Source organism: Psittacula echo (assembly GCF_963264785.1).
Source record: "Psittacula echo genome assembly, chromosome: 5".
NCBI classification, from domain to species: Eukaryota; Metazoa; Chordata; class Aves; order Psittaciformes; family Psittacidae; genus Psittacula; species Psittacula echo.
Window position 1 is genome coordinate 77,762,950 of NC_137739.1, and position 142,254 is coordinate 77,905,203.

Genomic DNA, 142,254 nt, shown 5'->3' on the forward strand with positions numbered 1-142,254 from the left:
TTGTTACAGAGACTTCCTGAACATTAAAAGATGCCAGCTGCTGCATGCAGCAACCACAAGCACTTACTCAAATCCACACCGGGAACTTGCTGTTGTAAGTAATAAAATTTACTGAAAAATGTTCTAATTCTCCTACTGCCTCAAGGATGCTTCAGGTTTCTTGGGGGATGGGGATACTGTTGTGATCTGGGTGCTGCTCCTGGGACAGGACCACACAAACCGTGTCCAGGAGCATCATATGGGGCAGTGTTGGGGGTACACAGCCCTACTGCAACTACCCCTTAAACTGCCCAGCACTGATGCCTCAGGACTGGCAAGAGCTGCACCCCAAGTCCTGCTTCAGCATCACCTGCAAGGGCTTAGACAGCTGTGTCCAGCTGCGCTGCCCACGCTATCTCTGTCTGGGCCGCAGCACCTCACCCCTGACACCCAGTTTTTGCATTAGTGCAAGCAAGCCCAGTCCGTAATTCAGGCTTCAGCAAAGAGCCCCTTGGACTCCAATGACACAACAGGGCAACAGTTCTCGCATTCTGCACGACACTCGAGTTACAAAAATTACCCCTTCCCCACTGGTAGGAAAGCCAGCAGCAGCACAGACACCACACAGCGGAGACAGAGACCATTGTACAGCGTCTGTGCTCACATCCCTCAGCTCCAGCTGCCAGCAGCTCCGTGCCCCTACGCTGCTGTGCCGTTGGGTGTATTCTGCTCAGCCGCGTCCCGCGGCTCATTGGGCGGTGGGATCTTCAGGTTGGAGGGCTCCACGTGCCAGATGTCCTGGGCGTATTCCTTGATGGTGCGGTCGCTGGAGAACTTGCCGGCTGCTGCGATGTTCCTGATGACCATCTTGGTCCATGCCTTGGAGTTCTGCAAGGAGAGAGGTGGGACTGTGGCTGGAGGCTTGCACCCATGGGTGCTACACTGGCCTTAAGAGGGAGGACTCCCTGCAGCAGCACATCCAGGAGCCTCCTCACCAGGAACCCATGTACATGCACAGACCCATCCCCGGGGAGGGAATGTGGTGCCCCCATCAGAGCTCCCCTGCCTCGTCCCCAGGCCGGCACTCACCAGGTACAGCTCGCTGACCTTCTCCTGGCACCTGACGTAAGCCTCGTAGTCTGCAAAAACTTTAAACCTGTAGCAGCAAAGAAAGGAGTCGTCGGCAACAGGAACGCAGAGGTGGGAGCTCAGCGCGGACGGTGGCTGCAGCACACGGGGCTTGGGCTGCTACATGTTGGGCTGCCTCCAACACAAGCACTTCAGACGAGTTCACCCTCCCCAAGCCCTGTTTGCGCAGAGAGCCCTGCAAGCCCGTGAGTGGTGCGGCACGTGTGCTCTAGGAGGGCACACTGGGAGACACTGCTCCAGTGCAAATGCTCGTGGCCCTTGGCTGCTTAATGCTCTAGCCAGGAAGGCCCTTGAGACACTTAAAAGCATCTATCATCTGATGAGGGCTGTGCACCCAAATGCATCTCGGCCTTAATGTACCCCAGTCTTTAATGGGCCAAGCATAAGGTGCTGGACACAGACCCGTCTCTTGTACCAGTGAAGCATCGATTGCTCGACCACATGCACGTCATCAGAGCTGGAAGACTGGACATTATCAGCCAGAGGGTGGATGGTCGCTGCAGGGGGCTGCTCCACACGGGCACCAGGAGTTTGGCGGGGGAACCCAACCCAGGGGATGGATGGCATCCCAGGGCTCACCTGTCATGGTGGAAGAGCATGTTGACCACGTCGCTGAAGAGGTCAGGCTCCTCTGGGGAGAAGAAGCCACTCTTGATCTGGTCAATGGCTTCCTTCAACTCGGGGAGCTGGTTGTAGTACTTCTGGGCATTGTACCTGGCAGGGAAAGGCTGATATGAGATGCTGCTGCTTGAGCTGCCTGTGGTGGAACCCCCCCCAGCGTCCCCAGCCCTCACCCTTCCCTGTCCAGCTCTGTGACATCCTCCACCCTCATGCCGAAGATGAACAGGTTTTCCTCTCCAGCCTCCTCAGCCATTTCCACATTGGCTCCATCCATGGTGCCGATGGTCAGCGCCCCATTCAGCATGAACTTCATGTTCCCTGTGCCCGACGCCTCAGTGCCTGCTGTGGAGATCTGCTCCGACAGGTCAGTAGCAGGGATCACTGCCAACAGAACACGTGGACACAAGAGGCTCACAGTGACCAGCATTGTGTCTGTAGCATGTCAAAGAACGTTAGACCTCCTGCCTAGCAGTGAGGGAGCCGTGGGCTGGCGGACAGCCACGGGGCCGATGTACCCTCCCCACAGTGTGCTCCCGGTGGGCTACCTTTCTCTGCCAGCGAGACCCTGTAGTTCTCCAGGAAGATGACCTTCAGCTTACTCCCCACAATGGGGTCGTTGTTCACCACCTGAGCCACAGCATTAATGAGCTTGATGATCATTTTAGCCATGTGATATCCTGGGGCAGCCTAAGAGAAAAGCCACAGGTGAGCCCAGAGGGCTGGCCAGGGGCAGGGGAGGTCCATCCAGTGCCCATATGCCCGGGGAAGGACCCGCTCAAGATTTCTTCCATCACCTCATCCAACCCGTGTGATGCACCACCAAGCTTTCAGGGGCTTCCCTGACCAAAAGCAGCACATGGTTGTGCAAGCCCCAAAACTCAGTGCCTTGCTTGGACTGAAGCCAACAAGTGCTGCCCCAGCACTTCCTGGAGAGCTTCATGGACCTGGCCACATGAGACATCTGCAACCAATTTCCCCAGGGCATTGTCAAGGACTTCCTCCAAAATGCCTAAAACTCCTGACCCAACTCACCTTGCCCCCAATGATCACTGTCCTCGGCACAAAGAGCTTTGCAGGATCCTTCCTGATGCCTGGAGAAGACAGCAGCAAGGTGTCACCCTCTGTTTGAGCTGCATCCCAGGGGCAGGGAATGCTCATGCACCCGCAGGGGAGCCTGTCCTCTTGGGGTGCACGGTGACTTACGGTTGTACATAGTGATGACGTGCAGGCAGTTCATCAGCTGCCGCTTGTACTCGTGGATCCTCTTCACATGCACATCAAACATGGAGGAAGGGTTGATCTTCACTTTGTACTCCTTCTCCAGGTACAGCGCGAACTTCACCTTGTTCTCCTGGGTGAGGGCAGGGAGCACGCCAGTGCCCAGCCTGTGCTCTCCCTGCCTCCAGCCCCTGGCCACCCCCTCACCTGCTTCACTTTGGCAACCTCCCGGACGAAGAGGTCGTCGTCCACGCACTCGTGCAGCTTTGTCAGCTGGCTCAGGTCCCGCACATAGTCCTCCCCTATTTTCTGCAACAGGAGCACAGGCACGCGCTGACCACACGATGCTCGCAGGCGCCTTCACGGGCGTGCTGCTCCCGGCTGGCAGAGCCAGCAGCGCTTGGGAAGCAGGAGCAGAGCACTCGGGCGAGATGCAAACACATCTCCACCATTTAGAAGATGTAAAAGGCTGAGATTGGAGCAGTGTTCCCAGGGTCAGGAAGGGCTGGGGGCCAGCACGCTTCCCGCACAGCATTACCTCTGCGATGAGCTCCGCCAGCCCCGGGTTGCAGAGCAGGAGCCAGCGCCGCGGGGTGATGCCGTTGGTCTTGTTCTGAAACTTCTCCGGCTCCAGCGCTGCAAAGTCCTCAAAGCTGTGAGGACGAGGAGGGGACAACTTCAGGTTTGCCTCCTGGCACCACCATTACCAAGCCAAGGGTGATCCCGCCACCACGCCTACACTTGAGTCTTGACTATTTCCGAGTGGATCTTTGCCACGCCATTGACAGCGTGGGAGCCGACGATGCAGAGATGGGCCATGTTGATCCGCTTGGTACCTCCCTCCTCAATCAGGGACATCCTCTGAAGTCGGTCCACGTCGTTAGGGAAGAGAAATGCAATGTGCTGCAGAGAAGACCAGAGAGATGGTGAGGGGTGCTGGCATTTAGGGATTTCCCACCTGACTGCTCCCGAGGAGAGGGCCACAGCAATGTCTCCAAAGCGCTTGACATGCTGAGCCGCAGAGCGATGGCTTTTACTTCAAAGTGACAGTGCAAACCCCCTCCAAAGGGTGCCCTTCCCCAGCATGGATGTCTCCAGACATAAGGACGTCCCAAGCCCCCCCAGTCTTGGAGATGGGTTTTTGGGCACGTGTGGCCAGCAGGGCTGTTTCAGCAAAAGCCTTGTGCTGCCAGCCCAGGAGGCCAAACCTCCACCTCTTTTATACCCTCCACCTCATCCTTTCCCAGGATAAACTGTGTATTTAGGGAGCAAAGAAAGGCCAACAGGTAAGGCCCTGGAGCAAAGTGCAAAGTCTTTAAAACAGGCAGTAACTGCAGGATGGCAACTGCACACCAACTTCCCAAAATAGCAGACAGAACCACCTGGCCACACACCCAACCTCACCCCTCTGTGCACCCCTTAGTCCTGACAGCACAACACACGCCATCCCTGGGCCCCTCTCTAGAGAGAGTTCCTCTGCTGCCCAAGGGACTTACATCCAGGTGTCTCTGGTTGATCTCATAGATGATCTGCAGGTGTCTGGGGAGCAGTTTCTCCACCAGGTCCACTGGCCAGCGCTCCAGGGCTTCGGGAAGCACTGTGTGGTTGGTGTAGGCGAAGGTCCGCTTGGTGATGTCCCAGGCCTGCCAGGGGAGAGCTGGTGCTCAGCAGCGAGGCTGGGTGCCAGCACCCATGCACAGTCCTCCCACCACGGTCAGCAGCACGGCCAAGCCGACGCCTCCAAGTCCATACCCATTAAACCCATCCTGACTGCTCCACATCACTCCCCAGGCCACCAGCAGCTACAGAACTGGTTGCCCAGCTCCTCCACCATGGGCTGGCAGGAAGGTGAGTGCAAGCGGAGGGGATCAGTGGCCAAGTCAGGTCTCTCTACCTTGTTCCATGGCAGCTTCTCGATGTCCACGAAAATCCGCATCAGCTCAGGGATGGCCATGGCAGGGTGCGTGTCGTTCAGCTGGATGGCAACCTGTGCGGAGAGCAGTGGTGGCATGTGGGGATGTGTGTGGGACGTGGGCATCCCACTGCCCATCAGCTGGGCACAGGTACCCAGGGAGGGTCCACAAAACATCTCAAGGCCTGGGGGGCACCTGAGAGGTGTCAAATTGAGCTCCAAGGTACATGTCAGAGCAACGTGGGTTTGTACCTGGTCAGGAAAGGAATCAAACACGATTTGGACACTGTCTGTGCTCCCAAATTTGGACGCTTTGAAGCGGCGTATGATGTCCTGGAGGGTGGCAGCCACGACGAAGTACTCCTGCTTCAGCCGCAGCTCCTTCCCTTCGAAGAACTGCGAGCAGAGGAGCGGGGGCTGCAGCACTGCAGCGTGCTGCCCAGGCAGTGCCTGTGCTGTGGCAGCTGTGCCACCCTAGGCACACCTCCCTGCACGAGGGACCCGCACCGGCACACGTGCACCACACAGCATGGTGTGAGGCCCCACTGCTTCTCCTGCACTGGTTCTGGCAGCAGCTCTAACCCCAGAGTCTCTCCATGCTTTCCAGATTGCAGCACAGGTGTGTGAGATGTGCCTGCCACTGCAAACAGGTTGAGTCCCTCCCGAGCATCGTCAAAACCTGTTCTCCCTGGTGTGAAAATTCTGGCCACAAGGAAAGGTACTGGGGAGATGGAAGGGAAGCTGCAGGGGCTGTAACACCGAGGAGCTAATTCTGAGACAAGAATTAAAGCCACTGTTCGCATAGCACAAAACACCAGCCCGCTGGTCTGCAAAATAGGATCTGTAAGAGGCAAGCTCACCACTGGAGCTGTGGTCCCCCCAGCTCTCCGTGACAGCTGGGAAGGCTGGGGTAGGGTTAAATGGGAAAAACTCCATCAAGGCTCGTCCAAAACAGACTGCAGAGTGTGGAGAGCTGCCCTTCAGCTTCTTCCCCTATGCCTGCAAGCAGGACATTCTCATCCCCACTCCCTTTTACCACACTGAGCACAGATTTGCCCAGCAACAGTCATCTCTACTGCAGCCCTGGTGAGAGGCAGCAATCCCCACCCAAGCACTACAGGCAGCTTGAAACACAATGATAAGCATCTCTGCAATGTCCCGGGGTTACTCCACTTCACACTCTCTCTGGGTGCTCTTTATCCGTCCCTAAACCAGGGACACTCTTGCCCCGCATCGTGACTTACGTTGTCATTGGGGTAGAGGACGCGGGATATGTTCTCTGCCAGATTTCTGTCCAGCACAGCCTGGATGTAGTCTCCGACATTGACTGCGGAGGAGCAGAGGGATAAGGTGGGCACGGGACCCCCCTCCACCCCATCCCGCTGGCACCCCACCAGCAGCCACTTACAGTCCCGCAGGTTGAAGTCGTTGGGTGCTCGAGCCGACCACAGGCGCATGGTGTTGACGGTGTTGTTCAAGTACCCGGGCACAGGGGTATCGTAGGGCAGCGCCAGCACCACCTACAACATCAGCAGGGGAGCTGAGGCTGGGCTGTGCCCCTGGCTGGTGTCCCTCCAGGTCTCCCCTGCCCCACCTGAGCCTTCCCATCCCACAGACGCTCCTCCAGGACTGAGCTCAGGGCTGCACCCATCTTTATGGTGGGGACATGCTTTGTACCCACAGCCCCTGCCATGGGGACATCCCGGCTCCCTCAGGTCTGCCCAGTGACTTCTGGTGTTTGCCAGAAGCACTCAGGGGATGGAGAAAGGCTTGCGAGCTTCAGAAGCAGCTTAATTTAAGCCATCGTACCGTGCTGTGCATTGCACACAGACCTGCTGGAGGTGTTTTTGGGTATTTCAGAGGTTGGCTGCAGATGTGGAGCACCAAAACCTGTCCCCATCCCTAATGTCCATCCCCTCCCCACTTTGCTTCACCACCGCCTTTTCCACCCCAGCGAAGCACCCTCGCCAGTGCAACCCTCCCCAGCAGGGATGCTGCGGGACCCACGCCAGGGGTGCAGCCCCCCAGGTGACGGGACAAGCCATGCAAGGGGTCCCCACATGCTGGCCCCACGAGGCTGTGCCCCAGCCCGTACCTGGGTGTCGACCCACTTGGTGCCAGTGGCAGTGTGCTCCACGCGGCCGTAGAAGTGCACGGGCAGCATGTACTCGGGACGGGCTTTCTCCCAGGGGTTGCCGTGCCGGAGCCAGTCATCGGCTTCTTCCACCTGCCGGAGGGAGCGGCAGCTGTGGTGGGGCCACCCAGCCCCAGGGACCTCCCCAGGCTGTGCCACGTGCGGGGCTGGGACAGGCTCTGGCTGCATCAAGGGGCTGATGCTTTGGAGATCGTCTGCCCTAAACCTGAATTCTGGTGCCACAGGGTGAGCCTGGAGACTCTGCCCCAACCACCCTGAACCCCAGGGTCTCCCTGCCAGAGGGGTGAAGGATGGGGATGAGGAGGTGGGGACGAAATGAATGTTCCTCAGTGCACCGCTAACACTGCCGTGCTGTGACCAAGATGCCACCAGCCTCTTACCCAGTGTCAGCCTGCAGGCCAGCTAATGAAGTGGAGTTGATCCCTGCCCCGGCAGTGCTGGGGAGAGCCCAGGGTAGAGATCACCTTTGGCACGGCCAGGTCAGAGCTCCGGGCAGCAGGGACATTGTGTGAGGGCCAGGGGAGATAAGCCACATCAGGACGTAGCAGCCAGGGAATGCTGTGCCAAGGAGGAAAGGTCTCCACTTGCTGGCGGTAGGGACAGCTTTTGGGAGTGCTCACAGGGTCCTCTGGGCACTCGGGGCTGCCTCCCACCAGGGGTGTTGCAGATGCACACCACATTTTCCACTGCATTTCCTAAACAGCCTCTTCCACCCTCTGATGCTTTAACCCAGATGTCAGGCTGCACAGCAGGGCTTGGGGGCTGCATCTGGCCTCCACCAGACCTTCCTACACTATCCCTGTACAGCCGCAGTGAAACCATCCTCACCCCATGAGCAGCATGGACACGACCTCTCCCTCCCTGTTAGCACCAGTTTAAGAAGTTAAACTTGCTCGAGAAAACACCTGACAAGTTATAAACACCAAAGCACCAACAGCTCCTGCAGTCTCCAAGCTGAGAGAGTGTCTGTGCACTCTGATCTCAACTTGATCTAAGGGGGAGGCCGGATTCAGGGCTTTGGCTGTGCGGGGGAAGGTGAGGGCCACGCGCCTCCATCCGTACCTGCCACCCGTCCCGGATCTTCTGGTTGAAGATGCCATACTCGTAGCGGATGCCGTAGCCGTAGGCTGCCAGCCCCAGCGTTGCCATTGAGTCGAGGAAGCAGGCTGCCAGGGGGACAGGGGAGCACTGACGGGCACTTCCCTGGGGAGCCCTGGGAGACAGTGGGTCCTTCTCCCATGGAGAGCAATAGCCAGAAGCAGGAGCCCCGCAGGGATACGAGGCAGGGCCAGCAGCAGCTGCTCGCTGCCCGGCCACCCAACACCTCTCACCCTGTGCTGGACAGGCTGGAGCAGTAAACCCCTATCCCCTGGTTTAGGTACCCCCTGCAGAGGATGCAAAGGCCCTGGGGCTGTGCCCCATCTCCCCAGCAATGAGACCGCTTGGGGGCTCACTCACCAGCAAGCCTGCCCAGACCACCATTGCCGAGACCAGCATCCTCCTCGATTTCCTCCAGCTCTTCCATGTCCAGCCCAAGCTACAGAGGAGGAGGAGAAGGCGATGGGCCAGACACGCTCGGTGCCCAGCCCCGAGGAGCGGATGCACTGCTGGCACGCACCCCTGGGTGCTATGCTGCACCCACTGCTGCCATCCCTCTTAGGGTGGCCTCCAGGAGGGGTGGAAAGACACCGAACCCTGCAAGACCTATCCCTGCAGGTGGGACACTGTGATTTGCATCCAGAGCAGCCTCCCTCCCCCTCCAGGGATGCTCAGGCTGTAGCAGGGACCAGCTCTGGTGTTTGAAGTCCCTCCACCAGCCTTTACAAGGGATGCACGCACCGGTGACGTTGCCGTGGACAAGCTCCTTGGGCCTGGGGGCACCCAGCCATAACCAGGGCAGAGCCATAACCAGGGTGCTGGTCCCAGGTCTTTCAGGCAGGTCTCCCAGGGCTCAGTCCCAGCCCTCTTCCCTCTCCCTATGCCCCAGCACCACGGCTGCAGCCCCACACGGGCAGTGCTGCGTTCCTGCTCCCCCAGCACCCCCATCCCCCTGGGCAGTCACCCATGTGCATCACTGCCCTCTGGCACAGTAGCCCAGGTGCCCATCCCCATGGCCCCAGGCATCACCCTTTAACAGAGGTACCCAGAGAAGCAACCGCACCACTTTCACAAGGAACTCTCAAGGTTCCAGCCTGGGATGCTGTGGGAGGAAGGGGTTTTGCCTATGCAAAGCACCTTGGGCAGCTCAGCAGGAACTAAGACGGTGCCTTGTCAGCGCTGAGCCACCTTTTCCCATGGAAACCCCTTGGTCTGCATCTCCCCTGATGTCCCACGGTCACAGCAGGTAGGCACAGCCCCAGTGCCACAGCCACCCATGCAGGAGAGCCAGACCCTGCACTGCTCACAGGTAAGAGACAGCACCTTCTCCCAGCCCTGCATTGCACTGGCAGCCCTCAGTGCCCACACAAATATTTCAAGTGACTTCTATTCTACCATTTCATTTTAGAGAAGTTTGGCATTTGTGCCCGGGGAGCTCAGCACATGCACTAAGGAAGGTTCTGCCCATAGCTTCACCTGCCATCGACTGCAAAGAAGGTGATTTCCAAACAATCTCACACCTTCTGCTTCCCCCTGCAGCATCCCAGGCAGCATCCCAGGCTCTTCACCTCAACCCGCATCCCCAGCTCAGCTGCCAAGGTCAACAGATAAGAGATAAAAAAGCCTAAAAATAAGTTACTGTCCCTTGATCATGTTTGCACAAAAGCTGCTCCTGCTGCTGTGCAGACGCCCCAGTTGCACATGACACGCATTGGACACGCTGGTCCAAGTGGTGAAAGGTAGAGGGAAAAGGAGCCACCCAAAAACCTTTGACAACCCAAGTGCCACAGGGTGCCAGCCCCAGCCTGGGGCTGAATTAGGCTCCTCTGCCATTGATTATGGCTGTTAACGGCCTCATGCATAGAACCATGCATTTCCTGGCAGTTTATGGGCTCAGCAGCGCTGTACTGCATCCCTCAGCACACAGCAGTGGGACTGGGCAGCCCTGCTCAGGCTGCAAGTGCTGGCTGCAGCCGCGGGCCTTGTGAAAGCAGGTCCTGCAGCAGCATTCATGCACTACGGCATCACCTGCTGCTCAGGGAGCAGTTTGCAGACAGCGTGGTAAAAGACGGACGGACATCTCCAGGATCCAGAGAGCATGGAGCCCTCCTGCCCCGGGGCCTCACTGCCTGGGATGCTCACCTGGTAGATGGCTTCGTCGCAGGCGTTCTGCAGCCCCAGGTTGATCATGGTGTTCTGCAGCGTCCGCCCCATGTAAAACTCCAGGGAGAGGTAGTAAATCCTCTGAAAGAGAAAACCAACCCAGGTCACCTTCCCCAGGCCTGGAGGAGGCTCCCCTGCACCGCAGGAGCTGCTATTGGGAGTTACCTCAAAGCAGGAGGAGAACCCTGGCTGTCAACAGGGCAGGGGGGTTTGCACCAGGAACTTGAGGGCTGGGGCTCCTTGGAGGCCCCGAGGCGGCTGCGCCTGCAGCCCCTGCCCTGCTCTCCTGCCCCTGCTATTTCCCAAGCCAGGAAGATGGCAGTGCCGAGGTGGTTTGTCGGGACAAGCTGCGGTGCCCGGTCCAAGAGCAGGGACAGCTCCATGATGGTTGGCCTGAGCACGCCGGGGGCTGCAGTGGTACAAAGGTAACCTTTAAAGAGGAGACATTACCCAACGTCCCCATGAGCTACAAAGCAACCAGAAAAACAAGGGAGCCACTGGGAACAGAGGTGTGTGGCAGCCACAGGGCCACCGGCTTCCCCTGCAGCCCTCTTGGGTTTGCTCTCGTCTCCCCTCTTGCTGACACAACGGGGGCAGGATGTGGCCAGGAAGGTGGAGGCTTGCGTAAGCTGTCGCCTGTGTCAGCACCAGCAGGTTTTAAGGAAGGATTTAGTCTGGAGGGAGCCACTGACTTGACAGCTTTCCCCAGGACCTGCACAGGGGCGGGCTGGGGATGGCGACGGGAGAAGAGAAGGCTCAGGAGAGACCTTAGAGCAGCCTTTCAGTACCTACAGGGGGCTGAACAAGAAAGCTGAAGCAAGGGCATGTAGGGACAGGACAAGAGGCAATGGCTTTAAACTGACAGAGGGGAGATTTAGACCAGGTTTTAGGCAGAAGTTCTTGTGAACTGCTGGAGTTTGGAAGACTACCATTATACAGAAGGTGCTGCACTGGGGTTGAAAAGAAATGTCCTTTCTTGATCTCATTTGAATTTGTGACCTTTCCCTATCACACATAAACTTGCCCTCCAGTGCCTTAAGGGTCCTCCAAGAGAGCTGGAGAGGGACTTTTTACAAGGGCATATAAGAACAGGACAAGGGGGAATGGCTTTAACTTGACAGAGGGCAGATTTAGATTAGATATTAGGATGAAGTCCTTCCCTGTGAGGGTGCTGAAGCACTGGCACAGGGTGCTCAGAGAAGCTGTGGCTGCCCCATCCCTGGCAGTGTTCAAGGCCAGGTTGGATGGGGCTTGGAGCAACCTGGTCAAGTGGAAGGTGTCCCTGCCCGTGGCCGGAGGTTGGAACTGGATGAGCTTTGAGGTCCCTTCCAACCCAAACCATTCGGTGACTCTGCGTTCTGGGCAGCATGGGTTGGGTTTACTGGCTTGGTCCCAGCAGAGCTGGAGGCCATGATGTAGGGTGAACGGCACTCAGCACGGCTGAGCTGTACGGCAGAGTCCCCACTCTGAAGCCCTGGAAGTGGTTTATCTTTCTCTCCCCTACAGGACATGGCAGGGATTTGAGCTATCAGGGGCTGGCACCAGCCCAGCGAGGTGTTGGCCGCACCACCCTCCCAGGAAGCAAATTGAAGGCGACAGAGCCATCCAGGTTGCAGGAGGGGATTACTGCTTAATCCCCAAGCAGCCAGAGCCCTGTGCTCGGTGGGTGCAAGCCAGCTCACACGGAATTCCTGCACAAAACCAGATCTGTCTCGCTTGGGACCCCTGCAGCACAGATCAGGCTTGCACCTCTTTCAGACAAGAGCTGCTTGCAGCTGCCTCCGCTTAAGCCCTTCAAGTAATTCACCCTAGAAGGCTTTGCAGCTGCTTTTGGTAGAGCTCACCCACGCCAGCACTGTGGGGCAACAAACGCTGTTCCCATGCCCTGCACCCAGCTCCCAGCCAAGCTGCGCTCTGTTTGTTTTGCAAAGCAAAGGACAGCGGCCTCCTCCTTGTTAAAGTCCAGTCCCTCTGCTCAGCAGCGCTAAAGGGAACATCCTCAGACCAAAGGAAAACCGAGCCCCCCATTCCTGTATTTTTTCTGGCAAGTTCACAGAGGGGCGGTTTGTGCCCAAGGGGTTACAACGGCTGTAGGAATTCCCCCACTCCCACCCTGCAGGACCCCCCTTGGGAAAACCGGGGGGGCCTCCCTCGCACTCCCGCCCTGCAAAGAGGGGTCCCGCCCAGCATCCCCTCGCTCCCACCTTGGGGTCCTTCTCGTAGTAGTACTGCTGCGTGCGGATCCAGCGCCCCACCAGGTGGTCCCGCACGGTGTGGGCCAGGGCGAAGTAGTAGTCGCGGGGGGTGGCCACGTTGCGGTCCTTGACCAGGGTGAAGTGGAGGTGCCGGTTGAAGCCCCGCTTCAGCTCGGCCACGCTCTCGGCTCCCACGATCCCGCGGATGCTGATCTGCTTCCGCCGCTCCTGGTCCGACAGCGGCCGCGACATCCCGGCGGGGCTGCGGGGCACGCACACCGCGGACACTGCCGCGGCGGGGCTGGGCACGGGCGGCAGGTTTGGGTTCCGCCTCCGCCCCGGGCCGGCACCGCCACCGCCAGCGGCACAGGGACGGGGAGGGGCCGCCGCCACGGGCCGCCCCTGGTGGGGCGGGAGCAGCGCAAAGCGAGGGGGTCTCGGGGACCACCACCCCTGGGCGGGGGCACAGAGGGGAGTGCAAAGGGAAGGGGCGGAGCCCGCACCAGCTCCGGGCGGCGCGGTCCGGTCCTGCCTCGCACCGGGGCGGTGGCGGGGACTCCACCCGTCCCACTCAGGGCTCCGCCCCGTGCTCTGGAGGTCGTCCAAGGCCCCTCCCGCCGGGGTCGGGGGTAAACCCGCTCTGAGGGCGCAGAGGGACGGTTCCGCGGTCCCACCCGTGCCCAGCAGCCTCCCCCGCCGTCCCCTCGCCTCCTCACTGGTCTCTGCCCGCTCGGGAATCCCTGTGGGAATGGCGCGGGATCTCCTCCGGTCGGCTGCGGGCCCTTTCCAGCCGTCTCCCCGGGCGGGCTCCGTGGCTGCCTGCCCTGCTCTGCCTTCGGAGCCCGGCCCTGCCTCCTGGTTCCTCCCGAGGGCAAGAATAGCTGACCTGAGCATGCAGCACAACCCCTCTTCCTCTTCCTCCGGCCGTGCCTGCGCAGGCCTTCCAGCGCTGGGTGTTTTCCCTGCCCAGTTCTGCACAGCTGAACCCACACGCAGCCAAAGAGCATCACAACCCAACCGCTGCCCTGGGCCACCCCTGCTCCTGGGCCTACCCAACCACCCGACCGATACGCTGGCCAGGTCCAGGCAGGATGAGGCTCCACACTGAGCTGGGCCCTGGCAAAGGGCTGCAGCAGCTCACCCAAACTTCAGGAACCAGCCCAAACCGCACACGTGCGACATGGGAAAAAGGGAATGTGCCCCGCGTTCCTGATTCTTCACAGGGCAGATTGAAGGACTGTTGTCCAGGTGGACGCCTGGGCACGGTTTCCTCGCCAGTTGGCAGCAGACAGGGGCTGGGTGCCTGCAGCAGGTATTTCCTGGCCAGGACCTGCCCTCCAGTGCAGGTGGGAATTGCAGCCATGCGAGTGGTGCCTGCAGAGTGCTCCAAGAGCTGCCAGGGGCGGGGCAGAACCCTGGGTGGGTTTGGGCAGCTTGGGACATCCAGCGCTGCTCTCCTGGATAGCGGGAGCTGGGCTGCACCCGCCGTGGGGTGGTGTCCCCTGGCCCTGGGTTGTGCCTGGAGTTCCAGGCTGGGTTTTACAGGCCGCAGGGTGGATGCAGTTTACCGTATCTCCGGTGTGCTGGGTATGGCCCCTCTTGGGAAGGACAAGCGTTGTTCTGAGACATAAATGCACTTAATGCAATGATTAGCATGTTCTTCTTCAGCCCTGGACCCGAGCCCATGATGAGCTCAGAGGCCTCACATTGAAAACCTCTCCTTAGGCATGGTGAGAAAACGTGGAGCAGGCACCAATGTCCCAGCAGCGAGTCCTAAGAGAACTGTCCAGGACTTTCCCTCGGACATGGCCCCAACAGCACTCATACCTCAGCATTTCCCCTATTTACGGAAGAACGACCCTCCCAAGGGATTCCATGTGCTGGTGCTGCATCACAGCAGTGGGTCTGGGGCAGGGGCTGGTGCTGGGATGGTTGCACTGGGTTGGATGCTGCAGCTTGCCCCCTGGGGAGGTGCTGCTCTGGACTCAGCCCAGGTAATTTCCCCCTCCTGCCACATGCCATCCCTCATCCCTCCTTCTTACATTCTGGCTCCTTGGCACCCAGGACCATTCATTGGCACCCCAAATTCCCTTGGTGATGGGCTACAGGTGGAGTGGGAAGCCCCGTGTTTCTGCTCCCTCCCCTCTTCTGCTGTCTGAGCTCAGCACTCATGTAGGGAGTGGGGAATTGTCACTGCTCATCATACACACAAAGAAGGGAGGCAGGAGTTTGCTCAGGAAGGGAAAGGATCAGGAAAAGACTGGGTGGGATGTGGGACTGCTGGATTTGGTGTTCATGGCTATGCTTGGGTTGGCTCCCCTAGAGCCCTGCAGGCATAACAGGATTTGCAGTGACTCATCTCCCTCCTTGGGGCATCTCCTGCTCATGGGATGGGAAAGTTCCTATCCTCTCTGCTCCGCAGGTGCTGGTGCCTTGCCAGCTGTGTCACCCCTGTAGGGAGAGGGTGCTGGGGTGCTGCCTGTGCCAGCGGCATAAGCTCCCTGCACCCCTTGGTCATCTTGTGCTGCTGTTGCTGCAGCGCTGGGTTTCAGCTGGCTTCTGTACCCCCCTCACTCCCATGAACCAAGTTCTGTCCATTCTCTGCCGCTGTCTCCCTGCAGGGACAGGGAGGGATGTGCAGTGTGTTGCACTGACCTGCACTGGGGTGGGAGGAGATGGGAACCAAAGGCAGGGGCTGTGGTGGTGCAGTTATGCTCTGGAAAGCTGTGCCCTTCTCTCATAAAAGTCCTTTATTAGAACAGCAAACATGACACTTCTCTTCAGTACAGCGGCTGTATGCAGCTATAATCGCGGTACAGGGGGACGATGTCTTACAATCACTGGGAGTCTAATAAGCACCATGAACATCCTAAAGGACAGGGGATAACGGCTGAGAGAGGAGCCCCGGGTGAGCCGGCCACGGGGGCTCATCAGGAATTCACCAAAGAGCTGCTCGGCATTGTCCCGCAACACGGCTCTCCTGCAGCTGAGAGAAGCTCCTCGGTGTAAGTCAACAAGATAGCACCCATCCAATAAATTAGGTAAACTTAATACTAGAGCAACAAAGGAATGAATGGGACCATCCTAGAGGAGGGCATGCTGGAAGGGAATGGTCTATTTACACTTGTCTTCCTGCTGGACCAGCACTCCTGAAGCATCCCACCTGATCCCGAATCTGGAGCTGCAGCTCTCTGGCCAGGCTGGGTAGGCTGGTACCTGCCTGGCAGCGGCACTGCTGCCTCCCCAGCTCTGCACCACACCAGGACACGGCGAGTGATCGAACAGTGCACCGTGGGGACATGCGTATGCAGGCGCCCTCGGCACGGGGACGCAGCTGGCACCGGGCATGGCACCCGCAGCTCTGACTCCTTTCCTGCCTCTGAATCACCAGAAAGTCCCTACTAGGGTAGGCCGATGGGAGCTGCTGCCAGCAACAGGCGCAGGCAGGGCAGCGGGTGCGTATTCCTGAGTGCATGGCAAGGCTGTGGCCAGCTCTCCTTCCTCCCCATCCTCATCCCCAGGCTCCCTGTCAGACCCTCCCTGCAGAATGTATTCTCTGGTGAACAGAAGGACACTGTCAGGATTTTAAGGCTAGGCTTTATATGGCAACTATAAAAAAATAAACACTAATCTCCAAAGAGCCGGGCAGGGGCTCTCTGGTCTATGGCTGTGGCGTGCGTGCTGACGCCGGGCTGCGGAGAGCTGGGGGAGACCCTGCCAGCACCCAGAGCACCCAGGGACAGGGCAGCCACTCCCTGCCCCACTGCTGTGCCCCATGGAAATGCCTCGGGGGGACAAGGGACAGGGCCGGGTGTTTTGGTAAGGACACAGAGACTGACTGGTAATCCAGGACCCACCTCTACACACGACTGAGGGTGCTCTGCAAGAAAGGCCACAGGGGAAAGAAATATCCTGCAAAGTAATGGGGCTGGTGTGGGCAAAAGCTTTCTCGTGGTGGGGGTCCCTCCTTGGTCCCTCCATCCAACTCCAAATTGCCAAAAGAGACGAAACTGCCCCCCTCGAAACCCCAACTCAAATCAATGAAACCAAACCTAAAAGCGGACACAGAGGAACATCTCGGGCTACTTAGGTACTTCATCAGCCAAAAGAGCTAAACAGCGAAGCGCACACACACAGGACAGCGCAGGAGGATGGAGATCAGAGGTGCCCACAAGCTGGGTTCTTCCTGCCCGCTTTGCCTCTCTGTCTCCGGCCGGCAGCTGAGCAGGGACCCGGCGGCTCGGCAGCAGCCTTGTCCCGCGGGAGGGAACGGGCTGGCTCCTCTCATCCTGAGAAGAGGCAGCCGGCTCCAGGAGCATCCTCACGGCATGGCCGAGCGCGAAGTGTAGAACTCAGGGACCGGCAGGCCGGTGTGCAGCGTCACCTGCAATGAGACACAGGGCTCAGCTGAGTCCCTCCGTGCTTGGCAGGACAGCTCAGGGCTGGCACACTGTCCCCAGGGAGGGCAGGAGCAGCACCCAGACAGAGGCAGGGTGCAGCCAGAGATGTGGGGAGCCCACTGCTCCTCCTGCCCCACTGCACATCCTCTCCACGGCAGTGGGAGCCTGGGTAGGGTAGGAGAGGCTGTTCCCAGAACTGCAGCAGTAGCTCCATCTTGCTTTTTCATGGCTTGTCACCCCTGTGAGGTGGGATGCTGGTACCAGTGGTACCAAGCCCCAGATATCCTGAGCTGGCTGCAGACAAATCTGGCAGTTGGCTGCCAGAGAGGTGGGACATGGCAGCAGTTGGATCCTTCCACAGATGGGATGGACAAAAGGGGATGGAAGGGCTTGAAGGATCCTGAGCTGCTCAGTACAGAAAGAGACCTCCAGGAAGCCCCTGAGCTGAGCGTGTGCCATACAGCAGATGGGATGTGGCCAATTCCTGGTGCGAAGAAGCTGAGCAGCAGCAGGATGCTGGGGCAGGGCCATGCTATGACATGGGGAGATGTTCAAGCACAACCTTTAACGGTCTCTTCCAACCCAAACCATTTGCTGATTGTATGAAAATGGGAGCTAGGCACTTGGCCTGGCATCATCTGGGGATGGGAAGTGACGCAGCAGAGACTGCAACACAGGGATAAAGGGAAAGGGAGAGGAATACTGGAGACCTGATGCTCAGGGTGTCTAGGAAAACCTTGGTCTGTAAGGGATATGGGCAGGCTCTGCTTGTGCAGACTGACTGGGTGAGGAGCCAGTCGTGCAAATACTCACACAGGCACCAATGAGCTGCGCATGGGTAATTCAGTTCCCTTTGCAAATGCTTTAGTTTGGGATGAAAGCACAATTCCTTCTTTTATTGGAACAGCAGCATTTTCCCCTTCAGACAGAGTTACAGGAAACTCTGTCTAAAACAATTATTTCCCTCTTAATTACAGTTAATTATTCGTAAACCTTTGAAGAAGGATAATAAATGACTTTGGTTTATTAGCAGCCTTTTATCAGTATCCCATGGGATTTCTCTGTTATCAGGGGATTTAAGCTCTGCCTTGCCCAGAGAACTGTCAGAAAGCAGAGGGGCTTCAGGAATGTCTTTGTCTGTTAGGGCTGTGTATAGGATTTTTGTAGGAATTAAACCCACAATGAAGCGGGATGTTTCTGCCACACCAAATTAATACCGTAACCTCTAAGACCAGCTCAGACAAGATGGTCTTCTTTAATGTCTCCTGATTAAACACCGGCTCAGCCCCAGTATGTTGCACATTGGCCAGCCCTTCCCCAAGCTGGCAGCCTCCCTGACTGCAAGGCCCCTAGGGTGGGAATCTCTGGCAGGGATGCTCGCAGGGTTTGGGGTGGTAGCGACCAACCTCTGCCCCAGTGCTGCTGGAAAACTGTTAGTGCCTTGGTGACAGCAATGGTACGCCTGATACCCTGAATAGAACATGCCCTGCTCCAGAATCCTAACTTAGAGAAGCTACTCGGTGCCTCTGCCCTTGTACAGAGATGGTGCCTTTGACATCCACTGCCAAACTCCTCAACACCCTGAGGTCATCTGTTATGTGCAACGTGTCCTAGGATGTGCTTGGGCACTTGTGCAGTGCTGGAGGTACAAGCAGTGGTAGAGTGGATGTGCCAAAGTCAGGCTCAGTGATTGTGGAAGACTCAGTGCGGGGGGATCATAGCAGGGATGTGATCAGTGAGAAGAAAAATGAAAGATGAAAATACCGGATAGGCCCAGGAAGCCACCACTTGGTGATGTTCAGGATAGCTGATAGCTTGGGAAAGAGGAAGAGAAGAGGGGTTTGAAACTCCCCGGAGGGCAAAAGGTTTTAAAAGGTGCCCTTCTCCCCGGTAATGCTCCTGACTGGAGAGTCCTAGGAGAGCTGCGAGAGCTGATAAGGCTCTTGTTGGGTACCATCATGAAACAGTTATAAAAGTGTTGCACAAGAGCCTTCCCCACAAAGTCCCCGTGCTGCTGAGCATCACCACGCACTGCAGTGACGGCAGCACTGAAGGGTCTGCCAGCAAGCTCACCCGCAGGGTACGCTGCTGTGGTGCTCCAGAGCATGGTCAGAGCACGTACCTGCACATTCCTGTTGAGGCTGACCGCGGGGAAAAAGAGGCCCTCCAGGTTCTCAAAGGCAACAGGCCCTTGCTGGTCCTCATTGATGGAGAACGTCAAAGTCCTCCTGGTCAAATCCAGCAGCACTCCCACCGTGGCGCCTTTCGTTATCCCACCCTCGGTTCTGTGGGGGCAAGGAGAAGATCAGAGCATCTCTGTGGCTTAATGTCCTCTGTGCTCCCAGCTCAGGGTTCAGGCCACAGTGGATCTCAAGGGATGATGATGCTGAACTTCACAGCTCATGCAGGGGTCAGGCCATGACCTGCACCCATCCCAACTGGGCACCATCCCTGGGCATCGCCTCCTCAGCCTCCTGCAAAGGTGCTCTCTGCTTGCCATGATGTCCCTCTGAGGGCAGAGCTGCCTACCAGAGCAGGCACAGCAACACAACCATGGGGGAAAGCAAATGGACCTGGGGAGCAAAGCTGCAGGGCCTCTTCAGGCCCTGCTGACCCATCAGGGAATGGCCTCTGAGGCTGCAGGAAGGTGATACCAGGCTCTCCCCAAGCTACCGCAAGCTTCAGAGCCCCCAGCCCCATTGTCCCATGGGGAAAGCGAGCAATAGCTGTGGCACCATGATAAAGGCAAACACTATTCTCTCACTGCATGAGTTGCAAGGCTTTGGTGCTAACGCGAAGAGGGTGCTATAGAGGAGTGGTGCCATGCATGCTCAGGAGAAGAGTCAGCATGGAAAGAGTTGTTGTAGGCAGGGAAGGAATATTGGAGCAAGGCAGAACCAGGGAGGCAGGGCCTGTCCTTTGCTTGGGGCGAGGGCACATCCTCTAACAGAGGCAATGAGGAGTGATGCCACCCTTCCCATGGGCACCTGTAGGTGCCACTGGAAAAGCTACGGGGTCTTACTTGGGTTGAAGGTAGGCTGTGGTCTCTGGGAGGAAGACCCTGTTCCAGACCACGTACCTGTTGGTGTGCGAATTGTTGTGCATGAACCAGCTCCGGTTATTGTCCACGTACATGGCCCAGGCCTTGTCGTCCTTGCCCAGCATGGCATCCTTCAGGACATCAATGCGTGCCACACCAAAGGCTGGGTCAGGGTGGTTATCGTAACGATCGATTGACAGCTCCCAGTAATGGAGCCCTTTGGAAAAGCCCGTTTTCCCCAGCACAACCCTGTCATCATAGCTGTTGCAGGTGACAGTCAGGTTGTCATTAGAAAAGATGATGTCAGCATGGGCAGAGGCAGGATCGAAAGAAAACCAAGCAACTGGAATACACAAACAACATCAGGTTAGTGTGGAGGGAGCAGAGACGAAGGTGGCCGAGCCATGCGGAGCAACACGGAACAGGGCATGCTGCATGCAGGGCCGACACGGAGGGGGTGAAGGCTTGGGCTGCTGCCCGCTGACATGGCAGCAGGAAGCAGGCAGGGAGCTGCACAGCGGAGGGGTGCTGGCTCAGGGAGGGCACCTTCCATCATGGAAGGATGCTTTGAGCTTGTGCGGCTGCAGCCTGCCAGCGTGGCTAAGGTCTTATGGCCAGGACTTGGTGGGTTTTGTTCTTGCTGGTTCCCAGTGCCTGTCTGTCTCCATGCCCTCCCACTGTCTGTGAGCCACAGGATCCTCACCATCTCCTAAAACTTGGCCCTAGCGGAAGGAGACATGATCCCAGCCAGGTCTCCAGGCTCTATCTAACATAAACTGACTCTTATGACTAAGGATTAGTCATGCAAGCAACAGTTTGAGGGGTCAGGCCCACTGTGGGGTGGAGGCTGAGGGACTTTTGACAAGGGCGTGTAGGGATAGGACAAGGGGAATGGCTTTAAACTGAAAGAGGGCAGATTTAGATTAGCTATTAGGCAGAAGTTCTTCCCTGTGAGGGTGGTGAGGCCCTGGCACAGGATGCCCAGAGAAGCTGTGGCTGCCCCATCCCTGGCAGTGTTCAAGGCCAGGTTGGACAGGGCTTGGAGCAACCTGGTCTGGTGGAAGGTGTCCCTGCCTGTGGCAGGGGGTTGGAACTGGGTGAGCTTTAACAGGCCTTCCAGGCCAAACCATTCTGTGATTCTACGATTTTACAATTAGCACATAAACTGCGTGTGTATTTGAGGGCTGGCAGTCCTGGGAACCAAAAGCACGTACAAAGGTCTACATTGACAGAGGTGCTACATCACACCAAGAATCATCCCTGAGGAGCAACTGGCCACACATAAGACAAGAGCTAGCTCATGGGAAAGCTGGAAAATGTGCGAAAGCCTCCATGACTTGGTACAGCTGCTGGTTTAAATGCACAGGACTTGGTTACTGCAAATCTGACAGATATAGTGTCACGTCCTGGACAAGACAGAGGCACAGGGTTTCACAAGTCACCAGCCCGGTTCCCTAGGTGGTTTGCTCCAGCGGTCACTGAAACGTGAACTGACACATCCACAGAACACTCTTACGCCTGCAGGAGTAAATACGGCTTGAAAAATGAAACACTCTGGTGAGACTGGTTCATTGGTTTATTGGATCGTTTCACAGGACAGCTCACATGCACGCAGGTGCCCCACTTTTGCAACTCGACAGAGGTGATTCCGTACCTGCCACCATTTTTTTAATGTCAACTGTGGTCATTCCCAAGGACAGGCATGCAGGAGAGAAAACAGCACGTAAAGGTGGGTAAAGAAAGGAGCGAGAAACAATCTCTGCTTGCCTGCTTCGCACAGACCTGTCAGCGCTTTGCATGAACGGGGGCAGAGATTGAGGGAGGGTGGGCTTGGGCTGCGGTGAACTGCCCAAGGTAGGAGTCCTGCAGGGCGGGACATGGGACTGAATTCCCAGGGGAATGAACATGCAGGCAGTCTGACAGGGACAGGCAAGTGGCTACCACCAGCTTGATCCAATTAGCTGCAGACGGGCCAATCACCTCCTTGGCATTTGGCCCGTGTTCAAGCACCCTTAATGAACTGGAATACATATTGCTTTGAGCAGGACGAGCAGCTCTTAATTACAGGGCTGCATCCAGAGCACTGACTTCAGGCTTTAGTTTAAAACTGTATGGGGGAAAACTTAAAAGGCCTTTACATTGTATGGCAATCATTCCTTCTCCAAATTTGTCTACTGCCCTGACATCCAAGGGCACTGTGCAAGCAGGGTGTGCGCAAGAAATGCTGCTCAGTTACCAAAGGAAAGTTAAATATCAAACAAGAAAAAAGGACGAGCAATGTGGAGTAGGTACCAGTTAATTGTAATAAATATACTTGCCTAATTGAGAGTAAGGCGTTCCTTGAATGTCAAAATTGCATCCTATAAAGAGATACTACATTTCACACATCACAGCTAAGAAACAACAACTGTCTAACAACCACCCGTGAGCATTTAACCATTAAGTAAGCATCCAGCCAGCCACAGGAGGCCTGATTCATTAAAAGCCAGGAAGCATGGAAAGGGTCACAAATGCAACTGGTGAGTTTGAGTGTGGACTGTTGGCTGTTTTGCTGAGTCTCATCTCTGGGAAGCGTGGAGTATCTGTTTTTCCAGTGCCAGATGCCATCACAGCTATCATGAGCATCAAGTCCTGATTGCCAACTGCCCAGGATGCCAAATCATTGGACATTCCTCCAGAAAAGAGGCAGGAAATTTTAGCCTTGGTAAGTATTCTCTACATTGACTCTCAGTTGAGTCACTTAAAAACCAGTCCTTGGAGGACAGGGACTGATGAAAGAAGAGCAGCCATTGGTGTGTTCAGTGGATAGGGACCACCGAGCTCTCCCAGGCTGCCTCCTCTGCTGTGTGTGTGGCCTGGGCAGGAGTGGAGCAGGGGAGGGTGTCTCCAGGGGCAGATGCCTGGCTGCAGACCCCCATAGCACCCAGAGGGCACTGGGCTGTAGCTTTGACTGCAGCTGCGCAGGCAGGATGTGCTGGGGTGCCCTTCATCCTCCTGTAAGTGGGCTGTGCCTGACCACGGACTGCAAGCACCTCCTGGGAGCCAGAGACTGATCCAGGAGCTTGTCCTCGCAAGGAGGAGTGGCCAACATGAATCTCCACGTTGGCACTGCATGGGAGGGCATTCACGTATCTTAAGGATTCCCCTGTGGGGAAGCGTCTGGCTGCAGTTGTGTGCCCTGCCATGCTGCTGGTGAGTGCCAAGCAGCACCTTCAGAGGTTGTTTTAATGAATCGAGCCCCGTGCCCCTATTCAAAAAGTGTTTTCAAGGTCTCTGTGCATCGCTGTGATACAAGTTAACCTGAGCGCGAAACAGCACGGACACACGGGCACGTTCAGGACCCCGCCACCCCAGAGCATGGCTGCAGAGGTCCGTACTGCACATACAAGTATTGCTCATGGCCATCGCAGTGGATCTCGGTACACTGGACACAAAGTAAGAACTGTCCGTAACAAAACAGAGTTCAAGCCATTAGCGCACAGCAGTACGATGAGGAAATAAACATAAAAAGCACAAAGAAAAGAAAGTTGCAGGGTCCCAGGTTATTCTGGCAAGGGTCATGCTGCAGCATTCCTCATTCCGGGTTAAGGGATGGAAATCAATCAGGGGCCCCCATTCTTCCTGGGCTTACACCAGAGGAAGCCATGAATTAACTCCATTGGAGCCCATGGAGTGGTGTAAATCCAGACTGGTGGAAGAATCAGGGCCCAGGATCTTTAGCAACGGAAGGTGTGCGAAGACTGGTTAGAAAACAGCCCAGAGATGCTCTGTGCCTGTGGCTCCCTCACTGGCTGCCTGATACCGTCACTCATCCTGCCTGTACTACCTACATCCCACCACAGCCCTTGAGGACCGGGCGCAAGGAGGCAAGCAAAACGCTTGTCAGTGCTGCCAGACGAGCAAGGGTTCACAGGAGTGGTTTCCTCTGCTCTGCAGAAAACAGGAGCTTGATACGATCCCATCTGGTTTTGCACAAGCTGAGCCCAGTGCTCAAAGCTGAGTGGACAAGAGCCCACATCTTCAGGTTCTTAAGCAGCCAGACTGCAAGGGATCTGTGAGCCTTAGCTAGACCTTGCTTGCATCTAGACTTGATTCTTTCTTAAGAAAGGTCTAGATTTAATTGAGCAAACTGATTTCATAAAACAAATCTCACAGCAGAGGCTGCATTTCCTGGTTGTATAGGGAAAGCAAACCATCGAGATGTCCTCACAGGTTTCTCCCAGGGAGATACTGTTCTTCTGACTGTCCTTGGACAAAAGATCAACGTAAACTAGAGATGGGTGATGTGCTCTGCTGGCTGGCTATGCGAAATGGTTCAGCCAGGCTGGCCCTGCCAAGAACAGCACCCAAGTAAGGAGTTACTGTGCTGGCTCCATCACCCCACACCTACCCATGCCGGTATGTACAGATGAAAACACCATGAGAACTCCCTCTGCGGCAGGAGCAGGCCACTGACAAACAGAAGGAGCTTCCCCTGCTATCCGCATGTCATGGGAAAAACAAACACAACGGAACGAAACAAACAAATACTTTGGAGATGCCCAGAAGCACAGACCAAGAGGAAATGCCAGAGGCACTCAGCTCACCAGCTGAATTCAGGGACTGTAAAGAAGAATGCAAGCTCAGCTGGTGGGCCGAAGATCTTAGCTCAAAGTAGGATCTCCCCGGAAAGCTGGGTTGTAGATTAAGGGTGGAGGAGAAAGGACTCATTCTACGAAGCTGCGATCTTTCCAAAGGCACTGGAAAAGGGAGGGTCTGTTCTTCTGACTGCGTGTCTAAACGTAAGATCAATGCAAACTAGAGATCAGAAATGGGATCTGCTGGGTGGTGTCACTCCGTTGCCCGAGACCAGACCTCAGACCAGAGCACAGACGCTTCGGCACGCACGGACCCTGCTCTGCTGCAGCGAGCGTGCGTATGGTGTGTGGAGCAGGAATGTCTGGTGCTGTGCAACCCAGCGAGACCCTTCAGGAAAGCCTTGCCTCTGACAGTATCGGCAATAAACACACTTTCATCTTCCAAAATGTTCCCATGCCATCAAATTCAATACGCTTGTCTGTAAAAGTGAGTCCTGCACCTCTTCACAGTAATGCACCTAAAAAAATTCACAAGTTACCATGCACACTTCCCATCGTGCTTTAACACATCTCATATCTTTTTGTGCACAATTATTAGGGGCATAAAAACTAGTCACTTGGTAATGCTGAAAGGCACTTTTGCAGGGCTGTGCTAAGCTATATTACCCTAAGTACCACCAAGCACCCACCTTACTCAAAGGTTGTTCGGGATGTTGTGTTCTTGGTATCCCTTTGTACCTGTCAAAACACATCTGAGCCTTACAGTAAGAATTTAACTCATGTGGTTCACAGCACAATGTCAGAGTAGAGGCAATCTCTTGGGTCATGGGTTTCTGTTCCCTGCTACCATGAAGTTACCTCCTGCAATTTCATCTCTAGGCTTGTCAAGGGATATGTGAACATGGAAATGTAGAATCCACCATCCTCTACACATTTGAATCAGATAAACTCACGAACACTGTATCCCCAGCCTTCCTGTCTCAGCTGTGAATACGAATTGAGCTAGAAATCATGTTAAAACAAATAAAAGGAAGCATTTCTTTGCACACTGGGTTTTAACTGCTGCAACAAGCTGCTGCACGAGGCTGTGGAAGCAAAGAGTGTCAGTGGGTTCATAAAGGTTAGATAAATTATTGCACAACAGGTCAATAAACGGAGCTCAAGGTTAGGGAGGAACATATCCTCTAACTAAGAGTGAGAGAAACTACTACCAAGAGTAGCCACACTCATGACTCTCTCTAACTAGCATCTTATGTTCCTAAAGCTCCCTGCAGACTGTTTTCCCTTCTGTTGTTTACCCCTTTCCAAAAGCTGCTGGTTAAGAAGACTTGGTTGCTGTTGAGGATCGCTCCATGGCTGGTGAAGAACTTAAAGTTGGGCCCCAGATGAGGAACTAGGCTTGAAAGAAGAACAAAGTTTCTGGTGCTCAACTAGGCTGGGGAAGGGCTCTCAGGCTGGGGTACTCCAACTCCTCTAACACATCCCCACGGTGGCAGAGCTGGCTGGGAGCAGATGCTCATGGCACTGGCAGAGTTGCCCAAGTCTGGGAACCCAAGAGAGGGGATGGCAGGGCACAGGGTGTGACAAAACACATGTTCCTCCCTGACCCTCTGCTCCTGGCTTGTCTCTCACATAAGCCAAAACCAGGCTTGCCTTGAAACTCTGCAGCTATGCCTAAAGGTAGGGACTCAGCAGTTGAGAGAAGGGGAGGTAGAGCCTCAGCTCTTCCCCTGCTGCTCGGCTGCAGGCAGCACATGCCCAGGAGAGTGTGGCTGAAGGCACAAAGCAGCCAAGTGGAAGGGCCAAGGTGTGGGAAAAGGTGAGAACGGAGCAGCAGGTTTTGTAAGGAGGGAGGTCAAACCTCTGCACCAGCCAGGAAGCCAGGAGTGCAGATCTGGGCCTGGAGAGCAGGCAGGGACAGTCCCCTCCAGCACTACTGAGCTCCTCTTCTCCATCTCCACTGGGGTGACTTGGTCCTTCATCCCACCATCCAGCTTGCCAGACAGCCCATGGGAAAACACAGCACTGGAGGGATGCAGAAACCATCTCAGAAATCCTTGTAGGGAAAAGCAGCCCAGCAGCCAGCCCACCTGCAGACCCTGATCCCACTGCAACTGGGAGTCATCTCTGTTCCTTGTTACAGGCCATTAGGCACCTGTTCCTCAGGTGGCTGTTTGCAACCCACCATGACCAGGAGACCAGAGCCAGAGGCTTCTGCAAAGCCTTTCAGAGGCTGCTCTTACAGCAGCCAAAAATGCACCAAGCAACCACTGGGTAGGCTGAAAATGGGAACATGCCAGGATGAAAACAGACTGTGTCCCACAGTCAGCAGGAGACTGGGCAGAGGCTGGAACATCTGCTGGATGAGGAAAGACAAAAGAGCTGGGGCTGCTCAGGGAGGAAGAGCTGGGGGAAGACCTGGGGTCTTGGCCAAGCAGTGCTGCCTCTGGCTGAGCTTTGTGAAGTGTCTGGGCCTTGGCACAGCATCACCTTGAAAACTGTCTTCTAGACTCATTTCCAAGCCTACAGATGAACTCCATTCAGGTGCTGAAGAAACAGTGAGGTTAAGCCAGGCCTCACGTCCCAGTGCTTGCAGTGATGGTCCTGGGGGCACTGGCTAAGACATGACAGGGCAGGAGATACTGGTAAGGCTGCAGTGGAACAGCCTGACATCAGCTAGGGAGAGGACACAGTTCAAGGTAAGCCCTTGCTGCCATGTGGCTTGAAGATGATGAAGATCTTCATCCCAGAGGGCCCAGCACATGGGAAGGGCTCCAGGACACAGACCTTCTCGCTGCCAGGAGCCATCTTGCTCTACTTCTGGCACCAAGCACCATCCTTGAAGACTGAACTGCAGTTTCCTCAGCTGGAATATGTAGTTTCCTGTCAGATGAGCAGGAGAAGATGTGCTGGGAAGGTGCTCTGTGCCTTGCTGTAAGCTTGTGTGTGCGCTGGCTTCCCATGGGACATTCCTGTGGGACATTCCCATCGGTGCTGCCTGGCTCACCTTGGCTGTTTGGCTGGGCAGGATCACAGAAACATGCCTGCAGAAGCCTAGACACAATTCTACCCTCTTCTTATCCTTGTTCTCTTCAGATGCTGAGACCCTGCAGGACGTTTCACTCCCCGCTAGCCTCTACAGCCCATTTCACTGCTCACTAAAGGTAGAAGAAAGACTTCAATTAAATTCCACAGGCTGCAGATAAGGATCTTGTGCGCCAGGACTAGAAGCCAGCTTTGAAGTGACACCCTCTAAGCAGAATTTCTCATAACCACTTTGCAGCAGGACAGCCGTGTTCACAGAGATGTTCTCTTCATATCGAGACCATCTCTTCTTTTGTCCCCTCTTCCTGCATGGCTGAAGGGAAAAGCTAAGCCTGCTTCAGACAAAACAGCATTTAAAGGCCTGATGCTGCTGTGAAGGCCAGAAACAAGAGCTGTGATGCATGTGGTGGCTCTATTTAACAAGTCACTTGAATATGCGGAAGATGCACATAAATGTAATGTATTTATCTTTGAGTCCAAACAGCTCAGGTGGCCTCAAAGAGCAGAAAATGCTCCAGGCCCATTTGACTTTTTCTCCCTTTTTCTTTAGTGCTGGAATAACAAATGCAAAAGCCTATGCAGTGAAAAGGCTGAATGCAGCAAACTTTCATCTTATACTCAGAAGAGTGAAACTTTTGTTTGCTGGCACAGACCAAGGCATCAGCCCCAAGCACAGCCTGGCCTGCTGGGACCATGAACAGCTATTTTCTCCCAGGTTCTGTTGTGTTTTGGAGCTGTGTAATAGGTGAGCTTGGCCTGACAGTGAAAACCCCAGTGAAAGGAAAGCAGAGCTGGAAAGATTGGGACCCTGAAACTCATGGCTGGGACAACTTAAAGCCCAACTGGTTTTGGTTAGGAAACTGTCTCAAATGGATCTAATGAGACACAAACGTGATGAGAAGCCAAAGCTTTGCTGTCTCCTGCAAAGGCTGGTGAAGCTGGGTAGTGAGGTGAGTGAGAACTGCTGACCTCAGGCTTTGGGAGAGGTCCTGGCCACTCCAGTGTGGAGCTGGATCTGGGTTGTCCTGTCCCTGGATTCCAGAGGAACACTGCAGCTTCCTTGATGCTGGTCCTCAGCTTTGCAAACACAGAGAGCTCAGACATGCCAAGGCCTTTGTGGCCTGTGATTTTTCTGTCACTTGTATGAGAAGGTTTGTCACAGGTTTTCTATCCACCTTGCATCTGTTACAGGTGAGTCCCATTCCTCGCTGACCTGTCCTGCCCATGCATCCAAACCTGGTAAATGCCCTTTCCAAACTGGAATGGTTATCTCCTGCAGATGAGTGCAGGCAAGCGACAATGCTCTGTGTAGCCTTCCTCTGCTTTCATCTTCTATTCTTTCAGCAGAAACCTCTATTTTCTCCTTGCCCAAAGCCACCAGAGATGCTCTGTGGCAAGAAGGCTCTCACCTTCCTTCCACCCCACCAGCAGCCCCACAAGCTGAGTGTGTTCCCCCCAACCCCAGACTGCATCTGCCAACAGCTGCTGGGGCTGCAGCAACATGCTGCTGCTCTGGAGCCAGCTGCAAGCCAGGTCTGGTGATGCTGCTGTGATCCACAATCTTCACACAGCTTGAAAAGAGAGGGTTTAGCTTGGGAGTAAGGAAAAAGGATTCCATCAAGTGTGGAAAACTCCCAAGGAGAGGTTTCTTGCCTGGCAGCAAGGCCACAGGGCAGCAGACATGCTGGTGGGGGCTGAATCCTTCCTTCACAGCTGCATCTGACTCCCATCTCATCTTGGAACCAGCCTTAGGATTCTCCATCTGCGTGTCAGAAGCAAGCCAATTTTCGGAGACGGATTAAGTGCCTGGTGTGACAAATGTACTTAAAGTCAGGCTGGGAGACTCCTCTGCAACCTGCAAGGGAGTGTTTAATATTCTGAGTGCCTGCAGTGCAGGGTGGTGCAGACAATGCTGGCAGGGCTGTGCACCCCATGTCAGCAAGGACACCTGTGCGGCTCCATGGTCCCTCTGCTCTCTATTGTGCACAGCCAGGAGCTGAAGGAGACATTGTGTGGTTAAGGCACTGTGCAGCTACGCACAGCCCTTAGTGTTCCAGGAGCAACGTGACAGCGTTTTGTTTTAAATGGAATTACTGAAAACATCTCAGCTGTGTAATACAAGGCCTGCTGCACCCAGATTTTAAACAGCTCTCTTCAGGATGTCTCTCTCTGTACCTCCCCAAAGCACCTTCTGTAAAGGAAAGGGGTGAGGGCCAAGTTCTGGCGCTGTCCAAGGCTCCTGACACAACCTTTCCCCTCCCATCAGCGCTGGCTTTCCTTTCCTGCGGCAATTGCTTAGGTACTGGAGGACCAGCAGAGCAGTTCCTTTTATTGCAATGCTAAGCTTAGGTGTGCTGGATGGGCCCCATGCGTGCGTGTCAGCAGTGTTCGAGCGCGTTGGGCTGGAGCTGTTGCAATGCCTTACCCTCAGATGTCTGGAGGACCAGGGTCTTGCTGTATGGGCTGACTCCTGTTTTGTTGAAGGCTTTGACACGCGCGCTGTATGTGCTGTTGAAGTGAAGCCCATCCACCGTGCACATGGTCTCCTTGCCCACATACACCTCCTGCAAAGCAAGCACAATTAGTGCCCTGACCAGAGAGTCCCAGGAGTGGGAGAGCAGCTCCCGGCAGTTGTGATGCACAGGGTTCAACTATGCTCTGCTACCTGGGCCAGACTTACAAGTACTGTGTATGACTTACGCAGAGCAAAATAACCCTCTGATTTGTTCCTTGATAATACTTCAGGCTGCATTAAAAGAAGCGTGGCCAGCAGGTCGAGGGAGGTGATTTTCCCACTCTACTCCACTCTGGTGAGACCCCACCTGCAGTACTGTGTTCAGCTCTGGGGCTCCCAAAACAAGAAGTACATGGACCTATTTGGGCTGGTCTAGGAGGCCATGAAGACGCTCTGAGGGCTGGAGAATTGACTGGCTCTTGTCAGGAACTGCCACCTGTACAACAGTCATCGCTCCCAGCTCGCTTAGCAAATTGCTGCCTGACATGGTCAGCTCAGTTCTTTCAGGCAGGAGAATGTCTCAGTGATTTGAGAAGCCGGAGATGTTCCCCTTCCTGGCACCAGCCGTGTGGCACCATTGGCTGGAGCAGCCCTCTCTTACCCCTGCAGCAGGAACATCATGCACATTCAAGCCCCCTCCTGCTGCTGATGGGATGAGAGAAGGCTGGAGTGCTTGGGAATTGCCCTGGCCTTGCCGGGATGGCTGTGCTGAGCCTTGGCCTCCTCATGCCCATCCTCCTGCCTGCTTCTCTCTCCAGATCCCCCCTGTGTCACCTCTCTTCTGCCTCAGCTTTGCTTTGGCTCCTGCCCGATTGAATTTCTTGTGGATGAATTCAGGAAATGTAAGGGGCTGGTCCCTGCACCCGCTCTTGGTGGATGTGAACGCACCAGGATAATTATCAGCGTGTCGGATCAGAGAAAATTCCTATTTTAATTGTGTAATTACAGCAATTTACAAGCCCTCAGGCCTTAAACACCTCTGCTTGCTGGCATCTGGCAAACCAGGAGTCCTTCATGGCTATTAGCATCCTTTGCATGAAATATTTAGCACCCTGAAGAGATGGAGCTTCAAATGTGCTCTTTGCAATTGAAAGTCGTATTGGCCACTGGAAAGGTATTTCCACTCCCTCAGATAACCTCGTCCCCACCAAGAGCCTGCAGCTTGTCCACACCATTGGCTTTGGGCACCCCAGCACCGAGTCTCATGTCTCCAGGGAAAGAGGGGACTTGCAAGAAGCCTGGGAAACTCTTTGGTCACTTCATGGCAGGGAAACACAAAACCCAGGAGCAACCTCTCGCTGCTGGGACTGGTTCATGTCTGAGCACCTACCCTGAACTGGCCGCCGTTGCCATCATCGAGCTCCAGGATGTAGCCTTCCACCTGCACCGTCGACAAAGGGGGCTGCTTCCAGGACAAGGTGGCACTGTTGTTGTGGGTGCAGCACTCCTCCAGCTGCAGGATCGGGGGGGCCGGCACTGGGGAGGAAACTAAACACAAATTAGTGTAACCCTGGCTGCTGGCAGCACAGAGGAGCAGCGGGGGGACAGCTGCAGCACGCACGTCTCAGCTGGAGCATGGAGGATGCAGTTATTGCCTCGGTGCGAAGCCAGCTCAGCACAAGGGATGTAACCGTGGTCTCATGGTGTGAGGTGGGGGGGAAGCAGAAGGGGCTGTTCTCCAAACAAGCTCTACCAAGTTCCTCCACCCCGCAGATGAAGCTGAGGTTTCCCCAAGAGCTTCTCTGGTTTCTTCCTGTTTTCTGACGCATTTTGGTGAAACACAGCAGCGCAATGATGTACCTGGTATGAAACTGCCGGGCTCAAACATGGGAGATTCTCTTGCACCCTCTGCAGAGCTGGCTGCAGCCACAGGCCTTCTCTACAGCCCAGCAGCCACGATGGCTCCCAGCAGACATGCCCAATGCACCCTTCTCACTGCAGCAAATACCACTGGGGCCGTTATTTGCCGATGCTCATTATCATTACAGTGGAAGCATGTGGTCAATGCCTTCCTGCGCCTGAGCACTGAGAAATGCTGGTGTGAGCAATAGCTCCGGAGCCTGTGGTGGCAATGAAGAGCCATGCCAGACCTGCAGCGGGTGGCCTCTCCTCCAGGCAGCTCATTTGCACCAGCTGAAGGTACAGGTCCATGTTCAATGCCCCCCTGAGCTTCCCTGCGTCACAGTCCATTTGCATCTCCTGTCAGCTTCCCAGGGCTTGACAAGTTGCAAATTGCTCACAGGTTGCAGCGGCGCTCTGCTTCCTGCAAAGCGATGCAAATGCCACAGCTCCCCAGTGTGGGAGAGTGAGCACAGAGGGAATGCAGAGCGAGGAGGAAATTAAAACTGAAATGAAGGTCTAAAACAACAGCGAGAAGATGGGAGGGAAGGAAAGAGCTCAAGGTAACTGGTGTACCTCTTTGTGCCTTTGTCAGGAGGGACACCGTGGCTGCCTGCAGCAGGCAGCTTGCTCACTGGCCCACAACAGATTCTGCTCAGCACTGAGCAAGCAAACGTGTGTGAGCAGAGGTTTCAGAAGTGCCTTGTGCTGCTCCTGAGACCCTGGTCCCAGCCTGCAGAATGCTTCCTATTGCATTGCCATGCAAAATCAAGCTCCTGGCACCTTGGTCTAGCTCACAGCTGCCCAGGGATCTGAGACAGGGAGGCAGATGGCCCAGGGGTGCAGAATACACAGGAACAGGAATAACTGGGCATGGGGCTTGCTGGCAGATGAGAAACTCTCCTCTCCTGCCTGTTCTCTGTGATGAGTTGCATAGAGGCACTCAGCATGAACAGAGACAGGCTTTTGAAAGGCACTGGAAATGTTCTTACCTTTCATCTGGACAAAGTCGAGCTGATGGATGGACTGCAGCAGAGGGGCATTGTCAAGATTCAGGTCGAAGTCCGTGGTCATCCGGGGTGTGAGCGTCCCCTTTCCCCACTGGTCCTCAGTTAAGTGCACTCTCCTGATGAGAGCGTCGGAGATCTGGTGGCAAGGAGCAGCCTCAGCTACCAAGGGCTACACTGTATGCTGTGCCTTGTCCCTACCCTGCTTTCCTCCTTCCCTGTGCCTCCCAGGCTTCCATGTCTGCCCTGACTGCCAAAGGCTGGGACATCACACATGGTTTCTAGCATCGCCCTTCACCGCAGGCTCAGATTGGCTGAGGGACCCCAGGAACTCTGGGGACTACTTTAAAGCCAGGGTCTAGTACCAAAGGGACCAGCCCAGGAATGAATGGTGTGATGCACTTCTCAAGTGCTGTATGTCCTTTTTCTGCTGGAGAGCCATGAGACAACATGTTGTGATCACTGTTCCAGAGATACACCACCATCTACTGCAACCTCTCTTTCTCTGATCAGAGTAAGAATGTCTCTGGGCCTGGTCCTGCTTCTGTCCTGCTGCAAACCTGGAGGTAATGAGAGGTTGGCCCTTGATTTTACAGCTGGAAAAGCTGGGGACATCACCCTTGGTGTAAGTCCCCAGCTCTGCTGTGTTACCCCATGGCCCTGAGCTGTGCAATGCCTTTCCCGCTACCCTTGCAGCCCAGACGTGAGCAGCTGCACACCAACCTGCAGGAAGCCACTGGGGTCGTTCTCCTTGATGACCTCAAGGCAATACTCCATCAGGCCCGTGGTCTGGCGCAGCTTGACTGTGCAGTGAGAAATCTGGTCTCGCACCACCTGCAATGGCACAAGGAGAGCAGCATTTCTTGGAGCTGTGGGGTTTTGGGATATGAGGAGAAAATGGGCTTTGGTGCTCCGTGAGCAGAAGGAAAGGGTCAGGGCAATACAAAAGGAGACAGAAGACTCATGGGAATAGAAAAAGGCCAAACTGGCCAAGGCTCAGACACCAAATTCCAGATCTTTGAAAATCTGGTGAAAACCAGCAAGCCTTATTTAGCTCAAAATTATTAACTCATGTGATTATTCAAAGCAGTAGGGCAGTTCCATGCTCTGTCTTTAATTAAGACAGCTTCCAAATGGCAGCTTATGAACTCGATGCAAAGCAAATGCCTACCTCCATAGATACACAGCTGCTGTTGCAGCCTCTGTGGGCTGCCCTATCCATCCTCAGCATAGAGCCAGGCTGTGGGGTTGGCTCTGAGTATTCTGGTATTTCCAAGAGGAATGAATGCACCACCTCCCTCAGCTCTGACTAATGTGTTTGAGAGAGACAGCACTCATCTCCCATCAGCTGAGATTGAACCATGCTGCAGAATTGCCTCATTTTCTCCACTGGCTGCAGCGGGATCCTGGGGATGAGCTCAGAGAGAGAAATGTGCCAGTGAGAGGAAATAAATCCACTCACTTTGTGGCAGGGCTCCCTGCAGCATGCTGAGCTCTGCCTGGAGCTGCCTAGGCTGCATGCACATCTTCTTGTAGCCATGGATAGTTCCCCCAGGGGGATGTGTTTCAGCATCCCAACAGCAGAATCCAAGCAAGTGTGTGGTTTGGCCTGAGCCTGCAGGCTCTGCTGACCTTCCCTGAAACACAGCGGGCAGAAAGGGTTCAGGCTCCGATGCCACGAGGGTATATCTGAAGGTTGGCTTGTCCCTCACGCTGAATCCCTGCAGAAGGAGACAGTGCAGGTCTGCACTCAGTGTCAGTGAGACTTCTGTCACAGGAGATTGGCAGAGCAGCTCAGGAAGAGAGATTTTATGCTTTAGAGGAATGTGCTTATGGCAGATTATTTGTTTTTTCCTTGTAAGAGCTTTAAAGCTGGGTAAAATTCCCTGTTAGGACTAAACAAAGCTATGCAGCTCCCAAGACCACAGCTATTCAGGATGATACAGACAGTGAAGATGAGCATCTGCAGCTGCAGTGTGATGGGAAAAGCTGCAAGAAGCAGCGATTAACATTTCAGTGAACCCCAGTGCCTGTGTGCCCACCACTCCATAGGCACAGCAAAATGAATGCTCTGGGCTCTTCCTGTGAGCATCCCTACTGGTGTGAGGAATGGGGAGGTGAAACGAAGCACATGTCAGCCTCCTGTGGTGAATAAACCTGGGCTTCAGGAGGGGCAATGGCTCCTGCAGGGCAATCAATCACATCCTGTGTTGGTTAATTATAATTTAATCACCTCTACTTCATCATCTAACAGGAAGAAAACAATTACCAGTTTTGTAACTTGGGACAACACATCTTCTTCTGTGAAATGCCAGGAAGCATTCTCCTAGACGGCTCCTGGTTTTTAGGGAGCATCCACTCCCTGCTGCTTTGAACAATCCCAACCTGATGTTTCCAGCCTGGAGCACAGTGGGGCTGGAGCAAGTTCGGGTGATGGGAGCGGGCTGTGTACAAGGTGGACAAGGCAGCAGAGGGAGCTCCCATATTGCTCCTCTAGACTAAGATGTTGCAGAGATGCTGGATTGCTCTGAGACAGGCCTAGCGAGCAGCACAATGGGCATACACTGGTTTTGGGCTCAAACGCTGTCATTAGAGGGGAGAATTCATTCAATGGAAGTTTTGGACACTTGAGTGCACTGGGATGGCTCTGCTGGGATGCAGCGGAGGCAACAGCTAGTCCTGGAGATCTGGATTCCTACACTGACCTTTTCTGAAAGCATGAGCAAGCCCCATGACTTCCTTTCTCAGCAGGGATGGTCAGTCCTTCGGAATAGGATCCAGAAGGTGCAAAGCCTTGCAACAATCTGCAGCCCCTGCCATGCAATGCAAAGCAGTCCTTTGCATTAGTTTCGTCTCTTCTGCTCAAGAGAGATGATGGGCGGGTTGTTCTGCTCTTGCAAGAGTTGTGTGGATGTTGGGTCTCCCAGCTGCAGACCACGGTGTAACACGGAGTGTGAGATGAGCCCAGAGTGTGGGCTCCAGCCTTGCTCTGAGAGCATATCCTGACTGCACTGGCTGAGCCAGAGCAAGGTTTTGCATTCCCTGCCTGCTGGGCTGCAGATGGGCAAGTGGTGATCCCAACCTGAACACCCAGAAAAGCAGCCTCCTTCTTTCATGCAAGACCCCTCTCCAGGGAAATGCACATGCCACCAGGAAGAGAGCGAAGATGGGACTGGTAAACAATCTTCTTATCTGCTTTGCAGCTTAAACCTCTGGTTTGCCCAGGATAATGAATTTGTGAGCCTCCCCCTGCCTTAGTAGATGCTTTCGAAGCATTACCAGCAGAATTGCCATCTGCTCCCTCCAGCCAGATGTGAGCCTCCAAGAAACAGCATTTGCTCAGTGAAGACAAGCAGAGTGTCCCAAGACAGCTCTGGACACGTGGCTGGCTGCCTAGCACCCACTTGGCCAAGAGACGAGGTGAGAGAACCTGCCACCACTGCTCCGATGTTAGCTGAGACCTGCGGGGCTTCCTGGCACTGGCTGGGAGGATGGAGCTGGGGCACAGAGATGCCAGCCCTTGCTTTGCCCCTCTACCCTGCCCGCTCCTCAGCAGCAGGGTGAAGAGAGGCCAGCGCCAAGGAGGCTCCAAGCTCATTAATTATCAAGCTTCCTGGCAGATTATTCCTGCTAATAAAGATCTAGTCAGGAGTGGAAGCATTTGCTTCAGGCTGTCACTGAGGTTACATAAATCTTCATGCATGTGGGTGCAAACAAGAAATTCCATTTAAACATAACATTTGTAAAGGTGGTCGAAGGCCAGAACAGAAAGGCTGTGGAGTCTCCAGCCTTGAAGACATTCAAAACCCAACCAGAGGCTGCCCAGAGAAACCTGCTCTAGGTGCTCAGAAACTGCACCCAAAGCAGTGGATGCAGCTCTGCCCCTGCCTACACCTTTAGCTCCAGTAATCCTGCCGTTCTGTAACTGTGATCCCCTTTGGGGACCAAGCACCTATTCATCTGAAGAACTAGAGCATAAAAGAGCAGTTTAATTGCAGCATCTACACAGCAGGCAAGCCAGTAGGGGAAATGGTGATGTTCCCCTCATCACCAACAAACTGTTTTCAAGGCAAGAAGTGTGATCTCTGGTTGGGACCTTGTGGGGCTTCATGGCTTTACAGCTTTTGCACCCTATACAAGAGAAATGGGATGCAGACAGGAACATTGATTAGGGAAAGGAAAGGTTTTAAGCATAAGACATAGACATCTCCCACACCTTTGAAGGCATGGTCTAAACCCAGTGAGGCCAGCGAAGCCAAAAAGTTTTCCATATTGCCTTAAGTATCCTGTGGCTCTCCTCGTGCATCTGGGATTTCCACTCTTTGGGGTACCTCAGCTCTCTGTTACTCCAGTAATGAAGAGTATTTCAATGGAGGGAGCTGAAAATGAAATCTGGAAGTTCCTCAAACCCTTGACTCATGCAAACAAATAAGGTTGTGTTGGGCAGATAACCAGGAAACCACGCTGCCATGAATGCGGCATGGAGGTAGACAGTTTACAAAAATCTCCTGAAACTATGTTGGTAGCACACCACACTGAATGGTGGCATCTTCTGGGAAAGGGCTAATGGTCCAGGTGGGAAAGGGATCTGGGCAGCTCCATACATTTTGTTTGTGGTAGTTTCTATCAAAGGCCTTTTTTTTTCCCTTCAGCTGCCAAAGGAGGCAACAGCCAGAACCTGACTGCTAATTACAGCCTATAAAAAGGACTTTTGCTGTGCACTTACAGCAGTTCACTACTACCTTAAAATAGGACGTTTATTTCAAGAGCTTTTATTCCCCATAAGATGACATTAACTATAATTTACATTTTAATATAGCTCCTAGAAGGCAATAGTATCTGCACACATCCCTACTTACATGTCTTCCTCCCCTTCCTCCTCTTTTTAGTACTTGGCTGATAACAGATTTTCAAGACACTCAACCTCACTTGAACCTCAGCTCCTCAGTGCCCGGGATGAGTCCTGCTGGGAATGTCACATGGAGGACATGGAGCCTCCTTGGGCACACCATGGATGGGGTTTGGTCACCTGCATGGATGCGGGGATGGAGGGCAGTGCTACAGAGCATTGGTGCTGTGCTTTGCCGCAGCGCTGCAAACCCAGACGGAAAAATCCCTGGGACAGATCCCGACAGTTTGATTGTGCTGAATCCCACAGCCACGCATCCTCTGAGCAGAGCACTTCCAGGTGGATGTTTCCATGGTGACTTGCCTCTTGCTACTGCAAAAGGAGGCTCAGGCTGGAGCTGGGAAAAGCAGAGCTGCTGTGTTAACAGCCCTGTGCGATGCTGGCGGTGACACGTCCTGAAGGCTTGCACAGCTTGTTCTGATCAAAGGCTTCTGTAGGCACCAACAAGTACGAGAAAGTGCAATATGGAGACCTGATCTCCAGTGCAGAGCCACTGGAGAAGATGGCACATAGATGCTGTGGGGGACAGACTTGAGCCAGCTCTTCAACAGAACAAGTGGAAAGCTTGAGGGACATCAGAAAATGAAGGACATCCCTGCAACTTAATCACAGCTGTGCTGAGCTCCTCATCTTCAGTGTCCAGCTCCCAGTGCTGATGTCCTTCCCAAGGCGGTCAGACACCATGGCAGGGGGGAAATAGTGCAGACTGTGGAGGGATTTGTAAGATAAAGCAGGGATCCGGTATCTGCATCTTTGGGAAATAATGTACATTGTGATGAGTTTATCATACCTATGTGTCCTGTCTGGTGTTTCCACATAGAAATGGTGCAGTGCCTGTACTTCTGTCCTGTCTCTCATCCTTTCACACCAGTCCTGATCACCAGAGACCTAATTCAAGAGGGGCACCAAGTTCCCTTGGGCTTCCTGGAAAATCCTGACTGTAACCCCTAAAGAAAGGTCACGGACCGGCATTTCATCTCTGGAGATCCAGCACTACGGACAGGAGCCCTTGGTGAGCATTTCCTATATAATTAACTCCCCTGGGAAGTGTGACAACCACTGTTTGCCTGCAAGGGCTCTGTGGCCAAAGCACCATGGTGAAATCACAAAGCAAAGACATCTTATGACCTGAAGGCCAGAAGAAGACCAGAACAGCACACCAGCACCGCCAAGAGCTTAAAGGAGGTGCATGCAGTGCTCAGTTCATGTGTGCTGTGGAGGAGATATTTCTTCCTATGACAACACTGCAGGGAAGCCTCCGTGTCCCCTGCACAAACCAGCCTGTGCTGTAGGACATTTTCCCTTGGGGAAGACCATACCGATCCTCTGAAAACCAGGGTCAGCAATGAGGAGCAGAACAGACAAGGAGGTCTCTCCTGGAGGTGGAGCAGGCACCTGGCCCCACTGCTCCTCCAGATGCTGGAGGACATGGCAGTGTCAAGTGGACACACATGCCAGGTTTGTGGTGGCCTGGTGTGGTCGGGAGACCCTGTGCACACCCAGTGAGGACAGCAGGGATGTACCCAACAGGACTGAGGCTGTCCTGCACCCCCTGTCCCGTCTGCAGCTTGTGAAAGCAGGCAAGACCCTCTCTGTCCCTGTCCCCAAACCGGAGGGTATGGAGATGATGCTGAAGCAGCAGACACTGTTCTCAGCCTGACGATGCTGAAGCCATAGGAGGCAAATCTCAGTGTGCAAGACTCTAGCTGGCACTCGAGTGGGTCACAGCTGCAAGACTCTCCCTGTGTAAGTGTAAGAGCAAGCACTGCTGTGTTTATTACTTATCCCTCCCAACCCAGTAAGAATTAAAAGGGAAAAACAAATCATTGCAGGTTAAAAATCTGCCCAACACTCCACAGGCTGCAGAGCAGAGGGGAGCAGATTCTGGGTTTTAAACACTTCCTGCTGTGATGCTACCAATAACTGGATGCAGGCTTGTGAACCACATCTGCCGGAGCATGCAGGGCAACAGAGTCCTTCCTACCCATGCAGCTCCCTTTCCATGTCACATGGGGAGCTGCAAGGGCTTGGTCCTTCAGGGAGGGTGGCTTGGGGGCTCATTTTAAGAGTCCAGTGTGAAACCTAGGGGCTGTTTCTTCTTTTAAGGGTCAGACCTACTAATGAGAAAGGCCAGCTGATAACAACAGTGGATGGGGTTGGGATGTACATATAAATGTGATGGTAAGAGCAAGCAATGGGATGCAGATCCCTTCCTCTGGCCAAAAACTGAAAGGCCTCCATGAGTTGTGCTGAGCAGGGAAATTCATTGTGCTGCTTGGCTTTGTGAGAGTTTAATTAACTGTGCCCTGAAGGGGAAGAGGGAAAAAGAGCCCACCAGGCAGTGAGGGCCTTCTCTGCACCTAGAAGACAGGCTGGCGGCACGGCATGCCTATTTGGGGTTGTGCTTTATTGAGCATTGATGCTGAGCTTGGTCCCACAAAGCTGCTATTGTCCATCCCCTGATGGAAATGCTCACAAGCCCTTGTATTGTGGTGCCCATCATCTGCAGGCAGGCTGGAGACTTGATGACCTCCTCCCTCATTTTAGGCAGGTCCAGGAATCCCTCCGGAGGGACGGTGGCCAAAAGCAAGGCCAAGGGGATGTAAGTGGAGCCAGAGAGAAGACACAGATGTTTCTAGCCATAACAGTGAAATGTCATTGGAAATGCACATCCTAAAGCACAAAGTGATGACAGTGTGAAATGCCTCAGCTGGCCCGTATCAGTGATGGCCAGTGTGCAACTACCTTGTCCCACAGACACTGAGCACTGCTACTACACCCACTCTACCATTCCCAGGTGAGATCTGGCCCCTTGCTTCCATTCTCATCCCTAGATGATCTGAAAGGAAGCAGTGTCATGACTGCAGGAACAACACAAGTCAGGAGCCTGTTCTCACACTGAGCTGACCTCAGTGCTCATGTTGAGAGCTGCATCTCAGCTCCTCCAGGCCCAACAATTCACCTCTCAGTGCAAACATCACCCTGAGGCCAAGAGGTGCTCACTCAAACACAGAAAACAGAGCAATTCCTGCTCCTGCCTGATGATGGAAGTGCATCATGCCACCAAGTGCCACATAAATTCAGCTGAAGCCAATGGAAGTTACAGGTACTCAGCATCTTGCAGGATCATGCTAGTAGCTCAAAAGCTACATAGGACATGAACAAGGTCATTTTCCAGCCTATAGATTCTGTACACATGATTGCTGACATAAGGAGTAGTAATTCAGCGAGAACCATGACCTGGAGGAAGCCTGTCATGCTGTGAGCAGGCTGGGCATCTGCAGCAAAATGAAGTTCAGCTAATGCAGAAAGCAAGAAGAGAGGCTTTCCACAGACCTCCCCTCTCCTCCTATGGTGCTTCATGCCAACCAACAGCACCAGTCGTCATCCCCATCTGGTGCCAATCCTGCAGAAAGCACCACTCAAGGTGGTGGGTAAGGGCTCACCTTCAACTTGTGCTCGTGCTCCTTGTTGACCCGGGACAGCAACTGGGCTTTCCTTCTGTTGAGGGCATCAATGAGGGCGTCACACTGGGCCACCAGGCAGGCCTCGAACTCCACGCTGTTCTCCTGTGGGTCAGAGCAGAACATCACAACCCTGGACACATCTCCACTTTAGTTGGGAAACCTGATTTTTTACTATGGTACCACATGGGCCATTTCTACACGTGCTGCTGCACCACTGCAACTCATAAATCCATAGCATTAGCGTGTGGGATGCTTACACCCCTGGCTCACAGCAAATGTGGTGCAGCAGGTGGGGAACAGGTTTGGTCTGTCCTGCCACATCCTTGGATCTACCCATGGCAGAGACTGGGGTCTCTGCTGCTCCCTCTGTGACACAGGCAGCTTTGGGAGGAACAGTTTTTGGGAGGGTGCAGGGGAGTAATATGAAAAGTCAGGGGTGAGCCCTTTTGGGACAGCACCCACCAAACAAAGGTGGGGAGATGGGACAGGACTGCAGAGAGCAACTCATCCTGGTGGGAAAGGGCTGAAAACATCCAGCCAGGAGATGCAGTACCTGGATTTGCTGCACCATGTTGCGGAGTTGGACCAGGAACTCTTTTGCTTCCTTGGCTCTGTCTGACAACCCATTCAGGGCTTGGGAAAGCTGGCTCTGCAGAGAGAAGAAAGAGCAAGGTTATTGCCATGTCCTGGACTCATCCTCATGCTGGAGGACCTCACATGTGTGTGATTTGGGCTGGGGATAGACTAAAGCTCAGTACTGCCTTCCTGGGGTGTGCAGCCTTCAGCAACCCACCAAGGTGTTCTTCTGCCCTTGCTGCCCTGCATGTAAGGAGAGGAAAAGGAGGGTTAGCCATCATCATGGATGCCCTGGGTTTGGGAAGCAGATAATCAGTATCCACCTCCTCCACGGGCTTCCCTGAGTGATCAGGGACAAGCCACATCCATCCAGGGTCTCAAAGTGAGCCAGTCACTACCTCCGCTGGATCTGTGCTCTCCAGGGAGCCAGACACCAAAAATCCTGTAGGATCTGACCCATGTCTGCTGCAGGTGATCAGCAGAAAGGCTCAGGTCAGGCTACACGAATCAGATCGAAATCTCCCTGAAAGGTAAAGCTGGTTCCTCCATTGCCATGCAAAATACTGCTCCCTCCTCCTCCGGTGCTAGGGGTGGGAGCACACACCCACAGCCCGCTCTTGCCTGTGCTGAGCTGAGCAGGAATCTTCCTCTTTTGCTGTGATTTCAGTAACAGTTGATCACCCATGACAGTCTACCTCCTGGAGGGATTCTGCATCTTTTGTGGGCTGCAAATTGCTTGCAACCACCACACAGGTTTTGAGGTGTGATCTTTCTTTGTGGCAGACACAGAAGGGAGCCCAAATCTCCAAAAACCTAATGTGTCACCTCTCCTGTGATCAGGATGTTGGTATCAGGCTGGCACCTGCCTTGTGCCATGCTCCCCTGGATGCCAGCATGGAGAGAGCGAGAAGGTGAGACATGAGAGAGGGAAGTAAAGGGAGTGATGGTGCAGAAGGGATGCAAGGTCACCGATGTGCGGTGCCTGCTGAGATGGTGCTGGGCTGAAACTGAGAAAAAGAGACATGCTACCAGAGAGGCGAGGTAGCAAATGAATGGCAACCACTAAATGGCCCAGAAAATGACCTTACTGCTGCCTCCCCAGGAGATGTTAATATAACCCTAGTGATTTCTGAAATTCCTTTGTAATTTATTGTGCCCAAGTCATTAGGATGTGGAGCTAATCAGCAAATGCATCTCTAATAAAAACGGGATTACTAAATCAGCTCAGTAGGTCTCCCTATCTCTCCTCCTTCCTCTCCCTAAGCCAAAGCTGGAGGAGAGCTGACGCCAGAGCCCAAACTGCTCCCTCAGTGGCAGCCCCACGCACCCCAGGGACCACCCAGGCATGCCTCATCCTCTCCACTGCGCCCGTGTGAAAGCCTCCATCGCCCTGCCCATGCTTGCCCTCTGCAGCCACGCACGGCTCCAGCCCCCCCAGATTCAGAAAGATGTCTTAAACCCAGCAAGGTGGGTTTAAGTTTAAGGTGCAGGGTCCTGGCCTTTGGCAACACAGGCAATTGAGAGAAAATCAGCAGGAGTTTGTTATGTTTACAAGCTCCTCATTAAAACTGCAGCATGCTGGGGTTTTTTCCTTTAATAAAGTCTTTGGAACGCTTTTTCTTTTCCTATCAATATACATCCCAGAAAGAGGATCTTTATATCAAAATAACTCTTTGAGTCTTTCCTAATGGCAAAGCATTTAAAATGTGCTCTTAAAATTTAGTAAGAGCTCTGTGATGCCAGTGCGCACTGTTCACATGTAGCTCCTTCACCCTGAACACTCCCAACCTCCCAGCACAATGTCTTCCACGGCACAAGCAGCTTTGAGCCTGTTTACAAAATGAAACAGATGGTCCATCGCCTTCAGAGCATCTCTCCCTGTGGTCTTACAGTGCATCCCACTCCTCAGCTCAGCGCTTCCCTCTGCTCAAGATGTTCTTGATGCCACCAGTGCCTGCTGGTGGGGGGCATGAACTAGTCAGGAAACTGTATTTTCTCCATAATTGTAAAGTTGGTGAGGTGCATAGTGGACACCCTGCCCCGTGCCTTGTCCTCAGCATGGAGAATGGAATGCCCAGCTCACAGTGATATGCTAGCATCGCCTGAGCAAACCTGGTGTTCCCATACATAGGGTTCTCAACAGGACATGGGAGCTCTAAGGTTTGTTTTTTCATCAGCATGAGCTTTGTGCTGATCTCCAGGAAGGGTCCCCACTAAGACAAGACTCTCGCAGAGTTCAGACATGTTCCTGGACACATCCCCTTTGAAACAAACATCTGCCCAGCTCTCCTGCTGCATCCCTGCTGCTTACGCCAAGAGTCACCCCACTGGGGTCTCTGAGCTGCAAGCCATCACAGTCAGCCCATTAAACAAGGTTAATTAATGCTATACGACAGTGGAGCGCGCATGGGAATGTGCGCAGGGACTCACGGGCATGCCCGAACCTATTCATTAAGGGCAGCGCTGCAGGCGCAGTGACAATGTGATTCATAACCATATGCCACAGAAAAACAAAGTCCTTCTGGTTTCTGTTATTATGTTAATAAGTCAGAGGCTGCAGAGAGAAATTAAATGACTGATGGGGTTTGTAAATTCTACAGGTACCTCCAATGACCCCTGGAGCAAACCCAAGCTTTACTGCAGTCTGTCACCTCAGAGGATTTAATCACCAGACACAGAAGGCAGAATCACAGGTTCTGCGGGATCTATGTGGAAGGAATAGGAGACGGACACTCAGGAGGAGTCCTCCATCTGGGAGCAGGGGGTCAGAAGGACCTCAGACCTTGTCTTCTGCAGGTGCTCTACCAGATGTCAGGCAGCAAGATGCTGTTAATGTTTCTGACACACATTGTAGGGATTTCCCCTCCCTGTGAAAAGCTGGAACGTTGTGCTTTGCATCTCCATGTGGAAACAAAATCATTGGTGTTTCTTGGGCTGGGAATCCAGTTCTGGGGACCACTGTCCCCTCACAGTGCAGGGGACAGTGGATGGAGACTGGCTGTCCTCCAGTGTGCAGTGGGCCAGCCAGCCCGCATGTGCTGGACTGGAGCAGAATCCCACCCCAAGCTATCACAGGCATAGGAATTAATGAGTGTGAAATGAAGAAAAATCCCATTTAGTGGCTCTTAAAATCAAGTGAATTTGTTCTTTGCGGAAAGCTGGGCTCTTTTTCAATGCTCTTGTTTCAAGGCAGTATGAAGAGACCTCTGTAACTCACATTAACATTAATGGGAGCTAAGCATTTAAATCTGTCCCCAGAGCACTTAGGAGAGAATCCATCCCTTCTTTGTGCTTGCTAATAGCTCTGTAACCCTTCTTCCCAGGCAGGCTGACAAAGGGATTTCTGTCACTCTTTGATTCTCCCTTGTCCCAGAGCACAGTTGGGCAGAAGGCTGGTGGCTCAGAAGGGCTGAGCGGGCTCCAAGAAACAGAGAAAAGCACCATTTTAAACGCCGCATCTTTTCTCAGACAGAGCTGATCTGGTTCTCCTGTTGTGTAACACAGCTGCCAGCAATGGCGCTCCTCCGGGATTACCTTGAGGTGAGGAGGGAGATGGGCTTGTTATTTTAGGAGGCACTGAGTCCTGCTTGGCATCGGATGGAGTCACGAAGCCAGCTCTGTGTGACAGCTCCATCCCGCATACCGAGAAAAGCCCGAAGTTAGCTAGTGCTGGCCACCAACAAGAGCAAGGAGCAGTTGCTCTCCTTTCAAACCTCCACTTGCTTTCAGGCTCTGACACTAGACAAGATGGAGTAGTCAGGAGAGACACCCTTCTCCTGCTCTGCTCAGCAGAGAGGAGGGCTCCTCTGCAAGCCAAAACCCAATTGCTAGCCCAGGTCACTCGCCCAGCTGGAAGCCCTGCTCCAAGCTCTGTCCCCAGCCAGCAAGGGCTGCGCCTACATGGAATCCTAGAATGGTTTGGATTGGAAAGTACCTTAAAGCTCATCCAGTTCCGACCCCCTGCCACGGGCAGGGACACCTTCCACTTGATCAGATTGCTCCAAGCCCCATCCAACCTGGCCTTGAACACTGCCAGGGATGGGGCAGCCACAGCTCCTCTGAGCACCCTGTGCCAGTGCTTCAGCACCCTCACAGGGAAGGACTTCATCCTAATATCTAATCTAAATCTGCCCTCTGTCAAGTTAAAGCCATTCCCCCTTGTCCTATTCCCATATGCCCCTGTAAAAAGTCCCTCTCCAGCTCTCTTGGAGGACCCTTAAGGCACTGGAGGGCAGGTTTGTGTGTGATAGGGAAAGGTAACAAATTCAAACGAGATCAAGAAAGGACATTTCTGTTCAAGGCCAGTGCAGCACCTTCTGTATAATGGTAGTCTTCCAGCCTCCAGCAGTTCACAGGAACCTCATGAGATTGGCATGGCTTCCAGGTAGCCTGTGTAAGCCTCCTTGAATTTCTTTTCCACAGAACTGTCCTGTCTCATTATGAACTAGCATAAGCTTTTATTACAAGACCAGAGAATGGCCACGAGGATAAGGGGGCAAAAACACCTCCCGTATGAAGACAGGCTGAGAAAATTGGAGCTGTTGAGCCTGGAGAAGAAAAGGCTGCATGGAGACCTCATAGCAGCTTTCCAGTATCTGAAGGGGGACTATAGGGATGCTGGAGGGGGACTCTTCATTAGGGACAGTAGTGATAGGACAAGAGGTAACGGGGTTCAAACTTAGGCAGAGGAGAGCTAGTTAGATATAAAGAAGAAGTTCTTCCCTGTGAGGGTGCTGAAGCACTGGCACAGGGTGCCCAGAGAAGCTGTGGCTGCCCCATCCCTGATAGTGTTCAAGGCCAGGTTGGATGGGGCTTGGAGCAACCTGGTCTAGTGGAAGGTGTCTCCGTACACAGCAGGGGGGTTGGAATGGGATGGTCTTAAGCTCCCTTCCAACCCAAATCATTCTGTGATTCTATGATTCTATGATCATCCATAAATTCCTGTAACAAGGAGTTCACAGCTTAAATGTGCGCCATGTGAGAGCTACTTTCTCTGGTTGGTGCAAACTCTGCCTGCTTCAAAGGCCACTTGCCCTTAAGATTTCAGACGTCTGCAAATCCTTATCAGTCACAGATGTGCTAGGTGCTGCCTGTCACCCCAAGACAGAAAAACCAGCCCAAAAGAGCTCTTGCCATTACACTGAGAGCCCAGTACCCGTTCTGACATCCCAAATGTTGCAACCAGCCCATTTCTTCTCTCCTTCCAACCAAGTCATCTCGCAGCCAATTCCTCTGCTGGAGCATCCATAGGAGGTAAAAGAGAAGAGGAATAAGCCACAGCAAGAAAAGCTGCTGCTCCCAGCTGTTCTGCTTGTACCCTCAAAATGATGAGGAGCTGTCACAGATGCTGAAGTCCTGTGCTTCTTTCTTTTAATTAAAGCAAAAGACCTACAGCCTTTAAATCTTGAGGCAAGCTTACTGTATGTGATGCCTGACTAATTATAATGGGATGTTTAATTAAAACTTGCATTCAGTCAGGAAGTTGATGAAGCTAAACTGTTACTAATTGGCTTTTGGCTCCAGTCACGAGAGCCTGACTTTTGGATACAGTGCTTCCTAAGGAGAGGATCCAGGAGTTCTGGAGTCTGGAGCTGCAGCCTGGGCTGAACCTGGCCTTGAGACCAGAGCCTCCACCACAGAGTGAGGGGAGACCAGAGCAGACAGGGCCATGTCCCAGGGTCCTGCAGGAGCTGGTTCTCCTGGGAGATGGGTGACTGTGGAGCTGCGGAGCAGCCTAGGACCCACCACAGGGAGCCTCCTTCCTGAGCCTGCTCCCAGCCATCACCAATGCCCACATGAACTCAGGTCCTCATCCCTGTCCTCGTTCTTCTTTTGCCCACCTGACATCACCCACTGGCTCCTGCCAGGCCTGCTCTGAGGACGAGCAAAGCCAGAGCATCTTAGCTGCTAAGAACTGTGACTGAGCCAAGGCAGGCGACAGGAACAGAGAGCATGGGTCTGAATGACCCCTCCTCAAACACTGCACCACTGCTGCTGCCCATTTGACATGGGTCCAGCTCAGCTTCTTCTGGCTTCCCATGAGAAGGATGTGCTCTCAGCCTGACATAAAATAACACACATAAAATATCAGACAGAAGAGCCTATGCTTGTCAGCAGGACACACACACACGGAGGGCCAGTTTGTGAGCAAAGCTCCTGGTGTGAACTGTGAGCTAGGAATGAACCCTTAGGAATGGCTCCTGCTCCCTGCTGCAGACAATGGGGGAAGCAAGGGATGGGAAGGCAGTGATCGCTCCCACTGCGTACAGGGTCCCTGGTTCTCCTTCACTGCAGTGATGCCGGGGAAACTGGGGTCTGCAGGAGGAGAGTGAAATGAAAACTGTTAAATAGAACAGCCCCGGGGCAGGAGCTGCACGTGGGGAGCATGTGCAGGGGCTCTGCAGCAGCCCCGAGGGCAGCTGGGGTCTGCAAAGCAGATGATCTCTGCAAGAGCAAGGCAGGCTGGTCTCTGGGCTGGCATCTGCAGAGCAGATTATCTCTGGGGCAGATTTATTGACACTGGAGTTAATTCCAGGGCTTGAGGAGAAGCCCCTGCATCTTTGGAAGAGTCAGAGATCCCACTGCACCCGCTACTATTAATCATAGACCCCGGGGGATCCTGCTGGGGGAAGCACACAGCCCTTTGCCACTGCAGCACAGGGAAAATCCCAGGCAGAACCTGAGGGAGGACACCCGAGATGGGGACACTTTCGGGTGTCTCCCCTCTGCAGTGGTGACATCCATGTACAGCTCCAAAAGGATCCCCCTCCCTGGCTGGATCATGGGTGAGGTACAGGCTTCTCAATGCAAACAGAGAGATGTGGTGGGTTTGGGATGCTCAAGGGTCCAGCCCAGCAGAGCTGTATTGATCTGTGTGGAGCACAGGCTGTGCTCCTTTCTCTCATCTCCCATCCTTTCCCCCTGTCCCCGTGCAGCAGCACAGCAGGCTCACATGTGCTACCCGAAGCTGGCAGGGGGAAGCCTTGCTCCAGAAGGGGCCGTGGATCAGGCCAGCATGCAGGCAGTGGAGAATTCAGCTGGGAGAAAGCCTCATGTCCTCTGTGCCAGGCAGCCAGGCTGTCTGCAGCCTTCCAAGACCTGGAGGGGATGATGCAGTGGGTTTTGCCCCTTGCCAAGTCCCAGAGCTCGGCTGCTGCCTGGCAGTTGGTTGGATTCTGTTAAAGCCACTTATTTTTAGGTAGCATTGATAACAACAGCAAAGCTGTTCTGGGTGCTGCAGAAATCACTGCCAGTCTTGGCAGTGCCAGAGTTGAGGCCTTATCAGCTCAGCCCAGGGTGATCTTATTATTCCCATCCAGCCCAAGTCATTCGTTATCAAGGTGAAATCTCACATGTGGACTCCTGCAATAAGGAACTGCTTCAGGGGTATGGGTGTTTCGGGATTTGGGCAGGCCTGGGCATGGCAGGGTCCCCAGGAGTAGCACCAGGGATGTCCCCATGAAGGACAAGCCCTGAGGGCTCAGGTCGGATGCTGCCTGTCCCACTGAGGCACTGTGCTGGCCTAACCAACCCCTTTGGTACACAGCAAAGCCTATGTCTGCATCATTCCAGGGCCAAGCCCTGTGTCTGTGGGATTGGTCGCTTCCTTGGGATCACCATGCTACCACATCATCTCCCCTATGCTCCCTACAATGACTGCAAGAGCCAGCCAGGAGCCAAAGCCCCCAGTACCGACGTGCTGTCACTTGGATGCACAGATGGCCCTGGCTGCTGGCTTTGTTCACACAGACACAAGGGCAGTGTGTTTCCTCAGCAGGCAGAACTGATGCAAAGGCTGCAGCCTGGAAATAAAACAAGGATATATTCTTTTCAAGCATGACCTTGCTAAACCCCTTTAATTACTTTCCATGTGGCTATGGGATTCCCTGGCCCTGGGCAGGCAAACTGCTCTGCCTTTCTCCAGCCTTGCTGTGGGCAATGCTGAATTCATGCTGAGTTTCCTGTGCAGTTCATCGAGCCTGGTCTCAGTGACACTCTGCAGCAGCAGTGGCAATGTCCCTCGGTCCATCTGTACTAGCACAGCGACTTGCCCAGCCCAGCTCACGGCCTGGCTGCCCAGAGCCCCTCACCCGCACACATGGCAGAAAGGGATGGGGGTCTATGCCCTGACCAGCCCCAGCCTTCTGAGAGGGGTCCTCTCTGACAGGAGACTTGTGATGTTTTGGACATGACCTGCTGTGATTTGGCCCAAGCCCCGGGACCACACATGAGCCAGCACTGGGGACACTGCTGGAAACAAGAGATTGGACAAGGGTCAAAACATCAATTATTCTCTTTGCGTGGACTTCCCTGCATGCAAAAGAATAACTTTGGCCCCCAGGCCCCCTGCTAGCAGCAGCGTGCATGACAGCCTAGCTGGGACACCCAGCTAGTGCCTAGCTGGCGACACGGGTCACTTGCTGCTGCTTCAACTGAAACAGCAGAGCCTTTTGCTCCTGCTGTGAATCCTTGTGTTCACCTGAACCTGCTGCTCCCCATTCACAGGCCTTCTGTGGCCAGCACAGATGGTGCTTTGCAGCCTGCGGTGGTTTCTTAGCAGACTTGGGGAGAATTCTGTACAAGGAGGAGGGCCTGAACCCCAGTTTCCAGCATCCCTGCACTTTAACCCCACTTCTTCAAGGGGCAAACATTCAGGCCCACAAAACTCTCCAGCAGAAGACAGAGCTGCCAAATAGCCTGAGAGAGAAGTGGCTTGCTTCCAAAAACATGGGGACACCAGATGAAGTTATTGGATACCAAGGCAGCCGCAGTGACCTTCTGTGTCTCCAGCACTGCTGTGGGATTAGCCCTGGTTTATCTCCGCCCCCTGGAAGAGGGCAGACCTAGGATGATTCCTGGCAACGATGATGAAGGCCAGCTTTGCATGCAGGGACACTCGCTGTGGATCAGTTCATGTGTGGCAACTTGCTGGGCTGTCCCCAGTTGTTGGCCTAAGCAAATGTAAGAGGCATGCAATGTCCTGGGCTGCTCCTTGCTGGCAGTGCCTTGTCCTGGGCTGCTCCTTGCTGGCACTGCCTTGCTGTGAGGATGTGTTGAAGATGCTCTGTCCTTGATTTGATGTCGGATATAGTCCTTGCTTTGATTTTTAGGGAGAAGAAACGTAAGCATCTAGTAATAGCACTTTGATATTGTCCAATTAATTCCTGTTTTGCTTCATTAACACTCAACAACAAATCACATTAGCTTCTCATTGGGAAAACCTAACATGCACGTCCCTTTGAAATCACAAACAGAACTGCCAGCTCTATTACAGGCATGCCAAGAAAAACACAAGTCTGTTGCCTGCCCACAGGTACACAGAGGGGCAGACAAGGTAAGGGTGAGAAACTATTTGGAAAAGGCCAAATACCGAGGACTGATCTGCACAGATCTGGAGAGTGAGCTGACGCTGAGCTCCACTCTCTCCATGTTTCAGGAGAGCCACTTTGGACTCACCCTCGCCTGGTTCTCCTTCAGCTGCACTGCATTAGGCAGCGTGCTGCTGGAGTGCATCTTCCAGGCTGTGTCTCTGGGAGAAGTCCAGGTCCTGCTGCAGCTCTGCACACAGACATCCTCAGGCCAGGAGCACTGCGCATACCTGGTGTAGCTGTGCTGCAGGCTGCTGGTCTGAGCTGAGCAGTTTCCACATCCTGCTCTGGGCGGCAGTCTCCCTTGGAGTCCTGTAGCCAAGATGATACTGATGGAGTCTGGCTGCTGCTGGGATCTGAACCCTGGCAAGGAGGCCTTGAACTTTGCCGGTGCCTGGTTCATGCACATGAGGGTACAATAAATTCCTCCCCATCGTCCCTCATGGGGCAGCTCAAGTAGCAAGAAACTCAGCCCCAGCTCTAAAGCCTGTGGCTCACTGAGATTCAAATGGGATCCTCAGGACACATCTCTTCCCATCTGGAAATTTGCAGACCTAGGGGCAGAAGTTAGCACAGACTGGACCACACATTTGTACATAGCCCTCCTTTTCCTTCCCTCAGCTATACAAAAAAGATGTGGACAGGCTGGAGAGGGTCCATAGAAGGGCCATAAACGTAATCTGGGACTCAGAAACTGGGAGGAAAGGCTGAGAGCTGAGCTTGTTCAGCCTGGAGAAAAGAAGGCTCAGGGGAGACCTGATCACTACGGAATCATTGAATCAACCAGGTGGGAAATGACTTTTAAGACCATCAAGTCCAACCATTGTCCCAGCACTGCCAAGGCCACCACAAAACCATGTCACTGAGGGCCTCGTCTGCACCGTTTTTGAACACTTCCAGGGATGGTGATCCCACCACTGCCCTGTGCAGCCTGTTCCGATGCCTGAGCACCCTCTCTGTGAACAAATGTTTCCTAATATCCAATCTAAACCTCCCTGGTGCAGCTTGAGGCTGTTTCCTCTTGTCCTGTCCCTTGTTACCTGGGAGACCAACCCCCACCTCACTACAACCTCCTTTCAGGCAGCTGTAGAGAGTGATGGGGTCCACTATATTCCAGTATTTAAAGGGTGCCTACAAAGAAGACAGAGACTCCCTTTTTACAAGGAGTCCCATGGAAAAGATGAGGGGTGATGGACACAAGTTACTCCTGGGGAGATTCCGACTGGACGCAAGAGGAAGATTTTTCACAATGAGAACAACCAGCCATTGGAATAATCTCCCTGGGGAAGCGGTGGATTCCCCAACACTGGACTCTTTGATGATTCAGCAGGACAGTGTTGAAACATCTAGTCTAAGTTGTGCTTTGTCTAGAAAGGTTGGACCAGAATGACCCTTAAGGTCCCTTCCAACCTGGTATTCTATGATTCAACATCACTGATCTACCAGCCCTGTGGAGATCCTCCCATAGTCAACGTACACCTCCCAGGTACCAAGGTCACAGCACAAGGTGTAAGCTAAAGGAGTGCTCTTTAGGCTGAGGAGACATGCAGATGTGATGGATAAAACTACCAAAGTGACACGTCCCAGCAACAAAAGTACATGGGTTGTAAGGTATGGGTTGTAATGAGGCTGATGGGAGGAAGCAAAGAAATCCTTTGGCTAGAAAAGGCATAGTGAAGATCCTGGTGCAAGTCAGTCCATGCAGAGCTACAGCAGCACACAGCTCCCTTTAACGACTGTGCTGAGCCACGTCTTGAGGAGTGCAATCGTAATGATGGTCAATTACCACTTGTGACCCAGCTGGGAGCACAGTGATCTATAGTTGCTGTCATGCAGCTGGTGGCATTTCCAAACCACCCTGGAAGCACAGGGCTCATTTGCTGTGTGTCAGCGTTGTTATGATTTGAGAGATGAATGAGGCTGGTGAGAGGCAGCAGGCAGTTTGCAGTTGAGCAATGCCTCCTCCAGGCTCCCTCCTCTGCATGGCATGGTCCAGCAGCAACATGCAGTGTCCTGAGCGGGTGGAAATGCTTGTAGCTCTTCTGGACCAGCACTTACAGCCATGTCCCTGAGCAGACAGGCTGGTTTTTTGCTAGAGGTACAATTTACAGGCAGAATAAGCACACAATTCCACCTACACTCCTCTCTGGAGAAGCTGGGAACGCACCATCTTGCACACACTCTTCCTGTATTTCTAGAAAAAGGAGGTTTAAGCATTCTTTGCTGTTCCCTAGCCCTCAGAGGGCTGAGTGCTGGGGCAAACCCCTGTGTGATGGAAGGCAGACTTGTGGGGACTGTCCCTGCAAGCATGGGGGCTGTTACACTGGCTCTGACCCCATGGCAGACAGTGCCTGGGCCATGCCCTGCTCCTCCTGGGCTGTCACTGGCTGCAGACTGGAGCCCATTTCCCCTATGGCTGGAGGAGTCAGGCAGGACAGCACGCACCCCTCTGCCCTGGGTGCCTCCTCTCACCTGCAGAGGGGCATTCCCACAGGCACAGCATCCGCCAGGCTCCTCTGCTTCCGACTGCAGCTGCGGCTAGCACAGGGGCAGGGAAATGAACCGAGCAGAGCTGAATCCCATTAGAGAGATCCGGAAACAAGAAAGGAGATGGGAATGTGTCCAGGTTTCTGAGAGCTCTGTGTGCCCTTGTGCCAAGAGAGGAGAATCACAGATGAGGAGGACAGCATGTCCGGTCCTGCTTAGGGATGCTTTGGCCAAGAAATGGTGTCAGAAATCTGCAGGTGAGAGCTGAGCAGGACACGGTGCAGCATGGCTTAGCATCACACCACAGTCTCTTTAGCATGCCTGGTGCTTGGGCTAACTGGACTGGGTGCAGCTCTATGCTACATGGGCTGTGCCTGGAGAAACCTCTTGAGTGGCACCAGAGAGCTGCACTGTGGCCTCCTCCTTGAGATGAGCAGACTGGGGCTGAGCCTGGCTGGCGGAGGTCTTCCCTGACAGCATGAGTATAGCTGTCAACCTCCTAACATCACTGGGGCTGCCTGCTGAAAACAGGCACATCCTGGCCCCATTGAGAGATTCCCTTTCTGTAGGCATGACAAAGGCCAGGACACATTGCAGACAGACTACTAGGAAAAAATACCCAGAAGACAAGTATGTACTGAAGGAAAACTGCAGAAATTTGGCTTCTTGATGCACTAGGAAGTAAGATGCATGTTACCCAGAGTTGCTGCTAATACTGCTTTTCTTTGCTACCCTTAGCAGTGCAGAACCATCCTTGAATGAGCATCCAGGAGGAAAACAGAGATGTCTTACTGACACAGAGTTACCCACCGATTTGCTGCACAGCTCTTAAGGAAGTCAGTGCATGGCAAATACTGAGAGTAATAATGCTCAGCAGTGCAAGGTAGGCAAGGCAACTGATCTAGTTATAATTAGCCTCAGCAAGCACGGAGTTCAGCTTCTGGAGGAGTACTCTGCAGGTCAGAAGGAACTGGCTCATCAAGCAAGATCTTCCTCACCTCAGGCAGCCTCTGAAATAGCGTTATTATTGTTTTTAAAAAGTAACAAATTCATTGCACAGCCTTAATTAGAGAGACTGGCAGTGAACAGAACCAGGCACTGCATTTCCTGAGAAGGCGCTTAGCAGCTAATCTCTTTGACAGCTGATCCCTCCTTAAATCGCTGCTCCTTGTGGCATTTTCCCTTCAGTTTGAATACGCCTCTGAGCCCCAGCTTCCCCTTCGCATGGTGTAGAAGACAGAAGGGAACAGGTATTAAGCACTCAACTTGTATCCTGAGCTCCTGAGGCAGCTCCAAGTGTAGTCCCAAGCACTGTCGTCTGAGATGCAGTGGTCATGTCTCTAGGTCATCCCTTCAGCAGCCTCCCAGTCAGTGAAGTGGCACACACAAGAAACCCCAAGCAGACAGCTGCAGGGATCATCCCTGGGCACATTAGAGAGGGAGCTGCCTCTATAAGGGATCTGGAATTAAACAAAGGGCAGTGGAGGAGAATGAACAAGAAGGACTTGGACCTGTAGGAGCAAATCCAGAGAAGGCCATGAACATGCTCAGAGGGCTGGAGCACCTCTGCTATGGAGACGGGCTGAGAGAGCTGGGGCTGTTCAGCCTGGTGGCCCAAGGTGTAATGTGTCAAAAATCACCAGAGCTGCATCCAATACTGAGACAAACCTCTCAATTTCTGGTCCACATTTTCCTGGCAAGATCCTCTCATTATTTTTCTTGCACAATTCCTTAAATCCATCTGTGCATTGTGAAAATATCCAGCAAACAGTCCATTTCCTACAGGTCAGACTCAACTTTGCTGACAGAGTGATCAGGATAGAGGTTTGGGTTTGGTATCTCTCACAGTGAAGGAAAAGCAACCTGCTGCTGGTCTACCTAGAAACACCTCCTAGGCCAATGCTCCACTTGACCTCCCTTCTCCTTCAGGCCGTTTTTCTTCATGGTGCATGGAAAAACATGTAAGCAAAGACTCAGATTATAATCTCATGGGCCAAGATCTGTGTCCTGTATAGAATAAAGGTACTGTGGATGCACAAGCATGCAAAGAAAACCAGACCGTGAACTTGCAGGCAAAGCTGCCAGGGGATCAGCACACACTTCTGGGGTACAGTTAGCACAGGAACACACAGATGCCTGTTCACTTGTATGCAAGCACCGAGTATCTTCCTCTACACAGTCACCCAGGCAGTGCAGGTAGTCCAGGCATCACTCCATATCTAGGAAGGTGCACACTGCAGATCTTACACTTTCTTCCTTCAAATTATGCTCCATCTGCCTTCAATCCAACCTTCCCACTCAGTCTGCCTCTGTGGTTACTCACACTTTAGCTCTTCCATCCCATTATTGCATTAAGTCTTTAAATCTGATTACTTCATTTGGAGTTAAATTTAAACCTGATTAACTGCATAAACAATGATTTTTACCAGTCTGGTAAACCAGGACACAGTCCTGGCCCAAACACAGGAGAAAGAAGGTTGAAAGCCCTATGGGGCAATTCCTCTTTCTGGAGTGAGTGCATTGACCATCCTTTTGTCTTGTCCTACAGCCTTTAATAACCATCTGTGTGTTGTAGTCTGGCACAGTCATAAACAGGCTTGACAGCTAGCCAGCATCTTGACTTTGCTTCTGACATTTAACTGCCTAGAAATGTAAACTGCATTGCACCCTTCAGCTCTGGGCTATACCCACTGAGGCACTAAGGTAGAGGAATACACCCCATCACTGCAATCAGCCAGCATTCAATGCTCTCACTGGGGCTAGCATGAGAACAACAGCAACTCCTCACCATCATCACTAATGATCATGAAGTCTAACCACAGAGGGAGCTCAATGAAACTGCCTTCCTCCTGAACGTAGTCCTGATATGGCATCCAGAAGGCCTGGCGTCCAAGCCCTGCTCTACCATAGAATCATAGAATAGTTAGGGTTGGAAAGGACCTTGAGATCATTTAGTTCCACAGTAAGATCATCTAGTACCAGAGGTGAACAGTGTGATGCTGGGGAAGTCCACTTTTCCCATCTCCTGCCAGTGAGGACCAGAAAGCTCTGGGGCAGTTGGGTGGGTGGGCACTCAGTCTAAGGAAGCCTCATGTGCTTCAGACAAAGGTAAAAGCACAACTTTCAAACAACAGCAGCACGCAGGCAGACACCAAACAGGTCACACAGCCTTAGCATCCTTGTGGCTCTGCATGTTGTCAGTCCTGTGCAGTATCTCACCGGTCATCCAAACTGACCTGGCAATACACTGTGGCTTTCAGAGATGGTGCCTTATCAGCAGCTTCTCATTTCACAGCCCTTTGCTTCTTTGGCTGCTGACCAAAACTGGGATTTTACAGAACATCAGCAAGCACTCATGGACTTATCTGAGGAGAGTTTTTCAAAGGCGCAGATGGGAGATGGCATCTCATTCCCTTTGGCTATCAACACACAGGCCTCCCCTTCAAGGAGAAGAAGTATGTATATCCCCCAGGTATCTCCACAAAGCAGGGCTGCATCATGGCCTTACGAACAGCCCATCTGCTGGTATTTCCTAATGAATCCCTGATGCTGCAGCCTCTTTGGATGGGCTGGTGTACCCAAAAGCTTGCCTGCCTTTCCCAACTGAGTTAGTGTAACAAAAGGTATCTCCTCTCCCAAGGTGCCTCTTACCTTGGGCACATCCAAAGTCTTACGCAACTACAAGATCATTGCTTTTCTGTGTATGTTCCTTCTGGCTATTTGCTCTTAACCATCTGCTCCTGCAAAAAGCAGTCTGGCATGTGCTGAAGCACTGAAAGGGTTGCACCTTGAAGGTCCCTTCCAACCCAAACCATTCTATGACTGAATTACTACAGCCTGCTGTTGGTCTTTTCCATCATTGTCTCAAATCTAAATGCTCTCAGCCTGAGGACATCTTTCCCAGTCTGATACTCCCTGATGGGATACTGGCTAATACCAGCTGAAGGATATGGTATTGGGGTCACTCCTTCAAATACAAAGCCTGCAAGAGCCCACTGTTGGCTTGAAGACCATCACAATCCCTCTCTCCAATCTCCTCTTCTCCCCTCTGTGCATGCCCATGCCCTGCAGTCACTCCATCTGCTCTCCCTGCATGCTACAAACGTGGTTTGCAACTGCACCGATGCCAGAGTGCCCCATACTGTCACCATACTCCAACTGAGGCTGTACCAGCATGCATTTCCCCCACATGCAGCTCACAGCACCCTTTTGGAGTGTTTCTTGTGCTCTCCTCCGAGGTCTTTAACTGAGTGCTCTGTGTGCTGGACCTGACCAAATAAATCGCTGGGCGTTATCATCTCTTCAGGCAAATACAGCTCAGAGTACACAGAAAAGCCCTCTCTCTCTGCTTTTCTGACATATTTTCAAGAGAATGTGGGTCCTTTGTTCCTGCTCTTCTCTAAACACTGCTCTTGGTTTGTGCTTTAAAGCTTGTGTTTATTGGTGAGCGCCTGATGAGCATAACATTAAAACAGTAAATCTCCTGAGAGGTTCTGTGTAACGAGGACGCTCAGAGCCATGTGAAACACACTTCAGGGACCTGAGCCCTTCCAGCAGCTGTCCTGAGCTCTCCCTCACATCTCTAGGAAACAGCACCAAGTTCCAGCTCTACTGCAACCCCCCGTGTGATGGCTGAATCACAGGCAATACCACTTGGAACAGCCATACCCTGTCACTGAAGTATATTGAAGGGAGCTAGGGCTGACATCACTGCAACACACTCGGCTGCAAGGTGTGAATGCTGTTCTCACTGTCACACCTGAGCCCCTGTGCAGCAGGGCAGCTCTCCTGGCCACAGCCAAACAGCTCATCTGACTTACCCAGCCTGGCTGTGCCAGCCAGTCTGTTCAGCACAGTACTGATGCCGGGAGATCTCTGCTTTGTTACTGGCAGACAAGACTTCACTAGCAATAGAACATCAGCAAATTATTACTGCTTTCAGTAGTATTGCTGGTATCACACAGCAGCAGCAGGAGAAGGGGAAAAACAAAATCAAGATCCATATGAAAGGTCTTTCTGCTTCACTCCTTTCCTGTTCAACAGATGGATATCACCACTTTGGATGCTTGCTTTCAGCCATGAACCTCTTGACTCCAGACAGCCCAGGCAAGAGACAAGTAGTGTCTCTTGGAAGTACCAAAACTTTTCTCATGCCTGGGAAGTTACAAGGATTGTAGGCTTGGCATTACTTCTTCTCCTGTTTCTTAAAAGCAGCAGAGGCCAGAGAGGCTTGCCCCAGGTTGAGCTTACTAGAGAACCATCTCCTTCAGTTATTGTTGCTGCTTCTGGGCAGAAGGCTGGACGTGAGCTCTCTGAAGTCCCTTCTAACCTTAAGTTTTCTACCACCAAAGCTGTATTACTCAAAAAAGAGCTTCTGCCTGCCGTGAACATCTCTGCCTAAGCAGAGACGCTCCCAACCAGTCACCTACTGAGGTTTCAGTGTGGGGACAAAGCAGCTCTTCAGCAGGGCAAGGCCACTGCCAACCCCCTTGGCTTCATGTAGTCCTACCTCTACATATCTGATTTCTCTGACAGCAGTTCCTCTTTCTCCTTTGGGCAAAGGGGAGGCTTTTCAGGCATACACTGAGCTCCTGTTCATTTAAACCAAAGACTGTTGCCAGTACTGCGTGTACGGGAGGGCTCTTTCTGCTCTCCAAAAATAAAACCAAGGACAGGTGCAGCAGAGATCAAAGGGCAGGTCCAAGGAGCAGGATTTCATATTTCCATTGATGCATCACTTCAGAAATACTTCCCACCACCATGGATACTGGAGCACTGGGAATGCAAGTCTCACTGAAGCAACAGCAGAGATGCTCGGGTGGCTGCTGCCAGGAAAGCACTTAAAGCAGAGCAAGGAGGCTCAGATCTCACCTCAAGAGCAGGAAAAACACAGTTAATCCAGCCTTTCTCCTCTGTTAGCTCCTTCCTCCAGGCACTTGAGTCTGAGCAGCTACATCTGGATCCAAACTTCCCAAGTTAGAAAGGGTTGGATTTGGGATTACTCCCAAAATGTGATAGCAACCAGGCTGCATTTGGTGCTGCAGATACCCCAAAAGCCAGTCTGGATTACGGAGACTTCAAAACATGGAGGGAACAGGATTTCCAGGGAAGGACAGATATGGAAAAGCATCTTATTCTCAGACTAAGAGTAAGAAGTCCTACTTCAGACAGGGAGCAGACTGTGTGTATGCTAGATGCTCTGTCCCCATGCTGGGTGGGCACAAGGGGCATTTTGCAGGCCCCTCACCTTCCTCTGGCTGGGTGCTGGAGATGGTCTCAGGCAAACAAACTCAGTAGTGCTGCAAACCCCAAGCTCCCTAGCAGCTTCCAGCAGTGAGATCAGGCTGGTTGTCATGTCTCCAGTAAGCTCAGGACATGCTCCCATGGCTGCTGCACTTTGCTCCAGAGTCGGTGAAACCAATCCCTTGGGACATGCTATGCTTTTTTACCTCTGGGGACACTGAGCAGAAAGCAGCCCTGGCACATACATCACCCCGAGGTCCCCAGGCCTCCCAGGCTGCACAGAATACGCCACGATGAAACCAATGGAGAAACTCTGTGTGTCCCATTTGCTCAAGAGCATTGAAAGGATTCCAAGAGGCAAAACTCCCTGATCCCTGGTCTCCCCACTTGCCCACTTGAAGGCCTATAATCCCTTTCGGAAGCACGGAGACATGGCACAGCACAAGGCAGGAAGGAACAAGCAGTCAGTAGAAGTGGTTTAACACCAGGTCCTCCAGGAAGGAGCCTACCAAAGCCAGCAAGGTGCCTAGAGAGAAGGCGCAGGAAGGTGTGAATTTAGCAAGCGCCAAGATTTAAAACCTCTGAGGAATTCAACCTCCAGCTCTCCTAATGCAATCCAGGAACAAGCTCTTTGGAAACCCCACTCCTTCGAGCTCAGATGATGTGTTTGAAGTGCCCACACTAAGATTTTCAAGGAAAATGAACCACAGAGAGAGGCACAGAGAGAGACAAAAGTACTTGAAGGCACGATGAGAGTAGGAAGGGTGTAGGCAGAGGAGGATGGGAGTCGTTATCGGAAGGCTAACCAAATGAATTGGATGGATTATGAAAAGAATGCAGACCCATTAATAAAAAAGGAGGAAGAATAAATCAATAATTCTAGAAGAGCTGAGATACTGAGTGCCTTTAAGAAAATTATTCTTTAATAAGAAAGGACGTATGGCTAATTAGGAAGTAATGAAGAATTTATCAGTGAAAGAATGTGAGGAAGCGAGTGGGTTCCATACCCAGAACTGAAGGAGATCTGAAATGCTGGAGCTGAGCAATACATCCTAGTGTCAGGAGGAAAGCAGTTAATGGACTCACTGAATCATTCATGATTATTTATGAAGAAGAGAAGAATCCAGGAAATACCAAGGGATGGGATGGGGAATAATTCACGTTTACTTCAGTAATAGGTTGGGGTTTTTTTTCAATGGAAGAAAGCGCTCCCAAGACCTTAAAAAAACCAGCCTATGGAGAAAAGGTGCCACGAATACAGTAAATACCTCTAAAAGTCCCTAGAGAGTAATACCGTGCCTCAGCGTGGGGAGGACACACCTGGATATTGAACTCTCACATCCCCTTACAGCAAAGGCACCACCAGCAGGGCCAGGGCTCACTCGCAGTGAGCGAGGGCCTCAAGAAACTCAGCTTCTACAAAGACTTCAGATGTGTGGTTGGGATCCAAGTACTGCGATTCTCTAAGCATATAAATTAAGCATCTTTGTATCACCTCAGTCTCGCAATAAATAGCGATGCTTCATTGTAGAGCTGAGGCTACCTGCTTTTTAAAAATACTCAGTAACAAAGAGGTAGATTTATGTATTTATGCACATGCAAAATTGCAAATGCAGCAAGTCGTTACATAAGCTTATATAAATTACCTAACAATTGCATATAAATTTTCAGTGTCACATTCCACCGACCTCGTGCTGAAGGACTAAATCGTTTCACGTTACCAGTTATTCCCAATGGCAGGGACCACTCTGCACAAATGAAGGAGGAAGACTCTGGCCTTAAATTACACACTTGACACACATTTGTGATATTACTTGTATTCAGAGATCTCTTGGCTCCTTCAAACTGTAACTGCAAATCAACTTGGAGATGCCAAACCAAGTAAACTGTCTATTTAAACTAAATGACTGCAATATAATAAATATTGATTTTGTAACATTTTGCTGAGGTTAAAAGCTTTTCACAGAGACAGTCATTAGGCACATAACTCTGCTCCCAATCCCTGCTATGTGCATTTATTAATAGATCACATATTATAGCAGAGTCTCAGGCAGTCTAAATCAGCACAGCTCCCCTGAACTCACCACTACAGCACATGCTCTCGCCAGGTGATGATGTTGGTCCTGTAAGCTTCATTGTATTTAATTTAAATCAAATGTCTTTTGGGTCAAGTACAAGTGAAGTGGATGTTTTCTTAGATTCAGGAACCCTGCTACGATGTAAACTCTTTTGGAACGGCATAACACCTGGTGGCTGCATAAATACAAACTCTACTCGTATGTTTTTAAATTATACCCATTTTACTGTTTGTAACATACCTGGTGATGAAAACCACATCCACTAGAACAGAACTGTTCCATGACCTACCAGAAAACAACTCTGAATAAATCACACTGCTTGGTACCCTTCAGACAGCCTTGGTGACCTCTGCTGGAAACCACCAGTCTACACGATGGGTGAGGAAAAACTCCAGCATCCCACCCTTCCAGTCCCAGCCTCCTGATCAAATGTGAGCTCAACTTGCTTATTTTCTGGCTAGCAGCTTTCTTCCCATTTGACAATATGGAGTACTGCCTCCAACTCAATGATAAAATCCCAGGAAGCCCTTGCGGGACTGGGGGATGATGAAGCCCTCAGACTTTTGCAACTGACATACAGTCTTTATCGGGTGCTGGGAACAACCACTGCATATGGTTCATATCACATGCCGAGTGCCAGCCAGGTGCCATATCTGCAGCTGTGCGACCATAAAACCCTCTGGGTTTGCAAGAGTATTTACATTGATCATTGGGTTTCTGTCAATTCTCATCAGATAGAGAATGAAGAAGGGACAAATCACTGTGCTCAATGGCATTTGATGGCATGATTTACGTAAGGCTTTAGCTATATCTTGAGACTACCAAGTTCTGCACATTTTCATTCCAGACCCATCTGGCATCAAACTGCTCATAGAATGGTTTGAGTTGGAAGAGATCTTTAAAGACCATCTAGTAGGACCCCACTGCCATGGGCATCTTCAACTAGATCAGGTTGCTCAGAGCCCCCTTCAACCTGACCTTGAATTTTCCAGGATGGGGCATCTATCACTTTTCTGGGCAACCTATGCCAGTGCATCACCACCCTCAGTGTAAAAGATTTCTTTCCTATATCTAGCCTAAATCTCTCCTCTTTTAGTTTAGTCCTAACACTACAGGCCCTACTAACAAATCTGTTCCTCCCTCTCAGATCTCTCTGGGGCCCCAGGCTGGTTTGTAAAACCCAAGACTTTTGGACCTGACACAACTCATGACAACTGTAATAATTCACAGTTTTATTGAAGCCATTGTGGTCTATGGCAGAAAGGGCTTTTGTCCTACCTTACACAGCCTGCTGTAGTTGTGACATAAATTTTTCCCCCAACTTTCCTTTTGATGCATCACAAGATGAATTGAGATGCCAAATGCTGACTGCATGTGGTCGTGCAGAAAGATGATCTGTGCTAATTGCCACAAATGACCTTGCACAGTGTCATCCTCCTGTCATCGCCTCTGCCGAGTTGCAAATGATCCCAGGAACTGAAACAGCTCCATAAAGGTGTCCCACTTTTCCCTCTCAGCAGAAGAAACACCATGTAATTGCAGGAGGTGTTACCCCAGGTCACACAACCCATGGTTGCAGTGGGCTGCATACTCTGCTCACTTCTATGGGAGTCACAGGAAAAGGATCATGCTCAGGGAGGAAGACACGAGTTGATGAATACATGTGGATTTACTCCAGCTGAGAAACAGGGCAGGATCATGGGGAAAAGAGCACTTGTTTATAAATCCAATCTCACTACTTCATTTACAGTGCCTTCCAAGCTTCTGAACACAGCCAGACTTTGCTTCCCAAGTGTCCACTCTCAGGTGAAGACTGACCATGCAGTTACCAGCACCCAGATAGCTACAAACCCTGCAGACCAAACCTGTGAGGCATGAGTTAAGAGCCAGCTAAAGCACTACACAAACAGTTCCATGAGCTTTGGCATTTTGCCTCATACAAGTCTCAGGATACCACTGGGAAGATGTGGCTTGCTTGCTCCTCATCCTGCTTCACTGCACAGCACTCTCACTCGCTATGCACTAATAACTGTGCTATAATTGACAAAAATACCTTTTGCCCAAGCAGAAACTGGGTTGTTTCCAAATGAAATCCACCTGCATTGGTTCTCACAGTACGCCAACTTGCTTAAATCATAAAATGGCTGTAGTTCAATCACAAAAGGAGTTCAAATGAAGTTTCGGTCTCATCAGGTACAGGTTCTTACACTGCCTCCATCGCTAAGGGAAAGAGGCATATTTCTCCTGACAGCAGTTAAGAAAGGAGTCAAACTTAGCTCTACTAAATAAATGGCACTCTACTATCTCTCAATCCTCTCCAGCTGCTGAAGTGCTGCAGCTGCAAGGTAGGGAAGGACAAGGCAGCTGAGAGCACAGGGTGGGATCTTACCACCTTTTCCCTTTCTTCCTCTCACCCTTCTCCTTTGCAAGGGAAGCGTTCCTCCAGACTTCCAACAACTATGGGGCATCCCAGCAGTAGAGCAGGGTAGTGGCCTTCCTTTGGCACCTACCTACCACTCACAGCTCAGAAAGGGATGAGTCAGGCCTACCAGCCACATCTGGCACATCTGCCAAAAGCAAATAGTGGGGCTCAGCAGCACAGAAACCTGTTTTTCAGGCAGAAACCTGCTGCAAGAGGCAGCTGAGCGGCTTGCAGCTTGGCAGGGTCTGCCCACTGGAGACGTGGGCACGTCACCTTCCAGCCAGAAACAGACGAAGGATCCTTCTCAGAGCTGCTTGCAGCATGCCCTTCACCATCTGACAACCCGGCACCGCTGCAGGAAATCAATAGAGAGCTTAACCATTGCCCAAGTCACAGATGGATCGACTGATTGGTCATCTGGTTCATAGCTCCAGAAGCACAGCACGATACACACAGTCGATACAATCAAATAACCTTCTTGCCTCTCAATCTGGGCTGTCATCTGCCATTAGCAGAGCAGAGGGGATGGTACAGCTCTCAGCTCCCCTCCACCCTGCTGAGCAGCCGGAGGGCAAAAGCAAAAATTATTCAAAACCACAACTCTTTGGGCATACAGGATCGTTATTTTTCATATTATTTTTAGCCAACAACAAATTTTAACTGCTGAGCTCTGGGGGAGGTGAGGAATAATCTCATAGGTGAGAAACTGTGTCTACGCACTTGCTCTGATTCACCAAGCTGTGGGCTGCTGGCAGCACAGACCTTAGCAAATACTCTTTTGGGCCCTCATTTCCAGTGAATTCAGTATCAAGATGGAAGAAGTGTTGCTGCAGGGTAGATACAGGACAAACTCAGCCATGTCCGAGTTATGGAGCTTAGTGGGTTTTACGCAACAGTGCAACCTGAACCACTGCTGCTGCCCCTCACAAAGAGCAGGCTGTACATTAAAAATGGCACAAGAAGAGGCTGAACTACAAAGGAGCACCAATAAAATATATGTTGGGACAATCAGAGGCATTTTGAATGCTTCCTTAGACAGCAATAGTAAGACTTTACTGGCTTTGCCATGAAAGTCAAAGCTTGTTTTACACTTCTGTCTTGTACCCTGCCAAAGAAAGAGCGCTGTGTTCCCAGGAAACAGTAGCATCTGTCACAGAGCCAAGGGACAACACCAGCTCTCACCCAGGACGCAGTTAATCTGATGTTGTTTGCACATCAAGGACTCTCACCAGTTTACCATTTCAGGCGCCCTAACTCAAGAAAGCATTTAAGTCATGCCCTTAAATCTCTGTGACTTCAATTTCAGACTGCACATTTATGGAAGTGTTTTCCCAGGGAGATAGGCTGATGCTCTCATTATGTTCCTGATGGGATTTCATCCAGCCCTGACAGCTACAATGCCCTCTGCATTGTTAGAAGTTCTCAGTACATCTCCACATGTAGCAGGCGGTGCTTGGTTATGAATTTGTACTACACCACGATCAGGTTGCTGGGCTGGAGGAAGGGAGCTGTGCTAAACACACATTTCTAAGAGGCAGTTTTGAACAAGCTAGGGCAGTTTGAGGCAGCGGAAAGGACAGACAGGGAGGCTACGCAATTATTTGCCCAAGAGCACAAAGCAAATCCTCAGCAGAGAGAACCAACCTCCAGTCACAGCCACAAGCCCAGCCCTCTTCTTCCAGCATCCTCAGGGAAATACTGCCTCAGTTCCTTCCCTCGCTTCTGTAGAAGCAGCCACAGCTGCACCTGACAGCATCTTCCCATTCCTCTCCTGCTTCAGGCTGCATCACTAGGTGCTTTGGGTAACACAGCCCAGCCCTGCCAGGAAGGGGAGCAAGGGAACAGTGGGTCTGACAACAAAGCAGTATGTCTGTGTCTTGAAATCATCTAATAGAGAAATTATCTATTTCAAAGCTTGACACAAGGCCCCCTTCTTCCAGCTTTACATACTCCAATGGAAAGACCACAGCAAAAAATCAGAGAAACCTGTTTGGAAGAGGATTATGTCCTAACAACACCCTGGAGTCAAAACCAGACCTCTGAGTCTGTCCCTGCAGACAGAAAGGCCCTTCCTAAGCAGAAAGCTCATCAGTACAGTGAAGCCCCCACCTAGCAAAGGGACGGAGACCCCAGGCAATCAGTGCATTGAGTGCTAGGCCAGGAGACACAGTTCCTTTCATTGCCTACAGCTGATGCCTGCAGAGGTCAAGAGGTAAAGAGCAAGGAGGAGAAAAGTAGTGAAGTCAAAAGAATTACTGAATTAATGCCTCTTGAATCAAGGGGCATTGATCATCTGTGAAGACAGAGGGATTTCATCAGAGAAGAGCCCAAGAGCTGCAGGTGGAAAGCAGCTGCAGTTTCACAGCTCGGCCTTAAACAAGTGATGTTACAGATGCATTGTGCACCCTCAAGCTGTAAGCCATCACTAATTCACACACACTGACAACCCTGCTGCAGGGCACCATGACAAGAGAAGGGCCAGCCACAAGAAAGGGAAGAGATGGAACCTAGTGCAAGGGCCCGACACCCCAAAAAAGGAAAAAAAACCTGGGATCACTGGATAAAAGATGTGCCACAGTTCATGCAAATGATTTAGCTGGTATTTGCTGGGGTGCTTAGGCATTACACCTCTTCTCCAAGCTGGAAGAAGCACCAGCCTCATGTGGGCACCCAGGTTGGGATCTCTGTGTGAGACATCCGAAGTTATAAACCTCATCTTCCACTCCAATGGCTCGGTGCTGCCACATCTCCTCCAGTGAAGCCATGCTCATTTACACCAGCTGCGGATCTGATCTCCAGCTGCTGGGCAATGGCAATCGTGGCATCAGCATACTGCAATTCAGGCAGTTAACATGGATGTTAACATGCCTTGTTAACATGCCTTGTTAACATCCAGTGCTCACCCTTCTTTTAAATCCATCAACAAATATAAGGTTAGTAAAGGGGAAGTGGCAGCTCACACTGATGGGGAACCCCTCAACTGTTAGGTCCCTTCCAGAGAAATTTCTGTTGACTGTGTCACAGAACTGATTGTGCACCTATTACAAGCCCTATATTTCTGTTACACAGGGAATTTAATGGCTAATCAAATGCAAAAACAGAGCCCAAAACCTAGTCCATGCTGCACCTACTGTGCTTTAATCTGGTGTCATTCCGCACAGTCAAGAGCCTCTCTGCTCTTGCCTGTTGTTGGCTCAAGAAAATTTCAAAACAAACTTGGTCTTATTCTTCCAAGCCAAAAATTCAGCTCTTATCTGAAAAAGTCAATGCTCCACTGAGCTTTTCCAGCCAGCTCTGGGTCAGGCTGTCCCTCAAAGTGGCTTTCAATTCTGAAGGCAAAACGCAAGTTAGTTCACACCACCAACCAATCTTTCCGTTGAATAGAAAAGCTGAATTCTTTGACACGCTCCTTTCAGCTCTGGTCTCTTTCACATTATAAGCAGACAGGTCGTCTTTCTGCATTAATCAGTGGTGCCACATGATGACAGTTGAGCCCAGATTCTACATACATACATCTGTGTCCCTGTTAGAATGTTCGATAGCTTTCCTTTCCGTGACTACCCAGTAGGACTCTCATTCAGTAAGCCACTCCTCAACAGTGGTCCCAGAGCACTGGTTTACCAAACCAGCCTACTTGCACAGTTATAACATCCAAGTTATAACTTGGATGGCCCATGAGAATTTCAGAAGCCCATCCAGAGAGCTTTAGTACCATTGCTTTACACTTCACAGTAACTGGGCTTCTGCCACATCAGCCTCTGTTTCTCCTTCTAGGATGCTACCTGAGCTAGGGTCACCAGAGATTTACATCATGAACTCTCTTTGGCTTATGGGCTTGCTCTAAATAGGTATTTATCCAATTCATCCCAGTAGGACTATCTGAACAAACAGGGAATGAGCTGGCTTATTTATAAGCCAATTTAACAGGTAAAATGCATACCACAGCCACACAGAACACCTCATCCCCAGAACAAACAAAGCAGGGAACAAGGCTCACAAAAGAGCAGTTTTGAGAGCTGGGGAGTTGTAATGGCTTAACTGTTTTCGTTTTTTTGATTACTTTTTCACACAGCTGGGAAGAGCACATACAATTTGAAAGCACTCAGCTTTGAATAAATGTGTGTGAATGATGCAAGTTGATCAAGGGATGCAGAAAATTCCTTCAAGTTTTACGAAAAGAGAATGAAAATATCTCCAAATGGTATGAGCTGCAGCTCTAGAAGGTAAGCGGCAAGACTCCTCAACAGGATTTTGCAGTCATATGTGAACAGGCTTTGTCAAGTGACACCAAGCAAAATTTTCCCTCTGAAAACCTCAACTTTTGGGTGCTGATTTATTTAGAAGAGTGGGAATAAGCAATGCAGAGCAGCCCCACAAGCCTCTTTAGCATGTGTTCCCGACAAAGATTCACCCTGCACTGTCAGCTCTCTTAGTGCAACTTGAGAAACCTGGTAAATAAACAGCAATGCATTTTTCTCCCTCATGTCATTTACTTAACACCAGGTTCAGTGTTTGCTCTGCTTGCTAATTCTCCTGGTTTTTCAGGCTAGGGATGTGGAGACAGCAGAATCACTGGATGACACACTGATACCTGATGAAATTTCCACAAGAGAGAGAAGAATTAGTTCTGATTTTTCAGCCATCTCACTTGTGGTTCTCCTCATCTGCACAAGAGTAAATGCAGCAAGAAGTACCAAGCCACTGGGATCCTTCATTCATAAAGTGGTCAAGAGAAGAAACAAGAAATCAGATACAACAGTGTGGGGAGAATGGAAAAGGTTTGATATTTACAGAGCAGTAACCTTCTGGATGAAGAAGGTCCCACTAGACACCAGTCTGCATGTTTTGATGCTTATAAGCCTTTGAAAAAGCCTGAGCACAGGCAATGCCACACAGCATCATCCTGTGTGGTCAGTCGAGTTTTAGACTTCCCACCTGAACTGATGAAACTGCAGTGATTTACATCCGCCCTGATACAGCCCTGGGCCCATTTCCATTTGCAAATAAGTAAGAGAACATCTCCTGGCTTCAAGTGCCACGCACGCTCCAAAGGCACCTCGCAGAACTTGCTGTACAGCATTACCTTTGATTAGCACGGTATTTGTGGTTGCTCCTTACTTCATTAACTGCAGTAAGTGCAGAGGAAAGAGCCACCTGACAGAAAGCTGTTTTCTAAATAAATCCATACAAGAAGGCAGCATCACCACTGGATCTCAGGCAGATAGAAGCTGGTATAAACCCATGGACCTCAGTGACATTTCTTTGCTTTTATCTGACTTTAAAGCATCTCAGCCTGTTTGCAACTCTCAGGTTTTGGCCACAGAAAAATGGAGCCATCAGGATGCTTGGCATTGCTAGAGAAGGGCAGGAGGGACAAGTGATGGAGCAAGGACAGTGGGATTCAGGACTCCATCAAGCCAAGGCCTGGGAAAGAGCATTGCTTGCACCAGGAAAAGATTGAGGATTCTCCCTGCTTCTGTTTTAGCAGCAAATATTTTACTTTGCAAATGCAAACAGGTCTTCATCATACAGTAACTCCCTGGATACCTCCCCAAGCCCTGAAGGCTACAGGAATTCCCACGGACACAACAGCAGTACTTTCACAATGCCTCAAGAAAGCGACTTCCCACAGAAGTTTCTCTGGCAGCTAATGCAGAGGTGCAGCCAAGCTAATGAATAACGTTGTCTGCTTGTACCTATCTTGGCTCCGATGCTTGCTGTCCCCTGGGCGGAAACTAAAAGCCACTGGTAGAGTTTTCCACCCCTTAGTTCACCCCAGATGTGCAAACTGACTGGAACAAAGTCATGTCTGGTGTACACAGGATTTTTGATTCTTAAAGGAAGAGCTCCCCCAGCATCCCTCATCCTATCTGTGCTAGCAACAGTGTGGATGAGCTGAGGTCTAGATAACACCTCTGCTAATTAGCCTCTGCTAAGAATCATTACAGCTGATTTAACACAGTGCATAACCTCAGTTCACAGCGCTGGTCTCTACTACAATCTGCAGAGACGCTGCAGGAGTCTGCAATGTGAGGACACTTTGTGTCTTCAGCTGGGAAATCCCATCCTGGGCAGTTAAATCCCATGTAAAAGTATAACTGAGAGCACTATTTAACTTCCACCAAAGTCAAGACCTGTTTTGGCTTCACTACAAGAGCAACTGGACAGGTTGACTAATATCCTCCCCTTTCAGTGGCAAGGTAAAAGCAGATTAGTCCCAACTCAGGGCCTTGATTTAAGCAAAAGGAATGTGAAAGAGATGCTAGTGGAAAAAAGAGGCAAAGGCCCATAAGCTTCTGTAAACAAACCCCATGATCCCAACCCAGAGCAGAGGGAAGCTTCTTGCTCAACTGCCCAAAAAGAGAGCAGAAGCTTCCACCATCATTCACTGTGTGATCACTGAGCTCTTCAGCTTATTTCTGCACATGGTGAACCCAGGTTCATGTTTGCTGCAGTTGAGATACTGATTTCAAAGAAAAAAGCAGTCTCTGGCAGGCACGAGGCACCCCAGGGAGGGTGTCCCCATCTCAGAGAGGGTGTCCAGCCAGGAGGTGAAGAGAACCAGGGACTCTGCAGATTGTCGCAGCACTGGGCAACAACACAACACCCTTTGAGAGACAAGCAGGAATAACGACACTACATCACTGTCTCTCCATTGCCTAACTCAGAAAGCTTTCAAACCTCCTTAAAAGCTCCTACCAGAAACCATCAACTTCTGGGAGACCTTTCTGACAAGCATCAGCAAGAGTAAAATCCTTTTAAGACAGTGCTTCATCAACAGATGGATGGGATTTCAGGGCTGTCAGAGATAGCTTGGGACTGCACCGCATGATCCTGGAGGTCCCTTTCAGTCTGTCTATATTGGTATGTATGCATCTATTTATCTATCTATAGAAAAACATTAGCAAGCTACTTGGCCTGCACTCATCACACACTTCTCAGCAAAAAAGCAAGAGGGACTTGAATGCTCCAGGAATAAATGATTCAGCTCCATCTTGTGTTTCTGCTTTTGACATACTAAGCAGGACTCCAGCTTGTCAGGGTAAAATCCAGACAGCTGCAATATATGTACAAAATTGGGACAATTCAGATTAAAACCTCATTTTCCTCTGTGTTTCTCTGAATACTTCCCCCCTCCCAACAACTGTCCTGAAAGGAAGAGAGGAAGTGGGAGGATTTCCCACAATCTGTGTTCTGCTCAGAAACCCCAGCTCCCTGAATTATGCTTGATTGTGCCTTAGCACAGATTACTCTGAAATGATCATCTGCGAGAGCCACACAATCAGCACCCTGTCAAAGGAAAACAAAAACTGGGGCAGTTTCTGATGAGGTCTGTAAAAAGCCCTTTGGTCTCCTTTCCAAAGCCAAGCACGCTGCACTTAACAGCAATTGCCCAGGGCCCGGCAATCACGTACTGATGCATGAATGCTGCTTTCAAGAACAACAGCTCATCAAGGCACTCTGGGGTCATCACAGGCTGCACTGGGAATCACAGTCTCCCTGGGTCAGAAATTAAGGGCACAGACATATCCCAAAGAGTATTTTGCACTGAGAGGTGCTGTAATCGCAGAGGAGAATTCAAGACCTGATGACTGTCTTTTCACGCAAGCCGCAGGTACTCACTACAACCACTCAACACAGCAAAAAGATCAGACAAAAAGGGACAGTCGCCATTTCGGCACAGTTGTCTTGCTGCTCAAGGCCTGGTCCTTCAAAAAATGACACCCAGATACTTTTGCAAGAGGTTCACTGCTCAGATCCACAGGTGGTTTGGTTCCTAATGCCCAGCCCCAACCGGGACTGGCTTGAGAAGTCAACAGCCTCTCCCCTTGGCTTTGTTATCCGGCATCTGAGGGAGCAATCTGAGCTCTGGCTATGAAATCACTCCTTCAATTATATCGTACTGTCACATTTGACTCAACAGACTCTTCCTCCCTCCCCTAACAAGCAAACATCAGGTAGCGGCAGTAAACCCCTGCAAAAACACAGGCTCCCTCAAGGCAGGTGTGACTTCACTTTCCGATTTCCAAGTATCTGTGAGAAATTGCATGAATATCATCATTTCAAGCAACATTACAGTTCCATGTCTGATAGCTACATCAATGAAATACATGGCTAAAGCTCTCCCCCATGAAAAGGTGTTCTGGAAGCAAAGCTAAGCAATCAAGGAAAAATAAGCCGTCCTAATAAAGAACACAAAGACTGAACCTGACGTATCTGAGTACTTGCATATGAAGTTGTCCAGATGCTCATATGCCTTGCTGCACGTGAATCAAAGCAGGAAGGTGAAGCCAAAACCTTATGAAAAGGCCTGGTACTCATCAGATTTCTCTTGTTTTGGAGAACACCAAAGGCTGGGTCCAGCTCTACTCCTGCTCTGTGTCAGCACAGACTGAACACATTAATTCTCCACCAAGACCTGGGCCAGTAGGACCAGGCTCTGGAAGACAGGCTGCTCTCACACAGCCAGCCCTTACTGGGTTTCATAACAGGCAAGAGGAGCAAGATGCTCCCAGCATCCGATGGCTCATGCCATGCTAACATGCTGGTGGAGAGCCCCTGTGCTCCTGTGAGCAGTTCAGCAACTACCTGTGCTGTGGTGGACCCTGGCAGCCCAATACCCGTTGGGTGCTCCCACCGGGGGTCCTATCTGCTGACAACTGTGGGAGCAGCGACTGTATCGCGTGTAAGGACAAGGGCATGGGGCACCAAAACTACTCCAGTACGTGCGCTTCATCTTCATAAGAGCACTGGAAAGCTGGTGAAGCACTGAGGTGGCATTCCTGCCCCGGTAAAAGGGGGTCAGGACAAGCCCTTTTCAGCAGCAACAGGCACCACCATACTCTTCCCTCCCACTATGCCATGTAACATTGTTACCCTCTCCTCCCAGCCCTCTCAAGGGGCATCATCACAAGTGATGGCCTGAGCCCACGTGTACCCAAACACTCAACATAGAACACAGAGCTGCGGCCCAGCAGTTTACATCCTCCATGGAACCACACAGACTGTGCACAGCACAACAGGGATGATCTTGGAAAGTGATTTGGCCAAGCCCCTTTTTCACAGGGGTGTCATGCACCTCCCCATCTCCCCAACAACTTGTCACAGGTCCCTCCACCTGCTCTTGCCTGCACGGATTTGCTGGAGTAGAGAATAGTTATTTCAATGTTCATCTAAGGAGTGATGCCTATCCCCTTGTGTCCTGTCTGCCTGCATCCCAATCACTTCTGCCCCAGTTCCTTCAGTGAGGGGGTCACTGGCACAAGGAGGAAGGGAGACAGTGGGGTGGATGGAGTCAAGCTGAAGCTAATGATGCCTCAGGCGACAGGACCTTCTCCTCCAGCGAGGACGTGTGTGGGAGTGAGTACGCTCAAGAGGAGCTGATCAGTATTCAGTGAAAGGCTCTGCCACTGCACTGCCCGCTCGCATCCCTCCTCCTCCCAGTGACTCGGAGTGCGGGAGGAGGCAGCAGCTCTTCCTCAGCAGCACCCCATGGCGTCTCACTCCCACGTCCCTGTCCTCCCCTGTAGTGGATTTAGTGCCTCCCTCCTCACACTAGCATCTCTCCATGTCATTTCTCCAGCTCTGCAGCACTGATGTCCCTGATCCAGCCCCAGACCATCACCCGTTGGCCCTGCTCTTTCCTTTAGCAGAGCCTTGGCTTGTGGGCACCCGCCAGCACGGCATAGTTTGGGAACCCACAGGAGCATCATCTGCCCGATGACAGCCTCCCTGTGTTGGGGAGCAACTCTTCTCTCAAGCAGGGATGCAAAACGCAGCCCTGGTGTGGGAGAGGATGGGTGGCAATGCTCCAACCCTGCCAGCATGGGGAAGGTAGAACATGTGGGGCAAGTTGTGCTGGACGAACAACCCTCCATAGCCATCTACCCACCGCGGGGCTCAGCCGGGGCTGCTGGTGCAGGCCACCACGGAGCTCACCTTGTGGAGCTTCCACATGGCGCCCAGGGCCTTGACTTCGTGGCTGGAATGCTTGCCTTCCTCCAAGCACTGGTAGCAGACGGGGCTCTTGCACTGCACGCAGTACATGCTGTGGTTCTCCAGCTCATGGTCGGTGCAGGTGGAGATCTTGCGCGGGCTGAGGCGGCGGCTGACGCGACCCTGTGCCGGCGGGACCAGGCGGTGCTTGGCCAGCGGGCCCCGCGGCGGGTGGCACCGCAGGCGGCAGGGATCGCAGTAGAAGACGTCGCACTGCTCGCACATGACGGCCGCCTCCTTGGGCGCCTTCTCGCAGAGCTGGCAGCGCAGAGCCGCCGCCCTGCCCTGCTGGTAGCGGTCGATGACGCCCTCGAGCAGCCGGTTGCGGGGGAAGCCCCGCAGCCCGCGCTCGTCCAGCACCAGGCTGCGGTGGCACTGCGGGCAGGTGAGGCAGGCGTTGCGCGGCGGCGGCGGCGGCGCCAGGGCGGCGGGGGGCGGCGGGGCGGTCGGCGGGAAGACGCGGACGCCGTTGGGGGACTTCTGGCAAGGGGTGGTGGGAGCGCTGGCGAAGCCGCCGTAGGAGCCATAGCCGCTGTCCGCCTCGCTGTACAGGCTCATCTTATCCAGGTCCAGGTAGTCATAGTCGGAGACGGCCGAGCCCGAGGCGCGACGGCTCTGCGGAGACTCCGACTCCGGTGTCTGCACCAAGATGTTGCGGGCGCACGCCTGGCACAGGTTGTGCGAGCAGGGCAGGATGATGGGCTCCCGGTAAAAGGAGCCGCACACCGGGCATTTCAGCTCCTCTTCCATTTCTTCCATAGGGAAGGGAGAGCAGCGGCACCAGCAGCGGCACCGGCAGCGGCCGCGGCACAGCGACAAAACCCACCCGCACCGCCCCGCGCCTCAGCGCCGACTGCCGCCGGAGCGCCCCGCCCCGCGCCTCGCCATTGGCCCGCCGCCGCCGGGGAGGGCGGGACGCGCGTTCCGATGGACTCCGCCCCCCTCCTGCCCCCGCGGGCCGTGCTGCGGGGGTCTGTCCGCGGGGCTGCCGTGCGGAGCTGCGGGATGGCGCTGGGGCGTGGGTGCGGCCTCGGGGCTGCCTCTGCTCCTCCGCCGCGGCTTCCTCCCCGCGCCCACCGGGAGCATCCCCACGGGCACGGGCGCATCGCCTTCCCCCCGTGGGGCCTGCAGCAGCTGCCCTGGGGTGTCCCCAAGATGGCGGCATCCCTTGGGCTCCTACACCGCAGCGTCCTCAGGCCGACATCCTGGCCTGCGAAGAGCTGCGGGGGCCTCGCTGCCGGCAGCAGGGGCCCAGCAGGGTCCTGCTACGTGCTGCTGGCGTGTCAGGACTGTGTTGGGTCAGCGCCCGCAGGGTACTGTGGTGGTCCACATGGTCCGATGGCCACAGGATGCTTTGCAGTCTCCCTCTTGTTTTTTTAAGGGACCCAGCGAGTGAGGCTGGGCTGTGAGGGGCTTTGTGGGGCCACAGAGGCTGAGCCATGGGGCCCTGGCTGCAAGAAAGAGCCCCCATCAGAGGGAGAGTGCATTTGGGTGGGAGTTTTGCAGAGGACAGGGTGTGTGTGTAATACAGGGGGGCTGCAGGATGTTCCCCTCTGACAGCACAAGGTGACTTTTGGAGCTGGAGGTCTGCAACCTGCTGAAGGGCTGGGTCATGAGGCTGTAGTAATAGTGATTAGAATAGCCATGTGTATCTAATAAATGCAACAGGCTCAGTAATGCTATAACTTCCCATTAATCACCTCTGTAAGATGACTGTGTTGATAGGCAGGCTGGCACACTGTGGTCCCTGAGCCTGCACACAGCCTTAGCATCCCATGGGATGCTGCTCTGGCTGTGGAGAGCAGGGAGGGGGCCTGGTAGGACTCCTGCAGCTGGCTTGTCAACCATGCCTGCTCTGAAGGTCGTCTAAGGTCTTTGAAAATACCCTAGCAACATGCAGTGCGGCATAGCGGTTCCTTCTCAGCCAATGGAAAAATAAGATTACTTGGAATGTCTGTGTTATCTCATTCCCCTCTCTCTGCACGCGTTTGGGGCTGCCCCTTAGCACAGTTGCTCTGTGCCTCCCTCGTTGTTATCTTTGGATCTCTCTTGGGAGGGGACCCATGATGTAAGATGCCCAGTATGAGAGTACAGGGACAGACAGTCCAGCCTGTAGCTTCAAACGGAGCTCAGAGGAGCTGCAGATCCTCTGTGAAGCTGCTGCGGGAGCAGCAAGGGCCTGAGAAGGTTGGCTTCTGATCCTGCGAGTGGGGCACAGGACCCAAAGGAAAGGATGAGCCCTTGCCACCATTCACAGGCAGTTACTGAGGATGCAGGGAGACTGCCTTTGGGATCCTGATGCTCCAACAGCGTGGAGTGACACAGGGAGGTTGGTGGCAAAGCTGGGGAAACTGCAGCAGGCTCACAGCAACTGCCCAGTGAGAGGGGGAGGGCTGGATGCTGACAGGCCCCTGTCATTGAGGGTTTGACCAGCCTGGGGCCAAGGGCCAAGACCTGAGCTCAGCTGGAGCCCTGGGACCCTGGGCAGAGGGGTGGGAGAGCCCCTGGTGAGGCTCGTGAGCCCTCATGGCCTTGGACAGTGTGTGATGGTCCCCACTGGTGGGGATGATCTCCAGGATCATCCAGGAGGTGAAGTGATTTGCTTGGTGCTGGAAATGTACAGACAAAATGGGGCAGTCACAGAATCATAGAATGGTTTGGGTTGGAAAGAACCTTAAAGCTCATCCCATTCCAACCCCCTGCCACAGTCAGGGACACCTTCCACTAGACCAGGTTCCTCCAAGCCCTGTCCAGCCTGGCCTTGAACACTGCCAGGGATGGGGCAGCCACAGCTTCTCTGGGCAACCTGGGCCACAGCCTCACCACCCTCACAAGGGAAGAACTTCATCCTAATATCTGATCTAAATCTCCCTTCTGTCAGTTTAAAGCCATTCCCCCTTGTTCTGTCCTTACAGGCCCTTGTCAAAAGCCCCTCTGCAGCTTTGTTGTTGGCCCCTTTAAGTACTGGAAGCTGCTCTAAGTCTCCTCTGATCCTTCTCTTCTCCGGGCTGAACAAGCCCAGCTCTTAGAGCCTGTGTCCATGGCAGAGGTGCTCCAGCCCTCACGGCATCTTCATGGCCTCCTCTGGACTTGCCTTAACAGGTCAACATCCCTCTTGTCTTGGGGGCCCTGGCGGTGGATGCAGTGCTCCAAGCGGTGTCTCACAAGAGTGGAGTAGAGGGGAGATTCACTGGTGCGCTCTCCTCTGGCTGCTTGTTACATGCACATCCAGAGTGCTGGGAACTGGTGTAGGTCCCTCTGCTCCAGCAATCGAGGCTATTTTCTGGAATATCCAAACCACAAAATGCACTTGCACCACTCTTGGGCACACTTGTTTCCATGGTGGGGAGATGGCAGAAGTACTGAAGGCACCCCAGGGCTCTGTCCCCCACTCGAGGATTGTATGCCCGGACACCAGGCTGCCTTCCCCCTTTGTGAGGAGCCATTTTTGCTGAGCCACGCTGTTAATCTGAGACTTGTGCAGATTAAAGGGATATGGTGTGAGTAGTGATGGCAGCAGGGACCTATTGCTGCCATGCTTAGTTTACCCCTCTGCGGGTACCTCGGTGACTCTGCAGCCCAGGACTGCTGATCCTGAGCTGTGGTGTCTCATGGGCAAGCATGGGGACACACGAGGGAGAGCACTGCTCCCTCCACACCTGCCCATTAGCCAACAGCTAGGGGAGGTACAGAAGAGATTTGAGTGGGGTTTATCAGATTGAGCCTTGCAAGGCCCAATCCGTTGCAGGCCCAGCTAAGGGCAGGGCCATGGAGGGGTTATTTCCATCCCCAGCAGGTTTGTGCAGTTCCTGGGATCCAGTGAGCAGGTAGAATTTCAAGCTCCTGCACTGGTGTTCAGAAGGAGGAGAAGCCCAGGAGCTGAGATGCACAAGGAAGGTGCTGCCATTTCTCACCCTGATAAGGAGGAGCAAGTGAAAAGGAGAAAAGGACTTTCCAACTGTTTCTCACACAGCAGCTTTGTGCTTTCCTGTCTGCTTCTCCAAGCTCATGCAGGCTCCATACTGATCACTGGCACCATGGCTTCCCATGAACTCTGCTGAGCATTCCTCATTTTCTCCCCTTTGATGTCTGCTCAGAGTTGTTAGTTTCCTGCTCTCATACCTCTAGCTGCCCTGTTGCCAAAGTGAAGCCATCATTCCTTGTTTGCTCTGCCTCTTGCTTCCCGTGGCCATTTTTCACTCTGGCAGGTATGTGATGCCATTTCTGCTGTAGTGATATGCTGATCATGTAAATAGGAAGAAAGAGGAAAAAGCCCTACAAAGAAGAATGCAGCCAGTGCATTTGGAAGCAACCCTTGGTCATAAACATTCAGCTGTTTTCTTTTTGGCACAGCAGCTTATGTCTTCACTTTCATCTCAGCATGAGGCAAGAGTCCCCGTGCCCTGGCTGTGTATTATTTACAATGATCAGCCCTGTTACTGCCCCGAGAACTGTGCAGCATGCAGCTACGAACCTGCAATAATTACTTGAGCCAGCTTCCACATCCATTTACCTAATGTTGCTGAGTAGCGATTACAAATTAAAGGAGCAAGAAGTCATCTTGTTCTAAGCTTGCTCTTGCTTTTGTCATGTGTCTTTTGCCAGGAGCCTCAGCTTTGGAAATGGCCCCGGATCCCACCGGAATGGTGGCTCTCTGTTTCTGCTGCATCCAGCCTCTGCTCTGGGGGTTGTGGAATATGTCACTGGCTGAGATAAATTACAGTCATTGGGACTGTATGTAACTGCTGTTGCATCCTTGTGGTGATTCATAATGACAAGAAGGACTGTTATCATGAACTGTTATCAACCGCCTGCTCCTGGCCATTCCCCTCCATGCCCCGCCTGGTGTGTTTGCTTTGTCTGCTGGAAATGCAGATTAGAAATCAGTATCAAGCTTAGAAATATCGACAGGAGCAAGATGGGGCAGTGGGCAATGCTGTTTGGATTGTCTATGGTAGAGCACAACAAGATCGCAACACCACTGCGGGTTTGTTCAGCTCATCAGAAAACCACAGTCCCTGGGCTGTGACACAAGGGCTGGACGTGGCCTCTGGTGCTGGAACCTGCTCCCATATCTCCGTCCAACCTCTGTCCCAGCCACCTCCTTTGGCTCGCAGCGTACAGCTGCTGCATTGCGTCTCCAAGTTGTCCCTTGAGAAACAGAAATATGGGGAAAGAGAAGATGGGCAGATGCCATTAGGCCCCAAGGGACCACGAGTAGGGAGGTGGAAAGGGATGGAGCGCATGAGAGCTCCTCATCCCCCCACTTCCCTGGCAGGATGGAGGTGAGGGTTGGGATAATGACCAAGACTCGCCCAGTGCTGAGAGCTGCAGGGAAGAATTGAGTGCAATATTCTGGAGTTATCTTGGGGAATGGAAAATCTTCATCGCAAAGTGGCATGAAAGATCTGAACCTTGGCATTTTTCCATGGAAATTCTGCAGTATTTAATTCCGTTAAATCCCCATGAGAGGGAGGTGGTGGTGACACAAAGGTGGAGGTGGGCAGCTGAGAGCAGGTCCCCAGTCCACTGCAGCAAGACCCGCAGGGGATGCAGGGCTCCTGGGCAGGATACCACAGGCACAGAGGCCTGGGAACCCTGTCCGGAAGGCAGGGGCTGTTTCCTCCATTTATCAACTAAGTATGTTCTTATTGTTAATACTACCTTGATGACAAATAACTGAACTTCACTTGCTTTGGGCAACAGTGGTTTCTTAAACCTCCACTGTTTTACGTTTATGCCTATGCGCGAACACACGTTCGCTACAAAATCTTCCCCCAAAATCCCCACCAGCAAAAGGATTACAGGACAGAAAGAAAGCAGGACTTGGGTAATCAATAGCGTTCATGTCTTCGGAACGAGGAGCAGTGGGATACAAAGCTGAAGGCTGTCTGTCGCTAATTAATCTGCCAGCATCATCCCTACAATGATGATCTGTCTCCTTCCCCTGGGCAGAGAGAGAGCCTGCTTGCTTCTCTCCACAGGTGGGTCGCAGCAAGATGACAGGTTTGCTTCCACCTTTGCCCCCCCCCCCCCCCAAATATTGCACAGGGTCCTCAGGTCCAGGGTAGGGTTTCAAGGGGAGAGGCGGACTGGACAAACAATGGCATGCCAGCATGTATGTGTGTGTGTAGGTAATGGGTAGCCGGGAGGGTGAGTTTAGGTTGATTTATGAGGCTCTGAGCTGTGCTAGAACTAATACATGAGAGGAATGAGCTGAGACAAAGAGATCTGCAGTCTCCGTTGTTCATCGCACTCCCATAACACCCTTAGGAGATAAATAGCAGTGGACGAGAGATCAGGGCTCCCTTCCTGAAAGGAGGGAGTCAGAACACGTTTGGGGTGCCCCAGGGCCTTCCCCAAGGTCCCCTGTGATGCTGGAGAGGCCTCAGGTGTCTGATGCAAGCAGATGATCTTCCACTGCCACATGGGAAACCTGCTTCAGGCTCTGAAGATGCATGGTACCTCATCAAGTACTTGGGGCCTCTCCAACCTTTTGCACTGGAACGCTAGTGTTTCCCTGTGTGTACTGGAAGCATCTCAGCAGACACAGCCTCGGGTTCAAGTTGCCTTTTTATGACTTTAGGACATTGGCAGCTGATAATTCATCCCGTTATGAACCAGCACACACTGATCCTCCTTCTCCTCAGTCATTCTGAATGGATGAGCTCTTGGCTGACAGCAGAAATCCTTGTTTATTAGTCCCTGCAAGCATGCGTGACCTTGAAGCCCATATCCTCGCTGTCGTTCCACTCCCCCAGGTCGTTCAGACTGTTCAACATATCCTGCTTCTTCTCGGTGCTGAGGACACCTCCTGGCTTTGTGTCGTTAGCACATTTGCTGGGGTCACTCATCTTTGGCACCATCAGCAGCAGCAGAAATGCTGGCGAGATGTCTAGCAGGGTCCCAAACCTGAAACTCCCAGGGCTCCAGCAGTAGCTGCCTCCCAGCACAATTTTCAGAGCTTCTTACTGGTTATATCATTTATTCCAAGCACTATTTTAGGTGCACTGGAGAATCTCAGGCAGGTGAAACCACCTCTCATTTGTTTCTGAGATCTCTTCTAGGAAGAGTGCTGCTGTATTATTGCAGGTGATCGACCTTCATTTTGAACCCAGGTGGCATCTTTGCCCATTTTATCTCACTGTTGCCAACTTGTCTGAACATGAGGGATCAAGAAGTACTTTGTGCCTGTAGCCAAACAGGAGCCCACCTCTGCCCTCACCAGCCCCCTCCTCAGGCTTGAAATATCCCAAACACAGAAGGGTGAGGAACATTAACAGGGAAAACTGGGCTGCAACAACCATGAGTGAGAGGGGCTTTAAGAACCTGTTCATGTTACCTGGATGCCTGAAGGTCCTTGCACAGAAGATCCCAGAAGGATTGATCATCGGCTTAGATGCCACCGTAGATGCTGAGGATGTGTTTTTTATGGTTCTCCTAAGGGAAGATGACAAACCTCAGTTTGTTTTTATTTGGGAGGGGACAAAGTACACTTTTAACTGACTCCTGCTAGGGCATAAACACTCCCCCACTGTTGCTGACGATGGTGAACTTGCCTTAACCTGTGGGATGCAAGAAATACTTTGTGCCTGTAGCCAGACCTCCAAGATGTTGAATGTTTGATGCCCAGTTCTCACAAACCAATCTCCCCCTGCCTGGGCCAAGTTGCTTTTGGTCGCTCAGACCCTGCTGAAGCAGTCTGAAGGCTGTTGGCAGCTCTGTTGCCCCACTTCTGGCAGCAAACAGCAGCTTCCTTGGGTAGTGATGAGGTTTCCTGGGGCTAGATGGATTTTGGAAGCTAGAGGAGAGCTTCCCAATGGCAGAACACTCAAAGTCAGAGTTTTTCCTGTTGTGTAGGAGACAGGCAAAGCTGCTGGGAAGTGGTGAGTGAGAATTCTTTATCAGAGTCACAGAACTGCAACTCCTGTTTCAGGCAAGCAGCACTCATCGAGTCACAGGAGATTTGCCCGGTTTTGAGCTTGGGGCTGAATCAACATCAGGAAGAGACTTTTCACTGGCCTCAGCGGGCCCTGTGTCAGGAGCGACTTGATTCACAGTTGGAGTCAGCATCTGACTGCTTCCCTACTCCCCAGACAACAGCACTCAGGGCTTGGCTGGCTGATGAGCAACATCTCCAGACTTATGTACCTGCTGCACCAAGAGAGTTACTCACTGCCAGCCGCACAGAGCGGGTGTTAAATAAACCCTTGATTCGTAACTGCTTAAACCCCTCTGAGTAACCTGTGGAGGTGGTCGAGGCTGCTGCATGCTCTGGCAGCCGTGTCTCTTTGGCGGGGAGGCCAATGAGAACATCAGCAGTGTATTGAATGATTTTTTCCCTGTAGCAGACTTTAATTACCATCACTGAGCACACACTTTCCTTATTAAAACCAGCACTTCAGTGGTACCATTGGGATAAAGCCCACAAACATTGAAGAACTGTTACTCTTCTCTGAGGACTTCTTGGCAGTGATGCCAGCAGTGACCATGGGTATCAGCAGGCGGCTGAGCCCTGGGGGTCAGTGCCTCTGTCACCTCCTGGAGACATCTTCTGAAAAACCAGTTCTGGAAATGAGATGCTCCATCAGGTAACTCCCAGCCTGGCGAGACGCCCGGACCCGGGGATGTGTGACTGCCGCAGGAGGACTGTGAAAGAGAAGCTAAACACTTAAATGATGCCTCGGAGCGAGAGGTATTGAAAATTCTGTAAATCTAAATTTGATGGTTGCTTTCAAAGTGACATCATTTTTAAAAAAATATTTATTTATTTTTTACTCTGGGGAGCCAGTGAAAAAATTCTGATTTTAACTGAGAGCAGAAACCATTGATAATACATGGGAATAGCTAAGCTGCAAGTGTAAATTGTGATGCCCCTTTGACCATTGCCTTCGAGGCTGCCCACTTACTCATCTCCCCTGAGATTAATGTCCCACTTCTCTGGCCTGTGACTCATTTTGGAAAACAGCATTATTAAAGTCATCCCACCCAAAAAGTCTGTCCTTCCTCCCACAGGCTGGGTTTGTCTTCTTCCTTTCCCTGCTGCCTAAAGCCTCAGCTGGGGAGCATTGAGAAAATGTGCTGAAGGGGTGATACTCCTTGTGTCTTCAGCATTGAAAAGGAAACTCCAACCAAAATATATCAGTTTCACAAACAATTCAAGGCTTCTTTAACCATAACAGGGTCCTGCCACAGGGGACCGTAATGGTGCAGAGCCCTAGGAAGGTGCCCATGACAATCAGTGTGAGTTTTGGCTGTGCTGAACGAGTCTGCGTTGGGTTTCTCCAGCAGCAACCCATGTGATGGAGGTGCGTGCACTGCTATGGCACTCAGAGGCTTGGTGGGGCATTCAGTTTGGTTTGTGTGAGCCTTTGTGAGCCACTGCTAGCAAAAGGGAGGAGAAACTGCAAGGAGGGGATTTGCTCGCAGGCAAAATCCAGGTTCCACAAATGTAACCTCGCATCCACTCTCTTCTGTGTCCTTCGCTGCAACCCAGAAGAAAGCAGCCAGGTATTTGTGTACACTTGGAGAGGTGACATACATGTCAGTATAGATAAGCCAGTGGTGATGTCAGGGAGTTTAAGGGTATCATAGGATACTCCTCGGCAGGAGCTGTTATGAGAGGAGCAGGGAGAGAGCACAAAGGTCTTGAGAAAATGGCCATAACCAGGACCTGCCTGGCATTGCCTCGTCATGGGAGGCTATGGAAGTGCTGGGATTCAACAGTGATGGTGCTTTGAAAGCAGAATCTGGAGCACTGGGGGCTTGGATCCCCTCAAAATGTGTGTGGACGTATGTGGCCAGAGAGGCTGGGCAGCCCTGGGAGCCAGCTCACCCCATTTGCTCCTGAGCTGAACCAGCAGCTGGGGAATAACAAAATCAAACTGCCCCTGTGTGTGAGAATACACATGGCAAAGCACCGGTGAGGGGAGGCATGCAGGAGCTAGCCAAAGGGGCCGGGTGGCATCCAGCATGGGCTGCTCCGCTCCATCAGCAATGTGCATCATGCCTAGGTCTTGGCTGGGCATCAGGGAGGTTTCTGTGCCTCCAAGCTGCCCGCTCAGGTCAGTCAGCATACAAAAGCCTTTAAAAGCCTTTCTGTCTCACCCCTGAGGTCCTGCTGGTGACTGCTCATTTCCCAGTAGCTTCCCCAGATCTCTTGGGGGGATCTGGCATGTGTGCACCAAACCCAGGGTGCATCGGTCTGCACTGGCTGCGGGAGAGGAGGCTCAGGGCAACCCTGGATTTTCTGAGCTGTTAAGTGGTGATCGGTTCTATGATGTTTGCTATGAATTACCGTGTTTCATTGGAAAATAACTGGAAGGCTAATGGGATCATTTTCTCCCCCAGCAGAGATTCAGCACACACACACCCCAGAGTGGCTTCCCATTAGGTTTCATCCTTGCTTCTCAGTGGGGAGGTTATCCTCAGCAATGCCCCAGCTCAAAACCCCCACCTCTGGGGATGCAGATGGCAGAGCCAAGTCTGTCCCAACACCATCCCTCGGTGATGGCTCATGGGGTGTTTTATACCCCCTGCTTTCTGCATCACCTCCTACCGCCATAGAGTGGCTGTTCCCTACCAGAGGGGTTCAGTATCCTAGTCCTAACCCTGCAGATGCAATGCAGGATCCTTCCTGTGCCTCTGCAGTGCTCCAGCTCCAGAGGCTTTCCAGGAGAAGCCAAGCCCAGCTGCAGCACAGCAGGCACTGCAGCATGGCAAGCCTGCAGCACCCAGAACTATTTGATGCAGCAGAGCGTAGGAGCAATGCAGTGCCCATGGGCAGTTGTTTAGCACAGCCACCCTCCGTCATTTCTCAGTGTGCTAAATGGCTGAGAGGCTCAGGAGGGCAGCAAAGGCATTTTGCATCTTGCTTCTCAATTAGGAGAGCTGTAAAAGCCACCCTTTATTGGTGCACCAGGGTGACATCCCCACTGGTGAACTCCAGCAGCTCTGGCCATGGCTCCTGCAGTGCCCGGGGAGCAGGTTAGGAATGGTACCCGAGGTAATTGCAGGATATTCCTCTTTTCAGACAATGCCTGCTTGCTTTGAGCAGAGCATGGCTCATTCATCATGCTCTAAACCCATTCAACCTCTACTAACCTCTGCAGTACAGACTGCTTTGTTGAGATGTCTAAATAAGTAAAACTTGAGATGATAACGAGCGCCTGCATTCACCCAGGCATTAGGGAGCGGCTTCAGGAATAGCTTCCCCATTACAGACCAGCGTGCAGGACCGTTTCTTTTCAAGCCTCATTCCACCTTTCTCAGCTTATTGCCGACAATTTTGGGGAAATCAGTTGAAAAGTTTTTGGCTGTATCGAGTGGGAGGCCAAAATCTAATGTATAGCTGAGCCTAGTGCAGACTTCTTCCGGCTGCCATGGTAACCAAGCTAACTAAAAATAAGAAGTATTCCCATAAATGTCAAAACACACCATGCTTCTGTGACGTACGGGGTATTTGACCTGAAATCTGTAATCATTATGTAACAATGTTTAACATCACAGTAATTACATGGGGAAATCGTCTCCAGGTTAGATGCTTTGCATAACTCTGGTAGTCAACCCAGTTCCTGGTATTCTTTGGTATCTCTGCTGTTCATGTGATAATTAGACGCTCAGTGTAGCTGTTTAACATCTGACGTGCGGAGGGAGACACTGCACTCACGGAATCAGTGCCACTGTCCATCTTCTCTAAATAACCACTAAATAAACCTCTATCTGGGGCTTGGCAAAATCTGGTCTTTTGGGAGATCTGCCTGTGCAGGTGGCAGCACTGCATGGACTCAGACAGCCAGGCTGCAGGGAAGACTCGGTGGGCACGTTTCACTGCCAGACATGCAGGTATGTCACGAGCTAGCAGCCCACAGGAGGAGGCACCCCTGTGGTGCTCTGTCCAAGGACTCAATGCATCTCTTTCTAGAGCAGACATCTGAGATAAGGCAGGGGCTTGGAAAGCAAGCCTGGGGAGACTTCTCACATATAGATGTCTTCATGGTGGACATCTAATGTTTAAGTGGAATGAAACAGATGGGCTGATAACCCACATGCTGAGTTTTTCTGTTGCTCTGAGTGGCTTTCAGATGAAGCCCATGGCTCCAGGACACTCACCCTGCTTTAGAGACTTCACAAAAGGCTGGGGCTGTCTCTGCTGAGGTCAGCAAAAGGTACTACTATGCCTCACCATGGGTTTGCTGGTGCTCATTGCTGCTGTCTGTTTTCCCTTCTGGGACATGGGAGGTGGGTTCTCACCAGAAGGAAGACAAGGGTGGAGAGGAAGGGTGTTCTGGAGAGGTGCTGTGGGAGACAGCACTCTACCTGGCGCCATCCAGCTTCAGATCCCAAGTTCTGCCAGCTGAATGCCAGGCCCTGGCAGACAGAAGCTGACCTAATGTCACGCTGGTGGCTGGTTGTGGCAGAGGCAATGATGGGACCAAATGCCCCACCTTGTAGTGATGTGACAGTACCTACCATGGCACTGCTGCTGTCCTGGTGCTGGGTCTGATGCCCCATGTGGCTCCCCTGCAAATGGGGCAGGCAGAACAGCTTGTTCAGGAAGTCTGGCTGTCTGCTGGGAAGGCTCGGATAGGCTTGGGAGACTTGTATTCCTCTCATAGCCATTGCCTTTCAGCAGCCATATGGGCTTGCTCACTGAGCCAGCAGGTCCTAAACTGAAGACAATGGGAAGGACAGCAGCAGGGAGACCCTTCACCGCTCCCATGGCTGCCCCTTTGGGTTGGGGTGGTGGCTATGGCAGTGGTTGAGCTCCAGCCCTGGGTGGGATTGGTGGCATTGATCCCATGCTCACCCTCTGCAGAGGAATCGCTGCTTCCAGCTCCTCAGCAAGTTTCCCTCTCCTCCCGGCACAGATAATGCGGCGTGGGTGTTCCATAAGCCTGTTGCCATGCAGTGACACACTCAGATGAATCAAGGAGGTGGTGGAAGTGCTGAGGAGATGTGAGGGAAGCAAACCAGGCGTGTTCCCAGCCCTGGCAGCCCACTCCTCACGAAGACTTGCCTCTGGCTGCCAAAGTCACATTTTTCATCTCTAAAAGGACAACACAGTGGGAGGACACAGGCAGAAACCAGCATCTCCTCCCAGCTGGCAGCCCACCAATGGGTATCCATGGGTGTCTGGTGTTGTTGCTCTTACACACGACTGCTACTTCCTGCTATTCTGCTACCAAGGTTAACTTCAGAAAGCTGGAAATCTTTCTTTGTGGGTATTACTGCCAAACACCCAAATATTCCCTTTACATTCAGGGGACCCAGCAACAAGCACCCAGCCCAGCCTCATGGCTGGAAGAAGATGTGCATCCCAACTGGTGCAGACATGGTGTGAGTAGATGCTGGAGTAGATGAACAGTTGATCTGTGCAGGAGAGGATGTGGAAACAGAAAATCATAGAATCACAGAATGGTTTGGGTTGGAAGGGAGCTTAAAGCTCATCCACTTCCAACCCCCTGCCACAGGCAGGGACACCTTCCACTAGACCAGGTTGCTCCAAGCCCCATCCAACCTGGCTTTGAACACTGCCAGGGATGGGGCAGCCACAGCTTCTCTGGGCAAAAAGCAGGAAAGAAAAAATAAGATTCCATATGCCTTAATTTGAAAATAATTAATAATGCATCTCACCCCTATTTAACCTGAATATCAAATTTAGGAGTCCAGACTAATCACAATTAATGTGGTTCTCCACTGCACCAAACATACACTACCAAAACAATTAAAAAGTTTCACATTCTTAAATCTAAATTAATAATCCCACAAAAAAGTCTTCCAAATACAGTTTCTTAAATTAATTTAAAAGTTGTCAAAATCTATCAGAAACAAATGATTAATAATTTATTATTAATAAAGAATGGTGCCAGTGCCTCACCACCCTCACAATGAAGAACTTCTTCCTAAGATCTAATCTAAATTTTTCCTCTGTCAGTTTAAAGCCATTAACCCTTGTCTTATCCCATTCGTGACCTTGTCAAAAATCCCTTTCTTATCCCTATATGCCCTTGTCAAAAGTACCCCTGGATACTAGGAAATCAGTGCTCCATAGTATGTGACTTCAGGCTTACGAACAGCCAAGAAGATACCCATATAACTACCCACAGGTCCAAGAGCAGCCAGGTAAGCCTGTCTCCTGGCTGACAAGAGAGCATTGACCAGCCACAGCCCTGCTCCTGGCATGGCTGGGTTGTAGAGGGCCAGTACCTGCTGGACACTCTTCTGAGCTCTGAAAGCTCTTGCCCTTAAGTCATGCTTCTCCCCTGCTTTTGGCTTTGATTTTTAGCAGAGAAACATCAAAGGCTCTTTCCAAGAAAGCAAAAATGGCATCATTTGTATGGAGACTTCAGCCGCCCACTTCTACAACTGCACAATTTGAAAGGGCTGCTAAAATGCCAGCAAAATGAAAGGTCTGGGGACCTGTGTTTGTGCCTTAATGCAAAGCAGTTGGGAGCGGCAGGGTGTGGAGAACAGGATTACAAAAAATCAATGTACAAAGAAAAAGGAAGAGTTAAAACGAGTCAGTTTGGTCCTTCTGGACCTTGGAAAGGCCCAGGCGAGGAATACATCCACCTTGATGGGCTCCTGCAACCACTGGGTGTCCTGAAGCCAGTGGTGAGTGCTGGCTGCTTGGCTTGGCCCCCAGGGCTCCAGCACACGGCACAAGTGATCGGGACAAGGCAAAACTGAAGCATTTTAACATGTAAGAAAGGGCATTCCTCAGAGCGCATGGGTTTGTAGCATCACAGCTAACAATTGCCAGTCTAATGGCCACATTCAACAATTTCAGAGCATTGGGGGATGTTTATATTAAAAAAATCAAAGAAAATACACGGTAAGCCATTCTGTGATGAAATAGCACTCTCAGTGGTGGTCTTAACAGCACCTCTGTATGAGGTTGGATGTCAAAATGTATGTATGTTTTAGCATCATAGAATTTCCTCTTAAAACAGCTAGGTGTAACAGAAAGAGATGCTGAGGAGTCAAAGCCTACTGTCAGTGTATTAAAACCTGACCAAATTGCAGGTTTGTTGGGGTTTTTTTAGGAAAACCAATGTATTCGGAATGAAGCAGTGCATTAAACAAGTAACAACTACACAGTCATTAATATATCACGGAAGAGGATGGATATGTATCGTATAAAAATGAGTATTTATTATTCCATCCCTAACAGAAGACAGAAATACAGACAGGGAAGTCCACATTTGTTTGAGACTGTGATGCAGGATGAGCAGTAACACCAGCACATCCCTAGCAACCAGCAGAGACTCTTTAGCATGGCATCATGCCATGCAAGCCTTTGCCACAAAGCTGAACTATACCAGCAGGGACCAGGCTTGATGACCCCCATTCAGCTGGGATTGGTTCTCCATGGTGCCTTCAGTAGAGGACTGCTGAGATCAAGAGACAGAGGGGAAGATCCCCACTCCAACAAGAGCATCCTGCAAAGGAGCAGCTCCAGGCCCCATGGGACTTGGCATGTATGTAGACTCCAGATGTGTGGGGAGGCCATCTCTTCCAGAAGACCTTTCCAAACTCCATCCATGCTCAGCACAAACAGGTGCCATTGCTTCAAACAGAGAAAGAGATCCCTCTTCCATGGACTTGTCCAGCCTCACCTGCAGCTCTTGGAAGTGTTTTGTAGCTAAGCACTGTGTGAAATCTGGGGTATTTTGAAGTCTCCCTGCTGGGCTTGAGAGGTCCCTGCTCAAAGCCCATCAGGCCACTGGTGTTTTGGATGTGGTCAGGTGTGAAGCAAAGCCCAGCCCAGCCTCAAGTTCTCCTCAGCACAGATCCCACAGGCAGATGTGGTGGCTCCCAAATATCCTGGAACATTCCAGAGAAGGTCCTTGTGCATTTGGCAACACTTTACTTTCACTGTCAGTTTTTACTGAATTCTCATTAACCTGCTATTTCGCGTAACCTTTTAGCTTTTATTCCTTCCTCACAAGTGGCTGGCTTGGTCTCACTGAACTTTTCCACAGAGGGAAGAGACCTGGCATGGGAAATGTCTGCTCTGGTTGCACAGAGTTTGGGGCAGTACCATGAGCCACCAATAACGGTCTCTCAGTGGGAGGAGGTCAGCAGTGTTTGTGATGCAGGGTGATGTTGGCTCTCCCCCAGAAAAGAATTGAGCTCCTCAGTTCTTCTGACCAAATTTAATATCCTCTGTTGATTTCCAGTGCTCAAGTGGACCTTCAGTCTGAAGTTTATTTGCATTTTAATAAACGATCTTTGATGGAGAACACCTTTCTCTATTCATCACCCACAAAAGAAGAGTGAATTGAAAATTATGCAGGAACTTAACGCATCTGAAAGGAAATTGCAGGCTACAGCTTGACTTCACTGAGAAATATGAAGATCAAATGATCCTTGTCTGCAACAGACATCAAAAATGAGCAGCATCGCTTATGCGGAGCTAGCACAAGGGAACGGCTTTCATTAAAGATGTTCCTGAATGAACTGTGTTTACGTTTAGGAACATAACAGTGGCCATAAGTGGGGGATGAGCAAAGTGTGACCCTTCTCCAACCAACCTCCTCTGGTGGGTCAGGGACTTGGATCTGAATTGAGACGTCTCTTGAAGGCCCTGTGGGGGCTGTGAGCTCAGCTGGGGTGAGGTGAGGGCTGAGGAAGGAATAGGATGGAGCAGAAAAGGCTCCACAGAGAGATGGGGAGCACAGGAGGATGGGAAATGTCCCGTCGTGCTCCAAGGCTCAGTACAAACAGGTTCCATCACAGCAGCTCACTTTGCAGGATGAGGCCCAGGAGGAATGCAGGAGAAGGGTCTTCCTTGCTCCCTTTCTCCTTTAATCTTCTTTGGCAGATGCTGCAGCTACATCTGTGCCCAGGAGTGGAGGTTTGCTGGAGGAGGAGCAGGAGGTGGGCAGACAAAATTACCGAGGCAAAGGCAGTCAGAGAATAGGATCCCAGCATCTGAGATCTTCATGGTCTTCTCTGCTATTGAGCTCACGACAATTAAACACCATCCAAGCAGGTCAAAGCCATCTTTACAGCTCTGCTATCTACAGCTGGAAAAAGGCTCCTCAAGCTTCCTATTTATAGCTGTTTAGCAGCTGCTTTGCTGAACCTTCGCACTGACATGGGGTGATGAGCACAATGGGGAGTCTTGGCTACGGCTTCCGATCCTAGGCAATTTAAATACCTCCACGTGGTACTGATGGAAGAGGTCTGTGTCAGACCTGGACTGGCTTGGGAGTATCCAGCCCATCAGCGCAGTTCCGCAAGCAATGCCAGGCTGGCCTCGCGACCCTTGCGATGCTGGCTCTGTCACCTCTAGGGTGGCAGGTATGTCCTCATGCCACACACTGGGTGTCACCACCTCTGCCCTCACCAGCCCTGTCCTCAGGCTTGAAATACCCTAAACACAGAAGCATGAGGAACATTAACAGGGAAAACCAGACAACAATGTATGAGAGGGGTTTTGATAGCTTGTTCATGTTATCTGGAAGCCTGAAGGTTCTTGCACAGAAGATCCCAGAAGGACTGATCATCAGCTTACTGCCTGCATCCAGCCATATGGCAGCTCCCACTGGATCTGCCTGGTAAAAAGATCTCTCCTGAAGTGCACCTGCACTTACGGAGAATGAATGGAGATTTTCTGCAGATGATCTACAAACTTCCTACCTAGAATAGGAGGAGCACATTGCGTCAGACACTGCCAGTGTCTCAGCCATGGTTTTTCAAGCCGTGATTCCAACCGTGAGGAGCAGCCCCCATCTTCCCTGCACAACTGGCAATGTGGGATCCCTCATTGCCCACTCACTCAGCCTCCAGAACGGGCCTTGGAAATCAGCAGCGGTGTCTCCTGCTGAGTTGGAAGTCTAGAAATTTGGCTCAGACCATTCCATGAAAAATGCATACTGTTATAGCTAGGAGGAAAATATCAGCGGAGAGAGGAGAGGAAGGAATGAATCATTTTTGGCAGATGTCTCCACACTGCAAGTACCACTCGGCTGTGGAAAGAAGTCATGCAAGCTAAGGGTAGTCTTGCTGCTTATCTAAATAGTTAAATAGAGCAAAACTGGCATGTTACATCCCATGGCGGCAAAGAGAATTGCTACTGCAGATGCCTCACAAAAACATTAAACCCTGAGCATCCCCAAAGAGTGGTCTAGAGAGCTGGATCAGTAAATACTGCATCTCTGTGATGCAAATGCAATCCTGCTGCCATTGGCTGCTGAGGCTGCCTCCCAGGGTACCCATCACACGAGGGATCCTGCCAGATCTTTGGTGGAGACAAGGTGCTGTCAAGGCACTAAAGTCCACAGTGGGCAGCCAGGCTGGGCCATTTCCTGCAGGATGCTCTGTGTCTCCCCTGCCTGGTGCTTCATGTAGAGGATTTACGGTTTTGAAAAGACTAGGGATCAACTAATGAATAAATACAACATTTGCCTTTTAGAAAGAGGATGATTCTAGAAAGGAGAAAAGCAGAAAACCCTTCCACACAACAGTTCCCAAGCATCACTGAGTCATTATTATATATATAGTTATTATTTATAGGAGAAATTACTTTTCACGTGAAAATTTCAAGCAGCCATAGGAAGCTTTAATCTATAGGCAAAGAAATATGGCAGCAACACCACTGGTGCTGGTATTAATTGCTACACATTACACATCTGCACTTCCTCAGGCTGCCAGCCCAAGCCAGCTTCTGGGGCAGATTCGGATGATCGCTTCCACAGAATGCCTTTTAAAATATATGGCAATACACTCCCAGCAAGGAAAGGTACCCAGCAGAAGCTGCCATCTTCCAAAGATGCTCTAAAAGGGCAGCAGAGAAAGCTAGAGCCAGACAGAAGTCACTGTTGGCCCTTCAGAGCCTGGTCAATACACCTCAGGGTTTTACAAATGAAGGGAGGCTCTCACAAAGCGGTGACTCCTTCATGGATATGGAGAACGGCTCCTGCCAAGCTTCTCTCCTAAATGGTTATTACAGAGGGAAACGATTCAACTTCCAAAGGTTTGAAGCACCAGAAAGATGCTTCCTTTCTCTAACACATTGCAGTGAGGGCATGCAATGCTCCTGGTTCCCCCACAAACTCTTGCCAAGCTCCCCAGACCCTTCTTATGGCGCAGAGACATGGGGGACCACAGGGCATGGGGCAGCCAGTGGACACCGAGAGGCTGCTGCACAGTGGGGATATCAGTGTGTCGGTTAGTCAAGGTCTTACAGGCAGGCTCTGTTGTGTAAGCCAGCCGGATACCCAAGGATGCGCTCCTGAACTGCAATGGATAAAAATATCCTGGGAATACGTGTTGCTTCGACTAAAGCATTGCTAAAATAGAAGAGTGCGCAAATCCCTTTTTAGCTGCTCCTTCTGAGCCTCCTGCCTTTTCTCCTGCAGAGCTCTTACCCGCAGATCACTGGTGGGTTCATGTCTCACAGCCCTCATCACCTCCTCTCGCTGTAGACGTGGTACCTGTGTGCTACCTGTGTCCAGGCAGGTGCTTTTCTTACTGTGATGTTGCTTTGTGTGAACGAGAGTGGGCATAAAGAGTGAGGTTAAGATATCACTTTGCTCGAGTTGGTAAATTAGTTGTAAAAGGGTTGGGGTGAATGGTGGATGTGCCATTTCCCCATGTCCTGGCTACTGTCCCCTGGCTCTGTTGTTGCAATATTCACACTGTAAAGTCTTCCCTTGTAGGATGGTAAAATAAAATCCCATTTTTTGGATGCGTTTATGTTTGAAATCCAGTCCTCCAGGTCTGCTGCTGTCTGATCTGGCCATAAGACAAATTATGCCATCCCTGCACATAGAATCACAGGATGGTTTTGGTTGGAAAAGTTCTTAAAGCTCATCTAATTCCACCCTCCTTGCCACGGGCAGGGACACCTTCCACTAGACCAGATTGCTCAAAGCCCCATCCAGCCTGATCCAACCTGCCACCCCACATCAGGCTGGGGAAGGGTCTGTGCTCTGCGCACGGCAGAAGGGTATGAGCCACCTTGGTAGGCAGCTCGGTCACACAGGATGATTGAGAAACATTATTAATCCTCTTGTATCCCACAATAAGTATATGTCACCTGTCCTTTTGCACGCTTCTGCTGACAACAACTAAACATGCACACATTGTTAACAGCTTATTAAAATTCATTGGGAGCTGCCACTGCAGGCTGCTAAAATACAGGCTGCTCTTGATGCTAAGCCAAATAATTTGAGTATTTCATCTCAGTGATCATGTAAACAAACTGTCAGACATCCAGATGCAAGCATGGAGAAATACCCATGGACTGTAACAGTGACAGGGCTCAGCACATATTCATTTACTAATCTGATTGTTGTGAATAAATTAAATGACAGTGTTAGAAGTATATTCCCTGGGCTCATGTTCTGCTATATTAAGATGTGATGATTTTGCATCTTGGGTCACTAAGCAAATAAAGACGTGCCTCAGTGGTCAGCTGAGTCAAAGCCAGATATATGCAGCCCCTTATTTTCACATCATAGAATCACAGAATGGTTTGGGTTGGAAAGGACCTTAAAGCTCATCCAGTTCCAACCCCCTGCCATGGGCAGGGTCACCTCCCACTTGACCAGGTTGCTCCAAGCCCCATCCAGCCTGGCCTCAAACCCTGACAGGGATGGGGCAGCCACAGCTTCTCTGGGCAACCTGTGCCAGTGCCTCACCACCCTCAGGGAAGAAATCTGTAGGTCTCCAAGTGGGGGATAATACTCTCTTGTGGCTCTGTTGTGAGGAGCCAGTAGAAGTGTTAGGGAAACAGCCACGCAAATAAAGCATGAAAAAAACAGTGGCTTTGTAGCTCTCTCCCTCAGATGTAGGACTATTTTCCATTTGAAAGTGCATATCTTGGATTTTAAGGCAGAGGCACCATGCTGTGCAGTAGTTTTGATCTCTTGAGCAAGGGCGGACAATGGCCAGCGGTTCTGCACAGCACAGCACTGCAATGGAAGGATGTCACTCTCCGATAGCCAGCACGACTGCAAGGCTCTGTGTGATGGAGTTTATCACATCCCCTGCAACCTGTTACAGCCATTCCTTACCTTCCGTTAAAAACATGGAGCTTATTTCCAGCTTGAGTTTTTCAGACTTGAACTTCTAGCTGTTGGATATCATTATGCACTGTCTTCATAAGATCAAAAAGGTCTCCAACACAAACCTCTTCCCCCTGGGAACTGCACCGTGGTGGGATTGCACAGCCTCTGAATTGTTTGATGATGTGTGTATTTAGCTGTTTTCCTCTCAATTTCCCAGCAGTTCTCTTCTAGGATCCCCATTTGGAAGATCTCTACTGCCAAGTACCACCAAAGGGGGTGATAAGATCAGAAGAACAGCTGTGCTGTTCAGCCCATGGTCCACAGAGTTCATGTCTCCAGCAATGGGCCTAAGAGGATGCTATCACAGAATTGCAATAGATATGATTTATTCCTCAGCACCTGCCTGTTTCCTCACCTGTACATGGTTTGTCTGTTTGCAAAATCTCCAGAAGTCTCATACTTTTTCGCTTTCCCAGAGGTCTTCAGCAAAGATTTCCCCAGATTTGCTCTACACCGCACAGAGGCTCCCTGTGGACACAGTGCACTGGCAAGGTGCTGCGCCCAGCCATTGCCTCTCCTGATGCAGGCACTCCACACATCATGCTGCTACCCAGGCACACTGCTCCAGCAGTGGCTTAGAGCCCAGATTTCTTCAAAGACTGCTCCTGGCATTGATGCGTTGTGTTTTGGCAGCTTGAATCCAGCCGCAGTTCCTAATCCCATCTGCCTTGTGGTGAAGAGGCACCACTTGTCTCCAGGTTAGAATCATAGAATAGTTAGGGTTGGAAAAGACCTTAAGATCATCTAGTTCCAAACCCCCTACCATGGGCAGGGACACCTCACACTAAACCATGCCACCCAAGGCCCTGTGCAACCTGGCCTTGAACACCACCAGGGATGGAGCACTCACAACCTCCCTGGGCAACCCATTCCAGTGCCTCACCACCCTCTCAGTAAAGAATTTCTTCCTTATATCCAATCTAAACTTCCCCTGTTTAAGTTTGAACCCGTTACCCCTTGTCCTATCACTACAGTCCCTGATGAAGAGTCCCTCTCCAGCATCTTTGTAGGCCCCTTTCAGATACTGGAAGGCTGCTATGAGGTCTCCACGCAGCCTTCTCTTCTCCAGGCTGAACAGCCCCAACTTTCTCAGCCTCTCTTCATACGGGAGGTGCTCCAGTCCCCTGATCATCCTCGTGGCCCTCCTCTGGACTTGTTCCAACAGTTCCATGTCCTTTTTATGTTGAGGACACCAGAACTGCACACAAGACTCCAAGTGAGGTCTCACGAGAGCAGAGTAGAGGGGCAGGATCACCTCCTTCGACCTGCTGGTCACACTCCTCTTGATGCAGCCCAGGATACGGTTGGCTTTCTGGGCTGCGAGCGCACACTGAAGCTGGCTCATGTTCATTTTCTCATAGACCAACACCCCCAAGGCCTTCTCTGCAAGGCTGCTCTGAATCTCTTCTCTGCCCAACCTGTAGCTGTGCCTGGGATTGCTCCGACCCAGGTGTAGGACCTTGCACTTGGCATGGTTAAACTTCATCAGGTTGGCATCAGCCCACCTCACAAGCGTGTCGAGGTCCCTCTGGATGGCATCCCTTCCCTCCAGCACATCAACCGAACCACACAGCTTGGTGTCATCGGCAAACTTGCTGCTCAATCCCACTGTCCATGTCACCGACAAAGATGTTGAACAAGACCGGTCCCAACACTGATCCCTGATGGACACCACTCGTTACCGGTCTCCAGCCGGACATCGAGCCATTGACCACAACTCTTTGTGTGCGGCCATCCAGCCAGTTCTTTATCCACCGAGTGGTCCACCCATCAAGTTGATGTCTCTCCAATTTAGAGACAAGGATGTCGTGTGGGACAGTGTCAAAGGCTTTGCACAAGTCCAGGTAGATGACATCAACTGCTCTACCCCTATCCGTCAGTTCCGTAGCCCCATCATAGAAGGCCACCAAATCGGTCAGGCAGGATTTCCCCTTAGTGAAGCCATGCTGGCTGTCACCAACCACCTCCTTGTTTTTCATGTGCCTTAGCATGCCTTCCAGGAGAATCTGCTCCAAGAGTTTGCCAGGCACAGAGGTGAGACTGACTGGTCTGTAATTCCCTGGGTCATCCATTTTCCCCTTCTTGAAAATGGGGGTTATATTTCCCTTTTTCCAGTCATCGGGAACTTCACCTGACTGCCATGATTTTTCAAATAGGATGGCCAGTGGCTTAGCAACTTCATTCGCCAGCTCCTTCAGGACCCATGGATGGATTTCATCAGGTCCCATGGACTTGTGCACGTTCAGGTTTTTAAGATGGTCTCGAACCAGATCCTCTCCTACAGTGGGCCTAAGGTCTTCATTCTCACAGTCCCTGCGTTCGCCTTCCAAGACTTGGGTGGTGCAGTCAGAGCCTTTGCCAGTGAAGACTGAGGCAAAGAAGTCATTAAGAACCTCAGCCTTCTCCAAATCCCGGGTAGCCAGTTCTCCCAATAGGTTCCGGAGGGGGCCTGTGTTGTCTCTAGTCTGTCTTTTATTCGCTATGTACCTATAGAATCCCTTTCTGTTATCCTTAACATCCCTAGCCAAGTTTAAGTCTTAGCTTTCCTAACCTGGTCCCTAGCTTCCCGGACAACATCCCTGTATTCTTCCCAGGCCACCCGTCCTTGCTTCCACTTTTTATAAGTGTCTTTTTTCCTTCAAATTTTCCTCAGCAGCTCCTTATCCATCCAAGGAGGTCTCCTGGCCTTCCTGCTGCACTTCCTTCTAGTTGGGATGCAACACTCCTGAGCTTGGAGCAGGTGATCCTTGAATATCAACCAACAGTCTTGGGCCCCCCTGCCCTCTAGGGCTATATCCCATGGAACCTTACTAAGCAGGTTCCTGAAGAGGCCAAAGTCTGCTCCCTTGAAGTCCAGGGCAGTGAGCTTGCTGCATGCTCTTCTCACTGTTCTGAGCATCTCATGATCGCTGCAACCAAGGCTGCCCTGGAGCATCACATTTCCAAAGAGCCCTTCCCTGTTGGTGGGCACGAGGTCAATCATGGCACCTCTCCTTGTCAGCTCCTCTATTACTTGCAGAAGGAAGTTGTCTTCCACACAATTGAGGAAACTCCTGGATTGCTTGTGCCAAGCCATACGGTAGCTCCAACAGATATCAGGGTGGTTGAAGTCCCCCATGAGAACAAGGGCCTGTGAGCGTGAGGCTGTTCCTATCTGTCTGTAGAGTGCTTCATCCACAGATTCCTCTTGATCAGGCAGTCTGTAACAGATCCCCACAGTAATGTCTCCCATCACTGTTCTCCCTTTAACCCTGACCCACAAACTCTCTGTTGACTGCTCACCTGTCCTCAGACAGAGTTCCATACTCTCCAGCCTATCCCTAACATAAATAGTAACTCCCCCTCCCTGCCTGCCGGGCCTGTTTCTAAAGAGCCTCTAACCTTCCATTCCAACACTCCAGTCGTAGGAGCCATCCCACCATGTTTCTGTGATGCCTATTATATCATACCCCTGTAGACGTGCACAAATCTCTAATTCCTCTTGTTTGTTCCCCATGCTATGGGTGTTTGTACAGAGGCATCTGAGCTGAGCTCCAAATGAAGCCAGCTCATTGGCTGGAGCGGCTGGAATATCTCTACATTGCTCTGAGCATTTATTATAGGTGTTGGCAACTGACTGGGTGTGTTGGGATGGAATGATGCCCCCCTCCCCCAACACATCTAGTTTAAAGCATCCTTGACCAGTCTGGCAAGCCTCCTACCAAAACCACTCTTCCCCTTCGTTGTCAGATCAGCTTCACCAGCCTCCAGTAGACCTGGCCTACTAAATTGAGTCCCGTGTTCAAGACACTCAAACCCCTGACTATGGCACCACCATTCTAACCATTTATTAACCTGGCCAATCCTCCTAGCCTTTTTAGGGTCCTCCCCTGTATCCCGGAGAATTGACAAAAAGACAATCTGAGCTCCAGAGCCCCTAACCACCTCTCCCAGGGCTCTGTAGTCCTTCTTTATGTTCTCCAGGCTACTGCTATCTATATCACTAGCACCAACATGGATCACTAGAAGTGGGTAATAGTCCATGGGGCTTACTAGAGCAGGCAGCCTCTCTGCAACATCTCTGATCCGTGCCCCTGGTAGGCAACACACCTCCCTTAAGACTGGGTCAGGCCGACAGAAGTGGAGTCCCCTACCACTATGACCTGCTGCTTTTTCCTGGCAGCACCAGTAGTGATCTTCTTTACCAGTGCCCCAGACGGTTGTTTCTGGTGCGAGTGCGTTTCCTCAACAGCCCCCTGCAGGACAGCAAAGCGGTTCTGGGTGGGGACAGCAGATTTAGGAAGAAGCCTTTGCTTTTACTTGTCCTCTTCCTCCTTTTTTTGTTGGTTTTCTTAGTTACAGTTTCCCAGCTTCCTAGGTTAGCGGCCTCCTTCTTCCCTCCATGAGCTTCAGGGGACGCTTGAAGCCCCTGCACATTTTGAGCCTGGAGCTAGCATTCCTGCTTCCTCTCAGCTTCCCTGATGTCTTGCAGCCTATTGACAGCGCCCCGCAGCTCAGCCCCTTGTTGCAGGAGGACCTGCACCAGGGAGCACCGAGTGCAGCCCTGCCCGTTGTGCACCGTTCCCTCAGGAGACCAGTGCAGGCACTCTCTACACTCTGAGCATTGCACTGCAGCCTCCCCTCTCATCAGCTCTGTCTGGGTGCCTACGCTGGCCACTGCCGGGGCAGCCAGAGCAGAGCTCCCAGACCGGGCCCTGGTCACGAGGCGAGCGCTCACCACGCCACTCGCCTGCCCGCGCGAACTGCCTCGACCCGCCCTGTTCGCTGCGCTCCCTGGGCAGGTTTTTACCCACTCAGGGCTGGCGCCGCTCCTCCTGGCTCCGCCCCCTGTGAGTCCCTGCTCGCGTCAGCTGAGCTGCCGGCTCCTGGGCAAGGCCTGCCGAGGACTTGAGGCTCCCTCGGTGGCTCTGGGCGCTCTGAGTTGAGGCTCCTGGACGCTGAGCTTCCCCCTGCTCCGCTGTTGAAGGCGTCCTCTCTCGAGCTACTCACCTCAGCAATTTGCTGAGGGTTGCTCCTGCCCAGTGTTAAAAATGGGCTTATCAGCCCCAAACCCCATTTAAACCACTAACATCTCCCAGGCAGCACTTTCCCGGGGCAGGTCCAGCCTTCCCCTGCACAAACTCGGGTGCTGTTTTTACAGGAGTGAGCTCTGGCTCTGTAACAGCTCTGCAGAGACACGTTCTGCCACAGCACTGGGTTGGAGTCCATCCGTCTCCTCCAACACCACAGGGTTTGCAAAACTCCTGCTGCCTGCCAGCTGGCTGTGCGCGGCATTTCTACTCTGCCTGCTGGCCTCTGGCCACAGGGATGCAAGGGAAGTGCCCAGCAGGCTGCGGAGGAGAGTGATCCCTGAGCTGCGATGGGATCCTGGCGGTGCCAGCACTGACCTCCCTGCTGCCTTCATGGGAACTGGGATCAGCTCCGTGAGGGAAAGAGACTTGGGCATAAGGGCTCTGGAAAGAAGAGAGGGGACCAGCTTAGCCTGAGGGCACCAGGATGGCTTCAGGGCTCCAAGCAGAGACCAACCTCTCCCTGTGCCTTTTTTCCAACCATGGTCTGTCTGGGCTGCAGGCAAAGGATGTAGCAAGAAGGAAGCTCCCAGCAGCAAGAGCCTGCAGAGATGGCAGTAGCTTGTGGACCATTATATTCAGTAGCCAGCAAGGAGACCATCTTTCTAATCCTTTCCTGCAGTCATTTCTGCATGTGGCCCCAGCTGCACCCAGCCAGCCTGATTCACCCTGAGCCCAAAAGGGTTCAGGGGGACAGAGACAAGTGCTCCCACAGGGACCATGCTCCTGACACACATCTTGGGTACATACCCTTCCCCTGCTCCTTCTCCCATTGTTCATCCCCGTAAAATGGAGAGCTTTGTGTTTCCAGTGCTGGACATGGCCAGCCCTACCCCAAGCAGCTCTCCAGCCACAGGGAAGCCCTTGTCACTCTGCCTGGACAGGGAAGGCACACCATGCAGGAATGCTACCACAGCTGAGACTTGGTCCTGCGAAGTCCTCTGGCTACTGCACAAATCACTTTACAGCCTCTCCCCTGCCCATTTGTTTGAACAGATCCATTAGCATTTGGAGCCATATGGCCACCTTAACCTCACACATGCTGGCCTGTGCTCTCTGGAGCAGGGAAGTGCCCTTGCTTGCCCCCCCCCACTGCAGAGGTACGTAATGTGGTCCATCAGCCACAGTTGCTGCTCACTGGCATTGCCTCATCTTCAGAAGTGCAAGGACAATCAGCATAATGACTTCATTTACAGTGGAAATCCAATTACTGCAGGGAAGCATTTCATTAGGGTGGATTTTCTCTGCAGCTGCCATACATAGGGAGCTCGCCCGCTGAGCAACAGGCTTGCTGATGTTGGTGCCAGCACAGGGGACTACTGCTGTGCACGTGAGGTGGTGACAAGGTGCGCAAAGCAGGACATCACACCTCAGCCATCTCCTATGCCTTTCCCCCCAACTATTCCCAACTGTCTTCTCTCCCTTCTCACTCCCATGATCTCCAGCTGCAATCCAGCAGGCATTGCCTGCCTCGAGCCCTCTCTGTATGGACTTGCAGGGGGATTTTGTTCCCATGCCACTCTGAGAGAACAGCAGATCCCCCAGGAAGCACAGCAGCTCTACCCAGAAACACTTTGAACCATGTTCCCACCACTCTGGGGATGCAGTTTGACCCTCCTCTGTAGCAGCTCTTATGGAGGAGAGGATGACTTGCTGCCATGGTGCCTAGCCTTTCTTTCCCAGACCCTGTAAATCTGGCTGCTTACAGCAAGCCTGGCCTTCCTTCCCCACACTTGTGGTGCTTTGGCTCTCTAGTAAAACATCTTTAAACCGTTGCCTTTATTGCTCTGAGAGTTTGCTGCCAGCTCATACCTGTTTTGAACTTGGTAAAATTGGCCTTTTAAAGAGGTCGGTACAATCATTACTGATCTGCACCACATTTCTGCTGAAGCACAACAAATGCTGTATGAATAAGGCTTGGAAATGATCAAGCCTCACATTATCATCATGCAACCGGCAGAGAAGCAAGGTGAGTAGGAGATGCTACTGTGGAAGACGAGGCAGCGAGTGGCATGAGGCACGTCTGCGCAGGAGGTGCCTCCCGATTCCTGGGACTGCAGCTCAGGCACTGCGAGGGAAGGCACTTGTGATGGATTTTGCTAAAGAGCAGAGTTCACGTTTGTGGCAGTGACAGATCGGCTCCTGTTATCGCTGCATTGCATCATGTTTCCAAGAAAATGAAACTATCTCTGCTGGGGAGTATTTTATTGCCTGCTTGTTTACTTGTTTGAAGATGCAGTTTTGTTTCTAACAGCGTGCACATGGGAGAAAAGCATAAATACATGAAAATGAGAGGCAAGGCTGAGCAATAGGGAAGACTGCTCTTCTACGGACCCATTTTATCAAAAACCTTCTTGTCTCTTCAGTCTCTGATATAGATACTTTGATAGAAACCACTGGGTCCCACTTTTCCCATGTTTGATGTTTGACCTTCAGACTCTTCCACATGGCTTGCAACTCTACTCTTGCAGGGGGGAGTCCTATACTCAGCAGCAGAAGTGTGCTGCTAATACTGCGCATAACAAGATGTCCCAAAGCTTCTTCTTTGCACGGCAGGTAAATACCCCATCATGTTTCAAGCTAATTCAGCAGCAGAGATGGGACTATGCAGCAGCCTTCTCAGCTCCCAGTTCGAGCCCTCTGTTGGGGCTGCACAAGAAGTTAGCTTGTGTCTGTGGGCATTGGAGACCCACATGTTTCTTCCATACCAGGATAACCAAAAAAATGACGCTGGTAGTGCTCTCCAGAAGTGCTCAAAAAACCATTTAAGTGTGATAATCACCACCTACCTGCCGTGTTTCTGATTCACCCTGTGGCATTTAGCTTTATTCAGCGTATTCTAGCTGAAGGAAGCACTTGTGATGATTGCAGTGAAAGCTTCCCCATGTCCACTTAGCTGTCCATCTTCCCTCCTTTAGCAGACTGAGCTCTATCAGAGGCACACACTTTGCTCAAGGACACTGTTTTCTGGCCCAGCATTACATTTGCTACCTGCAGGTGAGCAGGTATATGCCAGGGTGGACTCCTAGGAGAGAAGCTGCTCTAATAAGAGAATGTTTCTCAATGACATTTGCAGGCAGAGGCAGGCAGGGATCTGTGGGTGAAGGAACATTTTGCATCAGCCTACACAGCAGTTACAGCACTCTCGGGAAGCAGTGTGTGGGCAAGCCGTACAGGGCTCTTCACAGCAGAAATGCAGATATATGTGCCAGGGAGAACACCCTCTGAGGAACAGAGGGCAGAGCTCTTATCACAGAATCATTGACTCAATTATTCCCTGAAAGCGTATTAAAATAACTGGGTTTTTTTATCTTTTTATTTTTTGCAAAGGGATGAATAAATCCTTACTTTGTTAGTGCAAATTGGATTCCATTTTACTTTAAAGAGGGCATGAACGACCCGCCAACTCTTGCTCTGCAGGTAGTTCAGAGTAACCCCTCGGGCCTTCAGCAACAGCAGAGAGCAGTGGAGGAAAGTACAGGGTGACTGAAAAGATCTCTTGCAAATGACCCAGTGCATTCATCTTTGTCACAGCTCCCCATGGCTTGGCTGTGAGCATACCTGGTGAGTGTGTTGGGAGCCCTGCATGTGGGATTGCAATTCCCAAAGCAGGAAAGGAAAAAACCTTAGTTATGAAAATAGCATGAGCACTTTTTAGAAAACCTTACAAGATATCATGAGTGTGGCAAATGCACGCCCAGTGTATGCACCATCAGCAAGCAAAAATGTGATCATAAGACATTCCCACAACCAATAGGGTAAGCATACTGCATGAATGACATTGCTGCCACCATGTTCCTCGCCGCCACTTGCAGCCATTCAGTAGCCCAACACTGAGTTTATTGGTGTCAACAGAGGACATAGGGACTCATACTATCATGGTCAGTCAGAAAGGAGTTTTTGGCTGGGTCTGCAATAAGACTTACTCTGTATGCTAAATCTGGGCTTTTTGTGGCCATGGGAAGAAAGTCTAACCAATGAAGTCCAGAGTGAGATCCAAACTCTTACAATCTCAAGCAGTTTGGATCTCAAACTTTGTTTTGGGCTCCATGCAAGTTCTTGCCACCCTTATCCCAGCCCAGGAGAGCAAATACCCATCAGCACCACCAGGAATAGGACTACTCCAAGAAGGACTTTAGAGCAGAGAAGAGGTGTTAAATGCAAAATCTTGATGTATGGTTCATACCCTTGTGAGCCTGATTCAGAGCCCATCAGTGTCAATGAGAAGATATTTGGCTAGATAAAGCTGGTTCCTTCTGGAAGAACAGGTTTTATTCTGTTATCACACTATCACTGTGCTTCCTATTTTGCTGGAAAATATAAAAGTCATATGGAAAGATGTTCCCCTATGCTCAAAGATGACAACTTCAGGCGTGCTGTCTCCCTTGCCTAGCTTCAGTAGGGTCAGGAGTGTTGTTCTCTGTGTTGTTAGATGCTCTTGCTGCTATTTCTGTGTTGCTCTGCTTGATTCTTTGATGCTAAGCACTCCATTTGAGATGTCTTGTTTAAAGAAAAGATACCTACTTTCTTTAAATCTCTTTTTCCAATTAACCAGCAGTGGGGTTTCTGCCAACAGCCAGCCAGTCAGCCTGTCTCCCTGCGAACACAGAAACGTGTACTGCTTTCAGGATGCTACAACGTTACTTGTGTCAGTGCCTGGCACAATGTGGTTTGATATCAACAGCAAGGACATGACTAGAAGGAGAAGCTGGCATCCATACCCACACAGGGAAGGCTGAAGTAAATGAAAAAAGGATGTAAAGAAAAAGAGTGAGGTGATCTCCCATCAAGAGGGGGGCCATGAAGATGAGCTGAGGACTGGAGCACCTCTGCTATGGAGACAGGCTGAGAGAGCTGGGCTTGTTCAGCCTTGAGAAGAGAAGGCTCTGGTGAGACATTAAAGCAGCTCCAGTGCCTAAAGGCACTGACAAGAAAGCTGCAGAGGGGCTTTTGACAAGGGCATGTAGGGATAGGACAAGGGGCAATGGCTTTAAACTGAGAGGGGAGATTTAGATTCGATACAAGGAAGAAGTTCTTCCTGGTGAGGGTGCTGAGGTGCTGGTGCAGGTTGCCCAGAGAAGCTGTGGCTGCCTTATCCCTGGAGTGTTCAAGGCTAGGTTGGATGGGGCTTGGAGCAACCTGGTCTAGTGGAAGGTGTCCCTGCCTGTGGCAGGGGAGGTGGAAACGTATGGTCTTTAAGGTCCCTTCCAACCCAAACCATCCTGTGATTCTGTGATTCGATGAAAGAATACCTGGCCACCTGGGGACATGCAGAAAATCAGACTCCCCCTCTGCCCATGGCCCTTCTGACATCAATATCCAGGAAGATAGTCTAATCTAATAATCCAACATAATCTTCCAGAGTGTCATGAACTGCATCTCGCAGTGATATATCTGATAGCAGCGAAGTAATAGGCCTGTTACAGATTATGTTGTCTGCCTGAAATAATTATTTTTGGCTTCAAAAGCAACATTACTTCCTCACCATATATTCCAGAAAAACTTTCCTAGCCTCAGATACTGCAGAGAAAATGCAGGTCTGATCTCTACAGCCTGGGCAAATCATGGTCTGGTCTCCTCTGCTATGCAGGCTGAGGAAAAGAAATACGTTCACATGCAGCACCAGCCACAGTAAAGGCTTTCTGGTTCTTCTTGTCTGGTTCCAGCTTCCAACATTAAATAGATACATAGATAATGAATCTCATAGATATATAATCTGTCTTTGATTCTAAAGATTTTAAGGATATTATGGAAATGATTTGAAATGTTGTTCAAGGCCAGGTTGGATGAGGCCTTGGGTGACATGGTTTAGTGTGGGGTGTCCCTGCCCATGGCAGGGGGGTTGGAACTAGATGATCTTAAGGTCCTTTCCAACCCTAACTATTCTATGATTCTATGATTCTATGTCAGAAATACTGAGTCCTCAGTACAGGAAAGACATGAACCTGTTGGAGAGGGTCCACAGAAGAGCCACAGAAATGATCAGAGGGCTGGAGCACCTCTCCGATGAGGAACGGCTGAGAGCGTTGGGCTTGTTCAGCCTGGAGAAGAAAAGTCTCTGGGAGACCTTATTCTGGCCTTTCAGATCTTAAAAGGGGCCTATAAGAAAGATGGGGAGAGACTTTTCAGCGGGGCCTGTTGTGATAGGATGAGGGGTGATGCTTTTAAACTAAAAAAGGGGAGATTCAGGCTGGGCATAAGGAAAAAATTCTTTACAAAGAGGGTGGTAAAACACTGGCACAGGTTGCCCAGAGAGGTGGTGGATGCACCATCCCTGGAGACATTCAAGGCCAGGCTGGATGTGGTTCTGGGCAACCTGATCTAGATAAAGATGTCCCTGCTCATTGTGGGGGTTTCTACTACATGAGCTTTGAAGGTCCCTTCCAACCCAAACTATAGATACATAGGTGATACATACCCATGGTGACAGGGAAAATGCAAGGTATTCTGACATCTCCTGGCCTCCTGAATTTTCAAGGATAGAAATGGGGCCTGAACTGGAATGTTTTTGTTAGTTTGAGTACAACAACTTAAATACGGCTTGTGTTATGTGTTGCCTGAACAAGCCCTGTGCACATAGCATCAGCTGGATCTCTTAAATCAGTGCAAGAACACCTGCACAGACCTTCCTCTCCTAAAGTGACATTTTACAAGAAAACAGTACTAATATAATTTTCCCCAGTATGTCTTTGGACACCTTTAGGCAGGCTCCTGTGCTGGCCTCAGGGCAACAGGTTTCTTGTCACTAAAATACAGCAAAGGGATTCAAGTCAGCACAGTATTTCCTGTCTCCTGGAACCAAGAGCAACTTCCAGACTGGTGCAAAATGATGTAAAATCAGGAGGTCACACACGGGGGAGGGGGCTGAGGAGAGGTTGGAGTTTAAATACATGAATATTGAATTCCATTGGTAGGGGAATTCCTCTTGTACACAGAGCCAGGCAGAGGGCTGGAGGAAAATAAATGCATTCCTTTCTTTTCTTGGAGACATGCTCACAAGATGACTCTGCTCTGAGACATTGTGCTCATATAGGACAAATCCTTGCCCCAGAAAGCCCATGAACACAGGGGATGAGAGCACGAAGACAGCAGTGTACAGAGCGCACAGCAATGCTGTCAGCGTGGTGGCAGGTGTGTATTGCAAAGGCCTCTCGACATCTTGATGTGAAGGGGAGAAAGACAAATGGAAACTACCAGAATGGGAAATTGCTCACTGGCAGGGTGCTAATTATTTTAAAGATGTGATAGACTGTGCTGTGAGGGGAAAGACAGCAGAAAGATGCTAGGCAGATGACCTGGTTTCAGCTGGGATAAAGTTATTTTATTCCTATTAGCTGGCACAGTGCTGTGTTTGGGCTTTAGTCGGAGAACAACGCTGATAATACGCCAATGTTTTAGTTGTTGCTAAGTAGCACTTACCCTGATCAAGGACTTTTAAGTCTCTCATGCTTTGCCAGTGAGGAGGGGCACAAGAAGCCAGGAGGAAGCAGAGACAGGACACCTGACCCAAACTAGCCAGAGGGATATTCCATACCACAGCACATCATACCCAATACAGAAAATGGGGGGAGTTACCCAGAAGGGACCGATTGCTGCGCAGGTCAGGCTGGGTATTGGTCAGTGGGTGCTGAGCAATTGTACTGGGCATCACTTGTGTTTGTTGCTTTATTGTTGTTTTCATTTTCCCTTTTTTATATAAACAGGGAGATCTCTCCCTGTTATTTCCCTTACTGCTATTAGTACTGGTATTATATTGTACATTATTTCTGTTATTAAACTGTATATTCTTTTGATTCAGCCAAAGGCTGGTGAGAGAGATACCAAGAGATGGGATGGGGTCAGGATGCAGAAGGAAGAGGGTTTGGAAAGAGAGGAAGCAGAGGGGTAGCTACTGGCAGTTTATCAGTTTATCAGCTCCTCTTCCCTTAAGTGTCAAACATGGAAGTAGAAGAAACACAGGTTTGAGGGGTCCAGGGTGTTATTAGGAAAGTCTGCAGAGGGGTTCACAATGAGGGCAATGAGAGCAGCTCAACTCACTTGCCAGTGCACGCTAGTCTGCTGCAGTTCCCTGGGCTCCACATGGGACAGGAGGTTTAACACTTCTCCCCACATGTGTGTCCTGATCTCAGGCCAAATCCCACCTGGATATCCTCAGAGATGTCCTCAGACCAATGAGGCAAAGCAGAAGAGGAAGATGAAGCTAATCAGGGCTGCAAGGTGGCCTTGCAAGAGAAGAGAGGGGTGAATCCTCAGGGGAGCAGAATCTCGTTGACACAGCACTTGATAGGGAAAAAGAGATAAAAACTATTTCAGAATAGCACACAAAAGAATTAAAGCAAATGAATAAACATGTGAGACAATATTAATTGTCTGAAATACAATCTGTTTGACTTTTGGTTTATAAAGCTCTCTACTTCAGTTCCCATGGTAACTATTGCGCAAAACCACACTTTTCCTAATCATCTCCGCAGAGTTTAAAGCAATTTTGTAATCCAATCAAATGTAAAGAAGATAATTTGGGGCTTGCTTGAGAAAACTGCTACCTAATGAGCAAACAGTGACTGGGAGAGGCCACATTTACAATGATGACCCTAGAGAGACACTTAATTACTGACTAATTAGCAGTTACTTAGCACATAGAGGAGTTTCTTAGCACATATAGGAAATGCTGAGGGATAGCAGTTGTAATTCCATAGTCTTCCAAGTAGTCTTCTGAAGTGAGAAACAGCAAGCCTTGCTGCGCATAGCACTTTCACCAGGTAACACAAACTGCAGTCAGGCATGGGTTGCATAACGGCAGAAGCTGAAACTGAAACTTTCTGCTTCCACTGAAGCTTTCAAGAAGCCAAACCCCTAACATAGGGTTTTGCTGAGGCAGCTCAGGCACTGGGGAGTGGAAGGATTAAGTTGTTGGATGGGAATGTGTTTTCCAGTGGGGCTGCTTCGAGCACAGTCCGCTGTGGAGTTGGGGTTCTGCTAATTCTGCAGCGTAAAAGCCATGCTCACAGGCACCAAGCCCAACCTCGCTTTTGGGAACTCAGTGGCACCCTTTCTGGGCTTCAGTTTAGACAGGTAGGGTTGAATTGTTTCCCCATATACAGAGGATTTTTTTGTAGGAGGAAGCACTGATGCATAGATTGCCTTCCTGGAATGAAATCCAGAGCTACAGAAAAGTAACTAGTGCTTGACTTTAATTCTTCTAATGCTGAAGCCCAGAAAACTGTCTGAGTGGAATTCAAAATGCCAACTTTCCCAAAAGGACAAAGCCAGAAAACAGCCCAATAAATTTGGCAGGATCAGTTTTGCTTCTTACACCAGTACAAAATGCAGCCTTAGGCCTGCCTAAGACTTTCAAGGTCAGTCTGATTTCACCTTGGGCTTCAAGACAATGACTTCATGTCTCCTGCCTCATATGATTACACACAAGAAAGCTCTCTGCATAATCGCTTGGCATTTCCTAAATGCAGGGCTCTGGTGCTGTACCTCATCCAAGGACTGCAAAGCTTGCTTCGTGCTTTGGAAAAATTACCTGGCCAGCACTCTGCTATCTTCAAGTGGTCCTTCAAAAGGGCAGCCTGGGGCAGGCAGCCTCTGTGCTCCTACTGCTCATTCATCTGGTTTAGTGTTCACCTCATTGTCAGGGCATGTAAGGGGACTTAAGTGAAAAAGGAGAAAAGAGAAAATACATGAAAGTAGAGCTGGTTCAATATGTTCACATTTCAAGCATAGATGAATTAACATTCTGCAAAAAAAGGAAAAAGAGTGGGTGAATTTGAGTGGAATTTTTTAAAATGTTTTTGACCACTTACAGAATGGGTTGAATTTGGAAAATTTGTTCATCTCTGTGGCTTTAGCTTTGGGGAAAATGTTGAGACATTCAAACATTTCAGCATTTTTCCTTTTTCAGCTCAAAAGAAAGCAAAAACCAAAGGAAGCAGTCTACTCCCACTCCTACCCGTGGGATCTGCTTTTCTGCAACACAGATGTCATCAAGAAAAGGGTGATTTCTTGATTACACAGACATTTTTTGCTTTATCATCTTTCACTCTTCATCAAAACCAAGCAGCTCTGTGGGCAGGAGAATGTATCAGCCTTGTTTCCTGGGCTCAGTGCTTCATGGCTGAACATCCTCTTGGCTGACAAGTGTTCTTGTAGATCAAATCTTTCCCTGTGGTTAAGATACTTATAATTCCTTTCCCCTCTGTCAAACAGTAATGAGGACTTGTGCTTCAGCCTCTTTCTGTGCACCAGCAGTACTCACTCCAGCTGGACAGTGCTTTTCATGATACTTACAGAACTGGATATTTTTGTAACCCCAACTTCGGTCAAAATGATGAGCCATATTGTTATGGTGAGTTGGTGGGAGGGCCTGTAGCTGACCACAAAATCCTGTTTACTTCAGATCCTCAGAGAAACGACCTAAAACCAGTAGGCCTTGGACAAGGAAGAAGTCCTCTACATTAACACCTTGAAAGACGACAGGGTGTACCTAGCAGGAAATCCAGGTCATTTCTAACAAGGTTTTCTTCCATCGCTCTTTTCCCCGTTCAGAAGCAGCCTCAACTCTGCCGCCGTGTGGCAGAGGTGAAAAAGAGCATGAATTAAAAAATCACTAACTAGTGAAAAAAATCACCTCATCGGTGCGGAGTTCACCCCACCGGGCAGGAAAGTCCCCGCTCCGAACTGGAGGTTGATTGTACAAACAGGCATTTGCACCTTCTGACCCCCACAACCAGAACTTCAGCCTGCAGAGGAGAGGGTGTCTTGCAGAACTGCTTGGGGCTTTCTCATAAGATGTGGACAGTTAGTGGGGTTTGCCAACAGGAAGGCTGTGTGCACTCTGACAGTGGTCCCTGGGCTTGGGAGAGTTTTGACCAGTGATGCTACTTTCCCCTTTGAGTGGTGGTATGTCGCAGAATGGACTCAGTCGGAGATCAATGTGATCAGACAAAGCCATTTATTCTAGAAAACTAACTCTTTATATACTATTTCTTAAAGTTGTTTGCACTAACTTGGCCCATTGTGATTGGATACATATCTGTGAGGCCCTTAACAACTAACATACAATTGGTTAAGCACAGGTGTGAGAACCTGACCTTCAAAGTTTTCCAACAGTCCTCAATTTAGCAACTCAGTAAATTCCAGCTCCTTCTTATCTTGCTGGGATTCTCACTCCCAGTGCCTCGCTCCCATCCTCCTTCACCTTTTGTTGTTCCTTGGTTCATGTCGAATTCCACAAAGTAAATGGATTATTCCTTTGTTTCTTCTTCCTTTTCATCATTGTACTGACATAAGCAAACATCAGGATCATTTCTATATATCTCACACAAAGTACAATGGTCACAAGGAGTTCCTGATTGTTGACACGAATCATTCCTACATTTTCCACAATTCCTCCCCTTGTTTTTTGTAACTTATTGATTCGTGTTTTGGCTTCTAGTCTAATAACCACCTTTCGAGCTGCGGATAATACTGGAGTCGTATTAGTTTTTAATACCATTAATGGGTGGGTTTCTTCCTTATTTGCTATTCCTGGTTCTAACGGCATAGAGGTTAATTGCATATTTTGTACAACTGTATGTATAAGTTTGGTGAAACACAGAATTATACAAGGAATAATTAACAATCCCCTGAATATTACCAATATCACTATCCAACTTTGGTAATCCAATCCCCGTTAAAAAATTGTCCCCAAGATCTTAACTCTCCAAAATTGATTCCATTCCATGTTTGTACTGGGCCATGAGCTATCTTTTTCATTTCTCTTGTAAGTTCATTTATGACCTTTCCTTTATCATCAATTTCTAAACAACAATTGCTAAGATTAAATTTTCCACAAACCCCTCCTTCTTGAGCTAACAAATAATCTAAGGCTAGGCAATTCTGATATACTGCAGTTCTCATTTTAGTATTTTGTTTTCCAATTAATCCTAATGCATCTCCTGTTTTATTCACTACTACTTCTACCACAGCTTGTAACTTTATAATCCTATTCAACATATATATAGGAGTCCTGTATCCCCAGGATCCGTCTTCAGCCCAAGTTGCCAGATCATAATGAGAAATTATCCGTTCAGGTGGCCACTCATTGTCTTTCCACTTACCAATCTGTAATTCTCTTTTATACCGTTTTCTCCTTAGTTCACCTGTTTCTGTGTATATCTGGACTCCCAAGCATTCTCCTCGCCTTATAGGTAATAAACTAGGTCTAATTGTTCCCAATATATATGATCCTGTCCAGTTCGAAGGTAACCGTGCAAAGGCTATTTTACCACAGATCCAATAATGTCTGTCTGGAGTGGGCCAACCGTTTGGTATGTTAGTTCCATTAGTCCAGTTACTAAATTGCTGATTCATTTTTATAGGATCTCTCCTTTTTTCCCAGTCTTTCTTTGTTCTGTTCCATATATAACCCCCTTCACAAAGTAAATTTCCTACCGGTTTACCTTCATTTTCTAAATTTTCCCAACAACTTTTTCCAATTGTACTTGTTTGTAAGATCCATTGCTGTCTCCTATTATTCCTTTCTGGATTCTTCCAGATTGTAGGATCACTTACGTTACTTTCCATTGCCTCCCAGCGCCATCTCTCTCCCTGATTAGTTCCCCCACAAACATAGCAATTGGTCACATTCAATGCTTTAGCTATATTTTCAGCGAGATTTACAAAGAGATTTTTAGCAACCGTTGGAATCTCATATTGGACTCCTGTTTCTATTTCATGATAAAATGATTTGAATAATAAATGATGCTGTATTGATTCTCTAACACTTTCCATAATTTTAATTTGGATTATCGCTCCTGGATCCTTCTCTGTTGATATAAGTTTACTGTAATCACTCCCTTTTCCACCTCCAAATTTATTCCTAACTTTATAATTAGATCTCGTCCTAATAGGTTGTTCTCTGCTTCTTCCACCAACAGAAAATCTCCTATGCAGATTTTCTGCTCAGATTCAATTTCTACATTTTTGATAACGGGAACCCTAAAAGGTTCTCCTTTTGCTCCCACTACTAAAGTGGTGTCTTTACTTATTTGGCATCCCGTAGGGACACACCGGACCGTAGATCTTTCGGCCCCAGTATCAACTAAGAACGTTATTTCTTCTCCCTGGGGACCTATCTTTAAATTTATCAAGGGCTCAGATGATGGTTTTGTCCCCAGAATGTATAGCCCCTGACACCCCTATTCCTCTTCTTTAAACGTTTTCTCATCTCACATACGCTTCCTACAATTTTTCTTAAGGTGTCCTTTTTTTCCACAATAGTAACATTCTGGTATTTCCCCAGAAGTGGTGGTCTTAATCTTTTCCCTCGGTTCTGTCTGCCTTCTTTCTCGATACCCAGGTCCTGAAACCTTGGATACTGGTCTAGGCTGCTCTCGTTTCTGAGTTTCTCATACTGCTGCTACAAATATTTTTGCTTTTGCTTTCTGTTTTTCTTCATCTCTCCGTACGTAAACTTTCTGAGCTTCTCTTAACAATTCCTGGAGTCCACGATCTTGCCAATCATCTAGTTTTTCTAGTTTTCTTCTAATATCCCCCCAGGACCGTGCCACAAATTTGGTTTTTAAAAGGGCTTCCCCTATGCCAGGTCCACACTGGAATACATTTGTAAAGCTTTCCTTAGCCTTTCTAGCCAGTCAGTAGAGGACTCATCTTTCTCCTGATGCTCACTAAAGGCTTTGTTAATATTCTGTCCTCTCGGAGCTGCCTCTCTAATTCCTTGGATAATAATTTCCCTTAAATCCATCATATTCTGTCTGTCATGGCCACTCTGATTATTCCAATTGGGATTCTGATTAGGCCATTTTTGCTCTCCGGGAGGACCTTGTTGATGTCATCTCTCCCAGTTTCACATTCCAGCTTGCCTGATCATAGATCTTTCTTCTGCAGTAAATAATATTCCCAATATTGACTGCATCTCTTCTCATGTATAAATGTTAGGACCTAAGAACTGATCCAATTGTTCAGAGACCCCCAGAGGGTCATCTAACAACCGACCCATCTCCTTTTTAAAGGATCTTACATTGCCGGTGTTCAGGGGAACTGCTACAAACCCGATTCCTCCTATATTCCCTCCCATCGGAACCTCTCGGAGGGGAAACAAAGTTTCTCTTTCCTCTACATTCTCCTGAGGATCCTCACCCTTTTGTGTTCTTATCTTGTTCCTGGTGCGGCTGGAGAGGGGAGGATGGAGGAGCCAACGGAGCGGGGTCGGGTGTTATTGGAGGGTAAACGCCTTCTCGATTACTTCCCGAGTCCTGCCCTTGATAAGGGGGTGGTAAGTTATCCAACCCTCTCCCATGATGGTTTATTTGGTTTATTTATCTTTCCTTTTTTTTCCTTTAGGGGAAACAACGAAATCGTTGTAAACGATCCTTTCCACAATGCTACATAATCACTTTCCTCCTGACTGAAAGGTTCTTTGCCATTAACATATAAATTTAAAGCCTGACAAATCCAATCATCAAAAGATCCAAATATTGGCCAGTATAAGTGGTCAGGCCGAATTTCTTCTTTAGTTCACACTTCCATACAGTAATGGACCATTTTTTCCTTACTCTTTCCTTCTTGGGACGGCCAAGACCCCCAGTATTTAATCATTAACCCCAAGGGACTGGCCGGGGGTATTTCTGGTAATTTGCTCCCTGTCTTATTTCTGGGACCTCTGTGTGGGCCCCTGGGACCTCTCCTTGGGCCCCTTCCTGGGTTAGAGCTACGACTTTTACTCTGACCCATTTCCCGCCAGGTGTGTCTCCTTTCAGTCAATCACTATCACTTCCCTCCTTCAGCGGCCAAGTCCCTCGCGGGAGATTGGAAACGCGCTTAGAAGAGGTCCACACTTGCTTCACAAATCCTGACATCCTGACCCGTGCCTTCACAGATTCAGGGTACCCGGTTCGTGTCTCATCATGCACTCTGTCTCTTTACCGATCGGTTTCCTTACTGAAACCACGGTTAGAGGAAAACCATGCAACCTTGTCGCGTCACACACACACACACACACACCGGCCTTCCCACCCAACCGAACGATACTTACAGGCCGTTGTTCTCATCCGGATCTTCATGCACAAGAATTATGGGTAATTTATACTGCAGTTTTCAGGGAGCTTGAATTCCTTGGTTATTGCCTCTCTGTTCGTTGATCTCGCGAGACTGCCCGGGGCTACAACTCCTGAGCCACAAAGTGTGGGGTGCCTCCTCGTAAGAACTATAGTCCCAAGCAGCCACACAGAGATCACGTCGGGGTCACCAAATTGTTATAAAAATTCAGTCTTAGCCACGACTGATTCCAAATATTTTATTCAGATTGATTAAGGGTAAGAGGCAATAAGCAAGCAGCGCTGGGTGCGCTGGGGAGTCTCCGCTCCACCCAAGACGCACACCGGGATCTTTGAGGTTTAGTCTTTTATACTTCTCGGTCCTGGTTCTCAACCAATCTCCTTGTCTTCTTCACCCGGATACCGACGTGGCTTCTTTTCATTGTTCTTCTCTTGTTGCTGAGGTCTTCCTTTTGGTGAAGAAACTTCTTAGAGGAGGTTGCCGACCTTCTTGGTAATGTATTAACAGGGAGACGTTTGTTACAAGCTTAACCACAGTCTTAGCTTTATTTGTTCCACACCTTGTATGTCTATTTGCTCAGTACTTAAGTTTCACAACATCCTGTCACAGGATGTATCTCCTGGTCGCCCAACCATGCTAGCACTTAAGCAGTTGAGTAAATGGATTATTCCTTTGTTTCTTCTTCCCTTTTATCATTGTACTGACATAAACAAACATCAGGATCATTTCTATATATCTCACACAAAGTACAATGGTCACAAGGAGTTCCCGATTGTTGACACGAATCATTCCTACATTTTCCACAACCTGAAGTAAAACTTAATACATATGTTGACCTACAATTTAACACTTGCCAACTGCACAGGGAAAGAGCCATGCATAGAAGCCAGAGAACCCCTCTTTAAATTAAGGACATAGGAAAGGAGAGCACTGCCAGGATGGTATTGGAGGCACCTCAAGTTGGTCAAGATCAGAGCCATGAGGCCCTGCAGCCTCATGGACACATAAGGATCTGGGGTGGGTGACAAATAGAAATAGTTAACGAAATGGATCCAGGCGTTATCACCCTGGTCTGGCTTAAGCCTTGGGAACCATAAAGAAAATACCAGGTGCTATTGCCCTGGTCGGGCTTAAGCCTTGGGAACTGTGAAGAAAACACCAGGAGTCAATGCCCGGCCTAACCCTTGGGAACTGTAAAGAGAACAATGAAGGGTAAAGATCGGTTAGCAGAACAAAGCAGGCAGTTTGCAAGATAAAGAAGGATGTGCATCTCAAAGACAGACCAAACAGTGTGAATATTTGTAACCCTTACTGGTTTTGCTAAATCAGGATGATAAGGGAGTAAAAGAGTGGAAAGTTACTGCTTAGCACTTAGTAAACTATAAAAGGGATGCCAGAAGCGAAATAAAGGCCTTCAGATTTCACCAGAACTGGAGTCCGTCTTTGATACGCCACAATCTGGCATTGCTCCCATGGAGGTATAATGTACCTCTAAGGAAGCATGAGGGTAGGAAGGGGATTTGGCCGTGGCGACTACTGGAATAAACCAGTGTTATCCCTCCACACTATGCACATTTCTAAAAGTAAGTCAAAAAGCAACAAACTTTTTTTTTTTTTTTCAAATCTCAACTCACAGGAACAGAGCAGGCATAAAGGAAAGGGAAAGGAGATGTGTTAATATCTTAAAGTCACTCAGAGCCATCTTATGTTTCATAAAATCACAGAATCACAGAATGGTTTGGGTTGGAAGGGACCTTAAAGACCATACATTTCCACCTCCCCTACCACGAGCAGGGACACCTTCCACTAGACCAGGTTGCTCCAAGCCCCATCCAATCTGGCCTTGAACATTGCCAGGGATGGGGCAGCCACAGCTTCTCTGGGCAACCTGGGCCACAGCCTCACCATCCTCACCGGGAAGAACTTCTTCCTAATATCTAATCTAAATCTCCTCTCTGTCAGTTTAAAGCCATTCCCCCTTGTCCTATCCCTACAGGTCCTTGTCAAAAGCCCCTTGGCAGCTTTCTTGTCAGTGCCTTTAGGCACTGGAAGCTGCTATAAGGTCTCCTCAGAGCCTTCTCTTCTCAAGGCTGAACAACCCCTGCTCTCTCAGCCTGTCTCCAGAACAGAGATGATCCAGCCCTCAGAGCATCTTCATGGCCTCCTCTGGACTCACTCTAATAGGTCCGTGTCCTTCTTATGTTGGGTGCCCCAGAGCTGGATGCAGTACTGCATGTGGGCTCTCACGAGAGCAGGAGAAGGGGAGAATTACCTCCCTCAACCTGCTGGTCACACTCCTTTTGATGCAACCCAGGATACACATTTTTTGTTAGTTAGTTAGTTAGTTTGGTTGTTTGGTTCTTAAATCTCTTTATTCTTCTGTGAACGTTGAAAGATGAGGCAGAAATTTCTCCAGTCTGCCTGGGAGGGCCAAGACAAACAGGCTGGAGAAAGAATGCATAAAAGATATGGTCAAGGCTTGTTCTTTATTGTTCTCAAATGCCTCAAAACTTTATAAAGAAGTGAAACAATGTCAATGTAATAATAACAGAGAGTAAAAGTAATTCACAGCAGTCATTACCCTTAAAATACTTCCTGGAACCAAGTGCAGGAGGTATGAAGTCATACTTTTCACTGTCTTTCACGCTGTCTCCATATGAAGGTTGGTATGCCTTTGAAGCTACTCTTTATTTAGAGTGGATGCCTACCAGCTCCTTTCTTCTTGAGCCTAGGAGCATTAAATGGCAAAATCACTATCCAGGAAGATAATCTAACCTGATCTGATATAATAATCCAACATAATCTTCCAGAGTGTCATGCACTGCATCTCACAATGAAGTATCTGATAGCAGTGAAGTAATGGGCCTGTTACAGATTATGTTGTCTGTCTGAAAGAATTATTTTTTGTTTCAAAAGCAATGTTCTTATTGACTGCGTTAAATATGGCTTGTTTTCTGTCATGCCTGAAGGAGCCCTAAATCAGAGCAAAAACACCTGCACAGGCCTTCCTCTCACAAAAGTGACATTTTACAAGAAAATAGTAGAATCATAGAATAGTTAGGGTTGGAAAGGACCTTAAGATCATCTAGTTCCAACTCCCCTGCCACAGGCAGGGACACCTCACACTAAACCATGTCACCCAAGGCTCTGTTCAATCTGGCCTTGAACACCACCAGGGATGGAGCATTCACAACCTCCCTGGGCAACCCATTCCAGTGCCTCACCACCCTCACAGTAAAGAATTTTTCCTTATATCCAACCTAAACTTCCTCTGTTTAAGTTTTAACCCATTACCCCTTGTCCTGTCACTACAGTCCTTAATGAATAGTCCATCCCCAGCATCCCTATAGCCCCCCTTCAGATACTGGAAGGCTGCTATGAGGTCTCCACGCAGCCTTCTCTTCTCCAGGCTCCAGTACTAATATCATTTTCCCCAGTATGTCTTTGGACGCTGTCGTGGTTTAGGCCCAGGCCGTAAATTAGAACCATGCAGTCTACTTCCCCCCTCCGCCTTCCTTCCCCCCTGCTCCTGGAGGGACGGGGAGGAGAATCAAAAGAATGCAACTCCCACGGGTTGAGATAAGAACAGTTTATTAACTAAGGTATAACACAAATCACTACTGCTATCACCAATAATAATAATGATAAAGGAAATAACAAGGGAAGAGAATACAACTGCTCACTACCCGCTGACCGATAACTCACCCCCACCCACCAGTGAACTGGCCCTTCCAGGTAACTCCCAGTTACATCCTGGACATGACGTGCTGTGGTATGGAATACCTCTTTGGCTAGTTTGGGTCAGGTGTCCTGTCTCTGCTTCCTCCTGGCTTCCCCTCCTCCCTGGCAGAGCATGAGGCTCACAAAGTCCTTGGTCAGGGTAAACATTCTGACCAGCAACTGAAAACATCGGCTTTATCAGTACTGTCCCAGGCCAAAAGTCAAAAAGACAGCGCTGCACCAGCTACTAAGAAGGAGAAAAATGACTGCTACTGCTGAACCCCGGACAGACGCTTTTAGGCAGACTCCTGTGCTGGCCTCAGGGCAACAGGTTTCTTGTCACTAAAATACAACACAAAGGTTCCAGTCAGCACAGTATTTACTGTCTTCTGGAACCAAGAGCATCTTTCAGATTGGTGCAAAGTGATGTAAACCCATCAGGTCTGCAGGGTTTTACATCTGTATCATTCTGGAGTAAATAAATACTTGGAGGGCATGAGATGGTCCCTTTGTGCCTGGCTCTGCAGTTGAGTGTGCAAGATAGCACTTTGGTCCCTTTATACACATGGTTTGCTCTATATTCTATGGCTTGCGTATCTTTTCCACTGAAATGCTATCAGCAGAAGTAGCAACATTTACGTTTCTGGCTGCTCAACATTCCCCACTGCAAGCCCTGCTTTCAGGCTCCTCTCATTTCTCCCGAGCTGGAATCATGCCTGCTGATGTATTCCAGGCCATCCCGCTGCCTCGGACCCAATATTCTAGCAGGTTCCTGCTAAAATCAGTTCAGCAGTTTGAAGCTAGGGAAGCAGGAGGCTTGCCTCATGCAATGCTAATTCTCACTTGCATGTCTCTAGGTGTATCTTGCTCTTCCCTTATTTGGATCAGAACTGGGAATTTGGTAGTTCAGCCACCCTTGCTTCAGGAACAGGCCTTTGGCACGTCCTGCCAAACGTTGCCAAGTTGCAGCTGCACGATGCTCTTATGAAAATAGGCATGATGGCAGAAGCAGCAGAATCTAATCAAGCATCTATTGGGGCTGGTCTTGTGATCTGAAGAGCAGTCTGGAAATGAACTGGCTTCTACGCTGATGGCATCTTCTCTCGCTGTACCTCCAAAAGGGGACGGCACCACTTCTTGTGTGTGAAGAACTGAAACCACAGGAGGATCGCTCAGCCCCTGAGGAGAGGGGTAATCCTGCACCTAGTGCAGGCGAATGTCAGCAGCACACAGGGGAGGGGACTGAGGAGAGCTAGGGCTTAAATACGTGAATATCGAATTGCATTGATAGGGAAACACCTCGTGTGCACAGAGCCAGCCAAAGTGCTGGAGGAAAACAAGGATATTCCTTCATCGCTTGTTATTCCCGAAGCCATGCTCACAGCGAGCGCCGCCCCACAGAGCAACTGCGCTTCCCTCACAGCCCTGAGCGCGTGCGTGGGGGCGGAGCCAGTTTTGACGTCAGAGGAGGGGCACGGCGCGATTGGCTCCCTCCTCCTCTTCTTCCGCCTCCCCGGGAAGGCGGAAGTGAGCGCGGAGCAAGATGGCGGCGGCCGGGTGGCTGTGTGCTCTGCTGTGCCTGGTGGCGTCCGCACTCGGGAAGCGGAGCCCGGTGAAGGTGCTGTCGGACGGCATGTGGCGGGAGCTGCTGCACGGAGAGTGGATGGTGGAGTTGTGAGTCGGGAGCCGGTCGCTCGGGCTGAGGGGGAGGGTACTTGGGATGTCTCCGCGGCCAGCTCTGAGGCCGTGTGGAACCGGGCGGTGCTGTTCGGTGACGGAGTTGTGCTGTCCCCAGCTATGCCCCTTGGTGTCCCGCCTGCCAGAACCTGCAGCCCGAGTGGGAGAAGTTTGCTGAGTGGGGCGAGGACCTGGAAGTGAACATCGCCAAAGTGGATGTCACGGAGCAGCCAGGTGAGAAGGGCTGGCGGGGACGGTGGTTCCTGAGGCCTTTTCTGGCGCTTCGGGCTTCCCATTGCCCGTGCAGTGCCTGATGCAAGGATGTCGCGGTTTAACCCCAGTCAGAAACTAAGGAGGAAGTCTTGAAACCAGGCCAAAGTGTATGTGCTCTAAGGAAATAAGATTAATAGGAAATTCGAAGTATGAGGCACTGACACGGGTTGCCCAGAGAAGCTGTGGCTGCTCCATCCCTGGCAGTGTTCAAGGCCAGGTTGGATAGGGCTTTCAGCTACCTGGTCTAGTGGAAGGTGTCCCTGCCCCTGGCAGGGGGTTGAAAGTGGATGAGCTTTAAGGTCCCTTCCAACCCAAACCATTCTAAGATAAAGATCACTTAATGTTTCATAGGCAACTACATTTTCAAATTTTTTTTTTTTAATGTGCTTTTTCCCATACACATTTTAAAATCATAGTCTTGCAGTAAACAGAACCAAAAAGGCTTTCCAGGACTCCTTCAGTATCTTAGCAAGTATTAAAGGAGAAGAATAGCTCAAATTGACAGAAAATTGAGTTGTTTTGGGAAGCTTTTCATTTTGGCAATACTAGGTTTATGGTTGGACTCGATAATTGTAAATGATTCTATAATTCTACCGAAGGCATATTGCTGGATGTATGCTAAAAACTAGATAAAAGGAACAAGTGAATTTCTCTGGAGAGTGATTTGAAGGGTTTCAAGGGGATTTTTCGCTGTACTTTTTAAGCATCATACAGAGCAAAAATGTGGTTTTAGCTTTCCTTGTGGTAGTACCTCCCCTTGTTCCTGCAGCTGAAGCTCACTTATCTGAACTGCTTTCCTGTCTGTGTGGCATTTGTAAAAATTACCTTCTCCATGCTGATGCTGTTCTTTGAAGTAACTTTTGTAACTTCTTCCCATAACTTTTGAAACTTGCCTTACTTGGATTATTTTCTGCCAATACTGGAGGTTGCAGTTCATGTGGGAAAAGGAGACCATCCCTCAAGAGCTACAGCTAAAATAGTTAAGTAAACAGTTATCCTTGGACATCTCTTCTCCATGGAGAAATTTTCTAGCTCTTTGTTCAGGGACTGTGTGTAGTACTTTTATATGTGCAAGTTTGTGTTTGATCACAATTAAATATTGATACCTGGGGCAGGAGCCATTTTTATTTTGATGTATAATAAGGCATTTCTTGCCTTCTATGTAAGTGTGCTCTGCAATTCTGAAAAATAACTTTTCTTACAGGTTTAAGTGGACGATTTGTCATAACAGCTCTTCCTACCATCTATCAGTAAGTATGAAATGCAGCAGATTTCTTGGAGGAGAGAGGATATTTTCCCCACTTTTTTACTGGGACAAATAAATGAGACTTGCCATGCTTTTTAAGAATGTGAGTTACTTTACACAGGGACAATCACTGTCTTATCTACTCTGACCTTACAGTACTGCCAGTTGATGTTTTTCATTTTCCTTCAGGCCTTATTTATCTTCCTCATGGGTGTTTCCATTTTGCAATCTTTATTTCTTGGTAGGTTGATCTTAGTGCAGTTATGTGGCAAGTGCATTAGGAAGATCATTATCTCTATGGAATCGCAACCATATATTGAGCAGATATATGTAGAGTCAAGATTCTAGAAATACCTGTAGTCAGCAGTTTTGGAAAACATTTTAGAGCCAATATAATCTAAGACAAAGTAAAACTATGATCCAGGGCAAGGTGGTGGGAGGGATCGTGTTGAGTGGAAGCAAATGCTGTATGCTTAGACTATGTAAAATAAAGGACTTGTTTGTTTGTTTTACAGCTGTAAAGATGGGGAGTTCAGGAGATACCAGGGTGCAAGGACTAAATCTGATTTCATAAATTTCATCAGTGACCAGGAATGGAAATCTATTGAACCAGTTTCATCATGGTTTGGTCCTTCCTCTTTCCTGTGAGTTTTGATTTTTATCATGACTTGTTGTTGGACATGCTGGGACAGGTCCTTAGGTGCTGCACCTGGTGCTGCCTCCTTACTATCAGCTTATGCAGCAGTGCTGATCTGCTAATTAGTCTGTGAATGTGATGGGCGAGTGTCATGCCTCCTTCAGCAGCAGGTTGAGGGAGGTGATTCTCCCCCTCTACTCTGTGTGAAACAGGGTACTAATTTTAGGATTGATAAGTTAGAAGTGTACTGATCCAGTCCCATTTCTGTGCATACTGAACCAGTATTCAGGCTGCTTCTGCTGTTCATTCATCAACTTAAGTTGGCTTAATGATTCAAATTCTCCTTTCCTTTAGAGACAGTGAATACTTAATGCTGAAGTTTCGTAGTAACAGGAAAATGTCAGACCAGGCTATCTGCCATGTATATCCTGCTGTTTCTTTTTCACTTGCATGTAAAATATAGCTGAACTTAAGTGTCTGAAGAACCTCAGTTTTTGTATAACCTGATTTATTTTTTTAATAGGTTGTTTTAATAAAATATCCAGATGCTTAGTTCTTAACATCTTGAATAGAGTTCCAGCTGCTTCTCAGATTGTTTGTCCAAATATAACTTAGAACATAAAAGTAATTGAAATTCATATATCAGCAGATACAAGTCAAGAAAGTTTGTAAGTTTGTGGTTGTCCCTATATAGAACATTGAAACAAGGTGGTGTTGGTACCAAAAGTATCTCATGGGAATGAGTGTTTATGGAATTAAAAGACAAAACAGGAGATAAAAATCAAAGTAGTTAGAAGAGAAACCAGACATGAGCAGAAAATTATTCAACTTGGGATGAAATAATGACCAGTCAGGCAAATCAGAAGGTATGGATATGTGACTAGCTTAAAGATGTCTTCAGTTACTTTTTTGCTTTATTTCAGGATGAGCAGTATGTCAGCTTTGTTCCAGTTGTCAATGTGGATCAGGGTATGTGCTTAGATCTCTGTTTTATTGGAACACACATGATATTCAGCTATTCTTGAAATAATTCTCTTGTCTTTTATTTCAGCACTGCCATAATTATTTAACAGAAAACGTTGGAATACCAGTCTGGGGCTCGTATGCTGTGTTTGCATTGGCAACTCTATTCTCAGGACTGATACTGGGACTTGTAAGTGAAACACGTGAAAGATTGGCTTGTGACTGTTAAGTATTATGCTAATGTCGCCTTTGCTTCAGTCTTTAATAGTGAGTCCAGTTTTTCTCAGTGCCCCTGTGCTGGAAGACAGGGATGGGGAGCAGAACAAAGCCCCCATAATCCAAGGGGAAATGGTCAGTGACCTGCTACACTACTTAAACACACACAAGTCTATGAGGCCAGGTGGGATCCACCCAGGGGTGCTGAGGGAGGTGGTGGAAGTGCTCACCAAGTGACTTCACATCATTTATCAGCAGTCCTAGCTCACTGGAGAGGTCCCAGCTGACTGAAGGTTAGCAAATGTGACACCTGCCTACAAGAAAGGGTTGAAGGAGGACCTGGGAAACCACAGGCCTGTCAGCCTGACCTCGGTGCTGGGGGATTTTATGGAGCAGATCATCTTGAGTGCTGTCCTATAGCATGTACAGGACATGTGTAGGTGATCAGGCCCAGTCAGCGTGGCTTTATGAAAGGCAGGTCCTGCTTGACTAACCTGATCTCCTTTTACAGCAAGGTGACCTGCTTAGTAGGTATGGGAAAGGCTGTGGATGTTGTCTACCTGGACTTTAGTAAGGCCTTTAACACCATTTCCCACAGCATTCTCCTGGAGAAACTGGCTTGGAGGAGTGTGCTGTTTGCTGGGTAAAAACTGGCTGGATGGCCAGGCCTGAAGTGTGGTGGGGAGTGGAGTTAAATCCAGTTGATGGCTGGTCACAAGTGGTGTTCCCCTGTGTTTGAGGCCAGATCTGTTTAATATCTTTATCAGTGCTCTGAATTGAGGGGATCTAGTGAACCCTCAATTCACAGAAGACACCAGGTTGGGTGGGAGTGTTGATGTGCTTGAGGGCAGGAAGGCTTCACAGAAGGATCTGGACAGGATGGATCAATGTGCTGAGGCCAACTGTATGAGGCTCAACTGGCTCAGTGCTGAGTCCTGCACTTGGGCTACAACAGCCCCTTGAAACGCTTGGGGCAGAGTGGCTGGAAAGCTGTTTGGTGGAAAAGGGGGTGTTGGTCCACAGTTGGCTGGTATGAGCTGGCAGTGTGCTCAAATACCAAAGAAGGCCAATGGCTTCACCGAAAGGGTTGTCAAAACCCAAAAAGTTGGGTATTGGGAAAGTCTTCACAAAAAGGTTCATCAGTTGTTGGAACAGGCTGCCCACGGAAGTGGTGGAGGTGCCATCCTTGGAAGTACTTCAAAGACATGTAGATGTAGTTGCTAAGCCACTGGCCATCATATTTGAAAAATCATGGCAGTTCCCGACGCCTGGAAAAAGGGAAATATAACCCCCATTTTTAAGAAGGGGAAAATGGATGACCCAGGGAATTACAGACCACTCAGTCTCACCTGTGTGCCTGGCAAACTCCTGGAGCAGATTCTCCTGGAAGGCATGCTAAGGCACATGAAAAACAAGGAGGTGGTTGGTGACAGCCAGCATGGCTTCACTAAGGGGAAATCCTGCCTGACCACTTTGGTGGCCTTCTATGATGGGGCTACGAAACTGATGGACAGGGGCAGAGCAGTTGATGTCATCTACCTGGACTTGTGCAAAGCATTTGACACTGTCCCACATGACATCCTTGTCTCTAAATTGGAGAGACATCAATTTGATGGGGGAACCACTTGGTGGATAAAGAACTGGCTGGATGGCCGCACGCGAAGACTTGTGGTCAATGGCTCGATGTCCGGCTGGAGACCGGTAACGAGTGGTGTCCCTCAGGGATCAGTGTTGGGACTGGTCTTGTTCAACATCTTTGTTGGTGACATGGACAGTGGGATTGAGTGCGCCCTCAGCAAGTTTGCCGATGACACCAAGCTGTGTGGTTCGGTTGATACGCCAGAGGGAAGGGATGCCATCCAGAGGGACCTTGACACGCTTGTGAGGTGGGCTGATGCCAACCTGATGAAGTTTAACCATGCCAAGTGCAAGGTCCTACACCTGGGTCGAAGCAATCCCAGGCACAGCTACAGGTTGGGCAGAGAAGAGATTCAGAGCAGCCCTGCGGAGAAGGACTTGGGGGTGTTGGTCGATGAAAAAATGAATGTGAGCCGGCAGTGTGCGCTCGCAGCCCAGAAAGCCAACTGTATCCTGGGCTGCATCAAGAGGAGCGTGACCAGCAGGTCGAAGGAGGTGATCCTGCCCCTCTCCTCTGCTCTCGTGAGACCTCACTTGGAGTCTTGTGTGCAGTTCTGGTGTCCTCATCATAAAAAGGACATGGAACTGTTGGAACAAGTCCAGAGGAGGTCCACGAGGATGAACAAGGGACTGGAGCACCTCCCGTATGAAGACAGGCTGAGAAAGTTGGGGCTGTTCAGCCTGCAGAAGAGAAGGCTGCGTGGAGACCTCATAGCAGCCTTCCAGTATCTGAAGGGGGCTGGGGAGGGGCTATTCATCAGGCACTGTAGTGACAGGACAAGGGGTAACGGGTTCAAACTTAAACAGGGGAAGTTTAGATTAGATATAAGGAAGAATTTCTTTACTGTGAGGGTGGTGAGGCACTGGAATGGGTTGCCCAGGGAGGTTGTGAATGCTCCATCCTTGGCGGTGTTCAAGGCCAGGTTGGATGAGGCCTTGGGTGACATGGTTTAGTGTGGGGTGTCCCTGCCCATGGTAGGGGGGTTGGAACTAGGTGAAGGTCCTTTCCAACCCTAACTATTCTATGATTCTACTTAGGGACATAGTTTAGTGGTGTGCTTGGCAGTGCTGGGGTAACTGTTGGACTTGGTGATATTAAAGGTCCTTTCCAGCCTAAAGGATTTCATGATTCTCATGTGTGGGATGTCTGGAGATTTAAACATGTTTTCCTTTGGTTTCAGATAATTGTGTTCTTAGCAGACTGTATCTGTCCATCCAAAAAGTACAGACCGCCACAATACCCTCACTCAAGTAAGCCTGCTGTATATGACTAATTCTGTGAAGCTATTTGCTAAATGTTATTTAATAAGTACTGGTGTGTAACTTGTGTCTGCAGGATGTGAGATGTAGTATAGAAGTTTACACTTGCAGCTGTTTGCCCTTAGGGTTTATAGTGGATTTGTATTTTCTATTTAGCTACAGCTAAATTATTTTTAAAAAATCCTTTTTTTTAGGAGATGGAAAATTGCTTTTACAGCACTCATAACTGCAAGATATGAAATTCCATGTGTGCAGGGAAATAAGAGTAAACGTTTTGAGTGGAGCTCTGTGTTGCAAAGCTGGGGGTTGCATAATTTAGAGGGGCAAAGTAAGGAATAGTGGATGGTAAGTAATTTGGTTTGGGGTTAGTGTCTGGAATTTTTTAAGCTAATCTTAAAAAGTCATGGTTTTTAGGAACAGGACTTCATCCCTGTCCCACCAAAGCTGGAAGATTTTTTATCTTTCTTTACCTTGTCTGGGTAGTCTGTTATCTCTTAATACTTGACCTGGGGGTAATTTCATGCTAGCAACAATTCTACTTAAGGTAGTAGCTGAAGTGACTGATATCTGAAAGTGCTACCTGGATTAAGTTCATCAAAATCTTGTGCATCAGGACTAAGTTAAATGCACTTTAATTGATTGTTAAAGTCCATTTCTCATGGTAATGGTATCTGTGTATGCATGTTTTCCTTTCTCCTTAAGGAAAGCTAGCTCCAGAGTCGGCTCAGCTGCTGAAAAAGCTGGATGAAGAGCAGGAAGCAGATGAAGAAGATATCTCAGATGATGAAGTCGAGGGTAAAGAAGTGTCTGACAGAAACTCATCACCAAATGCTGTAAGGCAGCGCCCAGTGATGACTGCTGCCACAACAGATAAATCTTAGCTTTATTTGCATGCAGGATTAGTGTTTGAGTCACCAACTGAGAAGGAAATAAATGTCAAATCTTTTAGCTTGAAGAGAAGAATGACTCCTGTCATGGTGGTAATGATGCATTTCATTGAATTCAGGGGTAAAAAAAGGGCATCTTTGGCATCAGGTATTCAAAAGTAAAACATGCTGTTGCAAATGGCTGAAATGTGTCTGTGTGAAAAGAAGTGCTAAGAAGTAATGTACGTGGCTTCTTGAATGACTTGTTCTATAAGGATTTTTGTTTTTTCACAGACTGTAAACCAGTGTACTTGTTGCATTAGGGAACATTAGCAAGGAAAATGCACTAACCTGTTTGCTGTTAAAGCATTCAAAAAGATTTCTCAGTATAAATCTATCTAGTTGTGCTCTTAAGAAATGCTGAGGGGGAAGAGTTCCTTCAGTTAGGGGACATGTTCCAGGCTTTTTGTGACAAAAACTGCTTTCTGCTATGACAATGAGAGCTACAACCCCCTCAGTCTTTCTTCTTCCAAAGAGATGAAAGTTGCTGTCATTTAGAGGAACAGAAGTTGTCCTCTGAACAAAAGCTCAAGAGCTTGTCTTTGCCACGTTCCCAGATGGAAGTTGTCATAAAGCACTCTGTGTAGTGTGCATTCTCTGGCTGACCAGAAACTTGCTATTTGCATCAGTTTCTTTTAGAAAAGGCTGTAGAAAATTAGGAGCTTCTTGGCAAAGTAATTCTTTTCTAGAAAAAAAAAATTACAAGTAGTACTATGAAGTCTTGTCTCTAAGACTCTGATTCAGATGGGAATAGTTTACACACAAGGTTCTCTGCTGAGTGCAGATCCTATCCAGTCATCCCACTGGATGGCAGTAGGACTGTACTTATTTTTAATACAGCATCAGTGATTTCTGCTTAGTCAAATTTTACTCCAAAACCAGTCAGGCTGTTCTTAGTACGAAGTTGAAATAACTGCTGCTTTTTCTTTTACAGAAAGTCATCTTTTCAGGTCTCACAAAACCATTTTGAAACAATATACCCTAATTCTTTAAGAAACAATCTGTAGTCTACTATTTTCTGTATGCTATGTTTTCATTTTGTATAGAAATAAAAAGAATGCACATACGCATTGGACCAGTGTTATCTTACATGGCTTATAAAAAGTCTTCCATAGTCAGGTTTTGTCCAAAGTATTGCAAGGGAAGGGTTAGCCTTATACTGAGTTTTTTTTGATGAGTCTATTCTTGCTGTTTTGGAGGGTTTTTTTTTGGTTGTTTTTGTTTTGAGGTGTTTGGGGGGTTTTGTTTGGTTTTGTTTGTAGTTGTTTGGGTTTACTTTTCTTAATTGTTCACCTGAGTGGGTATGCAGGACTGGCAGTTGATAAACCTCTGTCAAAAGTAAACCACTGTGACTAATTAAGACCACAAATGTAGAAATGCTCTTGATCTTTTCACTGCAGCCTGGCTTTCTAAAGCAAGGCTCTCCTGGTGACTTAAGAATATAGAACATCAGACAAGGAGCTTGTAATGAACTCTGGGATATGAAAGAAATATTGGGCAGAGCAATATTCAGCATTGACTTGTAAAGCTGCCATGTTCTTTGTCAGTCCTGAATGCTTCTCTGTAAGTTGCAATGTAAGTATATGACAGATCGTAATTCATACTCCATGTTATGAATAGAAAAAAGTAATTCAGCTGTCCAAATATCTGAGTGAATCTTCCAACAGGTTATTGGATGAGTAAGAATCAGTTATGTAAGATGTCCTGGAACTTCCTTCTTTAACTTTATTTTTGTTATCTGAATATTGGTGCTCTGGAATGTCTCATGACTCCAGTGCTGGGGTATATATTGGGAAGATATAACTGATGCTTGAATGGGTCCTTTTGATTAAAATCTGAGTGTTTTTGTCATTTTTAAATATCAGTATTCTGGTGTTTGAATGAAGACCACAGTGTGCCAGAAATGCCCTTCAGGTGTCAGTCTTGTGGGATTGCCTTAATCTCTCTCAAAGTTTAGATTTTAGCCTTTGTCACTAAAGCAATAAATCTGTGAGATCCCAAGGAGAGCTAGTAGCACTGTCTATTAAAATGGAGTATTTATTTAGTTTAGAGAGGGCTTGAAGACAGGACACAAATGATGTATGGTGTTTTTAGGGACAAGTGTTGAATTGTTTTAAAAGCTGAACTATATGCGCTAACTCCACTTGAAATGCATTTAAATGTAGCTGTTATAAATGCAGGGCTTTCTAATTTTTCAGTTTCTTAAAACTGTTTGTGCAATATAGAAAGTAAATACTGATACCTTTGGCTAATTTTTGATTTTGAAAGAACAACCACCTTTTTTTCTTGCTGTATTTCTAGACTCCTGGTTTAACAAGAACTTCTAGCACTAATTTACCTTGCCTTTGTCTTCTGCACACCTGTCTTTTCTTACTGCCCCCCTGCCTTAGGCAAGTAACCAAATTCCAAAACTGCCTCTTAGTTATAAGTGTTCCCAATTGCTGGAATCCAGCCTTCATGTGGCAGACCTATGCTTGTGATTAATGTAACTTCAGCAAATTCCCTTTGATTACCCATAGGCAGCCTCTGTTTGCTGATCTCTGTACATCTTACCACTCATATTTTTAATAATATTTCTGTGGTTTTGTCCTGTGAATATTTAAGTTTCTTTGTTTTGTAAAAAATCGATATTCCAAAGATGTTTACTGAGGCTGAGTGAAGGTTGCAATGAAATATGCATAAGAGCCTGTCCTAAGTGTGTATTGATGATGCTTGAGTATCAGTTTTGTAAAAGTCGAACTGCCCTTTCCAGATCATCACCTTGTCTAAGCGTGTCCAGATTCATTCCAGAAAGGATTTATTACTTGTAACAATACCTTTTTTAATGTTTGAGTCTTCAAGTAAAAAATAACCACCAGCTTTGGATTCCTGTGTTTGTGTCTTAATTTTTTTAAGATAGTATCTTGCTGTTTAGCAGTGAAGTAAAGCTCCAGTTATTTCTATGGAAGAAAGTGGGTGCAACATGATAGCTGACAAATCAGCTGTGATAGTCTTTTTTAAAGGACCAGTTTGAATAATACTTCAAACTAAAGTGGCACTGAGGTGCTTGTGGCTTTCAGTTAAGACTGGTTGGGTACCTCATGGTAGAGTGAGCTGGTACATGTAATTTTGGTTAGATGGTTTGGGAAGGAGCTTTCATGCATACCAGGCTTGGACAGCAATGGTAATAAAATGGGATCTTGTATTGCAAAAAGAATGTGGACTGGAGTTGACAAATGATGTTTAAAATTCAGTTCTTTTAACTCTTCTCTGTGTAAAATGCATGCAAATGTATTTTGGCTACAGATGGACTCCTCCCCCCTCCCACTACATGCTGAAGGTATCAGTATTGGTGAATTTATCTTGGAGTGGGAAGTTTAACCCACAATTATTGGAGTTCTGAAATGAAAGAGTCTTCTTGAACAGCAGATTGAATTTTGATGGGGTATGCTTAAATCACTATTGAGTAACAGCCAGTCTAGTACAAAGCTTGCCAGCAGAGAGAGAGTCTGTCTTGCCTGTTCCCTTGCTATTTCCTCTTCTATCTTTTCTAGTTAGGAGTGAGTATTGAGAGCATGGTAGCTTTAACCTGTCAGTTTTCAGTCTGATAGTGTATACTTTTCTGGGCAAGTGCAATAATACTCTTGCTGTTCCTGCCCAATGGGAATAAGGCATATATATTGCTTGGGGAATTAAGTAGATATTTCCCAAGCCTAAATTCCCTACTTTTCTACTCAATACATTATATGTAATGGCAAATAACAGTCAATCTAAAGCGGGGCTAGGGGACAGGACACAAGCAAAAAGTCAAACTGACTTATATTTAGATAAAGTTGTTAGAACTAGCCTGATGAGCAACACAATAGCAACTGCATGCTTAGCTGGCAGTTGGTGTTTGCCAGATTGCCAAAGCAAGCCTTAATGTTGGGTTGGAAATAAATAAGTTTGTTATAACACAGACTGGGGAAGGAAAACATTTAGCGTGCTACAGCATTGTTTCAGTGTTCAGAAATATCAAAGTACCATGTCAAGATTTTTTTGCTTTAAAGAGGAAATAAAGCTCCTGCAGCTGCCCTATCCATGCTTGCATCAGCTGGAGTCCTTGGTTTGACCTGACCAAAGTCATCTCTGGCTCTTCCCTGAATTTTGTTTCTGACCATCAAGGGAGACTTTCCAGCAGCCTTCCAGTACCTGTAAGGGGCCAACAAGAAATCTGAAGAGGGACTTTTGACAAGGGCCTGTAGGGACAGGACAAGGGGGAATGGCTTTAAACTGGCAGAGGGCAGATTTAGATTAGATATTAGGAAGAAGTGCTTTTCTGTAAGGGTGGTGAGGCACTGGCACAGGGTGCCCAGAGAAGCTGTGGCTGCCCCATCCCTGGCAGTGTTCAAGGCCAGGCTGGTCAGAGCTGGAAGCAACCTGGTCTAGTGGAAGATATCCCTGTCCATAGCAGGGATTTGGGACTAGGTGATCTTTAATGCTTCCTTCCAACCTAAACCATTCTGCCTCAGTAATACCCCTTTTCCTCACTCTCACATTTAGATCTTTAAAACTTCTCAGATACAAATTTCATTTCTATCTAACATTGCCCATAGAAATTTGCTTAACTGCAAAGTAGATCCAGAAAGCCAACTCTTAGATACACATCTGATGTTTAATAGCCATCTTTAGTATAAAGGAAGTAGACATAACCCTTTCACAGATTAAAGTACCTCCCCAAACATGCATATCCCTGTTGTAGCACTTGTATTTGACCTTAACTTCATGCGTGCTAAAGCCAGCCTTCCAAATACCTGCATGCCGTGATTTGCTTTCTGTTCCTGTCCTGTGGATGCTTAACTTCTCTGTGCTGTAGCTCTGGCTGGAGAGAAAGTTCCAACAGTTGTATGAACTGGAGGAGTGCCTGGTGTTGGGGTCCAATGTGGACTAAGCACAAGATAGATCAAAGACCCAACCTTTCCTGCAGTGGGAGCTGATGCTTTGCTTTTGGAGAACCTGTTTTATCATGTAGTTATGTTACATGTGCCTCGAAGCGCCCAGAGCAGCTGCTGGGCTTGGTTAGCTGCCCTGGCACCCCGCTCTACTGAGGCTGAAGTTGTGGGAAGCATCTGGGCTTCCAGTTCTGCCTTCCCAAGGCAGATGCCTGCCTGAGAGCCAGGGAAGAGTGCTGGATGTGCTGAGGGGTAATGGTGGATGTGGGCTTGTCTGTGGCTGACATCCTTGAATTGCCAGCAGGTTCTGAAATACCTGTGAACATGAGAGGAGGAAGAGACACCGGTGGAATCTTCCGGGCCTCTCTCTTGAAAAGGTTCATTTGTAAGTTAAATGATGCCTCCTGTATCAAGGATTTTAATGCTAGATGAGAAAACAATGCAAGATCAGAATTAAAGATAGTATTCTTGTAGCTGTGCTTTTACTTCCAGAGTCTTTATGCTTTGCTGAGCCTGGATCTCAATGTCCCTGTTCCCTTCCACCTTGTTTGCCTGATAATTCCTTAGAAAGGTATGTCTCTGAATCTTCCTTTAAACTCCCTGCATGTGGGATGGTTACTCCTCTCTGAATGCTTGCTGTATTGAGACTATCAACCAAAGGGAAAATCAGGTGTTCAAAGTAAAGATTTTTTCTTGCCTGTGGCTGAAATTGCATGGATACACAATGTCTTTTCCACAGGTGAAGTTCAACTGGTGTGTCCCTTCCCTGTCCTATTCCCAGCAGAAGTGTTGGCACTGCAGTGACAAGGAAAGATTGCTCACCCTGTTAGTGTCGCTACACAAAGCTTGTTGTGTTTCAGCGAAGCTCAGACCTGCTATTAGCACTATTGATGTAAATCTCTGACACCTTGGAGTAGCCAAAATCTTGTCCCCTGGCAGAGCACAGCAGTGTGGATCTGTCTTGGAATTGCAGTTTGATCTCTTTAAAAACAAACAGAAACACTGAATGAGGCCAAGTACTGGTTTTGGATGGCCTGAATTCCCTTGATCTTCTGCATCAGTGGGGAGAGCCTGGAGCCACTGGAGGTGGTGAGCACAAAGAAATGGGCAGGATATAGCCTGAACATGGTCTGCAGCTCTACCACAGGAAAAAGTGGGGTACAAGGACCTGTTTGGCTCTCAATGGGGTGTGTTGTTACTCCCCTGTAATACCCGATGGCCAAGCAAAGCCTGTCCTACCTGTGCCTGCAGAGCCTGGCTGGTTTCTTTACATAGGCTATCTCAGTCCCTGGGTCCCCAAGGAAAATATCGCACATTTCCTTTGTGGAATCTTCTTGGCTGTTTACTGGGCTGCAGAGCTGATTTCTTAGATGATTGGGGAAGTGGTTCTCCAAGGTAAGTAACTGTTTCCTCCTCTTTTCCCCATCTCTTGTGAAGTATTTGGGAAGGGCATGAAGTATGGTCTTATATGGAGCTGCTATTAATATTAATATTATTAATATTTCAGCAGAAACTTGTTAACAATAACTTGAGATCAAATACTCGGTATTAAGCAGGTTTTGGTGTGGGCTCTGTGTATCCCCAGCCAATCAAAAATAGAAATTACATCTGATGTGTCCCCTTTAAGCTAGAGCTTGTGCCTCTGGCCAAACTTCCCAAAGGTTTTGAGTTGCTGAAGGATCTGTTGTGAGTGGTGATGTCATAATGCAAGAGCCCATCAATGAAATCCTGCATGAAGATGAATAAAAGCAAAATGTTTCTGAAACAGCTTTTGTTCAGGGAAAATAACCGGTGTGTAATCTCTGCGATGGTGTATTTTTAAATACAGTAGTTCATAGCCAGTTTGATGTGCACGGTAGGCGTCATCATGACAGGTTTCTAAAGGAACTGTCTGGTTTGATGCATCAGTTGTCTGAGGCCTAGACAAGGATGATCCATCATCCCCTTCCAGATCTGTCAAGGCTAGAGCCAGTCATCAGCCCAGTGGGGAGGGTGAAGCGATCGCTGAAGCCAGGACCTCTCTGGGTGGGATCTCAGGGTTTGGAGGTTTCTGTATGTTTTCTTAAGCACAAGAGATGGCACGAACAAACCCTGCCAGGAGCTGTCAGCCCCTGGGGAAAGAGCTGTTTGCCCTGATGCTCTGCTGAAGTTCTGCAGAAACGACTAAACCTCAAACCACCATGGGGTGGTGTAGCGAGACCTTGCTGTGCCGGAGGAGCCTTGCCAGCGCAGCACCCATCAGAAGCATAAAAAGGTGCCTTTTATTATTAATTTTGTGAGACATGCTGACTGAAGTGCCCCGCTTTGTCCATGGTACCCTGATGTACTGTGGTCTCTCTCGAAAACACCCCATTTGTCTTCTGCAGGCCCAAGAATTAATTTGGAACCTGGCGGTAGCCTGCTGCAGGGGCTTCAGCCCCTGTTGAGACTGGGGCTGGATCAGGCTGCAGGGCTGCATGGGGAGTGGGCAGTCGGGGCTCCCCTGCCTCAGGAGGAGTTCAAGGGTGTTGCTCTGCATTTGTCTATTGTAATTGGGCAGTTGACCAAGAGCTAATGCTCCTCACACTCTAAAAACTTCAAAGGCTCCAAACTGATACCTGCTCCATTCTGAGTATAGAGACTTTCTAAGTCTGTTATTCACTTTTCTTTTTAAAGGGCTTTGGAGCACATCTCCCAAAGGGCTGCTCTAACTTTAATCCCGAGAGTTGTGGAAGAAGTTGTGTGGCCAAAAGGCGAGCAGGTGAAAGGAGCCAGATGACCATGTGGTGGCAACGTGGAGATATCACAGAAAGACTGCTTGGACCTGTGTTGCCCTTGGAGAAAGTGTTACTTCTACAGAGAGACCTGAAGTGATTTCATGGCTTAAAAGAGGATGGCAAAACCATGAAATGTAAATCTTTGCAGTTGTTCTAAAGGAGACAGTAAGTATGGGAGCAATACGTATTTACGAGTAAGCTGTGTTATTTTATGCTATGGATGCCCATAATGTAGCTGCATGGCATGGACCAAACAAATGTAAAATGCAGGTTACAGGCCAGTGAGAACTTTCTGAAGGAAGGAACATTAGGAAATGAATAACTGAGACTGAGCTAGAGGAGGTGCAGCAGGAAGTCACCATGCAGCAGGATGGGGATTGGCTGGAGGTAACAATAGCAAAGGAAGATGTCTAACTCCTGCTTTGTGCTTTCGATGGATGGATTTATTTTATGGCAACTGGGATCATCACTTGAACTTCCAGTGCTGGGAGTAAAGAATTAATAGGGCGGAGAATAAACTCTTTCTGCTGTGTATTTATAGGATGCTGCGAGCTCCCTCTGGGCTGGTCCTGTTTTCATGCAAGACTCTCTTCCAGAAGAAGGTGTCACATATGTGAGCTGTATGTACCCAGCCTTTGAGTTACATCCCCTGTGGGTCAGTGTTTCACTGGCGGCATCTGCTCCTTCATAGGCAGTTGAGCTGCAGCACCCTCATGAATATCCTCAGAGTTGAGGCATGTAGCACCTCCTGTATGGAGACAGGCAGGGAAAGTTGGGGCTGTTCAGCCTGGAGAAGAGAAGGCTGCGTGGAGACCTCATAGCAGCCTTCCAGTATCTGAAGGGGGCCTACAAGGATGCTGGGGAGGGACTCTTCATCAGGGACTGTAGTGACAGGACAAGGGGTAACGGGTTCAAACTTAAACAGGGGAAGTTTAGATTGGATATAAGGAAGAAATTCTTTACTGAGAGGGTGGACAGGCACTGGAATGGGTTGCCCAGGGAAGTTGTGAATGCTCCATCCCTGGTGGTGTTCAAGGCCAGGTTGGATGAGGCCTTGGGTGATGTGGTTTAGTGTGGGGTGTCCCTGCCCATGGCAGGGGGGTTGGAACGAGATGATCTTAAGGTCCTTTCCAACCCTAACTATTCTATGATTCTATGATTCTATGTCTCGTGGCTGGCCAGAACACGCTGTCTTCAATGGCAGGTTATATGCAAGCACGTGTATCCTGAAAAGCTGTTGCTGTTTACCTTGCCTGGCTTCTGTTGTGCTCCTTGCTTCTTTTTCCACTGCATATTGTGCATGGCCAAGGAGACGGAGCCAGTGGAGAAGGGGGAAGGCAGTGGCTGGCAGCAGCAAAGGTGGTTGGTGCCATAGCTGGGCTCCTGGCTCCGCAGGGCAGGCAATAGGGGAACCCCAGGGCAGGAACAATGTTTTGGCTGCTATGGAAGAAGCTGGGCTCATCTGTGTGTGCCACTCACTGGGGCTCTACGTCTGCCAGCGGTGCAGGGCTCGGAAGGGAAGAAAGCCCCTGGAAAGGGGCAGATGGTGAGCGGAGCCACAGCCCTGCCCCAGGGCTCCTGCTGCAGCTGTGTGGCTGTTCTGCTCCGTGAATGAGGACAAAACCCAGTTTTGTCTTCAGGGCAGCAAATGTCAGGGTTTTTTCCCCTCTGTTTGCTGTGATGCCGTAAGCCAAATCGGCTCTGTGCCTACACCTGGTGTGCATGTCCCAGCAGTATGCCTGCTAGAGCTGCCAGGGAGGCAGGGCTCTGCTGTGCAGGTCCTGCAGGAGCACATCAACTGGATCATGCCTGCCCTGTGCCAAAGGGTGGGTGTGATCCATGGGGCTGGAAAGTGTAGACCCCACTGCTGAAAATACTGCAGAAAATGCCTTTAAACATAGTTTAAATTGACCAGTTTAGGATAAGGAGCATACAGAATAATCCTACCCCTAAAGAAGAGTATGGGAACATAGCCTCGTTACCTAAATCCATAACTGCCAAGTTTTGAAATAAGACCTGCTCCATAGTGTGTTTTGCTTACATTAAGTATATTGATAATCTGTTTGCTCCAATAATGGTGCATCGGTTGAGCAATATAACAAACCAGCTCAGCACCGCTTCCCATGGGGAACAAAAAGACACGTTTTAGGAGATCTTTCTAGCACCCTTGGGGCTGTGGGAGGAGCTTGCTGGTCCCAGCAGGCAGAGTGGCTCCAGCACGGTGCTGTTTCCAGATCCTGCTTCATCCAGGAGCAACAACTGCTGTGGAGGCACAGATGCAGGATCCCGTTTTGGAGATTTCCCCATTCTAGTGTCATTAACCCTTCACTGGCCCCTGGGTTATTTTGCCAACTGCACTGATTAGTCATTCCCTGTCCCCTTATTTCCTTTGCTGTCTCTCCTCAATCCCTTCAATCCCAACGTGTATTTCTATTAAATCAAGCCCTTCCCCTGTCTGTTTTTTCTGGCTGGATTTGCAGAAGTGGTTTATTTACAACTCTTTCCAGAACTGGCCTCTTATGGTTAAAAGTGGTGTGGGTGCTGGTTGAAGGAGAGCTGATTTTTGACAAACTCAGCATGAGAATAAGAACAGATGGGGGCTTTGAATTAGATTTTGCTAAACGTTGTCCTCCTGTAAATAAGCTTGGTTTTCCCTATTAGCATAAGAAGCAGGAAAAAGGATTTAATTTTTCTAAACATTTCCCCTTAATGATCTACCTCTCCAGCTTAGAGATTTGCTGCTTATCAGCAAAGCAGCTGAATCCTTTCCACAGAGAATCAACTGCAGTTTCGAGTTGATTTCTGGCACTTTTCCCTTCCTGGGATGAGAACTGTGCTTAGGAGAGGTGGTTGCTGTTTTTAAATGGTATCAATTCAGGTTTTGTATGCTTTCAGGTTGATTTAACTGAGGTTTGGGTTTGGTTTTTTGTTTTTAGTTTGTTTGGTTATTATTTTTTAAAGGACTGAGAGAAGGCACCACCAAATTCTGCGATGCTTTAGGCTCTGTGCCCCTGCCTGGCAGCGCTGCCAGCTCTCCTGTGTCATGGTGAGTCGCAGCCCACAGCGTCCCCATGCAGGGTGGAGGGTACCACTCCTCCCTGCCCGTGCTCAGGGGCCCAACCCACTGCACCCCGCCTGCACCCACCGCATCCCACACTGATGGGGGACATCACCTGTAAGGCTGCTAGAGCTGATGGGCACTGTGGTAGGTATTGCCCCATCCGTGGTAAGGGCTGCCCCTCTCTGTTGCCTTTTCCAGGTGGTTCCTGCCCCTGTCATGGATACCACAGGATATGAACAGTGGTGTGGCTTGCTCTGCTTCACCCCCAACCTGGGGGCTGTGCAGAGGCAGGGGGGCTCTGCCATGCTCATGGATGGATGAAAGCTGTTGTAGGCAGGTGCTCTGGGATTTATCTGCTGTGTAGTTGGGTGGCTGAGAGAAAGATGGACCAGGGGCAGCCTCTGGGGCTTTGCCAGGGCTGCTCACTGCATGGAGCTTTGCTGGGTTTGACTGCAGGCTGTCGGCAAAGGATGGAGCTCATGGTGGGTGCTCTAGTGCTTGATGCTGAATGCTGTTGTGTAGTCTCTCTAACCCAAAGGTTGGCAAACAATATCTTGCCTTTCTACTTCCACCTCTGACCTTCTTGCTCCTCCTCCTGCCCTGCCTGCTACCCAAGGGCTAAAGAGATGCTGCTCTGTGGATGCCAGATACAGGTGCTGGGTTTGCTGGTGACACTGGGGATTACAGAAATTACTGTTTAACTTCTTTCCAAGAAGGACTCTGGAGTCCTGAGGAATCAGAATCCCCTGCTGCTTCACTGTCCCCTTCAGAAGGAGGGAGTCTGCAGGGAGGTTTTTTTAACAGCTCAGCTCTAATTATCCCTTTTGCCATTTGTAAAGCTGAGCCTGGATGGTGATAAGGCATCCACTCGATGATTCCCTGAAGGAAACTGCTTTGCAGGTTAGAAGAGCTGAAGGGGTGGTGTGATTAGCGGAGCACTAGCACACACTGTGAGTAATGGCTTGTGCACGGGGACAGGGCTCCAGGGGCAGGGAGTCCCCATCTGTCCCATGGGACTGCAAGCAGGGAGCACCTGGGGGTTCAGCCTTCCCAAGAAGGCACTGCCTTTCCTTTGAGTGCTGGGGCTAAAAGCTATAAGCCTTGATTTTTATTCCCCCCCTTCTCTGTTCCCCTGAAGCTGCACAGCTCTGATTCATCACGTTGGTCACGCTGTCTTTAGTGCTGTCCATTAGTTTGAAACTACTGTCATCTTCTGCAGGGTATTAGGTACCGCATCGTCTCCCTCTATATTAGCCTGTCTTACCATGTCCAAATCGCTGGATAAATGGAGACTGAAGCAAAGCTTCTGCGGCCAGCTGTCTGGTAGGCATATTAATGCCCCATGCTTCTGAGCACAAAAAGCATGCTGGGGATGTGAAGAGCTGGCAGAGCACTGGGAGGGAGCAGAAACTATTCCCACCTGGATGTCACCATGGATTGGTGTGAGCCCTTGACATCTCCCATCCTGCCTTCCTATGGCATCCTTATGGTGGGGCTGGATGGGGACCCAGCACCTCGTCCCTGGTTGGAGGATGGACAGAGGTCTCCTCTGTGCTTTGTTCTTCTGCTCCCCAGGCTGCTGCAAAGCCTGGGACAGCACTGCCCGTGAAGAGCCCACTTGCCCAGACCTGTGCCTTCCTCCATGTCAAAGTGAGAGGGTCTGCTGTGGCAGCCTCTCCAGCAGAGGTTAGTGACAGCAGCTCCTCTGGATGCTCAGCCCTGTGAGGGTAGTTCCATATGAGGGTTTGTAACCTGGTGGCTGCTCACTTCCCAGGGAAGGCAGCATTTTATGGTGTGAAATACTGAGTTTTGATGGCTCCAGAAAACAGCTGGGCAGCAAAGTCCCATTTTGGAGGCTGGGGTGGCCACGGCTGCATCAGCAGCAAATCCCCAATGGAGCTCAGCCTGCTGCAGCCACAGGGTTCCTCAGCTGATGGCTGGAGAGGGGGGGGAGCCAGGGGCTGCTAATCCCATCAGACCTGTTAACAGCTCCAAAGAGTGACTCCAAAGATTGCTCAGTGTTAGACAAGACCTTCTTAATTGAATTTCTTTTGCATTTAATTTCACCCAGCTACAAGTAATAGGAAGGGGTTCAAGCACAGACTAACAACATTGGTGCCCAGGGCTGCATGTGCGCTTGCACAGGCATGAGTCACAGCTTTGCATGAGGATGGGTTATCCGCAGGCCTGGGGGTGCAGAGGCTTTGCTTTGCTGTTGCCTAAGAGCCCCCATGGGGCTCTGGACCTGGTTGTTCTCCAAAGGAACAAAAGCCTGGCTCCAGAGGTCTGACGTCTCTAACACAACTCGTCTCTGATGATGGCCACGCCATCCCCAAGGCTGATGTTGACACCCGGCTGCCTCACCGCAGAGCAGTCTTCCCAGGCTCTCCTCGCTGCTGTGGATGGGGTATTGCAGACTGGTATTGGACATGCTCAGAGGCAGATAAATCGGCCTGGAAAGTTGAAAAGCCAAACTCTTCAGTTTTGTATCTTCAGCTTTAGCTGTTTGTGCTGATGACACTGGCCATACAATGGGGAATTGCCCTCAAGAAGTCTTCTCCAAACTGCCGTAGTCCTATCATTGCCCTCTGCTTTGCTCAAGCCATCCTGGAGAGAATCCTGCTGTCCCACAGGGGGATGCTTCCCACTCTGCTGAGGAAGGATTTGTGAAGCAATGTGTTGAACCATGCAGGTAAACAGAGAAAAAGGAGTCACATCTCCTGGGGAGAGACATACCAAAAAATCCATGGGAAACAGAACCACCTGGCTGGATCAAGGAGCACTCCACTGCTGTTTGGCTTGGTTCTCTGGCAGGGTGTTTAGAAGAAAAGCAGCCTGCAAAATTAAAGTCCTTTAGTCAAGGACTGAGCAGATGTCTCAGACATCCAAGATGGTTCAACCAAGATGTGGCCGTGGAGCTTCCCAGTGGCAACTGGGAAAGGGGTAGATCATCTTTCATCTCACTTGGTGCCTAATTTAGTCACAAAGGACACTTGTGCATCTTCAGAACCATAAATCACTCTAATGGTTAGGTTTTAATCAGAAATGGCAGGCTTGTGTGCTGAGATTGCATCCCATACGCTGACGATCATCTATCTCTTCAGTGGGAAATTAGGCATTTCTGCATGTGTATTGTGTGTGTACAGGATGAATGAGTCAAATGGGATTTTGCTAAGAAATTGTGCTGTTTTAGTCTTGAGCTTTGTGCATCGCAGTTGTTATTCCGTGAGAGATAAATGAGAACAGCAACAAGCTTGTACTTCTAACGGAGGAGTGAGTGAGTGAGTCTCGATCAAG

General features: G+C 50.0%; 3 protein-coding genes across 4 annotated transcripts; 1 reads left to right on the forward strand and 2 right to left on the reverse strand.

Moving 5' to 3' along the window:
• Positions 1–678: 678 nt before the first annotated feature.
• LOC308221119 (glycogen phosphorylase, liver form-like) lies at positions 679–12,775 on the reverse strand (the record flags this gene model as incomplete). Its single annotated transcript, XM_080617987.1, has 20 exons — positions 12,500–12,775; positions 10,275–10,376; positions 8,493–8,571; positions 8,097–8,200; positions 6,975–7,106; positions 6,288–6,399; positions 6,124–6,206; positions 5,132–5,275; positions 4,862–4,954; positions 4,464–4,610; positions 3,707–3,870; positions 3,506–3,620; positions 3,175–3,276; positions 2,953–3,100; positions 2,782–2,840; positions 2,295–2,436; positions 1,923–2,130; positions 1,708–1,842; positions 1,069–1,135; positions 679–867 (listed from the first exon to the last, which is right to left on the reverse strand). The coding sequence occupies exons 1-20, from the start codon at positions 12,740–12,742 to the stop codon at positions 679–681; spliced, it is 2,568 nt and encodes an 855-aa protein (XP_080474113.1). The 5' UTR covers positions 12,743–12,775.
• Positions 12,776–16,811: 4,036 nt separating this feature from the next.
• On the reverse strand, positions 16,812–75,218 carry TRIM9 (tripartite motif containing 9; the record flags this gene model as incomplete). 2 transcript variants are annotated; one of them, XM_080618449.1, is made up of 13 exons in its annotated part: positions 16,812–16,874; positions 19,013–19,175; positions 19,970–20,273; positions 21,585–21,608; positions 22,249–22,290; positions 24,517–24,705; positions 29,978–30,116; positions 31,398–31,555; positions 32,899–33,052; positions 33,637–33,747; positions 41,269–41,391; positions 41,843–41,938; positions 74,403–75,218. In XM_080618449.1, 13 exons carry the CDS (start codon positions 75,216–75,218, stop codon positions 16,812–16,814), a joined length of 2,382 nt encoding a protein of 793 aa, XP_080474575.1. The 2 variants fall into 2 exon arrangements, with proteins under 2 accessions (XP_080474575.1, XP_080474576.1); XM_080618450.1 differs by lacking the exons at positions 21,585–21,608; positions 22,249–22,290; positions 24,517–24,705.
• A 45,709-nt stretch (positions 75,219–120,927) lies between these two features.
• On the forward strand, positions 120,928–131,095 carry TMX1 (thioredoxin related transmembrane protein 1). The gene is made up of 8 exons (XM_080617880.1): positions 120,928–121,068; positions 121,190–121,305; positions 122,549–122,594; positions 123,106–123,234; positions 124,151–124,196; positions 124,279–124,380; positions 127,226–127,295; positions 128,007–131,095. The coding sequence occupies exons 1-8, from the start codon at positions 120,938–120,940 to the stop codon at positions 128,183–128,185; spliced, it is 819 nt and encodes a 272-aa protein (XP_080474006.1). The 5' UTR covers positions 120,928–120,937; the 3' UTR covers positions 128,186–131,095.
• The last annotated feature ends 11,159 nt before the right edge of the window (positions 131,096–142,254 follow it).

What these genes read in the sequence shown, in the direction of transcription:
- TMX1 (XM_080617880.1), top strand. Translation starts at nt 120,938, where the DNA reads ATGGCGGCGGCCGGGTGGCTGTGTGCTCTGCTGTGCCTGGTGGCGTCC. An exon ending in GGATGTCACGGAGCAGCCAG is followed by an intron (nt 121,306 to 122,548) that starts GTGAGAAGGGCT and finishes CTTTTCTTACAG; the next exon opens with GTTTAAGTGGACGATTTGTC. An exon ending in TTTGGTCCTTCCTCTTTCCT is followed by an intron (nt 123,235 to 124,150) that starts GTGAGTTTTGAT and finishes GCTTTATTTCAG; the next exon opens with GATGAGCAGTATGTCAGCTT.